This window comes from Pagrus major, chromosome 11 (assembly GCF_040436345.1).
Source record: "Pagrus major chromosome 11, Pma_NU_1.0".
Taxonomy (NCBI): domain Eukaryota; kingdom Metazoa; phylum Chordata; class Actinopteri; order Spariformes; family Sparidae; genus Pagrus; species Pagrus major.
In genome coordinates, this window is record NC_133225.1 from 21720508 (window position 1) to 21864686 (window position 144179).

A 144179-nucleotide genomic window follows, 5' to 3' on the forward strand; every position below is an offset into this window, starting at 1 on the left:
ATCAGGTTATAACTTTAAAGATTAAGTAACTTTAAGATCTAGCTTAAAATGAAAAAAAGATTAAATATAAAACATTCTTTAAACCTCAGTTTAGTTTTGGTTCTAAAGATAAATTTAATTCTATGGCACCAAAACTTTATACTGCAATTTAACCTGTGATCCAGTATTAACTTTTAACCTACACCTAAGGAGGTTTAAATTTTTCATGCTAGAAATTGTGACAGCTTGAATTCAGTCAGAAACATTTCTGACTACTCCTGCATCATAATAAAGTCCTCCGCTGTCCATCAGTATGCTCAACGCTTCACAAACGATCCATCTCAATATGCTGTCATGTTGTTTTATCATCAATGATCTAAATCTCTACTGGAAGATGAGTCATTGGCCGGATTTTAGCAAAACTGTTTATGTATCACTATGTTTACCAAAATATTATTTAATGTGTAGGCTATTTTAAAAATACACAAACATGGAAACACAGGAACATCATTGAGAGGAAAAAGTTAAAAACCAAAAAAAAAAAAAAGTGGGAAAAAGCTATGACAGGGATCAGGAGAAAAAAAACATAGTAATTAAAGGAAAATGTAATCCAAATATTAAATTATGTTTGCACTTCAGGTGGTTCTCTGACAGCTTAACAGGAAACTGCTGTAGCCCACACTGTTAAACAAGGAAACCACAGCTGTCAGCTGGTTCTCTCTTCCTGTAATGTCAGATGAGTTTCTGTGCAGGACTGACTCACTAAGTTCAGTGTGGCTCCGCTTGTTGCCTTATGTGTTTTAATATAACGTATACCTCTTTCTCTATACTTGAATTTTTCTGGTTTTTTTCTTCTGTCCTCTTTGTTTGTTGTTTTTTCCCCACTTGCTTTCCCTCCAAAAATTAGGACATACATTACTTTAGAACAGCACCTGAACATCAAAAATGTGTGCATGTTTTGCACTGATTTGTCCCACCAAGAAGCCAATGAAGATTTTATTCTTAATCAATCCGTTTTTCTAAATGAAAGGTCCGTTACTGTAGCCCACAGAAGCTGTGATGTTATATACAACCCACAATATAAAAGTATTGAATTGATGAAGAGAAATGCCGTTTGTCTTTCTTTCTTTTTCTTTTTCTTTTTTTTTATCGTATTCTGTATTCTTAGAGTGTGGGGTTAAAATTTTAAGGTTTCCGAGGAGAGGGGTCAAAAGTTCTTGGCCGATACAATGTTTCTTTTGTTGTTGCATAGTTTTCTTTATTATTGTTATTAATTTCCCTTGGAAACAAAGATTAAGATGAAATAATACATATATATATTCAAAAAATAACTGAACTGCTGCTACATTTTCTATGAAAGAGCACACATCATTTAATTTATGAAACAACCCAAGTCATATTTTGTGATGAGGCTCCTCATTTAATCAACAGAACTGTGTGAACACTGGCACAATGTGTACCACTTTCAGAATGCAATAGTTATAAAAAGTGAGGGGTTCCACATTTCACTGTTTACTTATTGTGTCAGTTCAGTCAGAGATGACAAGAAACTGTCGATGGTGTCGCATTTGCTTGTCTAAATCAGGAAATCCTATTTAACTTCCTGTCAACACACACACACACACCACACAGTTCTGGTTTACAGGAACAAATGATCGAGTTGAGGACATCTGCCGTACAAATGTAAAGGTAACACTCCACTCCAACAAATAACTTCAATAACACAAAATGTTGACTTTTAACTCTAAAATCTGTAAGCTTGAAGCTGTTGTGCTGTTCAGATATGTTTCATTTTATTTCGAGGACACCCACAATAAACTGTGGACGTGTTTTAGCTTCTTCTGTAGCTTCTGCCATGACAGGGGACTTGATGTTCACCAACTCTTTTATAAAGCGTTGGTTGTACATGTGATAGATTGTAGTGATAATTGTCATTTAAATATTGTTTATGTTAATGATCATCTACCAAGTGAACGTAATCAGATCCATATTGTTATCAAAGTAAGCAAGGAAATGTGAAACAATGTTATGTGTTATTATTACACAGTATTATATATTTCACATACTGTGTTCTTGATCTTGAACGTGGCGAGCTGTTTCGTCTGATATGACGGGAATCCCCACACATTCACTTTAGAACATCAGCCAGTCAGTCATTGTGGGAGTTCTCCTCACATGTGATAACATATAAACTGAAGTTTACAAATATACAAAATTCTGTACTCAAACAACAATGACATTTACATCTAAATGTATAAATGTAAATGTAAATAAATGTTTCTTAAAAATCGAATATCTTTTTACAGTAACACTCTGAGTTTAGGCTTGCTGGTAAAGTTGTGGTGTGGAAAATTACTCTGAATCACTCGTCCTTTTCATGCCCTTATCTCAGTAACTGCAGACGTGGCTGTGAGAAAGAGCTACAACAAAAACTACATGAATTTGTCAGTTTAGCAAACTCAGGAGGATGGCTAGATAATGAAAAATAAAATGAATCACTCAGTTAGACACCTCTAGCTGAAAACTGAATGTGCAGAATTCTAATATCAAATTGATTTGATTAATTAATTAATAATTAATTAATGTTTTCTATGGGTTCTTGTGCATGTAAAAAGATCTTGAAAGTTAAAAATGTCAAAGTCCGCACCAACAGAAGCTTCTCTCTACCACAGAAAACGCTGCTCCTGAAACGCCTTGTCAGTAGTCTCGCCTTTAACTGTGACTTTGTGACATCACACTAAGTTTTTATTGAGACCTTTTACTTGAGTCAAAGATATCAATATCTTTTGGAAACATAACAAGAGAACAGAAGGATGAAGGTTTATTTGTTTGCTTTTCCAAACATAAATAAACAAAATCTGAATCAAATAATCAGAAAGTTAGTAAATATGAAACACATAATATTGTAACAAGCTAATGTCTACTGTGGCTACATTAGAAGCCAATAGCAATCTTCTTACTGATAGTTATTTCAGAAAGTAAAGTTTTACTATATTTGATTTGAAGCCAAAGGAAAGTCAGCTACAGTGGTGTTAAAACAGTGAAGAGCTGCAAAACGCACACATTTATGGGAGTGCAACAACATAAAAAAAAAAAACAACGTAAATAATACAAACGTATCAAAATAAAATTAAACATGAGTTGTATATAAATTCACCTTACACAGACAGTATTCAGCGTCATTCCCAGTGTTCCTAATTACCTCCAATAGTGCTTCCATATGTCTATAAAAAGTTCCTTCTGTAATCTTAGCATATGCAGCATGCAATTTTTACCATTGTATAAATATTTGTCAGACTACTGATTTTTTTTATAAAATCAAGCAATGGATCAAGTGCAATACCTCAAAAACAGAGTGTATTTTTTTCAACATTATCCAACAACTTAATTTGCATTTGAAACTGCTGAAATTATGTCTGCTTAATCTAGAAGAAGTAGCGATGGATCTCAGTGAAGAGGAGTCGGCCCCTCTGGTGATCAGAGACCGGGGAGGCAGCCAGAGGTCCAGTTCAAGCACTGGTCCCAGTTTACAAGTACACCTCTACTTCCTCCCAACCACAAAGGAGGCAACAACAATACATATTTTGTGTGGACAGATCTCTGCTGAAAATGTCTGCATCCAAGTAGGCAAAAAATGTGGTAAGATTTCACTGGATGGTCATGAGACTGACTGAAGACTGTATAAAATAAACTGCACCCTATTATATATTTCAAAAATATATTTAACATTTCTCTGAGTTTCTTAAATTTGCAAGTGTGGATACATCTAATTGCTAATTAAAGCATCAACTGGTCAGTCATGCTATGATGATATGTGGTCTCTTTTTCCAGGAATCTTACCAGTGTATCAAAGTCTTTTTGGTTTGGCATCAGACGATCTGTCATTTTGGTATCCTCCATCACACATGTTCAACACAGAAGAAAACTTACTGGTCCACTTTAGAGTCCGGTAGGTGAAAAAGAAAACTATAATAATCGTGCATTCACTCATTTATCTCAAGAAGTACATCACTTCATTATTTTATGAAATGGGATGTAAAAAGGTAACCTGTAAATAAGAAAACAAAGAGACATTGAGAGAAATAAAGTATATTTTTAGAAACATTTGAATGAAAAAAGACTGATTGTCATCCTTTTAAAATCTGTTTGGAAAATGCTGTTTGTAGAGGAAGCTTTTAACAAAAGCCAAAAAAATATTCTTGTTGTTTCCCTGACATCTTACAGAAAGTACAAAGCATGTCAAAAAGTATATGTGCCTATTCAAAGAAGTTATCTTAGTCAAACAGTGAATATACATATTCCTAGAAGTTAACTTTGTTCCTGGTAATAATGTCATTCTATGATGAATAATAGACTTCATATTTGGTTTGCAGGTTTTTCTTTGGAAACTGGTTTGGACAAGGACCGAGAACATCATACCGCTTCAGTCTGACCCGAGGCAGATTCACTCCAGTGCTTGACTACAGTGTCATTGAGTATCTCTTTGCTCAGGTAAAAGTATAGAATATTTCAAAAAATGTAATTTATTGCCTCATTGAGTAACATCATTTCAAAGTACATTTTATTTGAATTCAGTACAAAGTGTATTCAGAATTTATTTGATGTATATCAACAATACTATTATAGTATTATGTAATTTTGACAACTCCTGAACTCCTATACAAAACAAAGAATCATCATGTCAAGGGAGAAAAAGGTCTGATGTTATTTTCATATTACTGAAGTATTGACTCATCCCACCCACGTAGTCCTTCCTGGCAAACATTCTCATTGTTCTCTAGTACTTATCCCAATATCTCAAAATGTTTGGTGTTTCAAGATGCAACCAGTGTCACTTTTTTAATCTGATGTCAAACAGTAAAACACCAGAAAAAGTTGCATGGGTAACTTAGTAAGTGGTTTATAGAGTACAATGTTTATAAGCAATAAAAAATAGCAGTGAAATCACTATTAACTTAGGTTGGATTAACTATAAATGTACCATTTATTAAAGACTATATCGATCACTGATTTCTTTTGATTCATAGCTGCGAACCGACTTTATTGCTAGTGAGGCAGGAGTGTCTCCACCTTTGAGTGCCCAAGAGGAATGCCTTGGCCTTGCAGTGTTGGACTTATGGAGAATGGCTAAAGAGCGCCATCAGAGTGTAAAAGAGCTCTGCAAGACTGTCAGGTATTTACATTTGGATTGTGTTTCATTTCACCCAAACTAGACCTCACCAATTAAATTTAAACAACCAATACATTTTCTTCTATCACAAACAGAATAATTTTACTCTTCCTACTCTTTCAGCTACAAATCATGCCTTCCAAAGTCACATCGCCACGAGATCCAGAAACGAAACCGCCTGGACCGTTACCGAATCAGAAACACCCTCAAGCGTTTCTTAAAGAAGCTTGGCAACTGCTCAGTAGATGAGTGCAGCTTGAAGCTCAGGTACCTGATTGAACTGGCTGGCATCGAACCTTCTTTGGGAAGCGAAACCTACCAAGTGAATGTGTCTGCCTCTCATTCGAATTCAGCTTTCTCTCTTGTTCGGGTCACTGGAGGAACTGGAATTCAAACCAGTGGAAGTTGTCATCTTGATGGTGCCCTGGTAAGAACAACTCAAGTTTGAGAAGGAATGGGGCATAGTGGTGAGCTAGTCATTCCATTAGATTACCTAAGTGCTCTTATTTCAACAAAAATCTGCCTAGCCATGCTTCTTCTGCTTTGTTTTGTTATCTCATTACATGGAAAGTACTAAGGATCTGATCAGCTCAGCTCAGCTGATTGACATAGGTCTGCTAGTTCATACATCAACAGACCATATTCAAACAGCAGCCATTTTCCTCTGACGTTAAAATGCTAGGATAATGTTTTGCTGCTTCATTCTGGGCTGTAAATCATTTAAAAAATAGGTAATCCCACAAATCATTATCATTTTACCACGTCCCAGTTGATCAGCAACTGAAAAGATGATGGACAGTAAAAATCTGGAGGGACATTGGGCCATATTTTAAAGTGACACAACATATTCGATAACCCATTAGCTAGCGTTAGCATTCAACAACTTCCTAGCTGAGATTACCCTTTGATTACATTGAGTGTGTTTCACTCCCATGCTCAAATAAATGTGTCTAAGATGTGCAATGACTATTAGAATTACTTTATTTATTTTAGTTTTAGATTTCCATCCAGAATTTCCCCATCGAATGTCTTTTCAGTTGTTGAAAAATCCTTAAGGAACACATGAAACACAGCAGTACAACATTTGAGCTTCCCACACTGAGTCTTGTCTTGTGTTCCCAATTTTGCTTTGCTTGTAACCTGCATTGCATTGTCTTGTGATACGGTCTTAATTGTTTAGCTCTAGCTCACTTTGTCTTTGTAAAACTTTGGCCCTTCAGAACATATCCAAATGTAACCATCCAAGCTCCACTGGTCATATCCCCACCCATGAATTAAGAGACCTCTTTATTCTTTTTTCTGTTGCAGTGGCAGACATTCTGTGATTTCAAAGATATCATCGACATCAGTATAAAAAGGGCTTGCCATGAGCAGGCTCCCCAAGACAGCAGGATGGTGACAATAACACGCAAAGATGACAGATGCTTGGTAGGGGAGAGATCTTATAATCAACACTTCCCCAATCATTGTTTTCTGTTTGTTGACAATGTTCCTGCTTTGATTTGATCCAACACATGCATGTTTATTTATCCTTGGTTTGCTCAACAGGAAGCCAAGTTCCAGAGTCTCAAGGAGGCACTTTCATTTGTGTCACTTGTTGACGGCTACTTCAGACTGACCACAGACTCAAGCCACTACTTCTGCCAAGACATTGCTCCTCCAAGTCTTTTGGAAGCGATCAAAAACCATTGTCACGGCCCAATCACGTGAGTCAGTTTGATTAAAACTGAATCCAGTGACACCATTCATATGCAGCTGTTTTAGATGTTTCCTTCATATTTTGTTTGATCAGATCAGAGTTTGCCGTCAACAAGCTGAAAAAGTCAGGCTTTAAAGGTGGCACGTTCCTTCTTCGGCAGAGTCCCAAGAACTATGACAACTTCTTCCTCACTGTTTGTGTTCAGGTAAAGATTCCTGTTAAAGCAACATAATGGACTTTTTTCGTTTAAGAGTAATTAATTAATTAAGTCTGTGCACATTTTTATTTTTACTTTATGGAGGTGATCACAAAAAAGATGCCCCATAATTGATAAGAATGTGACAATGTAACGTAAGAAATTAAAAGTATGTGTAAATCACAAGACTCAGTTGCAGTCATAAAAGTTTAACTCTATGCAGATGATACACTCATTATTTATGAACGTTGTTTCTGATCAAAAACAAACTTGTGAGAGAAGTATCTGCGCACTCTAATTTGTTCAAAAGTCATTACCATGTCACTCAGATTTGTGTGTAGAGTCTGTTTTCGGAAGTCTACTCCAGAATCTTCTTTCAATAGCCTTTTCAGTGCTGTAAAGGTTTTATGTACCTTTTTTTTGACAGACTCCCCTTGGACTTGATTATAAAGACTGTCTAATTATTAAGAATCAGCAGTTCAGTCTTCCTGGTGTCCAGAAAACATTTTCCAGCCTGAGAGAGCTCACTAGCCATTACCAACACAACAAGCTGTTACTGGCTGAAGTACCCGTCAAGTTGGCCCGCTGCTGTCCACCCCGACCCCAAGGTGTGTTTCTCATCTGCAGTATGTGCAAAATGAAAGACTCAGATCAGATTTACTGGTTAATAATGTGTTAAAAACTGATTATATTTTTTATATACATTTTTAATGCCTGTCGCCAGGTTGGATTCCAGCTTATCCGAGCTGGATAAGTTATAACAATATAAAACTATTTTTCATGGTGTTCTAAGGATGATTTGAGGGATCTCACAGCCTGAGGAAAGAAGCTGCTCTATAGTCTGGTGGTATAGTAACATACAGCACTAAAACAACGTTTACTTCAGTTCACCACTGTCATCTTCTTTCTACAGAGTTCACCAGAATGAGCAAAAAAAAATGTTCCCACTGGTAGCTTCAACTGCAAAGACTTGTGTAGCAAATAAAATCCAAATTTATCCATATCAAGAGAATTTAAATAAGTGTTTACATCCACACTAGTGTCCACATATGTACGTATGTCGTATTAAGTAAATTTAATATCAGACACTTTGAGACTTTTACTCAAGTACTCAAGACATTCACTTTTACCAAACTAATCTGTTAGCACAATATCTTTATACTCGTGTATGACTTTTGGGTAGTTTTTACAAAACTGGATATGTAAATGAACTTGTGGTCACTCATTTATAATAATGCAACAACTTAATACCACCATTTCTTTGTTGAACTGAGATATGTGCCTGTCATATTTGCAACCGTCATGGACTGTATAGCAATACACATGTCCTCTGCTATTCCTACAGAGCTCACAAATCTGATCATCATAAGCAACAGCAGCGCTGTAGAAGCTCAGGGGTCACCAACAGCTGAAAGGAACAAATTCAGTCACATCCAGTTCCACATGATCAAATATGAAGACCTGAAATGGGTAAGATAACTAAAACTGGACCAGACCTAATACTATAGTACCACTACTAGTCTTCTTCCACATTAATTTTCTTACTAGTTCCTCCTCCTGCACTATCACCTCTGTTGCTACAACTAATCCTACATTACCATGACTATTACACGAGAAATGCTGCTACCATGATACTCAAGTCAAACTAATAGAAAAAGGTACTTCAAAGCTAAAATGTTATTTATGATGGAGAACACTGTAATGTGGTTTCTGTATGTATTTTTCCTGTTAGGATGAAAGCCTCGGTCAGGGATCCTTCACTCGAAATTTCAAAGGCTACAAAATAGAGATTCATGATGGGAAGAAACATGTGACCGAAGTTTTCCTGAAAGAGCTTGATGTCGCTCACAAAAACTGCTGGGAGGTGGGTTTCTTCTGATTGAATTACTGTTGTATTTTGTTTTTCAAATTTTTGTCATCTAACTCATGTTGTTTTCTTGTCTCTGCCTTCTTCTTAGTCATTCTTTGAAGCTGCCAGCTTGATGAGTCAGATTTCTCACAAACACCTCCTTCATGTATATGGTGTTAGTGTTCACAGAGTAAAAAGTGAGTTGAAGCCAAACTGCAGCTTCTTCCAGACTATCCTTTAATTTGCTAGTTTGATGACTGTTTTTATCATCAGCGTCAAGAAGCCAGTGTGCTTGATGTTTTCTAGATGTGTTAATGTTCTGTGAATAATGTTGCGCAAATGTAAATATTTGTGATTATTCTCTTCATATTGAGCAAAATAACTATCTTCACATGAAATCCTAATGTGACCCCGACTCAGTCCCTTGTCTGTGGGTGAGCGTTTGTGTCTCTGTGTTTGGTTTGAAGTACAGCTGTAGAAACAAACCTCGCTGTGCCTTACAGACATCATGGTGCAGGAGTTTGTCGAGTACGGGGCCCTTGACCTTTACTTGAAGAGGGGGACGTCTGTGTCAGTGAGCTGGAAACTTGACGTAGCCAAACAGCTCGCGTCTGTGCTGATCTTTCTGGTAAGATAAACTTTCTGAGGTAGAGAATTACCAGATCTTACAACAGTAATGGCACTGACCCAGTCTACACCAGTCCACTGATCAATTTTGAGATTGTGGGCTATTTTTCTTCCATATACGTCTTCTTCTCACAAGTGGAAGTCCAAAAAACACATTTATGTTTTTATTTAACTTGTTCTGGAAATGTATGCAAATCAATTAATTTTAATAATATAATGCTTAATTTGCATATTTGATCATAATATTTCAGAAAACTTGTAGCCATGAAATTAATTGTATTAATAATCAACTGGGTAAGTTTCACGGCAATAACTATGAGTTCAAAATGTCATCCTATTCACCTGTAGTGACTTTATTCACGTTAAATATCAAATGTAGATTTGGGTGTGATGTTTGATGTGATTTTGGATGTTAAAATACATGACTAGTCCTAAAATATAATTTGTCCATTATAAAAACCCAAATTTACCCGCCCTGAGAAGCAATATTCAATTTGGGTCTGAAACTTGGTCAAGATGGTTGATACTGATGACCACTGTCACAGTTTAACAAAGGGGACCCAAACGCAAGACACACAGGCAGACACGTAACAGAACAAAAAGTGAGGTATAATCACAAAAAATCCATAAAATCCAAAATTCAAACATAGAAGAAACATAAGACACATAGCAAAACCAAGTCCAAGAACAATAGCCAAAACAAATCACAAAACACAAGGACACAGGCAGCAAACACAAGTTAAATGTGAGAAGAAGACAGGGAGCCGATGCTAGACATTGGACTGACGTGGGGAAACAGATGACCTGAAAAAGATAGAGGGGAAGACAAGGACTTAAATACACAAAGGGTGATTAACTGATAGAGCACAGGTGAGGAGCAAAATGGGCGGGAAAATGGACAACGGGAGGAAGTAGAAAGTGAGACATGACACAGGAGGATATAACTTCAAAATAAAACAGAAAATAACAAAACCACAAACTCAAACTGTGACAATCACACAATAATGATCCAACATTAACCTGTAACTGTCTTTCAGGAGGAAAAGAACATCGTTCATGGAAATATCTGTGCAAAAAACCTGCTGCTGGCCAGAGAAGGTGACCCATCACAGGGCAGCTCTCCTTTCATCAAACTGAGTGACCCCGGCATCAGTGTGGTCACGCTTGGCCAGGATGGTAAATAAGAAAGGTTACCATGTCTGACAGCATCAGGTCCATACTAAAATGGAACAAAGAAACAAATAGATAGCCAAGCATAGTAATAAAATATTAAAATAAGACTTTACAACATAAACAAAATTATATTCATATCCACCAAGAAAGTATAATACATTTAAATTCTGATACCCTGCCTTTTATATGTCTGTGTGCCTGTTTGTTCAGTGATCCTGGACAGGATCCCCTGGGTGGCCCCTGAGGTGCTGGAGGCCCCAGACAACCTGACTCTGGAGTGTGATAAGTGGAGCTTTGGTGCCACTGTGTGGGAAATCTTCAACAGTGGAAACAACCCACTGCAAGGCTTGGAGTTGAAGCAGGTACTCCCCCTTCATTCCTGATAAGTCAAACTGTGCACTGAGCGCTGATCTAACATCAAATTCCATTAAATAAGCTGCTTGTCAGTCCAAGTGACTTTAATATATGCTTAATTTGTTTATAGTTCTGAAAAGGGAAAATAGATTGAAGGAAGGGTTAGGATGGGACATCCCTCTGTACAGTATTCAAAACTGAAGGGGCAGTGTCACAGGTCACTAGATGGCATATTTTTTAAGTTTAGCAATGACTAAAAAGATCTCGCCAAAACACAGAAATTAAACTAAGAAAAAAGAGAAACAGAAGAAGGCATATAAACAATTAAAATCATAAATAGTAAGTGCAGGAAATATACAGTGAATCATTCTTCTTATGTGTTTCCTGTAGAAGCGGAAGTTTTATGAGAGCTGCCGGCAGCTGCCTCCCTCCCAGTGGACAGAGCTGGCTGATCTCATCAGTCAGTGTATGGACTACCGCGCAGCCTTCAGACCTTCCTGTCGCAGCATCCTCCGTCAGCTCAACAGTCTGATCACTTCAGGTAATGATCACGTGTAGCATTACTCAGCTGATAGTGAGACAGACAGTATAAACCACTTATCTAAAAATATATCAAGTTGAAGTTTCTTTACTTCAGTAAAAAAAAAATTATAAACCGCACCAAAATCTTCTGATCAATTGTGATCCTATGAATACAATATATTGAATATAGGAAGGAGAAATATGCCACATCCAAACTGAGGAACAAGGCATGCCAACTCAAGTGAGGAAAAACTTGCCATGTTGAGGGAAAAAAAAACTTTTAATGGGGGGGAAGAAGATAGAAAAAACCTTAGGAAGAGCCACAGAGGAGGGATCCCTCTCCCAGGACGGACAGACATGCAATAGATGTCGCTGTACAGAAAAGAACAGCAAAATCACAGTTTACAAGTTGCATTGACAGACTATCTGATCCAAATTATAGTATAATGATTGGCATGTTCATTTATTTACTTATCATTTGCATTATTTGTCCACTCTGATTTCATGTGAACTGTGTCTACATTATTCCTCAAGGGGTCATTGTAAAATAAAGAAAAGTACAGAGGCTATTTCCTGGCAAAATTTAACAAACATATGATTCACTAAAAAAACACAGTTCCAGATACAAAACATACTCATCAAAGAAATACACAACATTCAGAAACAAATACAGCATGACTCACAGGTAGAAAAATACCCTTTTTACAGCTCAGCTGTTCAATCCAAGCTCAACCGCCTGGAATTTTAAACTGACTCATAGCGCCACCTGCTGGTGTGGAGGGCAAATTACTCAGGCAAAGACTGCCAAAAGTCAACTCTTTGTTGGATTTATAATTTAACTTGTGAGGCATGCAGTTTTTGATTCTGAAGCACGGTGTATTAGAAATGTGTTTTATCTTTGTATTAATTTGTTAATGGTTGTTAATAGCCCTTCTGTTTGAGCCTGAAAGTCTTTCTCAAAACGGGTAGTACCTTAGGAATCTGGCTACTTAATGAGAAGAGATAACCAAAAACCATTACTGTGAAGTTTTCTTGTTTGGTGGCAGACTATGTGATACTACACGCCACTGAGCCGGTCACACAGAGCCCTGTGTGGAGAGCCCTCATCCCAGCTCAACACGACCAGACGTTGTTTGAGGAGAGACACTTACGCTACATCTCCCTTCTGGGGAAAGTAAGTCTGCACTCAACAGGCAGCATGTTACTGTTAATGGGCACTTTAATGATCATGATCTCCTGAATATGTAACTAATTACAAATAGTACAATATAATTGTATTCAGTGACTGACTACATTTCAATTTAATCCCTGAATTATCATTAAGAGTTAATTGGTGGTGCCCCAAACATTGTGTTTAATGGACAAACTGATGAATGATCAGACCAGAGCGTATTGATGTTATGGAGGACAACATTAATTAAAGCTTCTATCTGTGCTTCATATTATATGAGAAAAAAGTATTATATGATAAGCTCTCTCTTCTCACAACACACCTCTGTTTTATGTGTACCCTGACTGACTGACTGACTGACTGCCACAAAATCTTTCCAGGGAAACTTTGGCAGCGTTGAACTTTGCCGTTACGACCCACTGGGTGATCACACGGGCGAGCTGGTGGCTGTGAAGAAGCTGCAGCCCAACAAGCAGTCGACCCTGGAGGACTTCAAGAAGGAGGTCAACACCCTCAGTGTTTTCCACTGCGACTACATCGTCAAATACAGAGGAGTCTGCTACAGTGCGGGTAATAAAGAAACTCACTGTATTAAAAATTGTTCCACTGCTTAGATTTTAGTTCTTAATTCCTATTTTAAATTTCAAGTTCTCTGATCGGCAATTTTCCATTTTTGATCATTGTTAGTATATGTCCGACCTCACGTTTTAATATAAGTGAGTAATAAATACTCCTCCCCATATATACACATCCTGTAAAACCCAATAAATCACTGAGATAAATCTACTCATGTTTTCTAATGAACTTAAAAGATAAGATGATAAAATGTCCAACTGATCTTGACTGTAACAATTGCAAAAAAAAATTACAAGTTATATTATCAGAAATTATTATGGAGTTATGGCTGTTAACAGGGAGTAATAAGTTCAGGTGCCAGTCTAGAGTCTTTGACTGAATGTGCTCCTGCGTTTGACCAGCTCATCACGGAGTGAGTGGGAGACATCGTCCGAGATGATGCATAACTTCACCGCCAGAAGGTCCAGCTCCGCCCCAATAATACGCAACAGGCTGCATGAACCTTGACTCATGTGCATGATTCTTTGAACTGCAAAACTGCAATGTTTATATGCGTGGCCAGTACTCATAACTCTTCAGTGCTAGTTTGTTTAACATTTGCTTTTTAAGGTGGCCATGTATCTGTATGTTTCCTACAGTGCTTTATTAATAATACACTATGTGTATCTCATGATCTCCCCTGCATGATCTGAGTCTTTAGCTGACACCATTGTCCAGAGTGACTTGTGACCGATTCAAGAAATGAGAGATGGTGTGGAGCATCTTCTCAGTTTAAAAAGGTTTTCCTCTGCTGAATGATTTTAATGTTTGCCTGTTCACAGGTCGCCTCAGTATGAGTCTGGTGATGGAGTACCTCCCCTACGGCAGCCTCATTGGCTACTTGGATAGTAACCGACATAACGTCAACACCAGGCGGATGCTGCTTTTTGCTTCTCAGATCTGTAAGGTAAGAAGAGTCAAACATATGAGCTAAACATTTCATTATTGGGTGAAAAATACATTCAAATTTGTCCCTCACAAAAACAATCACTGAGAGGAATCCTCAAGAAAAAGATAGAGGTAATTCCTCCAGGAAAACAGTAACAGAAATTTCTGCAGGAAAGTAACTCTACTGGATTTATTTATTAGTGTTTATTTGAGAAATATTTGAGAAATCTGGCGAGAATTTGGACTGAATCCTGAAGGAAAAGAAAATTGTTTTGGCAATCAGCAATCAGAACCACCTCACGTTATACAATGCATGCTTCAAATAAAATAAATTGTTTCATTCTTCTGAAATATACAACAAAGATAGCTCTCTGTGAGATGACCCTTTATTTGTTTAACTTCATTTTCACTGTAAGATAAAACCGAGGGTCAAATGTATTTCATTTTCTTTTTTTTGCTGTTTCACATTTCCCCAGGGGATGGAGTACCTGCAGTCCCTGCGTTATGTGCACAGAGACCTCGCAGCCAGAAACATCCTTGTGGCCAGTGACACGCTGGTGAAAATTGCCGACTTTGGGCTGACCAAGATTATTCCTTTCGACAAGGAGTACTACCGAGTCACTCAGCCTGGAGAGAGCCCCATTTTCTGGTAGCTTACCTCATGTTTGAAACCTCAGATACTCTTAAATGACAGGTGTTAAAGCAGAAATTTGTAACTTTCTGCAGTTTGTGGACCCTGCTGCAAAAATTGTTGTGGAGGGTTATGTGGAAGCCTCCTGTTTCCTCCTGTTTCCAGTCTTTGCACTAAACTAAGCTAGCTGTCTAGCTACTGTCTGTAGCCTCATACTTAACATACAGATACAATAGTGGTGTCAATCTTCTCATCTATACCTCTGCAGCACAAATCATATAAGTATATATCCCAAAACGTCAAATTTTCTATCTGATAATACAGAAACAAATGTTTTGGATAAAGCCAGCCAGTAGGAAATAGGACATAATCAAAGATCTAAAGTCAGAGAATATGGTGATTACTGTGTGATTTTGCTCTGATAAGTAACCATCCTTTAAATGAAGATTATCTTGAGTTCAGTTCCTGACCAAACACTGCTCATCTAATTGCAGGTATGCTCCAGAGTCCATCAGCGAGTCCAAATTCTCCCACAAGTCAGACGTCTGGAGTTTTGGCGTCGTTCTTCACGAGCTCTTCTCCTACTGCAACATGAACTCCAACCCAAAGAGAGTAAGGTTTACTATTGATATGTATATGGATGGACAATGTCTTTAAACTATCAATAATTGTGTAACGGTACTGTTAACACCATTGTGGTTTCACTGTTTTAGCTATACATGCAGGAGATTGGACACAATGTGCAGGGTCCATCCATTTCAGTGCATCTGGCAAATATTCTGAAGACTGACTGGAGGTTACCGGCTCCTCCAAACTGCCCGCCCAAGGTATGTTCACTCTATGTGGGTTGGTTCCTGAAAAACAGGAACCTTTTTGGAAGTCTCTGATCTTGATTGTAAATACCCTAAAGGGCAGGTATTTTTTTCCTCCAGTAGTAATTCCTTTTTTCTGATTTGAATCCGGAAATTAAAATTTTGGTCAAAGTTTGAATGTTTAAGAGTCAAAATTCTATTTTCCGACGCCCATCTGAAATCTTTTTTCCCACGTGACGTAACGTAGATTTCTGCATGATGGCATTGCTACACATAAACCCCCTTAGGCCTTAGCTGCTGGTTTGTTTCTATAACCTTCGTCACTGCCTTTACTTTAAGTGAGTGGCAGTGAGTCCCTGAAGATAATGTGGATGGACCCGTACCTTTAAAGGTCCTTTTAACTGCATTTATTTATCTCAAATAAATATGTTGTGTCGCTATGTTATGGCAAGATGAATGTGGCCTCTGTCTTACATCAGGAGAAAATCAGGTCTTCAAAATTAAACCTACAAATGTTGCTTCACAAAAATCCTTCATCCTTCTTTTGTTAGGATTGTATCTTAATCTTTTATTTCACCATCTCCATCTCTATGCATCAATCTGTCAGGTGACGACAAGTATAAAGAGTGAGAAAAGCCAAGCAGGGTCGAGGTGGAGGTTGGGGTTGATGGCTGGGTAAAACAAACACAGGACTTTCACAAAAGTCAACTTTGACTTGTTTTAACTTGCGTCCATAATATAACAGATAACATATATAACTTATGTCATCTTTTCCTAAACCTAACCCAAACTGCGACCATCACATATTTATTTTTGTTACCATAACTGAAGGACACCTGACAATGTATCTGCTCTGCACAGAGGTTAATAGGCATATAACCTGCATGCAAAATTGAACTAAGGCAGTTGCACTGCATGCAATTTAAAAGTGTAAAGTCGTGTTATTTGCACGCAGATTGTCAAGATCGGGTTGCTCTTCCAGTAGATTTTTATGTTTTTTCTCATTGTAACACCAGGTGTACGGTATGATGAAGGAGTGCTGGGGGTTCAACTTTGAGGAGCGGCCGTGTTTCTCCAGCCTGGGAAACCAAATTGAAACCATCATGCAGGACGAGAGAGAGAACCTGAAAGGCTAACAAGGAGCCTTGTTGTGTCTCATGGTTAAAGTTCAAAATTCAGTTTACAGAGAGATCTGAGAAAGCTGTTTTTGTTACCAGTATCATTTACAAACAAGCAGATTTGATGTAAATTCCTGCCTCACCAGGAAAGAGGTCAACAAAAGGCAGATGAAAAATAGTAGTTACCTGGATGTAACTTCAGTTCTATGAGTACATGTGTAAAATCTATCCCTAAACACACTTTTAGTCCAACTGTGTCCAATGTAAGATTGTTTATTGTGGTAACTTGTAGTAAAATACATTACAATAGTCATAACATGTGTAAGAAGAAAAACTGTTTAAATGCGCAAAGCCCTCATTTAAGTTATTTTTGTCAAATTAATTAAAAGATATTCAACTACAACTCATTTCTCATGCCATTATTATAACAAATTAAGATACAGTGTAAGTTAGAAAATGTAAGGCACATTGGAATGCGCAATGCAAAGGATGTGTTGGATGACATATGTGAATTTTACATTTTTGTCTCCAAAAAATGAAATGCTGATGTGTTTAAAACACATGGCTGAATCAAAATCATGAATAAATGTTTTGTCAAGACAATGATTAAAATGTGAAGTCACTTAGAGATATCCTGGCCATAGTTTTTGATTATTGGTTGTATTTTTATGACCTCTTCCAAGGGGGTTATGTTTTCACCTGTCTGTTGGTTTGTTGGTTTGTTTGTCAGGAGGATTACACAAAAACTTCTGAGGGAATTTCCAACTTGGATGGAGGATGGGTCTTGGCAAAGAATAGATCCTGTTTACTTTTGCTGCAGATTCAGATCAAAAGGGACAGATCTAGGAATTTCTTTTCTAACTTTTTTTTTTAACATAGTGCATTTTTCACATTCACGTTCATTTCTCAGGGATTAATGTATGGATCAGGATTTTTTTTTTTTTTTTTAAATCAGGCCTATTTTGGTGGCTGGTATCTATGTATGAGTCAGTTTTGATGCAGTTCCCAGATCTGATCATCTTTTTGATTTTGATTAAAGACATGTATATTTCACAGCTGCAAAAAAAGGCAAACATTTCCAATAGTTAGTAATATAGACAAGTCAACACCATTTTTGACCCCAAATAAGCAAATCAATTCAGATGTTATACATGCACAAAAACGTACACAACACACTAAAGAAAAGAGAAATCTACGGTGGCCCTGAAGTTCAAAACACAACATTTCATAAAACACACTCAGGTGTTGTTGTGCTTTGACCTTAAAGCCCACTGTATAAAACTCCAAAAGGCATATGTCCACTTAAAGTCAGGATCTACCATTTTGTATTTGTAATCCACTGACCATGACACACATTATAACACTTGTGTACATTGTTCTTCTGATTGTAACCAATAACAACCAACCAACAACATTACTGTCATTAACAAAGGATTGATTTTTTTCTTCAAAAGCAGCCTGAGTGCTTTACCCTTTTGATAAGGTATTAGGTATACAGCACAAGTAAGCTAATAAACCATTTCATCACGCCACATTTAAGATTGGGATCATGTAATTTGTGCCACATAAGATCTATTTGAGCTGGAAGGAATCTGTGTGCGACTAAAATGTATTTATAAAAGCAAGGGTCGTATCTATCTAGTGTGGAGGGAAGGCGCAGTCCTGCTATCTTCACACCCTTGTGGGAAACAGGACCGAGCCCTGCTTTGGCCAGACACATCCCCATGTAAACATCATCAATGGGAAGAATGGTGATGGACTGAGACATACTGTATATGACCGAAGCTGTATAACCAGACAACAGATAGCCCCCACCACCACAGTAGGAGGGATATGATTCTGACTTATATACCTGAACTGGGATAAAATACTTGCTCCTAGATGATCTAATTGGCCCTGTATCTTGCCTTAGACGGCCAGTAAAGAGATGCTTCCTTCCATTATTGTCCTTGAGGCTCTGGAGATACTCGACCATGTTGTCTGTGTTGGCAAAGACATCATCATCCCCAAAGAGCAGGAAGGAAGCGTTTGGACAGTTTCTCTCCATCCATTCCAGGAAGAGTATCTGCTTCAAGGTGAGGTTGTAGAATGTGTCACTAAAGTCCCACTGGAGGATATCGTTGTGCTCACGTTGCTCGAACTCCAGTAGTTTGTTCAGTCTTTCTTTCTCAAAACCAGAATCCATTGTTCCTGAGATGAAGATCCTCTGGATCCACACACCATTGTGTAACCTTTCTTTAGCCCAGGTTTTGCGCAGCACCTCTCTGCGGTCGTAATTCACAGGAGAGCTTTTAATGACCAGAAGAAGGAAGACTTCTGCTGATTTCTCAGCTCCTCCACATTTGTCAGGAATGTCCAAAAGCATGGGGAAATGGCGACAGTGTCGATAGTACAGAAAGTCTTTTACAGTACGAGGAAGAGAGTTGAAGCCTGTGACGTTGGCCACAGACTTGTTTTGTTGACATCTTGGCCAGGAGTACACATAGGAGCTGTTTTTGGTGGATGGCATCATGTGACCATCATCTTTTCTCACATATTGGACCCTGAAGATGTCTTCAACCTCTTTATGGAGGTAAAATACAATAAATCCTCCAGTTCCCAACAGCAACAAGAAAGTTCCTTTTCTCATCATCAAATCTCTGCAGCAAAAAGAAAAATCAGTTTTCTCATCAACACATCTTAGTCAGAAATAAATGTAACATATTGCGGAGTATTTAGTTCCTAAAGTACTGAGGGTTTCAGGTAAATAAACCTTGGTTATTTTTAAGACACATTAAATGCTTATGGAGAATTGCATGTATTTTTTTTTAAAGATAATGTGGATGCACTTTTGGAGACGTCCTGATCACCACAAGGCTTTGGTAAACTCAAAACTTTACTATTATTGAAAATTATCAACTGTGATAAAGTCACAACACCATTAGGAGCCCATCCTGGTGCACCCAGTCAAAAGTGAGCAGAGAAAGTGTGATTAAGTGTCCTCCAGGGGGGCCTTAAAAAGGAGAGAACACAATGCAGTGCCACATAGGTTGTCCTACATGCTAGAAAATAAATCTACTAGTCTCTAAATGGTTAAGTAGTTAAAAGTGCGTGTTAATGTGAGCCCACCACCTGCAGGGATTGGCATCAGGGACAGGTGCAATGTATGTTTGGTGGCAGGCAAAGGCAAGGACAGAGGCATCCTGACCCCTGGCATCACAAACTGGTCCTAGGGACATGGAATGACACCTCTCTGGTGGGAAAGGAAGGCAGGAGGTGAAGCGGTAGTAGCAAGATAAAATTGGGTTCACCTCCACGCTTCTGGAATTTGACTGGAGGGGGACTGGAATCTCTCCTTTTCTGGAATTGCCAAGGAAGAGAAGTGCTGACCCCCATTGAGAGGAAGAAAATGGATTGATCGATTGATGTATTAAATGTATTTGTATCAAAAGGATTTTTTCAATTTGCTCAATGCTAAGTGTAGTGTAATCTTTGACCAAAGAGAATTTTAGTCGTATAATGTTGAATCTTTTACCCCCATCAAAAAAACTAACATTCCTATTGTACCTGTTGAGAACAATAAAACATTCATGGAACCTGTTTGATGACTTACTGGCACTTGGTCCACAGCCACAGCCTGTGACACACAACCACACCACATGAAATGAGTGAAGTGTGAACTGTGAGATGCAAAGTAGGCAACTGCCAGTGGAGTGGAGTTTGTCTCACGGTTTTTGTTTCCTTGTGTGGGACGATGACAAAAAAGTCTTAATTTGTAACATTCTATGACAAATGTTTTTTTTTCCAGCTAACAGAAGTAGCTAAGGAGTGGGATAATCACCTTCTAACAACATTTAATTTTAATGACAAAAGGAAATTGCAATGATTGGTGGAGTAGCCAAGTTTTGAGTATGAATATAAGTGTACCTTTCCCTCGTTATATTAATTGAAATCACTTTTTTAACCAGCTGCAGGTAAGAAAGACACAACCAACTGACTCCCAAAGAAAGGGGGGTACAGTAGTCAGGAAGAATACACAATAAAAGCACATAACATAGTTTCTACAAGGGAAAAGGGAATGAAAAGATTAATTAAAAAATTAAAGTTTTCAGATTGAAAATTAAATCCGACCTTCAAACCAGATCATCTTCAAGTAACACCTCAGCTTGGTTTCAAATCAAAGTATGTGTATAAAATATAGATTTAATGTTGAATAGTGATATGTTTGAAGAAGGAAGTTCATAGAAACATGTGGCACATAATGAAATTAATTCAGTAGTAAATACCTGAACATATTGGTGGATCAATGTGAGCGCTTGGTGAGTAGTCCTTCAATGTTCACCTGACTGTCTGCACTGATTTAATTAGGCTACCACAGCAGCAAGTTCTGTTTCCTGCTCTACAAGCTCAACAAGATTGCGGCGAGAAAGAATGCAGCAGTTCCACACTGAGGAGTCTAACTGAAAAGTCAGTCCCAAATATTATCAGCATGAAAATGAAGGAAACTGAACTGAACCTGCTGTTTTACTAGTGTAACCTTTGTTACTGTACACTTTACATTTTTATTACTGAAGTTTACTATGCTGATTTGTTTTGCTTATTAAAGTGGCTCTATGTAACCATTTGTAGCAATTTACATGTATTGTCCATATGTTAGCGGATTGTAACGTGACGTGAAAAATGAGACCTTCCCCTTCTCTCTTGGTTGCCTTTCTGTGTGTGGAACCGAGGGAGAAAAGAAAACATTTTCAAGAGGAAGTGAAGGCTCACTTTTCAAAGTGTTTGTTTCTGTAATACTCATTTTGACCACAAGAGGCTGAAGTGCACGACTAATCATGTCCTAAATAAGATTTATGAATCATGGTTACAGATTATTTCCATGGTTACAGATGTGTCTCCATGGTTACAGACGTGTTTCCATAACCACAGCCCCCCGCCCCCGCCACACAAAGTGCCCACAAGGACAAAGGGGAAGGAGAAGGAACAGAAGCACATCAGGGGAGCACTTAAAGCCTGTGGCTCTCCAAACTGGACCTCTGTCAAAACCTCTAAAAAGATCCAGAGCAGACAGTTCTGCTCTTTATGCTGTTCAATACAGCCAGGACTGCACAGATTTGTACATTGTCTTCATGGTTACAGACGTGTGTCGCCATGGTTACAGGTGTGTCGCCATGGTTGTGTCCATGGTTACAGCTGTGTGGCCATGGTTACAGACGTGTGGCCATGGTTACAGACGTGTGTCTCCATGGTTACAAGCAGGTGTCCGGGTCCTCCATGGTCCATGGAAACAAGTGTTTTTGTTCCCCACTCAGTTCCACACATGAAAATAAATCAATCAATCAATCAATCAATCATGGATCACCAGAAAAAAAAAAAAAAAATCTCATTTGCCCCTCAGGGCTTCTGTACTTTTGGCTACAAAAGGGGTCAATTATTTTAATTGAAATGTACTTTTCTTCAACATTACGCACGCACCCTTTGCTCCTATTCACTACTGTACTAATATTGCACAGAGCCACCTATCCACAGAGCTGAGTCACTCCACCCAGTGTTGCCAAGTTCATTTTAGACCACAAAAATCCCCCAAAAAAGGTGGAATCACCTCAAGTTCATTTAATGACAAAAGAAAAAAAGAAAGGTGCAATGAGTGGTGGAGTAGCTGAATTTTGAGAATTTTTATTGTTGATATAAGCGTACCTTTTCCTCATTATCTTAATCAAAATCTTTTTTTTCCTACTAAAAAAAAAATAAATAAAAAAAAAGGCAATTTTCCTTTAAAGAAGCTTTGAAGCTTTTTATTTTTACTACAGACCTAATGTGGAAAAAGCCATTTCTATCGATAGTGTTTATTTATTTGGGGAATTTTAAGGCAAAGTTTAAATTGACGCCCATGTTTCCTACACGTGTATGGACATTTAGGAGCAGGGGCCAAAGATATTCCACCGATACAAGGTTTGTATGGAAATTATCAGTGAGTTTAAGAATGAAGACAGCATTCACCTGGACCTCTATCCTTTACATTTATTCATGATCCCAATGAGACATAATTTCATTTTCCCTTGCATGATTTTGGATCCCACCAGACTTCTTGTAAGACCCGCTCTGCGTTTATTGTTTTCAAAGCATCAATGGCTTTTTGGTCCTTGGTCCACGGTCCACGTAATCCTCGCTAATTATATTTTTCAAATTTTTAACAGGACAAGGCGAGAAAGGTGGTGGAGTTCAATTGATAGGTGCCTTCTTCCCATCGACAAAAAAAATCTGACAAAGAGCCACAAGCCTAGAGACACTTTGACAGTGAAGCCCGGGAGGATGAGTGACCCAGAGAGGTACAGCAGAAGGGAAACTACAGCTCATTTACCGCCATATCAGAACTGCAAGAAAAACAGAAAGAGCTAGAGCTACTGTTTGAGTTAACAGTTTGAATCAAGTGTAGAGAGCGCAACAAACAAAGCCAACCAATCACAGGAGGAGTAGGGCGGTCCTTTCAAGAAGTCTGCTGGGATCCATATTAACAAATCAGGAAACATAAAATCCAGAGGCACTCTAATCTCTATCATATCGAACAGTATGAAAAAACAGGAGATTCTCACATTGACCCAACTACAAGGAAGCAATACCAAGAAAGCAGCAAGAACAACCAGGAAAGTAATAACTTGTTTTAATTTTACCTTGTTTCCCCACTTTTGATGGTGCCAACTACAAAGTTAGAAGATGGTTAGTTTCAAAACGCTTCAGATTACAGCCTGCAAATAACGTCATACTTTACTTTGTGATCTGCCTACCTTAAAAATGTTGGTAACTAGGTACTGCTTTATTTTACAGCTTGCATACCCTGTTACTACACTATATAACTACAAATGTAATGTATTTTATTGCTAACCTATATCCAATAATTACATTACAATTGCAGGCTGTAATCTAAAGCGCTGCCTGTGTCTCTTACAGAATATTTTATCCACCCAATTTACATATCTGACATGGCAAGAATATTAAAAAAAGCCTTATAATAGTGTCAGCAAGTCCTGTCATCACCTGTAAGTTAAAGTTTGGTGCTGTTAAAGCTTTTTCTAGGGGCGACATCTGACACGAGGATCATGTGATCTGTGCCACATGAGATACATCTGAGCTGGAAGGAACCTGTGTACCAGTAAAATGTCCTGATAATAGCAAGAGTCATATGCATCTAGTGTGCTGGAGGGGATGGAAACTCCCAATACCTTCACACCGATATGGGACATGGGACGGAGTCCTGCTTTGGCCAGACACATCCCCATGTAAACATCATCAATGGGTAGAATGGCGATGGACTTGGACATACTGTATATGACCGAAGCTGAATAACCAGACAACAGATAGCCCCCACCACTCAAGTAGGGAGGATATAATTCTGACTCATGTAGCTGAACTGGGACAAAATACTTACTCCATGGTTCTCTAATCGGCGCCAGACCCTCCATGAGATGACCAGCAAAGAGGTGCTTTTTTCCATTATTGTCCTTGAGGCTTTGGAGATACTCAACCATGTTGCCTGTGTTGGCAAAGACGTCATCATCTCCATTGAACAAGAAGCGAGTGTTTGGACAGTTTCTCTCCATCCATTCCAGGAAGAGTATCTGCTTCAAGGTGAGGTTGTAGAATGTGTCGCTAAAGTCCCACTGGAGGATATCATTGTGCTCACGTTGCTCGAACTCCAGTAGTTTGTTCAGTCTTTCTTTCTCAAAACCAGAATCCATTGTTCCTGAGATGAAGATCCTCCGGATCCACACACCATTGTGTAACCTCTCTTTAGCCCAGGTTTTGCGCAGCACCTCTCTGCGGTCGTAATTCACAGGAGAGCTTTTGATGACCAGAAGAAGGAAGACTTCTGCTGATTTCTCAGCTCCTCCACATTTGTCAGGAATGTCCAAAAGCATGGGGAAATGGCGACAGTGTCGATAGTACAGAAAGTCTTTTATATTACCGGGAAGAGAGCTGAAGCCGGTGACGTTGGCAGCAGACGTGTTTTGTTGACATGTTTTCCAGGAGTACACATAGGAGTTGTTTTTGGAAGATGGCATCTTGTGACCGTCATCTTTTCTCACATATTCTACGCTTTCGACGTCTTCAGGGTCTTTATGAAGGTAAAAGAAAGTAATCAGTCCAACAGTTCCCAACAGCAACAAGAAACTGAAAGATGCTTTTCCCGTCATTAATACTCTGCAGTGAGAAAAAAACAAAAAAAAACAAGTTTTTCATCAACACATCGGTCAGAATTAAATTCAAATATTAAAAAGGATTGGCTAGTTCCTAAAGTGTCTCACTCTAAGGTATGTGTGGAAACAAGCACTATGTAGTACAATAATATTGTTACACCTTTTCCTTGCAGTAGCCATAATGTAAATACCCTCATATGAAATCATACGGTTTACTTTGAAACTCCCAAACCCAGCCCACAGAGCAGTGTGTGTCATGGTCCATTCTCATGAATCTTATGGAGTTGTTTCCTCACAATAAATTATCTCGTTAAAATTATCTCATCTCAGGAAAACAAATCAAATTTAACTTGTCATTTCGGGAAAACTGAGGACATAACTAATTTGACCCATGACCGTTTAGGGCTTCCAGACTTAAAAAGTACTTCAGGTCAATAAACCTTGGTTATTATTAAAGGTAACCTACATTAGGAGAAAACAAAATAATGCTGTTGGACAAATGAGTGCATTTTTAAGTTAATGTGGATGCACTTTCTTTCCTTTGTGATTTTAATATCTAGCAGGGGCCTCAGATTTAAGTGACTGGAGACTTCTGGATCACTGCAAGGCTTTGGTAAACTTAAAATGGTAACGCTTTATATTAAAAAAGGTAAGAGGCGGGTAAATAGGCCCTCATAGGTCCTTATAAGATGTTTATTAGGATTATAAGATAAGATGTTCCTTTATTGATCCCCTTGGGAGAAATTTGCAGGTAACACAGCAGAACAGAGGGGAATAGTAGCAGCACAAGAGTAAGTCTCAAAAAATAGAGACAATAATAAAAGAATATTTGAGGAATAAAATAACAATTTGAATAGAAAATATAATAAAAACTCTTAGAATAAAGATAAACATACTATATACAGTAACTGTCTTGTATGTACCTAACTTGAGCAATATATGATAAGAGTGACCTTGCAAATGTGCAGGGTTCCTGAGATAATAAATAACAACAATGTGCGATGTGCAGGGTTCCTGAGATAATAAAAAACACCAGAACAGAAAACAGTCAGTCTTTGTGACATAAAGTGTATGGTTGTGTCCTTAGTCAGTGGAGAAATGAGGTGTCGGGAGCTGTGGTGGTGGTGTTGTGTAGTCTGATCGCTGATGGTATGAAAGAGCCCCCCAAGCACTTTGAGGCACGTGGTTGGATGAGTCTGTGGCTGAACATGCTCCTGAGTTGCCTCAGCTCAGCGTAGAGAGGGTGAGAGGGACTGTTCATTATAGCTTGCAGCTTTCCTCTCATCCTCCTCTTTTCATGACATGTGACGTTAGAGCCACAGGTCTGAAGTCATTTGGAGCACTGGGGCGTCCCTTCTTTGGCACTGGGACAATGCAGGATGTCTTCACCTTTTTGTAGCACCTTTTTCAGCCTCAGGCAGAGGCCAAAAAGATGCGTGAACACTCCTGCCAGCTGCTCTGCACAGACCTTGAGCACCCTCGGGCTGATGTTGTCCGGTCCTCTGGCCTTGTTGGTCCTTTGATGGTTGGGGTTGTTGTTGTTGTTGTTGTTGTTGTTGTTGGGGGGGTTTGGATAGTTGTGGATGTGGTGAGGGGATGACTGCTCTCTGGTCTGGACAGAGACCTGAGAGAGGGAGAGGGTGGTGGTGTTGGGAGGGGAGGCGCAGAAGCTGTCATGCCGGGTCTTGTGATGCGGCAGAGAGGTGGGCAGTGCGGGAGGGGGAGGGGGGTGTAAGCCTGGCAACAGGTGGTGAGTCAAATCTGTTAAAAAACAGGTTTAGCTCCTCCTTTAGATCCTCCTGCCCTTTTCATGCCTGTGATGTTTCTCACCCCCGCCCACACCTCTCGGGGGTCGTTCTGCTGCACTCTCCCGTCGATTCTTCCTTCTTGTAGAAGGCTTTAGCCCTCCTCAGTTCCCTCCTCAGCTCTTTCTGAATTCAAGTCAGGCTTAAGATAGTTACACGTTTTGTTCAACGACAAACACATCATTAAATGTCAAATAATTAAAAAAATAAAGCACTCACGTGTCTTAAAAGTGGCAAAATAAGAACAATTTAAATGACATTAAACGTCAAACCGAACACAGAGACTAATCTACACACTAGTCTGTCTTTACAGGCCGACTTTAGCTGCAAAATATTCCAACTCTTACTTTACAACTTGTAGGTTGAGCAATTTAATGAAAATGTGAATAGTAATTGTGAAGTAAGACACTTAGTCGACGTTTAAGTCATGCAACCGCGATGTAGTGTACATTACATAGCCTAACAATAGCTTTTTACTTCTAGAGATTTCATTTACGCTTCGAAAATCACAAAAGTGGTGTTCATCTGTGAAGATTATCTTGCTGAAAAAAAGTCTAAGCATCATAAACTTTTTTTGTCGCAGAGTTTATATTTGGCGATATTCCAAAATCCAATTCAGAAATCCCAGAAGCTTTTTGACAAGGGAACCAGGGCGATGCTAACTTCCGGGTTAGCCTACAAAAATAAGTCATTGCTACACCCCTCTATGAGCTGAAGATTGTGGATTAAAGCCTGATGAGTTTCTTATACTTGTTTATAATAGCAGTACAAACACATTTTTGTCAGTTTATTAAGATTAATAAATAGACTATACATTTATTAGCAGTTAACTATGCACTTAAACAGATAAGAGTACATTATTTACACTCCTCACAGGCTGCATGCATGCACTAAGATGCATGCGCACTAGCCCCTAGTCAACTAGGCCCATCTTGATTTATTGGGTTAAAAAAAAGGTGCACAAGCTTTTTGAAATTTGTTTTGTTGCTGATGTAAAAATAATTCATGCTATGAAATACAAAATTCTACATTTGGTTTTTACAGCCTAAAAATTAAATTCCAAGGTCCAATCAATCTTAACTGCGGAAGCCCTAAAGGGCCATGCATTCATACATTTTATTTCCTCCGTTTTCCCGTGATAACGAGTTAATTTCATTTGTTTTCTCGAGATCTCGAGTTATTATCTCGAAATAACAACTGCTGTTTTCCCGAGATAACGGGATAATTTTCTCGAGATCTCGAGATAACGAAACTTTGTTTTCCCGAGATAACGATATAATTAATTCGAGATCTCGAGATAATGACGGCGATATGATAGGCCTGAGATTATGGAGATGCCTGGGACCTCGTAGCTGGTCAGCTATGTAGTTAACAACAACATCGGGCTCACTTAGATTGCGCCGCCGATATAGCTTAAGCCTTGCTAACCGTCTTTTTAGATTACGCACACTAATGTGTATATTATCTGTAATAGCAAGTCATAATGCTATTTCAGCCTGTGTCAGGCCTTGATTGAAAAGATATGTGACTCCCCGAAGAGTACAGTGGGCATTGAAGTCTCCACACCAAATGTGTCTTGTGTCTGCCCTTCCTGATATCTCCTGAAATATTTGCATTGTTCATTGCTTGCAAGGGTTGTAAAAAATTGACGACTTTAACATCTCCTATGGGACTACACATTTCTGTCACTATGCGTTCATACTCATTTGATACATTCATTCCTCTAGAAGCTACAGTGTCCTTAATAAATGTTAAACATCCTCCACCTTGCCTTCCAAATATGTCATACACTGAGCAAAAATATAAACGCAACACTTTTGTTTTTGCTCCCATTTTTCATGAGCTGAACTCAAAGATCTAAAACATTTTCTGTACTAACTCGATACCGACTGGTTTTCTGACCCCCCCCCCCAATAAAGCAAAACTGCACATTTCAGAGTGGCCTTTTATTGTGGCCAGCCTAAGTCACACCTGTGCAATATTCATGCTGTCTAATCAGCATCTTGATATGCCACACCTGTGAGGTGGGATGGATTATCTTGGCAAAGGAGAAGTGCTCACTAACACAGATTTGTGAACAGTATTTGACAGAAATGGTTCTTTTGTGTATACAGAAAATGTTTTAGATCTTTGAGTTCAGCTCATGAAAAATGGGAGCAAAAACAAAAGTGTTGCGCTTAAAATTTTCAGCGTATGTACAGAACTATATCCTGTCTTGACAAAGTCAAAGTGTGGTCTCAACCACGTTTCTTGTATGCCAATAACATCAGGTACCACTTTCAGAACAGCCACAACTTTCTTGAACTCTTACTTGATTGGCAATTAAGCTTCTGGCATTCCATTTCAGGACATGGATTAACATAAGGATGATACTAATTATAAACCCCAGGATCTCTATAGCTGCCACAACAATGGTCTTGATTCTATCACTTTTTTTTTTTTTTTTTTTTGCAACATCCACAGTCTTGCAGCTGAAAGCAACAAAGCTAATTATGTCCACAATCAGTGTGTCTTCATTAATCTCCTCTATGTATGGATTTGGTGCAGGAAACAAGCTCTTTTCGTCGGTTCTCAGACTCCCTTGCGCTATTTATCACATGCACAGCACTGGGTCTGGGTAGCACACTTCCCTTTACTTTTTTTAACTGCGTCGGCATGAGACACCTGGTTTGTTAATTTAGATTTTTTCACCTCTCTGGCTTGCCTATAAATGCAGCAAGCTACATATAGAATAATGATCTTTTTCAAAGAAGTTCACAAAAATATGAAGCACACAGTGAAATAAATTCAGCAGTAAATACCTGAACATATTCGCGTTGACGTTCACCTGACAGAGGCTCAATCAAGGTGCACCTGGGGAGTAGCGGGCAGCAGGTGGGCTGAGACAAAAAGGCTTCTTCTTCTTCTTCTCTAATTAACTGGCGGATCGCAAACCAACGTGTAAAGGTGCGTGCCGCCACCTACTGTACCGGAGTGTGCAGCTTCAGGGCTTCATGTAGCCTACTTCAGGTTACATTCTACAAGTAAATGATTAATCCAGACAGCAATCAGAATATAAAACGCTTTGGGGGAAAAAAGGGAAAAGTCACCCTTTAAAATTGATTTTTCATATTTCTATATTTTTATTTCTTGAACTGCTCTTAGTCTATTTATCTGTTGTTTTTATTCCTTTCGTGTTTACTGGTACGTCCTTTGCTGCTTTTATTTCTTTATTTTTAATCTTGTCTTCTTACCATCCGTTATCGATTTTATTCTTTTTTTTTTGCATTACTCTTTTTTGTGTGATTTTGCCTGTTTTATCACTTTTATTCCTTTTACTTATGGTTAATCATATTGACTTTTTGTGTTCTTACATTTTCTGCTCTGCCTTCTTGTTTTAACTCATCTTAGACTGAACTTCCTTGTGTTTGGCTCAACTGTTGAGTGTTTATGCTGTAATATTGTTTCCTGCTTTTGCTTTTTTGTCAAAGTACTTTGTAATATCTGTCGTATCTCTACTTTACTACTGAATTAAGCAGAGGTTGCTGAATTGAATCTGAATAATATGGACCACACATAGACACGTCTGTCTCTTGCTGAGTGCGAATTTAATGAATACAAACTTCCTCCGCCCTACCCATAATACCTTTCCACATTCCTATAGGGCGTGTTACTCATGGACATGACAATATCTGTTTTGAAAGGTGCTATATAAGCAAAGTGTATATTATTATTATTTGTATTATGGTTTTCTTTGTCAATGAAAAAGCCTGCAGAGCCTGCCTGTGTCATACTAATGTTAGTATAACATATTTTGCACATATAACATATAGCATGTTTACCCTTGGTGACAGATGTTCTTCTTGTTTTGGGACGGGGTGGCTCTCTTATGTACACGGCATTCCTGGTACGTAAAGCAGCTACAAGTCACTTGCCCCTGTCGACAAAAGCTGCACGAGCACCACCATCTTGTGTCATAAGGATCTTTATCTGGCTTTGTGTGCATTTGTTTCTTAAGTGAGTGAAACACAGACACAATGTTGTTTTGATTTTTCCTTTTTAAACAGCTCTTTGCAGAATGCATGGCAATGAGGTGCCGTACCACCAGACTATAGAACAGCTTCTTTCCTCCGGTGGTGAAAGCCCTCAATTCATCCTCAGCACTCCGCCATAAATAATGGTTTTAATTTTGTGACTTATCTTACACCCAATTGTCAAACTGATGGTTTCCTTTGCTTATGTAGGTCATATAGAGGCATCAGTATTAAATTGAGACTGATTTATAAAGTACGTTTAACCCCGTGTCTAACCCCATAGAAAGATGTTTTATTGCTTATTGCCCTTACTTGAAATGATAATTTTACAGACATCACAACTAGCAGTATTTTCAGCTTTCTTTGTGAAATGAAACCACACTTTGTTTCTTCCTCTACACCGTCTTGTTGCATGTTTCAGCAGCATAGATGATGCCAGCACCAGTAAACGTAATTCATAAACTCTGAGGATTAAGATTCTGATGGATCAGACAATTTGGGAGCTGGGACTGGTTCTCAATTTGCAGCTTCATTCTCTAATGACAAGATGACGTACAAAGACGAGGGAAATTACAACCTCCTTTTCCAAAAAAGTAGGGACACCGTAAAACATAAATTCAACAATTTGATGGCAACAACACGTCTCAAACAATTTGGGACAGGGGCAACAAAAGACTGGGAAAGTTGTGGAATGATCCAAAAACACCTGTTCGGAACATTACACAGGTAAGCAGGTTCATTGGTAACAGGCGATAGTGTCCTGATTGGGTATGAAAGGGGTGTCCTCGAAGGGCTCAGTCGTTCACAAGTGAGGATGGGGGAGGTTCACTCCTTTGTGAAACTTATGAATGTATAAAAGATATTACTACATGGGCTCAGGAACACTTTAAAAATGACAAAGACATACAGTTTGGAAAAATAACTGTATTCTGTTTTTATTTAAGTTTAACACAACTGTTTTGTATGTCAGTATTAAAAGTTCAACGGTAACCCCTCTGGGAGCTAATGATTTTGCATCCATCTTGACTGATGATGTCACAGCCCTCAGTAGCTAATTCACACACACTGACTGCAGTATGGCTGCTCCCGTAAATGGTGGATCTTTAAATATAATGTTCCTCTTTTATTTATTTCTTGAGTGCTACTTTTATTTGTGGTGCTCTATTTTCATTGCTTTTATTCTAGTCGAATTTAAAATATTTGGATATTGTTTCATACACTTCCTGTGTGTGTATATTGTGTAATCCTGTGTTGCATGAGAATTAAAATGGACCTTGAACCTCATGTATCATTTCAGATGAGAAATAATTTATCATTTTTAGAAAGAAATTCACGGTTTGGCTTCAATTCACTCTGGTTTTGCATTTGTCTTTTATGCACTATTTTTTATGTTGTCATTTAGTTCTGCAGTGACATTATTCATCCACAAGAGGGCCCCCATTCCCCTGTTGCCCTTGGAAACTGCTATCAGATCAGAGACATTCATGCCATCACTGCTGGAATACAACGTTCAACATCCAATTACTGTTATTACCACAGTAACAGGTTAAGTGTTATCATCTGAAATATTTGCTGAGTCCTTTATTTTTGTAGGAAGTGTTTTTAATGTGACTATATTTTGTTGTAAAAGGTGCAGTTTACTTTCCCTGTTGTCAGTATGTTACACATGAATGATCTGTGTGAGGATTGTGTAACATCTCAGAAGACTGGGAGTTGTCATCCTTAGAAATACATTAATATGGAACATGCTTTCCTGTATGTAGTCATGTAGAACTGCAGTGACATATTTGGGATACAAGAGGGCAGCACAGTTCTGTATTAGTACACATTCCTACCATCAGGCTAGAAATGCAATGCATCTCTATACCTCTTCATTTACTTTTTTCCTTGAATTGGCCTGATGCGTCCTTGTCCTGGAATGATGTGTGTAATAAGGACAACGACATTTAGTTTTTTTGTTCATATTAAATACATGTTTACTACATGCAGTACACAGTTTCTTTCAAAGCCATCGATTATAAAACAAAACAAACTGACACCTTTGCAGTATGGAAATAAAATTTGATTTGGAAATTATATATACAATACCTGTAGCGACCCCTTCTTAATGAGCATTCTGAGTATTGACAGTACATAAATACTTTCCGATCTCGAAAACATCTTTTTGCAATCCCAACAGTGGTATCCTTTAATAGAAGCACTTATGTAAGGCACAAAAAACATATGAAGATATTGCCCTAATACAAATATACAGCTTATACCAAAAAAACAAAACATTTAAATTACAGAAAAGTGTAAACTTATTAACTTACATCATTATTTTTGAGAAACCCTGAGGAATATTTTTGAATTATATTTTTCTTTTTCTTTTTTTGGAAGATTTTGGACACCTTAGTCTCAGCTGACTTTATAGCCCTGCAACAGTTTTGATGCCAGCGTACACGTATACAAGAAGTTGACTGAAATACAAGCAAACACATCTAAACAGCATTTGGTGCGAGTTGATCTTCAACACATATTGTGCCAGAAACTTTACCACAGTTATGACCGGATTGTCTGTCAACAATTTCAGCCCTAAAATAAGTGGGTTACAATCTACCCTTCACATGCTTAGTAATACAGATGTTTAAAGACCTAACATACTGTTCTGTCCAATGTCAACCAGAGCGAACATCCAATCAGCCAGAACAACTAAAATCACCCAGCAGAGCTTTCCACATACAAGGTAAACAAGAACTGATCTAACTTTAGAAACTATTTCCGAAAATGTTGATGTCAAATATTGAATTTCCTGTTTGCTTTACACAGTGTTAGCTTCACTTACTCTCTTTATTTTTACATCGAATGTTCACTTGGTCTTGACCCCTTTCTTACTTTCGCTCGTCATTCACAGTGCTGGTGGCAAATTTACCAGTCAATATTCTTCATTTTAGAAACATTCAGCTGTACCTACATGTAACTAGATAATTAAGCTAATGTAAGCTCTATGAGTTGATTCAAACCCTGTCACAGGCTGACTTCTAAATGATATCAAATGACTCGTTTTAAAGTGAGAACTCTGTGGAAGAGTTTTATTTGGACTTTATAGCTCCACATGTTGTGCTCAAAGACTGAGGCCGAAGCTGAATGTCCAATAAAGAACAGGAGCTGCTAACCCTAAACTTTTATATAGAGCTTTTTGTCACATAACCAATGCTTTAATCCAACAAAGCGATGACATGCTCTTTGGCCTTGGAGGTGATTTTAAATGAATAACCATATTGAGTCAGCTAGTTAGATGGACATGCCAATGTAATGCAGATAAAACACTGTTCAATCGATTTCACTTTTGTTGGCTCTGGAAAGGCTCAAATAAGGCACAATGAGTATTTCGAGTCTTAAATACAATAAAGTAACCAGATTTCTGAAATGACAACTGTGGACATTTCCAGTTCGACAGTCTCACACATTTTTTTTCACAAAAACATCCAATGCTACTATCATGTATTTTGACCGTAGATGTTCAAAGTTGAGCTAATTTTCTTCTTCTTTATATACCATTGGGTATTTTAATTTCCAGCAATATATGTTATCATATTCTATAAAATTCTCATAAAGCTGTAGTGTGGCTGCCCTGTGAGAGCCATGCATCTCTAAAAAGTCAAATTGCATGGTATTAGAAAAACAGCCCTCTTTTTAGATTTGTGATGATGCATTATTAAAAACGGAGACATTTCTGGGAACAGCTTCAGCCGGGGAAAGGCCACCAAAAACGGTGACTGTCACTGGAAAACAGGGACGTCTGGACTGGGAGCACGGAGCAGCAGGGAAATTCTGGTGTTTACACCATTGAACACAGGAGCATTGTGGCTAGCTGTTAGCATGCTACTCAGTAGATATCTTTACAAAAATACATAGATGTCACAACATCAAAACTGTTGTTTTTCACATTCTGTTGATGGTTGAAAAGTGTTTTCTACTAAAATTCTTTCATATTGCACATTTAACACTCCAATAATCAATTTCTTAATTGAATGTGAATTGAGCAGTTCTGTGGAGCTTTGAGTCTCTTTTGATTGTTGTTGTGTTGTTAATTTTCTGGCATGAAAATCTACTCTATGATTGGATCTCATGGCTCTGATCAGCCCTGTTTCCAGCAGCTGTTTGCAGCTGTAACAATATGGTACCTGCACAGCAACAAACATCAGACACACTGGGAATAAGAGGTGTAGCATGATCTGATAATAATGCCCAATGTCTGCTGGATGGGTAAGTAGGCACTTATTTTCTAAGTATAAAATGATAAATGTATAGGTAATCATTTGTTAGTGCGATGTGTCGACAAAGCACGTTTTGCATCCCCATTTATAGTCAACAAAACAATACATGAGGTTAACACACACGTCAGGCCCTTAGTTCCAAAAAAAGCTCCCTCACTGGCTCCTTTTTGTGTCCACATTAAGTTCAGAAATGAAAAACAGTTCCATTGCACAGCTGAACATTGGTGGAAAAACAGTCCAAACCTTTTCTTATGATAGAACGAAAAAGTCCATACCTGAACTCACAACCTGAGAGCAGGAAGTCTTCCATCTGTAGGTAGTTTGGTACAGATCAGATTTGGATCATGTATTCTGTGCCACATGTGATATATCTGGACTGGAAGGAACCTGTGTACCAGTAAAATGTCTCTGTAATAGCAAGGGTCATGTGCATCTAGTGTTCTGGAGGGAACGTGCAGTCCTGCCGTCATCACACCCATATGGGAAATGGGACCAAGCCCTGCTTTGGCCATACACATCCCCATGTAAACATCATCAATGGGTAGAATGGTGATGGACTGAGACATACTGTATATGACCGAAGCTGTATAACCAGACAAGAGGAAGCCCCCTCCACCACAGTAGGGAGGATAAGATTCTGACTCATGTACCTGAACTGGGATAAAATACTTGCTCCCAGGATGTCTAATCGGCCCCACATACTGGATGAGATGGCCAGCAAAGAGGTGCTTATTTCCATTATTGTCCTTGAGGCTTTGGAGATACTCAACCATGTTGCCTGTGTTGGCAAAGACGTCATCATCCCCATTGAACAAGAAGCGAGTGTTTGGACAGTTTCTCTCCATCCATTCCAGGAAGAGTATCTGCTTCAAGGTGAGGTTGTAGAATGTGTCACTAAAGTCCCACTGGAGGATATCGTTGTGCTCACGTTGCTCGAACTCCAGTAGTTTGTTCAGTCTTTCTTTCTCAAAACCAGAATCCATTGTTCCTGAGATGAAGATCCTCCGGATCCACACACCATTGTGTAACCTCTCTTTAGCCCAGGTTTTGCGCAGCACCTCTCTGCGGTCGTAATTCACAGGAGAGCTTTTGATGACCAGAAGAAGGAAGACTTCTGCTGATTTCTCAGCTCCTCCACATTTATCAGGAATGTCCAAACGCATGGGGAAATGGCGACAGTGTCGATAGTACAGAAAGTCTTTTATATTACCGGGAAGAGAGCTGAAGCCGGTGACGTTGGCAGCAGACGTGTTTTGTTGACATGTTTTCCAGGAGTACACATAGGAGTTGTTTTTGGTGGTGGGTTGTCTTATTTGAACGTCATCCTCTCTCACATTTACATTGTGTTGGAGGGTTTTGGGATCAATAAAATCTTTAAAGAGATGGAGGACCAACAGACCAATAGCTGCTGCCAGCAATAACGTTTTTGCTTTGATCTTTCTCATCCTTGAAACTCTGCAGAGACAAAATAAAACACAGTTTTCTTATCAAAACATCGCAGTATGACATGAAGCAACTGATAAGACTAATTAGGTATTAATTGCATATATAAATTAAAGGGGTAGTTCGGGTCTTTTGAACTGGGGTTGTATGAGTTACTTATCCACAGTCAGTGTATCACCTACAGTAGATGGCGGTCAGCACGCCCCAAGTTTGAAAAAGCAGCTGATAAAACATATTTTGCCCACATCAAAAATTACACATCAGTATAACTGTACGCTTTATTTTCTATATTCTTACAGCTTTACCTTGTTGTCAGACAGACCTTTCTGACAGGAAACCGAAGCCATTATATTGCGCTCTCCAAAGTCACCTGACTCCTTCGACAAAAATAGTAATTTTACCTCACGGAACACAGAAGTTGCTGGTCCACCACTGCCTTGATTAGTTGGTTTGTTTGTGTTATTGTGTGACTTCGGTGAATTCAACTAACTAATTAAAACACTGAAGGCAAACTAACAAACTAATAGAAAGATGAAGTGGTAAACTAGCAACTCCTCATGTTCAGAAAGGCAAAAATACGTTTTGCTGCCGCCACAGCAGTACACTCTTTAGCTTCCATGCCTGTACTTGTGCTGCTTCTCCAAACTGGGGGCATGCTGACTGCCATTTACTGTAGGTGGTACACTGACTGTAGATGAGTACCTCATACATGCCCACTTTAAAAACCCAAACTTTCGAAATGATTTGTGCTGTCACACCACACCTTGTTCTACAGGAAGACGTGGGTGCCACGACCTAGATTTGAACACTTCCTGTCCAGTGGTGAAGATGTGATACCATGCTAAACATACCCAGATATTTTTAAGAGGAGTTGGTGGAACAAATCAAAACCAAAAGATGCCTGATTATTGGACGGCGTGATTACACTAAGATACACATTGCTCTGTTTTCTGCTTGATGTCCAAGTGGGCATTTAGCTCACACATCAGTCAGAAATGATTAAGTTGATGTAGTATCAAGGTTATTGATGTTTGCTTTTAGAGGGTTCTCTATCAGGACAACAACAAAAGACATTTTCCAAGTGCTGTGTGTAGTGCAGGGGTCAGAAGAGCAAGGGGAAGAGCCCCTAATCAGCTGTTCAGAGCTGGCTGGAGAGTTGGGTGCAGAGCGAGACCTTATTCACACCTGTTTATCAACCTGACTGCAGCAGTGATCCAAGGAGCAGACCTCCATTGTCGGTTGTCTAGGTACTGTAATGTTGACTGCTGTACTGGAGCTGGAGGGGAAATGTACTTTACTTCATTAATGTAAAGTTACAGAGAGGAGAGGGCGAAGGAAGAGAGAAAACCAGAGTGTCTGGTGAGTTGCTGAATTGGTCTCTGCCACAGCTTGCTAACATTAGCTTACGGCTAATTTACAGTGAAGTGATCTGGCTGTTTGGGGCGTATAAAACACATCAACCCAAATAAAAACAAATGATCACTTGGCTTGTGGTGAACACACCATTAAAGAACCGACTTCCCTTACCGGGAAGTAGCAACAGGCGACCTAGAGAAAAGCACCGTTGCCTTGAGTAAACTAGTGGATTTCTTTGGTTTTGAACATTGTTGGAAACATTTGTGATAATGTAAGTAAACAACAATTGATATAAAAAAGGTCTAGTCATTTTAAGACATTTTAATGCAGATTTCCTTCATATTATATCTTTAAATGTAGTGGTCAACTGAGACAAGGGGATTTTAAAGTGAAACTTTCAGTTAAATGTCTGAAAAAGGAAACACTGGCACTGAAACACGGAAAGTTGCATCCATTGTTCATATTATGTATCACATTATGAATGAGTCAATGCTCGCCTGAAGAAAGAAAACAGAGCACGCACACAAGTTTTTTCATTCCTGAAGGGAACAGAAAATATCTAAAACCGCTTAAGTAAAGAAAAAAGAGCAACATTCTGTGCCTGCTGTGTAGCCTTTAAAAGTTAGCCTGCATGTGCCACTTTTTCAGCCGTGAATGTTCAGGAATTTTTTCCTACTTTACTTTTTCTAAAATGTTCTGTAGAAGTTAAACAAATATCTGCGGCTCCATCTGGGAGGCTCTCAAGGAAACGCAACAAACACAGACCACAAACCAGACTCGTGTGACCAACATGAATTGTTGAGCTGGCACTACCACGGGCAATGTGTTACACCATATCAGTGCAGGCAAATAAAAATAATACACAAGATGATATGAAAGATAGGTTAATAATTGTTATAGACTAATAAACTAATACACTTCACAAGTTGTACCTCAGGGCGAGACAGTTATTTTTATTGTTATTAGTAGCAATGTGCTCCATGGAAATTCAGCTGCTTGTGTTTGTGCTTTTTTCAAGCTGTTACTAACGTCCAGTATGATCTGACGAGTCCCGAGTCTCCCTTTGCATGGCACATGACTCTCCATACATAAACTATGCTTTATCTGTAATGGTTTGAGGAAAAACATAGTGAATACTAGAAAAGTTACACACTTGTGAGAGATTAAATATTTACCATGTACTTAGTCCAGGCTCAGTGAGTAAGGGTTAATCATTGACTACTTGACGACAATTTCCTGAATCTGTGAATTGGCAGGAAGGGATGGGCACTGACGTCTCAAAAGTATCACTTTCATCAGAAATGAAATATTAACCTCCTTGGCTGTTGGTGGTAACAGTACTTGATCATTAACTTGATGGAAGGCACTTCTCCTCCTTTGTATGTATTTATGCCGTCATCCATGATGAGTTAGGAGCTAAAGTCACACTGTGTAGTTTGCGGAGGTCAAATGAAAGGTTGAAAAACACTACAAACTTGGCCCAAACAGGAACTATCTCAGGTCGTACACAGTCTAAAAAATTCTGGAAACACTGCACTGCAGAGGCTATAGTGTGAAAAGTACACACGGTTATGAAGGTGCAGTGCCAGCAGGGGGTGAGAGTTACGGAGCAAAGAATGAATGTAGTATAAAGAGCGTCAGGAGGACGTCAGAAAACAATGCATCAAGGGTAACTACAGAATGGAAAGATGTTCTTCTGGACTAATGACACAACATTTTGACTATTTGAGCTTATTAGTCACATACTTTAAGGCCCATAAATCACACAAGTTTTCACACATTTCCCCCCACTGCTCTGAACACCAAGCCAACAGGAGTGAGCAGACTGAGTGTCAGAGCAGACATGAGGTGGCTTGGCATCTGCCTCCAGAGTCGGACTGCACACGCCGACTATTACATGGGGTGTGGGGTGGCAACAAATTAAATGCTGTCATGTCTCCTCAAAAAGGGTGGAATATGTTACATAGAGGTGACGTAAGAGATTTAGCCATGAGAACAAACTAAATACCCATTTAGTGAAACGTGAAAAAAAGTGAAGCTCCCAACAGAGCATTGACATTTACTGTAAAAATGACAGAAAAATGACCCGCCTAGATGAGAAACTAGCTTCACTCAGCACATGAAATCATGCAGAAAAACACACAACTGACTGATTCCACTAAACCTTCAAATCCACAATCTGACAGTCAACATGTGTTGGTGTTTTTCTTCACCAAGTCAATGGCAGATCATCTATTATGTATATATTATGGTACTACTACAAAAAATACTGTCCAATATTAATAAGCTGAAGTTTCTGCCCTCTTTTCTGCTGCATTTTTGCACTGTGTTTTGCATAATGTCAACACATCCTTCTAGACGTTCTCCTTTACCCCATCATATCATAACTTTGCAGTATTTCTAAATTATGCATCTGCAATTCAGGCCATGGTTTCACTGTGAGTTGATATAAAAGTTTTATAATGAAAGTGTGATTAGAGGGAAGAGGGTCACATAGACACTCAGACCATTTACAGGAAAGGGGGGCCTGCGCTTTACATGGCCCGCCATGAGGTTCAGATGTTTCTAGCAAAAAACAAATCTAAAAATTAAACTAGAACCCGAGTGATACTGATTTCTTTAGTAAAAGATTCCAAGATAGATATATAGGCTGACACAAACACATTATTTGCAACTATTCTTCAAATGTGGTTATCAAACTCTTGTGACTAAGCTATGTAAGGTAGGCAGGATATTTTACAGTTTAACAAACTGGAACAGTGAACAGTGACCTTACTGGGAATTTGATGATTATAAATCATCCCAAGTATCTCTTTCTGCATTATAATCGCTTTAAAAAAAGAGCTGGCTCATATCGGGCAACATACACGCCAACACCGATATATCTGTGGTTGGCCAATCGGTATATCAGTCAGGCTCTAATAGAAATTGCTGTTCGTGCTGTTTTATTTTTGTGAGGTAAAAATGCACTTTAAGTAAGAGGGATCATTAATTATTAATGAATTTTTATTGTCAGAGCACGGCCAGCAGAGTGATAGTTGCCGGAAATCCTTCAGTTAAAGAACCTTCCGCATCTTAACAATACAACCATTAAGTTTTCCTTAAAAAAAAATAAAAAATGTATCTATATTAATATTAACTATCCATCTATCAGTCTGTCTGTCTGTCTGTCTGTCTGTCTGTCTATGTAGGATCTGCAGGCTGAAAAAATGCCAAGATAGGATTGTTATTGTCACCATGACCACAAATTGAATTCCAGTAATGATGATGGCCTAATGATCTACTCATTATCTACACTGTTGGTCTCCATCTTCATTCATCTTTTTCATTACTCAATGAAGAAACAGCTCGATAAATGGCAGTTGGTTTTGTTTTTGTTAGCAATCTGATCTCAGCTTTTACGTGTCCTAAAAGTACACGTCTTTTGGTAAATTCACAGATTTTAAGCAACTAATCGCTGTTTAAATTTGATAAGAGGTTTCTTTGATCGATTACTTCATCAGTTATTGCCTCCAGTTTCTGGAAGCAAGGAGTGCTCTGAGTACAAAGTGGCACAAAGCAAAGGTCAGTGGAACAATGTTCTATGAAGTGAAATGAATCACACTTGAGATGAGAGAAAAGTACATGGGAACGAGGGGATGTATTTCCAATATTTCTAGGGTAATAATAGGACAGTTTGTTTATTCAGTTTGTTCAATGATAAACGTCAATCAATGATTTTTCTTTTCTGTTGCTAAAAACTATATACTGCACCTTTAATGGGATATGTGTCTCAAGTTTGAATTCCTGTGAGATGTTTTTGATTTGATTTTTACTTTCATTTCTTGAGAATTTGCTCAGGAACTGTAACTGTAACAAGGCTGAAGATCTGCCTCTCTTACCAGGTCTTAGCCTTCAGTATACACTGTGTATTATACTTCAGTATACTCTATCATTGATCAACAGTGGTGGGAAGAAATTAAGTAGATTTACTCAAGAACTCTGGTTGTTGTCATGTTGTAATGTTTATAAAACCTACAGTTAAGAAGCGGTGCACTGCCCCTGTCAAATAAACAAACTTTAAAAACAAGAACTGGCCTTGAGTAAAACTTTTAGTATTTTTTTATGTTACTTTTCTGATTAACAGTTTAAATGAATAAAAGATATGATTAACTTATAAAATACAATGTTAAAGATCAAATCAGTGGTTCTTGGCAGCAGTGTCACATTTCAAATGTCTATGAGTTGTTGGCAGTCCCACTGACGAGACATTTATCCTCTGAACTTCAAGCATAGTTTCATTTAAATCCCAAAGTGGCAAAAGTGTTTCAGAAATCATAAAAATAAAAGATTACAGAAAAATCCAAAAGATTAAAATTGTTTGTATGATCATAACTTTTTTTTTTGTATCTTTCCTCTCACATTTATCAGGGCGCAATTTCCACTGGGGACAGGGGGGACATGTCCCCCCCACTTTTCAAAATCATGTTTTTGTCCCCCCCACTTTTTACAGTTTGTACAGTAGGCACAGGCTGTAATTGCAATTGCAAAACAACAAGAAACCCTGCACGTACTGACCGCGCGGAAGCCCCCCTCCCCTCCCACTATATGCTCAATCAAAGACACAGACAGGACGCGGCACAGCAACAAAAAGATGGAAAGGATTGGGATGTGGGTTGATTAGTCATTACTGGTATTTCTAACGTTACTCTATACGCTATTGTAGCTGACGTTAGCTAACTAATATGTTAAACCAGGCGCTCAGCCATCTCTGTTTAAAACGTGTGTGCAGCGCACTGATCACACAAGGAGAGAGGAGGCGAAAAGAGACAGCGACACTGTAACCTGTTGTATACTGGCCTCAGGCTGTACGATCGCTAAAACGCCGATGACCAGTGAGTAACGAGTTTGAAAGTAGCCTCTAACTTCATGAACGCAGCTCAAACCAACCCGGTGCCTCAGCACGGTGACCAAGCTTTGATAAATACACAGGATCCGCGCATCCTCACGTATTTCAGCCGGGTCGCTACCGGAGCTAAATTTTTTAAAAAAAATACAAAAAAGCGCTCGTCGCGTTGGATCTGAGAACAGCGGAGTTTCCTCTACTACAGCTGAACAGCTGACATGTGGTCAAGACGTACAGACCTGTCACAGTGTCACGGTGCATTTCATAATTATAAACTTCAACCTCAGAGCTCTCTGTCCTCAGACTGTCCCCACCTGTCCTGAACATCACACAGGGACAACATGGAGCCATGGAGCTGCTTGTGTGATTGGTTACTGAGTTGAGTTGATTCGTGTCTGACTGACTGTCAGTCTGTGACCGACACTGCATGGTGCGGAAAGCTCAAGCAGGTTGATGTCTGTCTGAGTCAGTAGCTACCATGTCTTTGTTACAACATAAACATTAAATGGACACAGACAGTCTACAATTAACATGGTAGCTACATGGCTTAGACATGGTAGCCACAGACTCAGACAGTGACCTGTGTGCGTGTGTGTGTGTGTGTGTGTGTTTGTGTGTCAGAGGGGGTGATCTGTGGCATTGTCTTCTGCAGAAATATTTAGTGTGACTGGCATGTTTAAATAACTATCACAAGGGCCCATCGAGAATGCTCGGCCCTCTCTGTGCTGAGACCCACGCTCCGCCACTGGCAGTATGGCTAATGACAAAATAGTAGGCTAGGGTTAAATAGAAATGGCATGATTTAAGCTCTACGCATGCAGAAATCGAGCGCACTATGTGCGCACAAATTTCGCCATTCCTACTTGTGTCCCCCCCACTTCTGAAACTAAAGTTGGCCCTTGTTTATCACTATCACTGGACTGCTCTGATTAAAATGTTGGCCACTAGTTTGGGAACAACTGCTAAAGCAGATAAACAGCTCCAACTCTACCAGCTACAGTAAAATGCTGCTTAATATTAATGCATCAGTATTATAGCTCAATAATGTTGTTTATATCAGTCACAGCAGGCATTTCACTGCAGAATGTGTACTTTCACATACATTTATTTGAAAATACCTCTGTACTTTCACTTGAACTTGTACTTTTACTTAAGTACTGAATCAGAGTACTTATTCCACCATTGTTTCAGTCATAATTAGACAAGAAAAAGTAGAAATTAATACGATTTACATCCAGAAACTATGTGAAGCTGTGAGAAAAAGCTTGTACGAGAGAAGAAAATGGAGGAACGGGCTAATTTTTATTGGAAAGTTTGCTAGTAAACTCACAAAATACATTTGAGACTGATAGAAAATAAACTAGTCTATTAAAGAAGATTTTTTTTGGATGTTAATTTGGGTCTCCAACACAGCAGCTATGATTCCTGAAGTAACAAGACACATGAGATCTCTGTTTACTACAGAAATGAAAGAGTGTGGTATTTTAAGACACAGTAAGAAAGCACGTGAGGGTCGAAGTGAATCGATACAGACGATCATCGGATGCCGTTAATAACAACACCAGGCTAATGAGGCGATCACGCTGACCCTCAGGTTCATCATGCGGTCATTCACTGCTTTGTAGCTGCTGGTGTGCTCAAGGAAGTGGTCATTAGAAAGATCAAGACACATTTATATTTAATTCACATTACAGATTATGTGCAGTGATGCACTGTGTTATAGACTAGTCTCTGGCAGAAAAGGTTGTTTAAAAAGAAAAAGTGAAAACTAATGATTCTTTCAATAGAAACAAATAACCTTTTTGTGACGCGTTGTTTTTTCCGATCCGACCGTTTAACGCGACTTCTGCCTCTATGTTGTTCAATCAGGTATCCCAATTACGTATCGATTAAGCCTCGACGAGGATGAAAACGTTCAAATGTGCTGCTGTCTGGGATATTTCCTGTGACTTTAAAACGGGAAGTCAAAAAGTGAGCAGCAGTGGATAAAAACAGCATCAAATAAAGTTCGACCCACTGAAGTGAAGCCTGCTCACCTGTCAGAGAGATCGATCCTGTCGTGTGTCTGTGAAGTTAAACAGGTTATTAATAAATCCACTGTGCAGCAGCATGACTGAGCTCTGCTGCTTTGCTGGGCGGTGCCTGTTTCTGCTGCTGCGTCAGGAGAGCGTCGTCCACCCACCCATCCATCCATCCAGCCAGCCATCTATCTATCTATCTATCTATCTATCTATCTATCTATCTATCTATCTATCTATCTATCTATCTATCTATCTATCTAAGCCTAATAGGTACTTGTACTTTATTACATTTACACTTTACTCAGCTATTTTTCATGATTTTTATTTTTTAATATCTACTAATATTTTTATAGTAGTGTCTGTGTAAATAATGTTATCAATCAATCAATCAATACACCTGATCACTTTTATTGCTATGTTTATACCGTTTTGCTTTATTTTATTATCTTTGCACAACTACGACGTTGTGCCTCACTTACAAACATGAATAGATAGTATGTACACCCTGCCCTGCTGTCTATATTTTTATCCTGCGTACTCTGTCTTTGTTTTTATTTGTTTAATATTGTATTATTATTGTTGTTGTACCCCCACAGTGCGGGGGTACATCTGCACGAGCTACACAATGACGTGTGCAGAGTGATACACCTTTGCCAACATGTCGGTTCTTTATAGAGAAAAATGTCTTATCTTATTCCAAGAGATAAGAGATGACTCATGTCAAGCTAGATATTGATGAAAAATGAAACCTAAGTCACTGTTTATTACACACTGTTCAGTTAAAACATGTTCTGATTAATGAATAACATGAAAGTCGATGTGTGATGCTGAACCACTGAGACAAAGAGGTAAATATTCAGTTCTACTCTTCTCTGGCTTTCTGCTGGGTCATCAGTCATACTTCATACAGAGTGCAAATTTTGTTTTCACTGCAGTGCCCAGTGGAAACTCTTGTTTTTCCACATTTCACAAGAGGACAAAAATACGTGCTTATCTGCTATTAATCTGAAGACAAAAGTAGAACTTGAGCCACATTTTGGCTGACGAACTGACACTGTAGACAAAAGAGGAAACATGTATGTCTAACCAGACAATTAACATCAGACGTGGGTTATATGTTGCAGCACACTTGAAAAAAATGACCACAGAGGCTTTCAATTGTTTCTTAGTTGAAATATTATTTGCTTTCCTCCTGTTGAATTTACATTTTGCATTTACTCCTGATGAGCTAGTTCTGACTAAACAACCCCAACTATGGTGTAGATCAGTGGTGCGCTAACTGTTTCCAATGGAGGACCAAGACGGAAAATGAATAGTTGACCACAGGCCAAAAGGAAACACCTATTGTATTATATTTAATTGAACTGTTAAGACACATAATGGTACTCGGATCCCAAGTTTCCTTTTTCGCTTAACGTCTGGAGGACCAAATAAAATCTAATTCTGTCTTTATGAGGTTGTGCCTGTGTCTGTTTGTTTGTTAGTTGGTTGGTCTTTCAGCAGAATTACACAAAAACTACAAAATGGATTTCCATAAAACTTGGATGGGGGATGTGTCTCAGTCCAGAACAACCCCCATTAACTTTTGGTGTGGATCTGGATTGAGGGACAGATCCAGGAACTTTTTCTCACTTTCTCTAACACTTCGAGACATGGGGGTTTTCAACATTTTTGTAAATTTCTCAGGGAACGATGCATGGATCTTGATAAAAAAAAAAAATCTGCCATATTTATATCGCTGGTATCTATGAGTGAGTACAATTTGATGTGGATCCAAATAAAAATCCAGATCTAGCAGATTTCAATATCTTTTATTCGATAAAAAAAAGATGGATTTTATCACCTCACCAAACACGTGCATACACACTTTAAATTCAAATTTGAAATAAAAGTGAAAAAGAGGAGAGTTCACACATGAGCAAAAACATGACTGTAATAAGATGAAGACAAAGGATGTAGTGGGAGACTACTTTTCTTATCTTTCCAATTAATGCACTATCTGACTCTGAAAATCCGCTCAAGGTTGAAGTCCAAAAAATCAAAGGCAAAGCAGCAGGTCCTCAGTCCAAAAGGTGTTTATTCCCAAAAACAGAAAATATACATCCGTGAGCTACCCCGGGGCAACTGAGATCTCTCGCCGATTCTCCCCATTTTATACCCGTGGTCCAGGGTCCCCACGCCCCTATGGACCATCCTTTTACCTTTATGATCATCCTGGGTTTGTCACTTATTATTCTCATTCTTGGATGTGCTCTTAAGAACCTACAAATGTCTCACTCAGGCCCCTTCTGTGGCCTTGGGTGAACTGTGGCAGCACCTGTTGCTCATTTAAAATGGTGCATCAAACATTGGTCTTTTATCAGCCTCAAGCTCAATTAGAGCACAGTTGGGACTGCAAGGGATATTCCAAAATCTAATCACATGTCATGATCATGACCCAGTTTCTCATCTGCCACTACAAGGACAGTTGGAGGATGGCTCCCAAAGGAGCACTGAAGCTGTTCTTAAGTGTCATAATGGCTCAGACACTTTTATATGTTTTAATCTATTCTTTTGTTTGCACCATTTCTCTATTAATGTCATGGGTAGGCTGAAGCTATATTTCATTTTGCAGTCCTTTGAGTGATGTGAGTTGATTCAGTGTCGGTTGGGTCAGAAGTCTTCAAGCTGAAATGAAAACATGATGTGAGAAGGAAGTGAACTTACTAGACCTAACCTTTAAGGCTACAATCACCCAAAAATGAATATTCAGCCATTATTTATTCACCCACATACCCATGGAAAGTCGGGGCCCACAAAACATTTCTGGAGCTTCACAGCAAAACAGTGTTGCAGTATTCTCCTAAACAACTAAGGTTTATAAAGTTTCCGCAAACTCAACAACCCACAAAACTCAGATTTTTTAAGGGAGTCTGGGGCTGATTTGGAGCCGCCTCAAATTCGCCAGGACCGAGATTGCATTAAAAATAGCAGGTGTAGATGCAAAGGCAAGATCAGATCACAGGGAGAAGCTACATAGCTAGCTAAGCTAACAGGATGCTGGTTGTAGCTTTATTCTCAATGCAAAGATATGAGAGTGGTATTGATGTTCTCACCTCACCCTCTGCTGGAATGCAAAAAAGCATATTTCTCAAACTGTCAGCATTTTACACTTAAATAATAGTGTAACGATTTGGAATAAATAAAAATTGTCGCGTCTCCAAATGTCATCGATCCGACCTTTCAGTTTAGGCACTTTAAAGCAACATCCAGTGAGCAGTCAGGCACATAATGCACAATTCAGGTCACAGGAAATGGTATTAAAATGTTTCATAGTTTGCAGAGGAAGCCTCAAGCAGGGTGTTTCCTCCCACAGTGTGACAAATTAGTCATCAGATGGCAGGGGATGATGTCCAGTGTTCAGATTTAATTCATCTTAATGTAGAAACATGACAACATATTCAAACAGAGCAATTATAACAGGGCAGGTGAGGTAAGCTAACTCAAATATATTATAAAAACAATTCAATGCAAAAGGAAGAAGTGTTAACGAAGCAAAAAGGGCTGTTTCTCAACACCGTGTGACAAACTCAAGTTTTTCTTTCAACCAAAATGTCTTTTTAATGTCAAGCTGTTTCCACATGTTGACTGACTTTTCGGGGGCTTTACACAACAACAGGCGTTTTTACAGGTCATGCAATTCATCTGCTTCAATTAGAAAGTTACCACATAACATCCATGACAGTATTGATAGTAAACAGGCATGTGTGTTTATATATTCAAACATTCACTTAGGTGGAGCATTTCTATCCATTTACAGGCACTAATCGTTTAAGACTGACAAGTATTAAGTTCAAGTTGAGTTTTTTCCTGACATCAGCATCAGTTCCTTTCGTCTGTGGTTTAACCGTCTGTTTGACGAGAAGTCAAAGTGAGTTATGGTGGTGGTCACTGCAAAGGAGTGATGGTTACAGTTTCTGTGCAAAGAAACCCTCCACTTCCTCTTCCTGTCTCCTTTCTATCCCACATCCTCCTCGTACTTTTATTTGATGTGTGAAGCGAACACATTGATGTGCATGAAGACTCAGTGTAAAGTTTACCATGTATCATATTCACGCTGAAGACAAAGGGGTGATGGTAACAGTATCTGTGCAAATAAACACTCAACTCTCTCTTCCTGTCTCCTTTCTATCTCACATCCTTCTGCTTTTATTTGATGTGTGAAGCGAACACATTGATGTGCATGAAGATTCAGAGTAAAGTTTACCGAGCAGCTTATTCACGCTGAAGACAAAGGAGTGATGGTAACAGTATCTGTGCAAAGATACCCTCCACTTCCTCATCCTGTCTCCTTTCTATCCCACATCCTCCTCTTACGGTTATTTAATGTGTGAAGAAAACACATTGTCATGCACGAAGACTCAGTGTAAAGCTTACCAAGCAGCATGTTCACACTGAAGACAACCCACACATTATCACAAGTCATTTTAAGATTCATTTAAGTGTGGGCACTCACAGTGGCTGCCGCTCTCTGTATTATTGTCTTCCTCCGAGGGATGAAAACATATGTCCAATTTGCGCCGGAGGCGCTTGTTTAGCAGAAAGCGCCGCTTCAATAAGATGGTGTTGTACTCCTGGGCTTTTAGCTTGGAGTAGTAATCAGAGAACTTGTTAAAGAGGAAAGAGATCGGCATGCCGTTAAGGATGATTCCAAATGAGATGCAGCCGAAGGCCACAATGCGACCCAGTATAGTGACAGGAACCACATCCCCGTAGCCCACAGTAGAGATGCTGACCTAAGAGAGGGAAGTCAACAGTTCCATATTATTCAGTGTGTTATCAGTGTGTCTTTACAATGATTACAAGGATAAGCTTAAGTAAATGGAAGGATTTTATCAACTATTTAGTGGGAGAAGCAAATTAAGTTTACTTCCATTGTTTGTTTTTTTTTGGGGGGGTGTTTGTTTGTTGATTCTGGCGACCCCTGTGGACAAAAGCAGTATGAGCACAACCGCCTGTTTTCATAATGATCTCAATCTGGCTAGTGCATTCTTACAACAACGTTAGCTTACATGTATCTACAGCTAAAAGTTTCAGTTGCTCGGTAATAGTAATTTTGTTGAGAAAGCTAAAATCATCAACATTCCCTAGTAATGTTAGCGGGGAATCGACCTGATGACAGGCATTAAGGATAACTAACTAATCTCCATGCTCATGATCTTGTTTGTTTATGTAGGTCATATTGAGGCATTGGTATCAGCAAAGCATTTACAAAGGACAACAGCTGTCTATGTGAAATATTCAAAATGAGAACTTTCTGAGACCAGGTTCTAAACAACTAAGCTGCCACTGTCCTCTTAACCCACCAAATCCATATTCAGAGAGTAACAGAGAACATGCATGTCTGTCCTCAGGTTGTTCACAACATGCCCACCAAAGCCACACACAGCAGATAAAGCAGTCTCATGCAGCCCAAGTTTCAAATGGGCTACTCGTGGTTTTATTTTTCGTTGTCGTTGTGGCAGGTGATTCATTAGCTTCAAGCTGATTTTGAATCACAATTTTTCAGCAGGATTTACTAGCAAACAGTTACATGTAACGACTTGTAACAAACATGCAAACTGGTCTGGGTTAATAGAAATTTGGGTTCTTTCTCCATCAAACAGCAAGAGAAGTGAGGATATAGACTTCAGTGATTACATTTTCATGCTCCTGGGACATTCTTAGTTTTGCTAAAAGGAGATATTGTAATTAGTAAAACAAGCTGTTATTGTGTCAGTGTGCTTTCCTCTTAGTTTCCTTTCCTTGGTGATGGTATTGTTGACCATGTCATATTTGTCTTCTAAAGCAGGTGTATGCAGAGGAAGAAGACAGGTGAGGGGACAGATGTTTGTGGATTAGGGTAAAACCTGAGGCCAAGACACTGGAGTGAGACATTGACTCATTCAGCCACTGATACTCACCGCAGCCCACCACCAGGCATATGGGATACTGCTGATAGGAGATCCCTCAGTTTCCCTCTCGGCTGAGTGAAGAAGAGCAGAGAAAGTGAAGATTCCCATGGCAATGAAAAGGAAAATGCACGAGGCCTGCTGGTAACACTGCCGCAGAGTGAACCCAAACGCTCTCATGCCTGTTGAGTGTCGAGCCAGCTTCAAAATCCGAAAGATCCGCAGCAGCTTGACGACTTTGAGGACCTGGCTGACCCGAGCCATGTTCCTGAGGTCTTCCTGTGCATTCATGTCCTCAGTGTCACCAAAGACTTCAAAGACTATCTGGACAAAATAAGGCATGACTGCCACCATGTCCACAAAATTGAGTCCACTCTTCAAAAACATGTAGATGTTAGGAGTGGTGACAAGGCGAATTAAATATTCAAAGGTGAAGAACACAATGGTGATCATCTCCACCCAATCCATGTGGGTTCTGTTGTTAATTCTATACTCCTGAAGCTCCTCCACAGTGTTGAGAGTCATTGCGAGGATGGAGAAGAGCACAAAAAGGTTGGAGACCACACTGAAAGCCTTTGCTAGAATTGACGAATACGGATTCTCCACAATGTTCCACAGAGTCTTCCGTATATTTCCAAACATCATGTCCTTGAAAAGCGCGTTGTCATACTTCGTCTCGATCTCAGCCAACAGCTCTCTCTCCACCTTCAGATTGTCCCTCAGCTCATCGACCTTCTCCTGGAACACGATCCAGCAGCAGAGCTGCGTGTCCTTTAAGCTCAGGCCCCAGTATGCGATTTCCTCCTCGAAGTTGATGGGGCACATTTCCCGTATGATCGACAGCACCCCAGTTTTGTAGAAATTGAAGATGTGGTGGAAGAAGGAAGGGTCACGGTCAAAGAAGAACTCATCCTTGCGTACGGAGTAGTCGTCGCACAGCGTGAGGAGTTTTGTTTTGTCCCTGCAGAGGGCTAATGAGCCTATTCGGGTTTGAGGATATTTTAAGGCACACTGTTTGGGTATATGAAACACTTTACCCCCAATATTAACGTTGATGTGTTGCTGTTTCCTGTTGGGTCCGTATCCAGTTTTAGGGCCCTCTGTTTTGGGGTCAGGACTGTCCAAATTCTCCAGAGATCTCCATGCTTTGACTGATTTCTCCTGGGAAAATGGGAATGTTTTGTTGTCCTTTACACCTTTTGACAGACAGTTAACAGTTGAGCGGCGGTTTTGCAAACATCTCTGTATTTCCACATTCTCTAAATCCATAGCAACTGCAGTTTAAAGCGGGAAGCCAATGAAACAGAAGAAAAAGAAAAAAAGCAGGAAACGCTCCAGGAAAATGATTCTAGTGACACATGGTATGTTGCTGAACCCTCAGAAAGTGTGTGTCTGGTCCTGCAGGAACTGGTTTCCCGATGAATAGCAGCGCTTCCTGTTTTTCTGGCTCAGGTCTGGCTGATATTGTAGTCCAGAGAGTCATGGAGAGAGGAAGCGGTACCCCTCTCTAACTGTTATCGTGAAGACAACACATAGGCATTTGATTCAGCAGACTACAGTGTGAGATGAAGGGCAAGCAGCCGGGTAAGTCACCCCTTTAATCTCATTGGTGCATTTCCAAGTTTCCTTAAGTAGTAGTAAATATAGGTGAGGAGGCGGGATTAGAAAACAAAGTTGATTTAAGGATTTTGAAGTGACGAGACAAAGGGCCAACTGTAGTATTTCTCTTGTTCCTCTTTAATATGCCTTTTTTCCCACTCTTGTCTTCTTTCATTTCCTCATAACTCTAAACCTCTTATTTTCAAATTATTCTACATTCATATTTTTAGTCCTAAAAGGGAAGTGAAACTGCTCAGAGATGCAGAAAACACTTGATAATTGCTTCAAGGTCTGTGGGCATTTGGTTTTCAATCCAAAGGCCAGTGCAGTTCTACAGTGTAAGGCCTTTTGTAACTCTAGAGGAAGTTGCATGTAATCTGATAAATTGTCTCCAGCGATGTCATTCAGTGTCTAAGTTGCATTGTGGGTAATGTAGGGGCCAGGTTTTGAAAAGCAGTCCACTCATCTAGCATTGCTCTCCTCAAACACTGTTGGACTCATTATAGACATTTGAATCAAAATTAATACAACAGAACCAGAGATATCTCCCTTTTAATTCCACTTCTTCTTCCTTTTCAAAACTGTGTGCCTACATTACCCACAATGCAATTAGGCCACTAAGTGACATCACTGGAGGCATTTTATTTCATGACATGCAGCTTCCTCTGGAGCCGCAAAATGCTTTATACTACTATTTTCCGTATTGTATACAGTAGTACTCCCGAAGACCTGTAAACACACTTAAATGTGTAAAATTTGATGGAGTTACCCTTTAAGTGCCCTAAAACTGGTTCTTATCTGAGGGTGGGTGACCCTTTTTTGTACACATCACATTATTTTACTGTAAAACTCATTTGCAATGCTAACATATTTCGATATTTAGCTGCCATAATGCCTACGATTTGCACATTTTACTTTTTTTGTGTTTGCATGCTTATATATTAGCACTAAACACAAGTAGAGCTGAGACTTTGGGGAATGTTGTTAGTTGTGCGGGGTTTTGGTCTTTAACCAAAGTTTTGGGCAAATTACAATTTACATGAAAAAGTCAGATTCATCCTCTGGGTAACACTGACATCTGTTACAATTTTTTATCACAACCCATCCAATAGTTGTTGAGATATTTCTGTGTGGTGGACCAGCCAACTGACCGACATTGCCTTTCATATAGCTATGCTGCACATGTAAATCAAGTGGTTGACTCTATTTATCTGATAGGGTTATTTGAGTGCACTTTAGCACCATGTGCTGAATGACCAACATAGTTTGCATACCTCTGTCCACAGTGAGAATTGATTATCTTTAAAAATAGAGGGTCAGGCTTAGTTTGATTTACATGAGTAATGTATTCATGTTTTTATCTAAAGTTGATTTGTGAAGAAGTATGTAAAAGTTTTGAGTCAGACTTCTCATTGAACCAAATATTTTGTTGGAGCAGGGACAGATTTGGCCCACATACTGACAAACAGTATGTTTTTTAAGAGATAGACTGAAAACAGACTTGTAATTTTAGTAGTTATATAAAACTACATTAAGTCATCAAAAGCTTAGACAAAATCCAAACAGACACTATTTATTGATTGTTGATGTCTTTGCATGTCCACAAAAAACAGAAATGCAATTAGAAAATCATCAATAACATTTTCTATTACAATCATGGGAAATATTTCTTCCTAAAATCAATGTAAATGGCAACTTAAAACAGCAAAACAGCTGTCTTAAACCATAAAATAAAAAGCTACGACCTAAAACTTAAAGGTGCACTATGTAGTTCTGAAAGATCTTTATTGACTGACTTTTTATGCCTTAATAAACTGAATAAACAAACTGACCTTAAAGGACGACACAATTTCATACTGTTTTACTTTGTTTATATTTGGCGGACCCTGCCACCTTTCTAGCTTCAAACAGTGTTCTGGGGACCTTATTTTCCTCTGAGAACAGCTTGTTTATCAGTTATGGAAAATATAAATATTTCTGAGTTTGTATTATTACCTCATTAATATTGTAAATATTAAAATTCTGAGTTTGAATTTCTTCTCGAAAAAACAACATAGTGCCCCTTTAATGAGACAAACGCATCAAGGTTTTAAAATAGGCCAAAACAAGAGAGACAGCACCCAGTTTACAGAATGATTTAAAGTCACAAAGATTTTGCAGTTGTAAGTCTAAGCACAGAAGGAGCAGTGTACAAAGCTCCTGGGAATGAAGAGCATCTATACTTTAAACAAATAAATTAGCCAAAGGTTTAATATTTCTAAGTGCTCCTTAAAATGTGAATTCTTAGATACAGTCTCTTCATATAGTTTTGTGGTTCCTGGAAAGCAAAACAGTTGCCTCTCTGCCATTGTTAACAAAGGTCAGAAATAATCTGAATTCTCTCAGCGTAATTGAGTGTGATCTTTCCACGCCAACCGACTTGAGCGGCCACACGACTGCTCAGCAGATTACACCTTCCTGGAACAGACGGACCAGCTGTATTTAATGAGAACCTAGAGACACATACCATAGAAAGCAAACACTGAAACTAATCAGCTGATCAAGATGACCAATAACAAAGCTAATGAAGGTGTTGTAAACCTAGGAAAGATAAGACCTCTGACCTGATGAGACACATATCAAACATGCGCCAAACTTAAAGGGCACTCATGTTCCAGTAAGGAATAGATGTTCTTGAGACTCTTAAATTGGACTTTTTACGATCTACAAACTTGACTTGAATCTCAAGGATATAAAAAGGATGCTGTAAAGCTACGTGATATATTTCCCAACTGTAGTTTTATTGTGTGGATGATGATGATAAAGCTGCTCCAGGAAACATAAAATTAATGGGTTTGACGTCAGATTCTTCTATCCAGGATCTGCAGGCGGAAAATGTCAAGATGAGACGCGAACATGAAATTCAATTTGTTGTCAACATGACAACAAATTGAATTCCTGTAATGATGAAGGCCTTACTCATTATCTACACTGTTGGTCATCATCTTCATTCCTCTTTTTCATTTATACTACAAGAGGTACCAGCTGGTATAAAAACAGTTTATTTTGTTTTTGTTCAGTTGTTGAGCATTAAGAAGTGACAACAATCAGATTTCAGCTCTTCTATGTACTAAAAGTACATGTGTTTTGGTAAATTCACAGATTTTAAGCAACAAATGCTGTTTAAATTGGACAAAAAGTTCCTTATCAGCTATTGTTTTTGGTTTCTGGAAGCAATGAGTGCTCTGAGAAAGAAAGTGACACGGACATGATCAGGGAGTGGAGGCAGCTTGCAAAAAAATGAGTCATGGTCAGATGAGAAAAGGCTACAATCAAGGTTCAGGGTGTGATGATGAGACTAATTGTAACAGAGAGAAAAAACATTTCACAACAACAATCAAAACATTAATTCAATCCCAAACTCTAAAGGGAGATAAAACATACACATAATTACCTTTTGTTCAAATTTGCAAACCAAACTTATGGTCCACTCAAGTTACTGCCTGATTGAGATGAAACTGTGTCCAGTCAAGTCAAATATATTTCTACAGCACGTTTAAAACAACATGAGCTGACCAAAGTGCTTTACAAACAAACAAAAGAAAATAAGGTCAACAGAACAGACACTAGAAGATCATGCATAAGTTCAAGATAAAATCCCTGTAAAGACTAGTAAAAGCAGCTATTATGAAAGTGCATTAAGTAGCAGCCAGGTAAGAGAGGTCTTGAGCTGTGCTGTGGTACATCTGATGTGTTGGGGTCGTTTGTTCCACAGGTCGGGGCCCGCAACAGAGAAATACTATAGAGGAACTCTAAAACTGACAGGCATGTGAACAGAAACACATGCTGCCAACGTGACAAAGTGTACTGACTGATGTTTTCCTCACTTTTCCTCTAGCGCCACCAAGAGGTTGACACTGCAAGTTTTACTGGAATTACGCCATAAACTTCTGTATGAAAATCCACGGCGGCCGGAGGAAGAATCCTAAAAACCTTGGTGACCCCCTGACTTCTTGTAGTGCCATCAGCAGATCAAAGTTTACACAGACCCTGTGAACTGAGTGAATGTATCCCTCTTTTGGAAAGCGTTTTGCTCCTTATCGCCAAAGATTTTGGATTGTGAAGTGCCATGTGCTGCCACTGTATTGCTCCTGAATGGCTCGCCTTTGCTAAATACATCACAACGTTAAAAATGTGTGTTATTAGGTGGCTGAAAAGCAGCAACAACAATCCATTTGTTACTTCATTTCATCATAACTTCTCCACACTCTTTTGAGACCTGAGACTTAACTCCTTTTAATTTTTTTTTACTCAAATCCACTTTGTTATACTGTTTGGAAAAGCTTAATGAAAAAAACTATGAAATCTGAAAGCTTTATTGTCTGCCAGTATCAGCAGGAAAGGCAAACAGTAACTCGCTGAGAAAAAGGAAGCAGCGGCATGTGTTACTGTTGCACCACAGAGAGCCGGTCTGTAATTTCCTGTGTAAACTGACTGAAAATGCAGGTGTATAGATGATTTTTAACACAAATTATAGGTTGTAAAATATTTATAAGTATAGATAAGGGTCTGGTGGTGAATTATTTGAGGATTACTTTAAGAAGTCAAAGAGTACGGATAAACTTTTACTTAATGAAACTTTAAAGGTCAAGAGAGCCGCAGCTGTGGTTGATGTCCCAACACAGGATACACCAAGTGCTGCGGCCTGTCAACTTCTTGTTCTCTCTGACAGCAGAAAGAACAGAGAACAGAGGATGATGATTCATTAGTTTCACGACGGCTTGCTTCACTTATCAAAACCGCTCACATTGACTCATCTAAGACAATCCTCTAGAGAAGAAAAGAAAACGATAAAGACCCGGATTGTTTTCCTGTTCTGAGACTCATGACGTACAAAGTTTGCTTTGAGATATGTACTTTTCAGATCATACTCAGGTAATTGATGTTTACACGGTGGTTAATCAACCATAGACTTCTGTCAGTGTGACGCACTGCGATTTTATAGTCTCACAGGCAGAGAGGAGAGGATATAACAGTGAAAACTGGACACATGGAGGAAAGAAAAACATAAAATACTTTATTTGATTCATTTACAGCATCCAACAGTTTCATCCATGGTGCAAATACAGTACGACAACGACTGTAATTCTGCCCAAAATATAAATAAAACCCATCCTTAAAAATAAATACCAACCACACGACCCAGCAGTTTGAGCACACTTACAGAATTTTCTCTCAATTGATACTGATGGATTTTTAAATCACTCCAGATTTAAACATTTCTTTGAGACAAAAATAACACAAAAAGACTAAATTCAAACAAGGCAGGTCCATCAACTAAACATTCAGTCCGAGTGTAACCAAACCTCCATGAGACATTTAGCAAAACAAAACAAATAAATCTTTGTTTCCAGTGTAGCACCAGTGATCAGAAGGCATCAAAACTGCAATTAAAGAAATCGTGACACTAACTACAGTATTAATGCTATTGGGAAAGCTTGGCTTAATTTTTCAAGTTTTTCTTCAAGCATTCGTACCCACAGATCTCTGTTTAAAGGAATAGTTTGACATTTTGGGAAATATGCTTTCTTGCAGTTAGATAAAATGATCAATACCATATCTGTACTGTAAATATAGCTATAGCCAGCAGCCAGTTAGCTTTGCTTAGCTTAGCATAAAGACTGGAAACAGCAAAAACAGCTCAGTTATTACCAAACACAATGTGTCGCATTCGTTTAATCTGTGTAAAAATTAGTGGTATTGATCTCCTCATCCAACTCTTGGCAAAGAGGCAATAACCGTATTTCCCCAAATGAACTACTTCAATAACCCAAACGTGGACACTCAATCTTTCAAGTACACAATCTGATCAGACTGTTCACTGAGCAAAAGGCAGTGTACATTCACGAGGCAATAATGCATCTCTCTGACTGACCACAGTCTCAAGTTGACACACCAAGAGCGTGAAAATCTAGAAGATCATGAACAAACCAGTGGAAAGTTATTCATGATATCTCTGTTTGATGTCTGAAAGTAAAAACCATCCAAAATACTGATAAAGTCTGGGGAGTTATAATAGGATGAAATAAATATTGAATCAGTCAGGAGAGAAAGTGCAATTTGAACACTGCAATAAAAATTGACCTTCGGGCAGCTTATTGTTAATATTTCTCATCAACTGATTAATCGTTTGGTCTGTGAAAGTTCATCAAATAAAAGAAATTCAGTCTGATCAACATCCAAATATATTCATTTTCATGTCACAAAGGACAAGAAAAGCAGTTAATCGACTTACTGATTAATGAACTAATGTTTCAACTCTAATCTTAACAGAACACATGATCCACTGAGAGTCACATCAAAACTGGTGACCTGTTGAGGATGATGCTTGATGACATGGTTTAAAAAATAAGGCAAAACAAACAATGAGTTCATCAGTGCTGGTAGTCACTGAGCTTCAAACATTCTTACCAACAAACGAGAACAATGTTGGAGCCCTCAGGGCTGAAGGTACCATGTCTTCAAAACTGAAGTAACTGTTTGAAAGCCTCCCCCCCAATCTGACCTCTGATATTTACCTCCCAGTCATTACTTAAGTGGTTTTACCCTCCAGAGGAAGTTGGGCTGATCAGCTGAAAGTCGTCCTGACAGCTGTGAAGTCACTGCGGGGTCAGAGACGGCAGGTGAATCCCGGGTTACTGTCAATCTGTGTCGCACTTTCTTCATTCACCGTCCAAGTCCAGCTTAAGAAGAGTTTCCTGGCGGCGAAGACAACACACGGCTTAGTTGACATACTGCACGTCATAAGGCTTTAACCTAAAGGGAGCTGGTAAGGTTGTGTTTGTCTGGGACGCTAGCTGAATGTTTTCAAGGATAACCTGAGAGACATTACAGTCACAAGAAGCATTATTGAGGCCAGTACAAGATTTATATTTACGATACAACTTGCTGACTTCTCTGTTATGTTTGACATTCGACATTTACAGGATGAAACTGTCCATTTGGTTGAATTTTCTCACAATAACAATTCAATAAATGTATTCCAAATGAGGAAGATTTATGTGCAGGAGGCAGATCTGTTGTAGGGATTTTGTGGGGCTCAGGATCAGGCGAGTTTTTTTTTTTTTTCCTCTATGACCACGCTTACTTGTGTGTGGCCAAAGGAAAAATAAAAAAAATTCTAAAAAAGGCGCATGAAGATGTGGTAGCCAGTAGAACCTCCTAAATATGCAACATTTTTGTTTTTTTGACGGTCATTTCATTTCATCTTTGCAGAAGAAAGCGGGTGTTTGGATAAGAGCAGCAGACTTTGAGACCATCACAGCCCACTTTGTCTTTTGACTATCCATCCTGAGGGAGGAAGAGAGTCGGAATAAGAGCCACGCTAATCCATCTTGGTTTAAGGCTGCTTCCTGGCTGCAGGAAAAGGAAATGGACAAAATGGGACACATGCTGGCCAAACAATGTGAAATCAGAGACTGTTGTGGAGAGAGGAGACCTCTCTCCACCAGAACATCTTGGATCAGGTTGTTGCGCTCGACGGGTGGCCCGTGTTCTGAGCCGACAGAGGGGGGAGAGGTGGTTGTGGCTGTGTTTACAACATCGATGCTTGGTGCTCACATACACTCAAAGTTGATAGATAGTGTTTCCCAGATGTGGAACTTTTGATATAAAGATGCCGACCACACTATCATCACCATCTTGTTGCTGCTGCATACATTCACCCTGACACAGATTCAAAAGATGCACTATGTGTTTATGTATATCTGTCTATGAATAACTATTTATATGGTCTGTAATTTGTGTTGCACGAAGGAGTTTACACGCTTTCATTTCGTTGTACAACCCTGTGTTGTATAGTGACAAATAAATTCCCTTGAACCTTGTACAAAGACAGTCAACTGACTAGTTACAGAGGTAACTCTAACAGCAATGGAGGTTTTGGGTACATTTTCTTTTTCAGAGATCCTTTAATGATTTGCTTGGGAAGAAGTTTACTTGGGACAGATTTAAGAAACAGAGCTTTTATTGTTGGATGCTTAAGGGTTGGTATTTTTTTTGCTGAACTCTGGAATCTTTATATTTTAACTTGCCTAACTCTGCAAAAAGCCTCATGGATAAATTCAAGATGTTGGATCTTTTTAGAGAAAGGTGCCTTCAAAGGGCAGAGACATTCTGGAAACATCATAATTTGGACTTTTAAACGTCATCTTCTCTCAATGTCAAATGTGCCTGTCATGTGAGAGCTTGCCACATCATAAACACAGCTTCCAAAATAACCACGAGGCGGAAAATCAACACCTCTTTAAAACTGGTATATATATCTCAGATTTACACATGCGCTGCTGAATGAATGGTATCTCCTCTCTCAAGGTGAATGAAGGCGCCTGTGTCAGCTATTTTTATGTGTGCGCATGTGTGTGCATGAACATCTCTTGCCTTGACCAGACATGTGTTTGGAGCCGGAATGATGAGCGGGTCCTGGGACTCTTTGAGGGAGAAACTCTGCTCAGTGAGAGACGTGGACGGCCTGAACTCCTCTCTCCACCACCACACTGCCATTCCCACCAGGAGCACACTGAGAAACACTGAGACACACACACACACACACACACACACACACACACACACACAAGAAATGAATCACTTTCTGGAGCCTCTGCAGACATGACGGAGGTTAAGGAGTTGACATCAACGTTCTTCCACCCCCTTCTCCTCCTCTGAGTGGACAAACAAACAGGTGTCTGTTATGACTGGAAAAGAAGCTAAAATGCCAAGAGGAATAAAATTAATATATGTATGATAACAATAATGTATTTTGTTTGTAGAGTGCTTCTTTATATACTCACTTTACACGATAAACAAGCAAATACAGCATGTAGCTCAAAACTGAAAGTCTACAAATGTCTTGTACAAATATTTACATGTCATATTTAGCAAACTGCTAAATTTGGCAACATAGAAAGCAGAGCTCCACTTTGCTTCTTTTCATTTCTGTCTTTAGGAGTCTCAATTCTTAATAAATCTGTATGTGGAAGCAGTTACTCCAAAGCTCTCTGGCAGTGTGAATGCACAGTGACAGATGCTGCCTGTTACATGTTTATGACTCAGACGGGAGTGACCATGACGACCTCAGTGTACAGTGACATCACATTTAGAACCACAACCTTGCATCAGAAAATTACAAAGTAACGTTAGGAAGCAGCTGGCTGTTGTTAACTTAAAGGAAACTGAGGGATGAAATGGCATCAGTATTTATCTTTTACAGTCAATATTTGATGATGAACATTTCTGTTTGACCATTTTATCTTTTGGCAGACTCGTGTCCCGTCTGTTGTGTGTTGAGTCAGGTGTGTCCCTGTGAGAGATGTGCACAGTGAGGATTTGTTTGAGTTCCTTACTGATAAGAGAGAGGATTCCAGCAAATGTAGGCTCAGATAAAGTCGACGCAGGTACTGTGCGAGAAATGGCAGGAGTTTCTTGGGAGTTGTTTTGTCCTGGTTCTGGAGGAGTGCAGCGTAACTCTGGACTCTCAGACATCAGGTCGATAATGCACTCGTGCTGGCACACCGTCTGGGTATGTCCGCATACAGATGGCCCTAAGCACCAGGAAAATTAGAGGAATCAATGACTGCATGTTGGCATGGCTACATGTAGGTCATGGGCGCCGACAGAGTGTTCATCTGAACCCCTGACCTTCTTACAAAAAACAAATTTTTCACTCTTTATACCGTGTCCTAACTACATGCAATGCAAGCGAGCGTCAGCGGCAGAATCAGCCTGATTTTATTGTTTCCTATTGGAATGGCCGTTTTGAGCCTGACACCCTGTTTCTATTTTCAGTCTTGTCACTCGCCTTGAAAGCGCGAGATTAGACGAGAGAGGTTGAGTCATGAGGTTGAAATGAGGAGTTATCTATACAGTACTGAGTCCCAGTACTACAAAAACCTAAACGAAGAGAAAAGCTGACTGAAGGAAGATCACCAGTGAGCTGAAAGACACCATCTCCTCTTGCTGTTGGCTAAGTCATTCCCATTCGAGAGACATCTAAATGTCACAGTACAAAATGCGTGTTTTCTGTTTAAAAGTGCAAACACAGGAAGAACAGCTATCTTAGCAAAGTCACCCATCTTTTACTTCAGTTGTTACGTCTCCAATCTGATCTGTAGCCGAAGCTGATACCCGGTTTGTTTACATGACATAACAGAATGCATATTTAACGGATTCAGTGCAGACGATGAGCGTCCGACATCGCATCTGACATTATCGGACACTTGAATGCAGCTAGAAGCACAAAGTCTGAGACACACAGTACATGTTGATCTGACTGGTCATACCGTTTGGTTGAAGAACAGGCTGAATGATGACTACACCTCCTGGTGTGGTGGCGTTTGGCAGCAGTATTTGAAGGCTTCTGCCGTTGTGTTTGTCAGCTCGGCAGATGGAGTTTGTCACTTCATCACTCCAATACACAAAACCCTGAGACAGAATGGACACACAATTAACTGTTATCATCAGCTGAAGGTTGTGTTAAAGGTGCTGTTTGGTAAATACTTTATATATTCTAGATTTTACCATTGCAAACGAGACCATCAAGATGTCATTTGTCCTCTTTGATTTAATGGACAGATAATCAGTTTCATTCATCATCGCGCTATTTGATTTAATGTACAGGCCTGGCCGGCAGCAGATGTGATATTTTATCCCCTTTTTCTATTTTTTAATGATTTACATGTACCACACATGTTGAAAATGTGTCTGAAGGAGTGTGTATCAGATCAACCCCGTTCTCGTGTGTGTGTTATTAGAGCACAAAATACAAACAAAGAGTGGACCCAATCATAGACACGACTCAGCATGAAGATTAACCGGGAAACTCATGCTGGGAGTGAAAAGAGGTGTTGCACGCATTGCATTTATGTCTCCACTTGTATGTTTGTGCATTAGGGAGCATTGCAAGTATGTGAATGTGGCCTACCTATGTCTCCACTTGTCTGTGCTTTGCACCTTGTGTCTGTTATTTATGGTATGTATCTTTATGTGGCAGTCTCAGTCTTTAATTTCCCTGCAAATAAAGTAGTCTCGAATCGTGAAATAAAAAAAAGGGATAAGAACATCCTGATATCAGTCAGATTTCTTGGCGCCACAGACCCTACGGTCTAAGGTTATGGGATTCATAAGTTAGGTGAGCACTCACACTTTCTTCTTGCACTTTTTTTCTATTCTATTAAATGATTACCATTAATCCACTACACATGTTTGATGATAAATGTCCATGTGTGTAGTGTACCAATCGTTTAACATTTTATATAACACAAAACATTATATATAAGAAAAATGTAAAAGGAAAGTTATTGATTGCTCGAATTCCTTGTAGCACTTTCAAGGATTTCAATAAATCAAAAAAAGGAAGCAAAAAGAGCTTGTTCCTCCTTTTGTTCTACATAAAGGTTCAGGGATTACACTGTAGACATACTGGGATTTAAGAGTAACCACACTACTGCAGCTCATTAAAGGGTAATATCTGATTTCTTGCCTTAAAGTGATGAATTTCTTGCATGTGAATTCATAGTAGGTTCTTAAATTAATTTCTGTATCTTGCAGACAAACTCTATTTTCTCTACAAAAGTGACCTAGTGGGACATATATATATAACTATAGTGACATACTTTCTCTGGTTGTTGAGATCTTAATTCTCTTAATTCAACAATATTCAACAATTATTAATTATTTCCAGAGAATATGTACAGGTACTGTACTGTACTGTAGCTGCAGCCTGTCCCAAGGTGTATTGAGTGAAAGACATGGGGTTGATTTACCTCAAACACAGCCAGTCCGAATGGACGGTCCAGATAACCGTTAGACTCTACCACAGTTTTACGGTGACGGCCATCTAAATTCACTCTGGAGATGCTTTTTGTTCCCTGGTCGATCCAGTACAGCAGCTGGCGAGGCACATCTAGATAATGTTTTACGTATTAAAATCACATGAACACATGATCTACACCATGACGGGCAACATTGAGACATAATGAACTGTACTGTGTTGTTAATCAGCCCTCTGATTCAAAGATAAAAACACATATTGGTGCTGTTTTACAATGGAAGCTGTGCTTCTCTAACCAATTTACATATATTTGACTATGACTATCTCCAAAACTAAAACTCATGGTACAATCAGCTCAGTAACATTTCAGAACAAACCCAGAGAGAGAGCGACAGGGTGGCGTATTGAGTAAGTGACCAGAGTCATCCTGTCCCGACCGTCCAAACGAGATCTCTCAATCTTTGGGGAGCTGCCACTCTGAGCCCAGAAGAGCAGCCTGAGGAAACAGAAGAAGAAAATGAAAATCACAGCTGAGTTTTGGGATAAGATTCCTGCTTTATCCTGTTTTTAAATGTTCTTCTATAGTTTCCGATTTTTTGAATCTGTCTTTTATATGCATTTTTTAATGTGCATTATTTCACCCATTTCAAGGAAATTTGCTATATCAAAGACATTGCTAGGCCCCGAGCACCCAACAGTGTATTCCAAAAGATTTTTATCATTATTATTATTATTATTACTTATTTATCTATTTCAATTGTGATTTTTTTGTCTAATAATTATTTGCTGAACTCATTTTGGGAGGCTAAAAGTGTATGAAAACAATCATGAAACTTTGAAAACTTGCTAAACTTGCCTCGGTCAAGAGCAACAACTGGAAAATCAACCTAAATACATGTTTTGATGGTGGGGGAAACCACAGTAAGCCAGAGAAACACCGCACTGAAAGGCCCTGTCACAGCCAGGAATCGAACCTTTCCCTCTTGCTGTGAGGCAACAGTGCTAAACACTGCATCACTGGGCTGCAACTAACACATATTTTTATTGTAGTTTGATGTGTCAATTATTTTCTCGGTTAATCGATAATTTTTCGTCAATAGAATGTCTAAAAATGGTGTAAAATGTCGATCAGTGTTTCCAAAAGCCCAAGATTACGTCAAGATGAGTCTTTATTTGTCTACAACCTAAAGAGATTCAGTTTAATGTCACTGAGGAGCAAAGACACTAGGAAACATTCACATTTAAGAAGCTGAGATCAGGGATTTTTTTCTTTTTTTTCCTTTAATAAATTTGTATAATTATTCAAAATAGTTGGCAGGTCATTTTTTATAATTGACAACTAATCTGTTAATCGATCATAAACTGTTATAGCTCAAATCCTAATATCTGTCAAAATGATCACATTATGATGTTTTAACCATATTGAGCAGCTCTGATTATAACTAAAGGATAGCAGAAGCTCTAATTTGTAAAAACCAGACAGAAAAAAGTATTTGAGTTGAATCAAAACATGCAGTTTTTTCACTTTCAACACTCACTGACGAGCTGCATGAAGGAAAAACAGCTCTCTTTATTGTGCAGGTGCCATCTGTTAATGTCTGTATTGCTATGCATGATACGGCCCTCCCTGAGCAAACATTTTATGAAGAGTTCTATTTGTATCCAACTCATATTGTACTGTTAAGTATCATGATTAAACAAACATTATCTGTAATTTGCGGATTATGACGTAACAATATGTTAGAACAGTGATTATCTTAATTGCTCCTTTGATTGTCTTTCTTTGCACAAGCATTCAAATGTACCTGCCCCGTCCTGCATCTGTGTGAAGGGCAATAAATCTTGTCCAATCCAATCTAATCTAGTGAACACAATAAACCTCCTTGATGACCAGACAATGTCTCCTACCCTTGGAGAGGATCCACAGCCACTGCAGAAGGTTTGTACAGTCCTGTAATAAGTAGACGCTGAGTCGAGCCATCCAGCACACCGACACTGACAGAACCGCTCTCCAGATTGGTCCAGTAAAGGAGCTGGTGGATCCAGTCCACAGCCAGGCCTGAGACTGAACCTTGAACCTTCAGCAGCAACACCGAATCCTGCAGCTTTCCATCCATAGAGACCCTGACAAACATCCAGGGGGGAGAGGAACAGTTGTAATCAATGAAAACATGGTGTCAATTCAAAGTTCTGCTCTACAATCCTTCAGTGGATTCATCAATCTCTAAAACTTTAGAGAAAAATGCAACCCAATGACTGCAGTCTTTCATGTTTGTTAGGACTGTGGTCAGTCCACCACTTTGGTCCAGACTGGAATATCTCATCAGTAACTGGATAGACTGGGTGATGTTTTGTCCAGGTAGTCGTGGTCCCCACAGGATGAAGCCTAATGACTTTGGTGATCCGCTGACTTTTTCCTTTAGTGTCACCATGAAGTTCACATATCTGTTTTTTGCGCTGCACAACATTGGAAAAAAACTGACATTGCGATATTTTCGGTGATATTTCGATATATGGTGACAAAGCAAAAAACCCTGTGAGAACTGTGCGAGTTTTCCTTTTGTATCAAGCATCAAAAAAGTTGTATTGAAGCAGGATGTGATTCTGAAATGATATATTGTGTAGCACTAGTTTTAAGTCAAATGTCTCGACATTCGTGTCCGCCTCAGGCTGAACTGTAGTTACTTCGGCGTTCCTCTGACTTTTCATCAAGCAGAATTATCAGGTCACATTTTGTATTTTGTCCAATACTCTGTTTAATGAAGCTCTTTTTATCTTTGGTTGAACTTCGTATTTTCTTGTCTTGCTTGTAAAATGTCTAGAATTCAACAGCCTAAGTGACGTCTAAATGTCGCAGTTTTATGTTTTATTTTAGAATTTAATCATGTTTCATCACTTTGGATCCAGCCAGAAGGTTTCTCCTCGTATGTAGTGTATATAACTTACACAGACAGGAACCGTTGCAGACGATGTCTTTAAACTTATAGATAGTGACCAGCATCTGTGCAATGACAGAGATACAACAGCCTGACTCCTCTAATCTTGATGTGTTAAATCTCAACATTCTTGTAACTGAATCGCTCCTGAGTAAGACTTTTTTAAAGCCTTCAAGTTACAAGGAAGTTCAGCCTGCAGACACAATGACAAGGATGTTTAATATTAAATCTCAACTTCCTTGTCACTGAATCTCTCCTGAGTAAGACTTTTTTAAAGCCTTCAAGTTACAAGGAAGTTCAGCCTGCAGACACAATGACAAGGATGTTTAATATTAAACCTCAACTTCCTTGTCACTGAATCTCTCCTGAGTAAGATTTTTAAAGCCTTCAAGTCACAAGGAAGCCTGCAGACACAATGAGAATGATGTTTCATGTGACCAAACAGAAAGCAGTACAGTACAGTGTGCTAGCAGGATTAAATATCACCATACGCCCTTTTAATTCTTATCACTAAACAATAAGCAGTTATGAATGAAAAGGGAACGATAAATAGGAGCGGGAGTTTCCTTTTAGTAAGGGCTTTTCGAACAGATAAAAGATCAGATAGACACCTTTTCAGACAGCTTTTTATACATCGATGACGGGAAATAATAGAGGGAGGGAAATGTTTGATCATCTCTTTAGGATGTTATTAAATTAAAATTAAAGTGACAGGAAATTCAAAGTCTGTGCTGGTGACCTCATCATAAAGTAGATCCTTAGCACTTCTCTGCTTAACCCTTCTAGAGAAATGAGCATGACGGCGGTGTTTTAATGTGTACAAACCAACGCAGTCACTTTTCACTGAGTTCATCAGGGTTATGTGAGGGGACTGAAACAAAAGCAGTGTGTCCAGCCAAATTTTGGCAAAAATTGGAGGATTTTGGAACTTACTGAACAAACAGATGAACAGGAAAGGAGTGCAGGAACGCCTGGAGACGTTTTAAAGGATGTTTTGAAACATTTTTCCTGCTGTGAAAATTATTCCAGTATTGGAACCTACTGTAATCTATATAAACTGACCAAAGCCAACATGCGCTGTCAGACTACAAACTCTTTACAGGAACTGTCTGTGTTTGCAAGGAGGAAGATTCTGGTGATAGTGAAGACGAAGCTCTCAATTTATGTTCCAATCATCATTTATGAGCTTTGGGTAGTGACCTAAAGACTGAGATCATGGCTGATATTAGTTTCTTTAAGCTCACACTTCATTTTATCGTCTATTACTGTATATGTGAAAGAAAAAGCTATATAAAGCTGTTTGTGGCTCCAGGAGGAGCTGCAGGAAATCTGAGTCAGTGACGACTACAAATTTGAAAGTAGAGGTCGCGGAGAAAGAAGTGAGTTTAACACACCTCTACAGCTCTGGCTCTCTGCCAGCGGTTTGAGGCTACATCAGCCGCTTTGAGCAAAACACTCCCAAATCTCCAACTGAACTGATGGTGGTTGTGTTTCATTGTGGGTAATACTGATGCCGGGTGTTTACAAGGCAGAAGAATGTATGCCATAAAAAGACAGTATCTCTGGTTCTACTGGATCGATACTGATCTTTTTTTACAAAAAAACATATTGGGCTAATTTTTTAATTTTATGCAGAAATGGTACTGGTATGGAGCACTATTTTATAACCATGATACACCACAAAACAGACACCAACATGGACAGGAGACTATTTATAACTATTTATAAACGATTTATACTGCAGTGGATGTTTGCATATGTTCAAACACAATCTGCATTGTTGGTGTCTGCATATCTCTTCCAGGACACCGGCAGATGACAAAATTGTCTTTGCGTGTACCTGTATGCTTTTCCTGCTGCCACAGAGACCCAGAAAAGTGTTGGAAAATGGATGGGGTTATCCTTTTTGTTTACAGCTAATACCGATAGGTGCGTGGTGGTTGCAGCAGCTCCTCTCTGTTACCTGTATATGGAGCCTCGTCCTGGCCGCACCCAGTACAGCGTTCGGTTAGAGACCAAGGCCGCCACTGGCCCTGTTCCTGGTAAATGTGGAGCCACTTCCCTGTTCTCAGCGCCAGTGATGCTTATCCATTTCATTCCTTTGGGGGAGGTGAAAACCAGCTGAGCCTCGTCTCCTGGAAAAAAAAGACACAAAGACACACTAATGAAGTTCAAAGTCTTGCTTGCGTTGTGCCTTTTCCTCACACGTGTATCAAACTAACATTACTGTATCTATGACAAGTGGCAGTAAGGCGTTCGGAATCATTTTAGAATGAACAATGAAAGCAGACAAACATTTCAATGTAGATCAATAAAAGGCAACGCATTCATGGGATGTTATCAGTAGAAGTGGGTAACATTTCAGCCAAATAAACCTCAGGTATCATATCAGAACAGTATCAGAAAAAAACAACAGTACCCAACCAAACTGTATTTACTCATAAATACAATGGTCAGGACGTCACACAGTGGAGGACCACAAAAGAAACACTTCTGAGGACTATCTAGGGGCAGGTTCAATAGGTTTTCAGATGTGTTTGTTCAGCCATACTCACCTTTACAGCTGAAATGAGTCAGAGTTCATTAAGGTGGGCCCAGTTCGAGTACACAAATCTGCCACATGCCATTGATATCGTACAAATATCGTGTGCAAAACATGTTTTCTAGTGGGTTCTTACGCAAGTACCATGTGTTTCTAAAAGGGCGAGCAGCAATGGGAAACAATTCATCGTGTTCTGAGGGCCATTAGAGACCCATGCAGTTAAATGAGTTCAACAATGTAAAGGTTCTTTGTTGTGATTAAACAATGGACGTTCCTGGTGACTTATTTCCCTGATATTTAAAAAGAAAAAAAGAAAAATGAAAGAAAAATTTAATTTTTGCTAACTGACCAAGATGTGTCAGTATCTTTCTGATTCAGTTTAATTTCATCACAAAAGAAAACTTTCTAAGGTTTTTACAAGTTGGGGGAAGAAGAGACAAAAGGCTGATTCAGTCACAGTCAGGTGTGGATGTGACAGGTAAAACTCATAACTGCTCTTCTGGTTTGACAGCAGATCAAAGTTTGTTGATCATTAGCTGAATAGATCCGTCAACCCGATATAATTTGCATGGAGGCAAACTCAAGGAAGGTGGGTGTTTGGGATTATTGGCCAGCCTAAAATTACAGTATACTGGTCACCAGAAGTTTGCATAGGAAAATGTTCCCTGTCTGTGCTTCCTGGACAGATTGGAGATATGGCTGCAATGAATATCAAACCCAGTATCTCTGCGGTGCCTCAAAACCAACTTCAACCTTTATGTTATCAGTGGCTGGTTACCAGGAGCGCAGATCATCTGTTTCTCACCTTTGGCCTTACACTCTCTGGTTGCTGGATTCATCAGGTAGTTCTCGTGGCAGCCGCAGGCGAGGCTGCCGTTCACACACAGCTGATCACATACGTCATTCTCCAGGCACGTGTCGACCTCTAGATAAAAGAACCAGATTGTTAAAAGGAGTTTCAACGACAAAGTATTGGAATGTGTTGAAACAGTCTACACTTATGTCATTAGCTATTTTGTGCGATGGGTCAGGGCATATTTTTTAAACTGGTGATGAAAAACCAAAGTTAGTAGCTGTTAGCAAGCATTAAGCTGCTCCATCAGGCTGCCCCTCACCTTCACACAGGCTGTCCCCGACCAGCCTCATGTTGTCGGGGCAGTCGCAGAAGAAACCCATCGGCTGGTCCACACACCGATGAGAGCAGCCTCCATTATTGACCTTACACTCGTCCTGATCTGCACAAAAAAAACATTACATCATGGTGGTTTCATACAAGGAGGTATGCAGCTGAAAATCTGGATTGTCGTCATCGGGCTGGGAAAGTTTGGCTGCTGCACAACCATTTTTTTGTTTTGTTATGGAACATTTGTATTTATTAATACAGCAAAACCTTTTATTAGAATTATATGGTGGAGAAAATATGACGTTTATCCATTTACTTTTGAGTTTTAGGTGTCAGAGGACAAAATCTGGGCTTCAGTCGCATGAGACGATGTCAGTGGCAGTGTAAAAAACGCAGTCTGCCAATCTTCAAATGGCTTGTTTTGTCCAACCAACAGTCCAAAAGCTAAAAATAATCACATGAGCACGATGTCAAACAGACAAACACAGAAAATCATCACTTTGGAGAAAATGCAACTTGAGAATTTGCGGGTTTTTTTCATTGATTTGCTTCAGCAACGACTGGAACAATTATTCAATTATCAGAAAAAAATGTTTTTTCTGTTGATTGTCAAAAACCAGTCAATCGATTAATCGTTTCCGCTCTAGTACAGCTGTATTAGCAAGACTGCTGTGCTACATTGTCACAATTAAAACCGCTGATTTTTTCTGTTCGTGGCTCAGGCAGTGATAAAGCAACAGTCTTCTTTGAATGAGTAATTCTGGACAGAGAGATTTAGTTAAGTTGTTGGTTGCATTTCCCTGCAGGACACTGAAAGAGGACACACTTCAATGCAGTAAGGAGCAGTCCCATACTGCCCTCTGCTGGCTGGTTAGCAACTTTAGCAACAAGGTACTACAGTATACTGCATGAGGGCACTCAACTACAGTATGTGGTGGATTCAAATTTCATTTGATGTCATTATACTTCAACAGAAGTGTTTGTCCGAGGGTCAAGCAGCATCTGGAACTCCTTTCAGCCGCCATAACCTCAGAGCTGGGGCTGTGTCAAAACTAACACCCTAAACAAGGTAAAACAGCCTCAGATGAAAACTGGACATAAGTATGTGGACAGAGCTGTCTACATACTTTTTTTCTCAATCGATTTCCCTTTGTTTTTGAAGCCGTCTCACTCACCACAGTCGACCTCGTCGCTGCCATCAGAGCAGTCTGCTGAGTGGTCACACCTCCAGCTCTGACGGATGCACTGCCCGTCTCCACACTGAAACTCAGATGCCGTACACGTGGGAGAAGTCTGCGGACGTGGCCGAGACAAAACACACAACTCCTTAGACTCGTCCCGCCCGTTTCTGCAGTCAGATCGGCCGTCACACAGCTTGTTTCCAGGCAGGCAGGTGTCAGACGGCCCGCAGGAGAAGAAGCCAGTGGTGGTGCAGTTGTGACAGGAAGCCTCATCGCTTCCGTCACCACAGTTGTCCACGCCATTGCAGAGGAGGTGTAGAGATATGCAGCGTCTGCTGCGGCAGGCAAATTCATCTTTCTTACACCACAGGTGACCTGTGAGGAGTGAGCGGCACAGTTACATAAGTAATTAAGTCTTGCAGCCCTTAAGAGTCTCTGCTAATATCATTTTAATGGCTTCAACATAATAGTGTCTTCACAGTATGGAGTTAGTGATTCAAATCAGTCTGATTTATTTTACTTTGGGTTGAGTCAAACTAGAAAAATGTTTAATTTTCTTTGATTCCAGCTTCTAAAATGTGAATATTTTCTCCTCTATGACAGTGAACTGAATATCCTTGTGTTGTGGACACAAGACATTTGAGGAAGTCATCTTGGGCTTTGAAAAATTCACTAATCAAAATGTTTTCGATCAATAGAAAAAAAAGATTGACAGTTTAATCGATAATGAAAAGCCTTTTACAGCCGTACACTTTAACACGTGGTGTGACAACAGTACACATGTAAAAAAAGAAAACCTAGACTAACCTGTCTAACCTGATTAAAAGTGCCTTGATGTTTACTGAGTCAGAGGGAGTAGAAGCCTTCCATGTGTGAGAAAGTAACTTACTTAGTATCTTGCTCACTTTCTACATTTTCCTGGCTGACATTAAAACCAGCAACATTCAGGTCAAAGTCTTTCTAATCTCTAAGCAACACTGCCAGCATTCATCCATTCTGCCATCACTCACACCAACACTGTTTAAGTTTAACGCCTGCAATCACATGAAATCCTTTCAGAGTACTTTCTCCTGCAGGGTTTTTCTTTGCGAGCGTTATGCAGCGTCTGGTTCACACTGAACACCAAATCCCTCTGGAATCCAATATTACAGTCTCTAATGACTTCAACGGGATTATAACACTGAAATCTGCAGTGGTATTTTCCCACATAGTGCAAGGAAACTAAAGAAAGTAGATCAACATACTGTCTGCGCAGAGTCATGGAGCTCAGATATAAATGAGCATTTATTAACATCATTTTAAAATCAAGGCTTTGTGTGGAAGTTTAAGGGAAACAGATATCTTGGTGTCATTTTCTTGGTTCCAGCCTCACCTGTACATATTTGTCCACCTTTTTCTCCCTCTCCATCTCTCTATACTAAAGAGACAAATGCTGCAGAGCTGGTTCTAAAATCCATTTAGTTTATGGATCAGTTAGGTGTTTACAAGTTTGCATGGAGAAGTAGCTTTCACTTCTTTATCTGAAAGAAACTCAGAGAACTGGAGGTCTGCTTCAGTTCAGTTCTTTTTAAATGAATGGCTAAAACTGTTTGCCACTTCCTTTTACATATATTTTTAATATCTATTTGATTATTTAGATAATACAATGTTTAATTTATATAATATTAAATTAAATATGGGACTGAAACTGACATGTACAGGTGCAAGAAAAAGTATGTGAACCCTTTGGATTACCTGGATTTCTGCATAAATTGGTCATAAAATGTGTTCTGATCTTCATCTAAGTCACAACAATAGACAAACACAGTCTGCTTAAACTAATACCACACGAACAATTATATGTTTTCATGTTTTTGTCGAACACAACATGTAAATATTCACAGTGCAGGGTGGAAAAAGTGCTGCAACTGTATTACTGTGTCACACTGACATGTTTATTCCTCTGTTGCTATTTTTTATTACTCTTTTTCCATCCTGTTTAATATCTTTGTATACTGCCTTGTGTTTCTTGTATTTATTGTCTGCACTTTGAATTGTCTTGCTGTTGAAATGTACACTATAAAAAACGCGCCGTTCCTTGTCAAGAAATGTCTATTTAGTTTTGATTGTTTGATTCATTCTGCCAAGAGAAAGAGCTTGTGAAACCTAAACCGGCGTGCATGTGTGTGTGCATGCTGCGGGATGGGATCATATTTGTTGACATTGTTCTCACCACAGCGGTGTTCATCTGATCCGTCCTCACAGTCTGTGTGTCCATCACACACACTCAGTTTCTTGACGCACGAGCCATCGCTACACTTGAACTCCAGCTGCTCTTGGCAGGGGGGTAGAGAGTGACCTGCAGCTCCTGAGGCATGTGCAAACACACAGTTTACCTTTGCTGTGCAGAATGTCAGTCAGTAAGATACAGCAGGGTCAAAAAGTCCGAGTCAAAATACTTCTGTTTTGCATTTATTTGGATTTTAATACTTCATTTTTCATTACAAAAGATAATATCAGCTTAACAGCTTGAGTTGAAAGTTGAATCTTTGAAAAATGTGCATGAATTTCATAATATCTTTATATTTGGTATTTCCCCCCTTTGCTTTAACTGAAGTATTGAGCTGGCATAGACTCCACAAATGTATGTAAAATCTGATGGCTTTTTGACCCTACTGTATGTATAGTACAGGACACCACAAAGGACATTCAAAATTACATAATAGACAAGAGGAAAAGTTAGAAAAACCATGACAAGTTATGACATTACATTATTTGTATTTTCAGTTTTGTGAGATACATGCTAATTATGACATAAAGTCCGCAGGGTAAGGCATGTGTTATTCAATAATGGGGCAAAGTAAACCTTTTCACTGCAGTTTTGCACATTTCACTTGTCTTCCATCATATTTTTTTAATCATAAAATCTCCAAAATTAATAACCAAAACTAAATTTCAAGCCTATCAAATCCAAGTCTTTTTTTTACTGTACTGTACAATTTTAGTTAAAAATGAAAAAAATAATACATTTTTAACAAATACAAATATAACAAATAAGCATCAATTCACTGTAAGGGAGGGGTCAGATGTTCTCATCTTTTCAACTGTCTATCGACACATTTCGTACATTTCTGTCCAAATATGAATATTTCCTCGTACTGTGTTTAGACTGTGACAGCTTAGCTTCCTGTGACGTTTTATATATTTGTTTCGCAAATCAAAAACCTGGAAAGCGTTACAAGTCCAGATCGAGTTCACTGTAGCTTGCATTGTAAACACACTCCATTCAAACTGACAGCCTCTGCTCGACTGCACACCCTCAGGCCGTTAAATAACCTTTAACACGAGCAGCTCTTTCATTTCACACACATACACGAGCAATTCATGCATCTTACCCCAGATGTGACAGCAGGTTAGAGGGATGATCAGAAGAAATAAACCTCCAAGGTGTCCCATGCTCGATGTCCTCCACGGTTGCTTGTGGCATGCGGCGCGGAAATATGACGTAAGAGTTGATTCTGACAAACGGCAGGTTTGTCAACGCTCGATATCAGTTTTAATTTTCAATCGGTAATTATTATAGTTTCATCAATAAATGAATCATCAGTGGTCAATCATAGTCAGCAGCTCTTCATTTATGTTATTCGGTTATTTGTTGATATGACGTAGAATATGTCGCTGTCGTGTTGCTAGGATACAAAGTGTCATTTGTCAAATGATGACGTTTCCGGTCATTTTATTTCTGTTGTTTTTTGCTTTAATGGCACAAACAACATAACAAAAACAACTGCTCCATACAGTTCGGTAAAGTTGGAAAGATATTCATTCTTACTTATTGTTCCCGGAAGTCCGAATCTGTGAATATCTTTCCAACTTTACCGAACTCTCCAAAGACCTTGAAATGAACTCCCTTTGACAGTGTACGAGGTTTTTAAAATGTGCTCCACCTCCTGTAACATTAATGAAAGCATCAGGAATAATCAATGATGGGATGTAACTAAGTACATTTACTCAAGTACTAATTTGGAGTGACTTATACTTTACTTGAGTATTTATATTTTCTGCTAGTTTATACTTCCACTCCACTGGCATGAAAAACTGTCATCTAAAAAGTGACTAGTAACTGAAGCTGTCAGACAATGTAGTGGAGTAAAAAGTACAATATTTCCCTCTGAGCTGTAGTGGAGTAGAAGTATAAGGTTGCATTAAATGGAAATACTCATGAATTTAACCTGTGCAGTACTTGAGTAAATGTATTTAGTTTCTTTCCAGGTTAAAAACACTGATAAATGATGCTGTTGTCAAGAAAAAGAAATATGAAGTGTTTTGTAATCAAAGAACTTGTTTATTGAGTTTTCTGTTTCCACTGATGTAATGTAACTAATTGCATTTACTCAAGTTCTTTACTTAAGGACAACTTTGATATACTTGTACTTTACTTGAGTATTTCCATTCTTGCCACTTTATACTTCCACTTCATTACATTTGGGAGGCAAATATTTTACTTTTTAATCAACTACATGTATTCGATAACTTTAGTTACTAGTTACCTTACAGATTACAGGCTGTATAGAGCCAAAGCAGCACATTTTTAAATCAATTTATCTTTCTTATTATTTCATTGACCACCAGACAATAAATACACAGATTGTGTCTTGACAGGTCAATAATCAGTTTGCTTTTACTTGTACTTATGATACTTAAGTACATGTAATATCTAATGCAACATAATATTTAATGAAATTAAATCTTTTTGGGGCAGAGTTTTTTACGATGCAGTATTGCAGCTTTTACTTCAGTCAAAGATATCAGTTCTTGTTCCTCCACTGCAGTGAGGCTCCTGCAGATGTCGATGTCATCAACTGCAAAAACTCACAACAGAAAAGTGTCTGTACCTTCTTGGGTGATTCTGGAGAAACAGTTCATTTTTGAGTCTGAATCACCTGATGCACCTTGATAGAAAATGTGGTGGAAGAACAGTGACCTAAAATTACCCACTCCTGAATAACAATATCCCTCAAAGATGTTTTGCAGTAAGAAATATGATGAACAGATTTTATTCTGAGATGTGCAGGAAATCTTCTGTTGGTAGTTTTGGGCTCAGAGGTTCTTCAGCATTCACTACATCGCATCAAATGAATCAGTCTTACATCTGAAAGTTGTAAATTCTGATTACATTGACCTGAAAGAAAAACATGAATATAAATTCACATTCCTGTGAAAGAACTTGCACTTTAGTTAAGTGAGCTTAGATTTTGACATGTAACAGAGTATTTTATGCTACTTTTACTTCAAAGATGTTGATGAAGGTTCTCAGTCATCCAGGTCATGGTAGTTCTAAGTGCTATAGCTAGCTCATTAGCAAGCTACCTAATAAAAATGTAATAATCTAGCCATCAAACTCGTGCGTGTAACGCAAGCCGAATATTGTCTTTATGTTTGGTCTGAACACACCGTTACTTTACACGATGGGTCCATCTCTGGGGCTCTTGGTGAAATGTGAGCTGTGTAATCAATTAACTGACAACAGCAGAAACTAAACATTGTCTCTATAATTAATACTAAATTACAGACTTACAGACTGAATTATTCAGAAGTAATATCCTAATCATTTCCTACACAGATATTGTGAACCTGTGACATTAAGTCTTATCATTTCAGTTCTGATGTGACTCACTGTTAGTGCTGTTCGACTCCCTTTTGTGTTCAGATGTTTGAACTGGGCTTCAGGCACTTTGTGGGAGTGGATGGCAGTAAAGGATTGTAATTGTAATGCTACTGGTTCTTGTTCCTCTTCTGGTGATGGTTTCAGGTATGTTTGATGTGGTGATCATTGTCAGCGCTCAGGATGCTGGTTTTGTACCGGTTAGCGTTGTCAGGGAGCTCTGCCACACCGCCAAACCTGGTAATCAGCTAACACCCATTAGCATTAGCTCATGTGTCTTCACATTCAGCAGGTAACTCTGACTGTAGCTGCCATGGCAGTGTCGTCAGTAATATTTGACTGGGTACCCAGTAGGACCGTTCAGTAATCCATCCATGATACTAACAAGGAGAGGTAGCTGACTCAAATTTGAGGACCTGAGACTTGCTTGACTCACACTGATAAAACACTTGACTTTGACTGATATTCATTACTTGAGACCTGACTTGGACTTGAGACAGATGGCTTAAAAATAACTTGATTTTTTAGATTAAATATGAGCATTTAAAAAGAAAAATATTTAGAAGTTGCATTTTCTTTTGAAACATGTTTGGGTTATTTCTAGTGCAACGTGAACAAACCTGTTGTCTGCAGGAGGTCTCATCTGTATGGCGAGAGGCAACCATAGTCTAACAACATCAGAGAGATACAGGAAGGATCTGGAGAAAGAGCTGCAGCTGATGGAGGAGGGGGGGCTGTGGAGTCTGGTGGGAATCAAACAGATGGAGAGATACATGGAAAACCCACATCTGAATACTGAGACAGACAGGAAGGACGAGCAGGAGAAGCAATACATCAGCGGGACTGCTTACCTGTACAAGAAATCCATCAATCCATTCATTTAAATTGACACTTTACTCTAGTAGTGGAAATGCATATCATTTTGAGGTACTTGTACTTTAGTTGAGTATTTCCATTTTCTGCTACTTTGTACTTCCACTCCACTACATATTAAATACTATAATATGCAGGATTTATAAAACTGTTTTTTTTGTTTCTCTTTAAAAAATTAAATCAACTATTTCCACAGTTGTTGAGGTAATTTCTGATGAATAAATGCCATGGTTCCAGCTTCTCAAATGTGAGGATTCACATCTTTGTTCCTTCTTATGTTGACTCGATTCATTAAATAACTGAGCTTAAATAGTTTCTGGAGGTTTGGACTTTTCGTTTAACACAAACATTGTGAAAGTGATTTTTTTTCCCCTGTAATTTTCAAAAAACAATTCAATCAATTACTCAACAAAATTAACCTGCATATTATAAAGTTCTTCAGTATCACAGAGACTTAAAAAAAAGTAAGAATGATGCACAAGACATCCTGAATTTTCTATTTCATGTCATGGGAGTTAATCCCTCGTATTTACACTCCGTCAGCCAATTGAAAAAAAAGTTGTCTACTTTGTAGACTGGACTGCCTCATTTGAAAGACCAGGTTCAGCCTAGCTTTCATGTCCTCTTACCCAATTCACAATACGACCACAATAACCAGATGGACAAAAAACTTAAATAGAACACATTTTATTCACACTTTCTATTGTACAGGACACAACCAACACACGCAGTGGTCAGGCCTCTGCAGCAGATCTGGATGAAGAAATGAGGTTGTTGATGCTGAAGGGGTTAATCCTGCTGCTCAGAGGTACGGCTGGTCTGTGGAGAGTGATGGCTCCTTATATGTAGCACCTGGCGTCACTGGAGGCTTTGGGGCCTCAGCAACTTGACTAGAAGAGATCAAAAGAAAATTCCAAAGATACTTACATTTTAATCACAAGATATCAATAGTTGTTTTATTAACTTCACACTTCCGCAGAAAGAGGTTTCGGCTCACATTAGAAGACATCAGATCAAAACATCAGAGCATTGTAGGAGCATTAGAGGTTTGCTTGCTCTACTTTTTTTTAACCTTAATTTATCATTATCATCAATTTGTTGTTGTAATAACGGATGTAATGTCCTTCTCTTGTAATAATCAAATTATTACTGAACATGAAAATGCACTGATTGAGGTATCTACCTGCCAGCGGTGAGAGCCTTCTGTGAAGACATGACTATAGTAGGGGGTCCCGCCTCCCTGCGTCCATCTCTGGTGTAGTAGTAGTTGCCAGCATACTTGTGGCTCGGGCCTACTGCCAGTTTGGGGGGTGGCTGTGTCCTATAGAAAAAGAAAACATTGTAAACAGAATATATGCTAGGATCACAGACCCTTTTCCTTTGTTTTGCCTTTGTGTGCTACCCAGTCGCCACGATAAAGTGGTAGCAATTAACATTTCTGCAAACCACTGACACGTTCACATATGTACATTTCACAGGTTACATACAATACTGACATTTCTACAAAACGTGTCATAACGCGTGCACATTACAGGTTTACGACCTGAATTTCATATGGGGAGGTGGAGGGCATGGTGGTGGAGTTACAAGTAAGAAGGTTGCCAAGTCAGTGACTGCAGTTTGAGACAATTTCCAGCTGTGTTAGTGGACAAGAAACAGATATTTTTATGGGAAGATGGGCCATCTCTGTATCATCTGTACTTATCTCCAGCCGTGCTTGTGGTGACCAAAACAGGTATTTAAAGCCAAAACATGATCTTTTCCTAACCCTAACCAAGTGGCTTTTGTGCCTAAACCTTAACGGAGCATAAGCACAGCATTGTCACAACAATGTTGAACAGCTGAACCTAAAGAAACGTAAATTACACTCAAACTGAAACAGTTTCTGAAAAGGATCAGTTATGTACTCATGAATGATCTGGTGCTTCGTGTTTTATGGCGTTTTATTGTTATGTATTACACTTTTATATCGTTGTGTTTATTCTGGCGATTGGGTTGTTGCTGTGTCGGCAGGTAATTTAAATTACTGGTAAGATGATGAAATAGGATCCAGGATGGTCAGATTGAGATATAGATCCATAATTTATAGAAGGTGGCACAGTGGCTTATCCTTTAAGGCATCGGCAGACATATTTGATTAGATTCACTGAGACTAGTTGAAAACAGAACGTGGGGGTGGCTGTGGCTAACAGGAGATAGAGCGGTCATCCACCTATCGGGGCGGGGGGTCAGTGGTTCAATTCCCAGATAATCAACCCCAGTTTACTCCAGGTTGCTCTTCCATCAGTCAATTGTTACTGCTGCTGAAGAGCAGGTGGCACATTGCATGGTGTAACCAGTGTGTGAATGCTGACTTGTGTTGTAAAGCACTTAAAGTGTTCGGTAAGACTAGCACAGCATTATATAAATACAGACCATTACCATTTCACGGGTAGTAAATGCTGATTGAGGGGCCAATTTTAAGACATATTAACACTAGAGCCTGTCTATTTTGGGGGTAGCAGAAATTAAATCAACTTAAGATTCAGACCCCAATACTCGTGGGATGATTTACATGATTAGTGATAAAGCTGCTGCAGACTAGTGCTTCAAGTACAACCCCCTGATGAGCTGCCATCATCACCTGTGATCCAACCTGACCTGTACTACTAAATGATTCTCGGTGTTTCTCGAAACAATAAGACTATCTTTAGTTGAGTGTAAACACTGTGGGGAAAGCTGAGTTAACTTAACAAACAGGCTAACTCTAACGCATTTAGTCTTACCTCTTTGCAATCTCCTCATATCTCAGCTGCAGTTTGGCTTGCAGGTCGTGCTGAAAAAGAAACACGATTGTATTAACTACTCTTACTTTATTTGCTGAATGACACACACACACACGGTATCAAAACATGCACAGTATCAGCGCTACCTTCCTTCACGTTTAGCTAGCTGTCACCCAGCTAGCTCTTCTGCTCGTTACATTAGCGAGTTCATTAAAAGAAACCACCCGGAGAGATTAACTCATATTTCTTTCACAGTACGTCCTGGCTCGGATATAAAGTTTGTCAGCGGTTGTGTTTTCTTACCCCAGATAAAAAATTTCGCAGCCTCTGGATGATTTTGGTCGCAGTCGCCATGTTTGCTGTTGTGAAGGACACAGGAGGACTTCTTCTGGGAAACGTCGTTTCTCAGCAGCACGTCACTGACACCTGCTGGTCTGGAGACAGAACTGCTGCAATGATTAAACAGATCAGATACCCCAACTTTGACATGTATGCTTTTGAGTTTCCATCCTCATTTCCTTTGCTTAACAGCATGTACAGTGCTAGTGAATAATAAAGTGAATTATGTTTTTGTGTGGTCAGTATTTAGCAAATTTCTGGTAAAAACTGAGCATTTACAGTAATTTGTTACCCGATTACTGCAATTTTATTAATGTTTTCTCAGATGACAAACATTAAAATTACTCATTGTGCTGAGATTGTAGCTCCGGCCCTGGTTATCGTTTTTTTTTTTTAAACAAATACATTTCTTGGCGTTTAAGTTTAAACAACAGAGGTCATGACGAAAAAGGACAGTCAAAAACAAAATTTTATAAAAACATTAGTTAAACAAGTATTATGTTCCGACAACGATCTGAAGATTTATGTAATTACTCAGTGCAGGACCCAGAGGATTATTTTCCCTAAAATAGAAGAAATGTCCCCATATTTCTTGACAGACCTCAGGTTTTCCTCTAATAGCACAAGTCTTCTCCAAAGAAAGGCAATTAGATAGGTCCCTGACTCACTGATTAACATTCGGTTTGTCTGGGTTTATCTGAATTGCATATATAATTTACTGTAATAATGTCTTTAAATTATATCATATATTGGCAACATTAAATATATTTCTTGTCAGATGATTTCATAGAAAATAAAAAGTGAGATAAAAGTAGAGCCTGACCCATATATCAGTTGGCTGATATACAACCACTCAAAATGAGTTAGGGATATTGTGATATTTTAGTGTTTCACTTGATTTGTTTATTCTGTGACATCTTTATTCTGGTGTTTTGTGAATATTTTTGGTCCCCCAGACACATTTCATTTGAAATTAAATGTGTCGCAAACTGATTTTGAGAAGTGTATATTGCCCCACGTGCCAATATGAAAACGTTCTTTTTAGAGATTATAGTGCAGAAAAAAATGCTTGTGATAATTTATAATCATTAAAGTCAGTGTAGTTTAATGTTGTAATATAAGACAATAAACTTCATTGTTACACGTCTTTGTCCCAAGTGTTTGATAACCACATTTGCGGGATCACTGCCAAAATCATGTGTATATATCAATATTTTTTGATTTTACCTCCTAATATTGAGCATCGGTCTTGTGGGTAAGTAACCCTAAATGTTTTATATATTATAAAGTTATAGCCAAATAATTATATATACCTAATTATTTAACCACATCAGAGCTGTGTGCGTACACTAAACGTGACTAAACAAAATTCTCTGTAGTGAACAATGATAAAGTAGATTAAACTCAACCACCAGCAGAGTTAGTCTGAGGCAAAGAGAAATACAAATTTTATTTGTTGCACAAGAAAACACAGTACAGGGGCGACAAGGCCGGTATACCATGCAATCAAGTATCACAAATGTGTGCTTGTCTCATGCAGCATGCACTGAACAGAAGAGTCCACAGGAGAACACATGCACATGTACAACAGTTTGACCTGCCAGTTCGTTCTATAAGAGTTTAGTTTAACACCAGCTGAGAATCTCATTTTTGCTGACCTCCAGTGGCTGAAGTTGTTCACTGTACACATCTGTCAGTTACATCACTGTTCAGTGTGGTTACACAGGCGTGAAACAGATCTGAAGCTTTCAACCAGTAGAGATCAATAAAGCACTGACTACATTTACATTCAAATAAGAAACTAGGTTATTTGGAGAAACACGCCCTGTAAAAAGGTTTCTACCAAGATTTCTGTCATATCATTTTGGAAGTAAGACTACCATATTTTATGTTTTAGTGATCTCATCTTTAATTATGAAGGTTGTCCCTTACTGTGCAAATGTGTGTGAAGCTTACGAATAGTGTTAAATTGCCTGTTAGCTACTAGTCGGTTTTTGTTTACATGCACGCACCTCCAGTAATATGCTTATTCAATGCTCTACTTTTTCCCTGTATTACATCTTTTTCTTTCAAATACGCACATGTAAAAAAAACCTTACAAACCAGGTTAAATGTAGACATGCCAGATTTTCTTTGCATTCCTTATAGTCGTGGTCAAAAGTAGTATGTGATCCACTCTTTCCATCACAGAAAAATGAGTTGCAGAAATCATTGGAACTGAAGACTGCCATGATGTACATTTTCTTTACAAGTGTACGTAAACTTTTGACCCCGACTGTAGCTCTGTTAATAAACTGGGTTGCTCAATTACATCTATGAAAACAGGGATTTTCAAGCTAGTTACTTAAGTGTATGTAAAAACACTAAATGCGGCTCAGCTTGATGCCAAATAACTCTTACTGAACAGTTTCAAAAGAACCAAACACGAACAGATATACGTTTTTGAGTGTTCTTTCAAGGTATCAAAGAGAGTAGTCTCATCATATACAGCCACAGAATATAAAATGTCTGTACAGTACATAGCATGTTGGTTCATTGTAAACAATTCTGTCAGACTGCAAAAAGACTTTAAGAACAGAAGACTCGAGAGAAAGTCGGTACAAAAGCCAGCAACAGCCACTGACAAATAAGACAATACATCTCAAAACTCCATCTCTGTAGTGGAAAAATGTGAAGTACATCCAGTCTGTACTGGATGTGCAATACTGGTATGAATCCCAACAAGGGTTTTTTTTTTTGTAAAAACCACCCATTCCCTCAAGCAAGACATCCCAAAATCCTGGTGCCTCAAATTGTCATTGTGCATATCATGTCCTTTAACACATTTGGAATTACACATCCATGTTATCAAAATATACACCAATATTTGTACAATACAAAGACATAAAACATTTGTTCAAAGAAGCCCTGGGTTTGGATTCGATGTAAGGGTTTCCTTCTGCCATTTAACATTCACTTACAAAAATCATGTCAAAATACATTAGTGCACTTTCCCCCTCCATGTAAACATCACTACACAGTAAATTAGGTAGGAACAGGTCTTTTAGGCATGGTGTCTCTTACATGCTTATGTAGAACAAAAGCAAAGACAAAAGCTACAGTTTCAGGAAAAATTACACAAGGATCCAGCACATTTCCAGGTACAAAATGTCTTGTTACTAAAGACCAAAAAATAAATACCAAAATGTTTTAAACAAAAAGATATTCCCTCCAAGGCTCCGAAGAAGACGTAGACTTCGATTTAGCGGCTCAGTGTTTTTCCAGCAAATTGCATGCTTTGAGTTGGAGTAAAAGTTATCACAGCGAGACGCGGAGCCATGCTGCTGAACCAGTGTTTACAGATGAGAGCAGGAAATTCAAATCACAACTAATCTGAGATTTATTCACACAAAGTTTATATCGAGCAGCCACAACGCAGTGTCATGTTCTGCGACATCCAGAACTTCATCCTCAACTTCATTTTTATGAGGTGTTGAGATACCAGTGGGGAAAAAACACGTAGAAACATCTTCATGTTGATCAAAGATATGGCTTGGAGGACACTGCACTCATATCATGGCACATAATAATACCCTTTTTAAATTGGCTCCATTTCAGATTGTACTTTTAAATCGCATGTGCAATATTACCCTGCACCGACATCCACATTCAAGAATAATGATGCGGTGACCTTAAATTCACACTGCAAGGAACAAGATCAACAAGTCCATGGATGTACTTCCAAAGAGAAACTTCCAAACTTGAGCATTTTTTTCTAACATGCTAATGAGTGCTTGATTGCTTTGCTGTTTTCGTCTAGGATGTAGTGCTATTAAAGACTGAAGCAAAGCAGCAAATACACCAGAACTGTCATTGGATACTGTAGATACAGCTGAAGAGTTTGGCTGAATCAATCAGAAAATGACACATCAACCATGCTGCTGACAGTGTGAACCAGAGGTCATTCTTAGGTTTATGGAGATCCAGATAACAGCAGTATTACACTATTGGAAGCTGCACTGTTGAGATCTAAACTGACAGAAAAGAAAAAACTTCTCGTACCTTTTGGTCCTTCAACAATTATGCCCAGCAATATCAAACTACTCTGTACCGAGACTATCTATTTAAAAATAGACATTTGTTTTTAAAAAAAAAACAAACCCAAAACAATCCAGTTGAAAGACATAAAACCAGATTTTATGGATACAAAAATGTTGAGCCTTGGCTATTCAACTGATGAGAACTTCCCTCTTTCCCTGTTACTAACTCATCATAGTTTACAAATGTAATAAATAAGACCAGAACATCTGCAATGCCTTGAGGCAAATATTTACAATTACAAAATTCAAGTAAAATCTTCCACTCCCTCCCAGCCCAAAGAGTTTGTCAATGAGTTCAAAACTTTTGAAGGAAAACATATGAGCGATTGAAACGATTGAATCACTTTCTCAGATGCCCTTTTTGTGGACTTTCCTCTCTGCACTCAGTCTTCTCTTTTGATAGTCCATCCTGAGGACCTGCAGGGGTGGTTTCTGCTTTCAGACCACTGCGGTCACCAAGAGGACCTCCTGCCTCTTGTGGCTGAGATGAAGTGATGGCTGCCTCCAGCTCAGGGTTCTCATTGGTTTCCTCTCCATCTGAACACGGCTCCCACTCATCCTGCTCGCTCTCGGTCGAACCCTGCACGGCAATCTGGGGCACCAGCGTGAACCTCCTCACCACCGGCACCTCCAGCTCCACCTCCTCGCTGGTTTGGGGTCGAGTGAGCACCCAGGCCATCCTGTGCTGCTGCTGTTGTGTTTGGGCTTTTGGAGTTGTGGTCGTCACCGTAACTGTGGTGTTGGTTTTCTCTTCCGGCTCGTCAAAGCTCACCTCCTGCACCGCCTCCTGTTTCTTAAAGGAGTCCCGCCGCTCTGATAGGTTGAGCTTTCGCATCACGACCAGCTGTTCTGATCGTTCAATCACAGAGTCCCGCATCCTCTGGCTGCCGATGTATCCCCCCAGCCTACTGTGATCTGCCCCGATGTAAGCGACTCCACAGGCACCCTCTGCCTCTGAGTCACCGAGCAGGTCCCCTTCACAGTAAAATGGCACTTCCAGCGTGTGCCTGCGGGGAGCATATGACTTCTTATCACCATGATACACACCAGACAGCTTCTCAGCCGACTGAACCCTCTTCAGCAGAGGAGATCGAGGTGGCTCGGCGCTGCGGGGCCGGACAATGTGTCTAACGATGGTTGGTGGGGACAAGGTTTTGCCATGGTAGGTGTGAAGGGTTTTGGCGAAGCCTGAGAGTGGAGAGGGAGAGCGCTGTGGAGAAAGCTGCTGGGCAGATGTTGAGGAGGAAGTGCAGGCCAGTGGCGAGGGGGGGATGTTGCTGGTCGACTTCCGGCGGCCCACCTTGGTGTAGCGCTGTGTGCTGAGTTTGGAGCCCAGGCCATGGAGAGAGCTGGGCCGGATGTGTGCAGCCGGAGAACTGGGAGAACTGGAGCAAGGAGATGTGCTCTGAGGGGAGTTATTGTCTGGGAAGCAGAAGAAAAACATTTACGTTTCACACATCACAAGGTACAGAAACCTCAATATTTTTACCATATTTACAAATAACAGAACCAAAAAGTATCTACTGACTCCTAGTTTTCAGACGTTAAAGTCAAAAGATACATAAAAACACTCACCAAAGGTCTGATGGTCTGGTGCGGGGCTCCGGCAGGGTGTGGAGGGGCCGGGGGAGAGGCTGTGTGTTGGGGAGCCTGGGAGACTCTCACTGGAGGAAACTGAGTGATGGAGACCTGAGGAGAAGCTGCGACTGCTGTGCATCACTGTGCTCTGCTTGGAAAGCTTCTTCAAGATGCTTCGTCGTCTGAAGGAAGAGGGGACAAGGAGTCAGATATGTGATACTGTGTTGTTCAGTGTGTCGAGCTACGGCACTGACACCAGGTTCAAGAGAGTTCTGAGGGCCCTGCAAATTATTAGGATTGTTAATCTCTGTTGTTATCAACAAAATGTAATTGTTTGCTGTATTAAAGAATAAATATAACGAATTTGATTGTGCCAATCTCTGTACAGTTTTTTTTTATTGTTAATGAAAGCCTTTACTTTATACATCAAAATATTCACTAGTACAATAGAGTATGACATGCAGTGAATGTAATTCAAGTTACATTAGATTGTTACTTCCCATAACAATTTCTAACACTAGAGGGAGACAGAGCACTGACTATTGCAGGTTAGTTTCTGGCTAATTTGCAAAGTAAACACATGATGAGTAACACTGCAGCGCTGCAGAGGCAGGACAGAAAGCCAAACCTCAGATTCTCACCTGTCGTAATTATCTCTCCTCTTGCTCTTCTTGCTGCGACGAGCCATCTTGCCTTTGTGTTTGGTCTTTCGAGCCGGACCAACTTTGATTGACGTGTTCTCGAGTGCTATGGTCTGAAGTGCCACCTTGCTGCCACTCTGGGGAGCAAAGAATGATTCATTTGTGTTAAGGATAAAAAAAATAAATAACTTAAACTTAGTATCAAACTTAAGTCACAGCAGTCCAAAGGAGGTGCTGTACCTTTAGAAGCAGTTCTATCATCTCAGGGTGGACCAGGCCTTGGACAGACTCTCCGTTCACGTGGGTGATGAGGTCTCCAGTGCAAAGACCTGCCTGATGAGCGGGGCTGCCCTCCTCCACACTCTGTTAAAACAGAAACACAGAGAGAGTGAGTAGAGGAGTTTTATTTGAGCATTACATAACTACTGTTGAACCTCTCTCTTCTGTTTTATTGTCATCAGAGTGAAGCTCATAAATCAACATGGACACATGACATTTACAACAGTTAAGGACTCGTTAAAGCTGTTTGTTTTGTTAGTCTTGTGACGACACCCACCGACACCATGTGATGCACCGTGTAGACATCGCTGTCGCCCATGTAGACCCGGATGGCCTGCAGGGTGAAGCCGTACTTCTTCCCTGAGGTGTGGATGACAATGGGAGGCTTCAGGCTGCTGGGGCTGAGCGACAGGTCCCGATTGGGGGAGGAGTCACGGGACGAAGGGTTGGAGGACAGGGAGCGCGGAGAGATGGGACTGGGCTGGAGGCAGCCGGGGGAGTCATCTGAAACAAACACAGGAATGTTTCCCTCTGAAAATGTCGACAGAACAGTCCACAGCTTCCTGCCTCAGATTCAATTACTTTCATCATTATGTTCGAAATATAGGCCTGTTTTACTTCCCTGATTACAAAGACTAGAAGGTATTACAAGCTTAGATTTTGCAAGTCCATATATTAAGAAACCTGCCAACTAATATAAGAGTGACACCCTGTCCTGGATCTTCACCTAACTTTTTGTTTCCATGTTTCTGTACCTGTAGTGATGATGAGAGACAGCGCTGAGACGGAGGCCGACTTGGGGACCTTCCCTCCGCAGGGTAGCCTCTGTCTGTCTGGCGTCTCCAGCTGGTTACCGAAGCGTCGAGGGCCAGCAGGCTCCTTGGGGGATGAGTGTTTGCCCCCGGTGCTGTTGCTGCGAATCCTGATCCTCCGGAGGTTTGACACAACCACTTCAGCTGCAGGAAACGTAGGTTAGAAAAGTAAAAAAAAAAAAAACATGTAAATATGCTCACTGTTCGTGCCTCTAATAGAGGTACGGGTACAAATGTCAGAACATTCATCTCAAACATCATCATCATTTACCTTCATCATCTGTAGAGAGGGCAAAGCGGGGCATCGTCTCCAGGCTGTGGGTGCTGCTCATCACCAGAGGACTGGTGCTCCTCTCAGACTGGGAGGAGCTGGAGGAGGCCCGAGGGCGAAGGCTACAAACAGCCAAAGACCAGTTGGACCGGTAAATCAACAGGTAATCAAACAACAACACTGCTACGTTTGGTTAGTCCTTTTACAGATGCCATTGAATTTCTTTTAGAACAGGTCAAATATTTGTTTCATGCTGTTTTTTGGCAGCAGTTTTACACGTAGCCTAGTAACAAAGTTCGACAAAAAAATTAATTCAACAAAAAGATGAGCTAAAATCGCTACTTAAAGCTACGACAGGAGTAAAAGCAGCTTATGATACAGACATCGTACAACTGTGCGTACCTGGCCATGCGTCCGGCATGTCTCCACTCCACGCTACCCTCTGCTGGGCTCGGGGAGGGACTCAGTCCTCCAATGTCTCCACGGTCCTCCTTCTCCTCACTGTGGCTGCGGTCAGAGGAGAAGCTCAGGTTGGATGGCGTCGCCAGATGTTCTGTGCTGCTATAAACCTGAGAGGTTGAAGAGGAGAGTTGGTGTGACAGAGAGCTGAGCTGAGTACTGATGTAATGCACAGTCTAGCAGCTATACTAGAGGCACTCCACCTTTTGATAAACAAATGATTTTTTATCTCAACACCACGAAAAAGACAGGGGTAATTTCTGTCCTGTTTAAATCTAAAACTGATCATTTGATGCTTTGCACAGATTCATTTTTCATGCACTTTTTACCCACACTGAACACTCCAACACAAGTTCACTGTGACTGCCTAATACAGGTGCCTTGTAGTTAGAGTGGGCTAATATAATATAATATATAACACAGTGGAGAAGCCTGGCAATACTTACCTTTTACTCAATTACAACATGAGGTATTCAATTATGATGACATAGTTCTCTTTAGTAGAGTAAAATTTGTAAATATCCAAAGAAATAATGTTGCAAGTTTAGTTTATACCAAATTTTTTGAAGGGCTCACTTTTTGGACCTCCAAAGCTCTACACAAGTCACTCTTACCTTGCTGAAGCGATGAGACCAGGAAGAAAACTGTCGAATTTCCAAGGAAGACTCTTCATCATTGGTTTCCTCATCCTCGTCAGATGCCAAATGATGGTAACGCTCTGAACGAGCTACAAACAGGAGAGCCACAACAAATACTGTTTGTTGCTGTTACATTGGTGGATACAGTGTTTTAAATGTGGGAGAACTAATAAATGTAACCTACTGTCAAAGTAGCTGGTGTCGTCCTCCGCCTCCAGCTGAGGGATGAATTCAGCTTTCTGTCTCAGGAGTCCATTCCAGTCGAAACCCAGGAAGAAAGGGTGTTGTTTGACCTCCGAGGCTCCGCCTATAACAGTTCAAGTTTAAAAACAATGTCAATTCAATAAAAGAGGCAAAACTTATTTCTTACATTCCTTTTGACAACTAGCTGTTCTTATTTGAATCTCTAACTTTTTCTTCAAAATTGTATTACATAATTAAGTTTTGGATTTATAAATGTTTCTGAATATAATTATGTTCAGAAGAAAGTCATCATTACTATTTCCCTACTGCTGCTGCTACAAAATCTTGCAGAGAATTTTTGGATTGAGAGAAAAACACCCTCTTTTTTCATTATCAGTTTGTATCAAACACCATCTGCAGCTTTCTCATGAATGAATCAACAGTAAACTGGGCAGTACCAGTTCCTAGTCGGTCTAAAGGACTCTGTCTGAGCAAGCGGGTGATCAGGTCCTGGGCATCAGCAGGTAAAGCATCATCTCCTTCAGGCCAAATGATTTCATCTGTCAAGAAACAGAGAAACAAGACAGATTAATTATTACAAATAAAAGCATAAAATAATGATGAAGTGTTCAAAACTCAATGTGAACAATTTTTGTGCTTCCATATAATCTGTGCTGGTAAAAAAAGGGATCTGATTACTTATAAATCTCTTATGTGTGGTTAAGTTTGGCAACGAATGCAATAAAATTGCAAATTTGTATTAGCAACATTAGAAAATATCTTCCCTACTTCTAATGATTTCGATCATTTCAGCGCTCACCACTGACAACTTGTCCAAAAAGCTCTTCAGGCGTGTCTCCAAAGAACGGGACGCAACCGACCAGGAATTCATACAGGATGATCCCCATCGCCCACCAGTCCACTGGCTTCCCATAGCCCTGCCTGAGGATCACCTCAGGGGCAATGTACTCTGGAGTGCCACACACCTGCAAGAGCAAATCAACACAGGTGAGTTTTGAGGAGCAGTGATTTCTGTCGTGTTTTTATTTACATGGAAAAGATGCTTTGTGTTGCATTCAAAAACAGGCTCACCTGCTTGTCAATGAACTCTTTCTCCATGTGACCCTCGTACAGGTTGGTGGTCATGTTCATCAGACCAATTTTAGACAGGCCGAAGTCTGTCAACTTGATGTGGCCCATGGATGTAATCAACAAGCTGTTGGGTGAAAAAAAAACAAAAAAACATCATCAATAAAAGCAGTTCTTCCCCCAAGTGTATTTTACTTTTGAATGGTCAATACTTTTACTAAATTAAGTAAAAAAAAATGCAAGAACACAGATTGCAAGACTGAAAAAAGACATCTGGATTCACCATGTGTCAAATCACAGACCGATAATGTTTAATTTAACGATGTTTAATTAAATGAATCCTAGGGAAAATCTAGAGTACTTAGTCAGAGTCATATTCAATACATTTTATACAAACAGGGAAATTCTTAAACAGAAGTGAAGTGGGAGTTTGTTTGTGTTCTTACTTGTCAGGTTTGAGATCCCGATGCACGATACCATAGTTGTGAAGGTACTCCAGGGCTAGGACTGTTTCAGCAAAGTACATCCTTGTCATCTCTACAGGCAGTGGGCCCATGTTCTTGAGTAGGTTGGCACAATCTCCACCTTAATGAATCAGAAAAACAGAAGCCCGTAAGCATTGTGTTTGTTTCAATTTCTGTTGCCACACACGCAGTATTTCTCTACTTTACCTTCCACATACTCCATGACCATGCACAGGTGTCGTCTTGTCTCAAATGAGCAGAACATGGAGACAACAAAAGGGTTCTCAGCAAAAGTTAGGATGTCTCGCTCCACAAATGCCTGCTGGATCTGGTTCCTCAGGACGAGGTTCTGTCGATTTATCTTTTTCATGGCAAACCGTTGGCGGGTCTCCTTGTGGCGGACCAGATACACAGCCCTGTCAAAAACCAAAAGGAGCCACATTAGCCATATTATGTTCACACTGAACAGTAAAAAGGATTCAAGAAATCCTTTCTTATTGGAAACGATGGCAAAGACAAGAGGTTCAAGACTGGGCATTTTTCACCACTGTTTCATCAAAAGGAGGAAATTAGTTGGCGATAAGATAATTACAGATAATTATATATAATGATTGTTGATAATGAATAACAGTGTTATTATATAGTTTCATTGTTCATTTCAAAAGTCAAGGGTTTTGTAGCTCTTGGTTTAAAAGAATAAAAGGTTGCTACAAAGTTTTTTGGAAAACCAATAAACAATGCCAAGAAAAGCAAAGAAGCAAAAAAAAACCTAAAACAACGGTCCTTTCTTCTTACCCGTAAGCTCCATTACTGATCAGTTTGATCGTTTCAAAGTCACTCTCAAAAGGCTTCCTTCGAGTTGGTGTCAACGTCTGTGGGGCCTTATTCTATAGAGCGGAAGCAGAAACATAATGTTAGTGGCTGTTTATGGGCAAGTTAAAAATAAAGAAACAAAGTAGATTCAAGACTTTTAGTTTATTATTACAGTTTATTTAATTATTTACAGTGTAATTTCCAGCGCCTGTTCTGCAGTCTGCTAAATTAAGTATAGTGTGGACCAACTTGTAGTTCAAATACAGAATACATTGTTTTCACATTTTGTCCATATATCTGAATTTGGGGCAATATAAACAAAACCGACTGCAGATTGCAGAACAATTTTAAGATTACTTTCCACCTTTGTCTAGTCTTGTCTTGGTTTCCAGTAGCTTTCATGAAAGATATAAAATATTTATGGTTTCCTTTCACACTAAAAATGGGTCACAGGAAACCACAAAAAACAAATGTCCTGATCATCTGAAGACACATTTAGACACACACTCAGATGTAGCTAAGAAACAATTGAAAACAAGGGACACATTTGAAGAAATCGTGTTTATAGTGCATATAATCTAAATCTTTCATTTTTAAACCACATCCTCTTTAATGTCAAATTCCTTGCACACTTATAGGTCGTAATATGAATAAAAGTAAAAGTTTACCTCCACATTAGCATCAGGTTCCACTGACACTGAAGGACCGGTATCATAGTGTTCAAGCTGTACCATGTCTAGAAAAAACAGAGCGAGAGAAACAGTCTTCACCTATCACCATCAACCCTCCCTCCTCAAACTCACTTTTCAGTGAGCTTGGTGTTGTGTTGGACCATTTCAGGGTTGTTACAAGGTGTAAATGTTATTTTGCTGTTCAGAAACTGGCTCTACTACAGCGTTTATGTGGCAGTGACACATTTATGACATTTTTAAACCGACTAAACCTGACTTTCATGCTACATTCACAGCGCAGGAATTTTTCCCCAAGTCAGAACTGCTGCATTTATCAGAGTAACAGAGTAACATTTATAAAAGACCTATGTGAGTGTGAGGCTTTACTTTATGAGTTTACCTTCTAATGGGTCCCGTGTCAGACCCAGCTGGCTGATGATGTACCGCGGGATGTCCGTCTTGATTCCCTGGCCAACTTTGGCATGACCCTCTGCTGCCTCAAGTAAGTGATAAAACTCTTCTGGGTCAAACTCCTGTGAACAGAATCCAAGTCTCATAAATGAGGACTGACTGAAGAAAAAAATCCTGCCAGACTGCCAAGGCAAGTGTTCATTGTGTAGCACAGGTACGACTCAAAGACACCTGCAATCTTTAAGAGCCCACTGTTGTTGTTTTTTTTGTAAGTCCTGCCCTACTATGCTTCTGATTGGTTGACCTTAGTTGGGTTGGTTAAGTTTAGACATGAAAAGTGAGATTGGTTAGGGTAAGAATATCAGGCTAAGTGTATCAGAGGCAAAGTAGGGCGGGAAACAGTAGGATGCATTGTAAAATTTCAGCTTCTCCTGAAAGTGGTTTCAAGTCCGGTCAATACACCCACATCACAAAGAAAATTAGACTCATGTGGTATTTAGCCGTGTAGATATTTAAGGCTTCATCTGTTGAGGTATTGCGATATCTGATTCTTTATCTAGTCAAGGGGAAATAAAGTGAAAGTTAAGTAATACTGTCTTCATTCAAAGGTCTTCAGATTCTTGTTCTGGTGACACAAATCCGCTTTCTAAGAAAGAATGAAGGTCAGAATTTCATTTTAGTTCTTCTTTAACGTGAACTTCTACTCATTTAAATCGAAGTAATCTCATTTTCAATTAGGAAGAGATTTTCTCCTCCGCAGCTTACCAGACACTCCAGGAGGCGAGCGGGCCGAGAGATTATGATGAGGATCTTCCTGACCAGCTGGACGATGACGGCAACCTCCTCGCTTTCAGAGCGATCGTAGGCCTAGAAAACAGAACGGGAGCAGGGGCAACAAAATGTCATGTTTATTCATGCAGTGCTCTTAACCGACTGAGAAAACACGTCAACAAGATTAAAAAATAATACTTTAAAATCAGAAAAACCAAGCAGATATATAGGAATGGGTGATGTTTGTATAAATATTTTGTGAATATATGTTATGACACTTCTGACCAAATATGGTGCAATAGCATGTAAAACTTTGCATACCCTTCAGTTTTTGCATTTCCCCTGCTGGAATATATATTTTAATGAAATTCTGAACATGACGCATGTTGTCACATTTTGAGACATGGAGTAAGAGATGGCATGTACGCATCTTGCATGATTATAATTCATAAAAATGTTAAGAGGAAATTCTTTGTCTAAAGTCTATACAATGTTTACAAACACACTTCATTAATAAGAAATGTCTGTTTCTTGTTATGCAGATAATAAAATGTGTACAAAATGAAAAATTTGATGTGCAAACGGTGTAAACCTTCTTTGTCATGACACATATCAAAAGGGGGTGGAAGGTAGACAATTTTCACCCCTTGTGCCACTTCCTCCACCCCCGAAAAAAGACCTGAGCAGAGGCACTGCTTAGCACTGAAAGAGGAAATATGAATATATAAAAACAGTCTGTTCATAGCAGATGGAGACGGCTTTAAGAGAAATATGAACAACAGGCGCTGCCTGACAGAGTTACGTCAGAGAACACATCATTTTAAACGAAGTGGAATTATTATAATAATCACTGGGTGGGTTCAGTGTTAATGAGTCATCCACATCCTTTCTTGGCGATGACTGGAGTGACAGCCTGTACAAGTGAAACAATGGTTGCAGGGTATACTATGGATTTGTGCACTAGTCATATCTACAGCCTTGACCATGGAAACTTATACTGCAGTACTCATACTCATCTGTCTGTTAAATATAAAGCTACAGTCAGCAGATCTACAACAATTAGTTGATTAATCGATCAGTTGTCAACCATTGAATTAATTGCCAACTATTGTGATAACCAAGTAATTTTTTGAGAGAAAATATCCAAAATGTTCTGATTTCATTTCATCAAATGTGAATATTGTTCTGTGTTTATAACAGTAAACTGAATATCTTTGGGTTGTGGACAGAACAAAAATCACCTTTGGCTTGGAGGAAAAAAGTAATCCTCATTTTTCACCATTTTCTGACCTAACAACTAATTTATTAAACAAGACAATGACCAACAGATTAACTGATAATAAAATACTTGTAGTTGCACCCTGGTCAGCAGCCAGTTAGCTTAGCATAGCATAAAGACTGTAAAGAGAGGGAAACAGCTAGCTCGGCTCTGTCCAAAGCTATGTTTTTAACTTTCTCCAAAGTTCCCCGTGGTTGTGAGCATCATGGTTTACACATGTGAGTTTATTTGTGTTAACCTCTGGTCATGCTGAACCATAATCCAATGTGAATGTCACAATGTGTAAGCGCAAGAAAGACAGTCTTGTTCCTAGAATGCCACAAGGTCAATTACTCAAACAACCGTGTATTATACTATTAAACACAATTCTCACATGATGTGAAGTGTTCAGTCAGTTGAGAGAATCTTGCTTACATGGTAAACCATGTGTTAAGCAGCGTTTATTGTTTCTGTGCTACAATTCCCAGAGATCATTTTCAATTTTGGCTTTTCTCTTGATGACATCTCTGTGGGTGGTGCTCTTTGACTTTCACTGCTCCTCTGACCTTTTACATCAGAAAGTTTGTACTAAACAAACAGCAGAGCTGTTGCACACTTGAGAAGAGCACCTGAGGTAACAGGCACATAGACAATGACTGGAGGTTGACGAATAGGAAATAAAACACTTCTGTAGGCTGTCAAAATATTCTTCTTTGTAGCAAAGATCAGGAGGTCGTACACAAGGGAGTTTTCTTTTTTAAATCATTGATACCAAACGTACCAAATAAAAAGATTATTTAAAAAAATGTCACAGTTTTTACAAATTCAAAGTAATTTGGATAACAACAAATCACAAACAAAGAGAATTTAGATGACTGAAAATGTCATTTTACCCGTCAAACTTTTTAACAAAGTGACCTTGGCACACAGAGTGAGTCTTTAGGTGTGTGTGTGTGTGTGTGTGACAGCATTTGTTCCACTGTATGGGAACAGACTTATCAGTTCAGCTGGAGGTAAACCTAGTTGGCCGTGCCTTCTGCCTGACAGCATGCAGAGGAACAGGGGAAGAGGTTGCTATAGAAACTAACATTTTATCACAACACAGATAAGATCTGTGACAAAAAATACCTCTCACCAACACCGACAATTTCCACTACCAGATCTAGTGTAAGTGCCTCTGGCTATCAGACGGTTATTGATTGCACATTTCAACCTGGCTCGATCAATCTGCTTTCATAATGTCATCACATCCAAGTGTCCAGACGAAGAGCACACATGTAGTGGCTCATCAGCTGATGCCAAATGCTTCATTTTCAATCATGTTTTGAAACTAACAAAACCGTTTCGACCCACATGATTTCTACATCATAAAATCAGCTGTTTCCTCACCTCGTGCAGCAGCTTCTCTAGCTTCTCCTGCAGCTCAGCAAAGTAGCGTGAGGTAACCAGGCCTTTCTGGGACTTGTCCAGGCAGTCTCTGACCAGCTCCACTAACTGGTGCTGGATGAAGCCCAGCACCCCGTCAGCCAACGGGAGGGAGCTGTCTGGAGAGCAGTGGGTGATAATCTCCAACAAGCGCTCCTCCATCTGGGCTGTGGCCTGCAGGGAGGGCAAGCACATAAACACATAGTTAAGACATTAAAGGGAGACAGTAATTATGTTATTTTACTCTCTGCAGCACCAAATGTCCATAATATTTCTGTGGGTGGATTCATATGTTGTTGACCCAGTGATCATTGAGCCACCTGCTGAGGTTTTTGGTTCTGAAACCTCAGTTTCCATCTTACACTCTGATTTTAAATAGCAAAACTCCTACTCTCTGAGTTTCGAGACACTTCAGATTTCAGTATGTCTATAGTATGTGTCTGTAGTATGCGTGGATTAAAATTCAAACTAGGGATGCACATTAAATATAGGGTCAATAAATTATTTGCCAGATATTGGGAAATGTATGTCAGCTATTTATTGGAAATGGAGAAATGAGAGCTGATAAATAGCAGTTACGCACTCAGACACAGTAAGTGGTGATGTGCACTGTTAAAGCTGGTCTGTGAGAGTCAAACATGTTGTCACCGGTTTGAATGTTTTTTTACACTTTCAGAGAGAGACAACACGATTGTTATTTGCAGCACATGTTCCGCAAGGGTTCAGAAAGGAGGGAGAAAGTCTACAAGTTTTAACACAACAAGTCTTAGAAGAGCTATGGAATATTAAATCGTTCATCTTTGCTCACTCAGGTGTGCATAAACTACAGGTTAGTCTTTTTAAAATACAAAAATTTGAACTTTAATGTGATTAAATGTGATTTTATCGCTATAAGAAGCACTAGTTATCGGTATCCGCTGAAAAAATCTATATCGAGCATCTCTAAATCTAACTTCAGGGATGCCCAACATGGAAATGGAAAAGAGCAATGTGCGGTGTTTTTGTTACAATTTTCTTGTGCGTACCTTCGGGAAACGTTCTCTGTAAACATGGTTCATCATCACAATCTCATTATCAAAGGAGACACTTGATCGCCCGGGGCTGCAACAGAAACAAAACAACAGATTAGTATATTGTAATCTATCAAATATGCATTTCAACATTTACCAATACACAATCCAATACTCTCCACTGAGCCAGTAAGCAGAAAGTGGTTATGTCATGGAAGCCATCAGTCGATACAATTCAGCCCACCCAAACACACACACAAAGAGTTTTTTTGAGGTCAACATCTACACTTGTACTTTTGATCACAACCTGCAGAAAAGCAATATTGTGAGCCAACATTCGATTTCAGTGGCTCTTACGCTGGTAAATCTACAATCAGAGTGGATTTCACTGTCAGGTTTTGATATTTTTCCTTTAGATGTTTCCACACCGCTGGCTAAACCGAGTGAATCATCAACATCGCTCAATTAGTCATTTACTGCAACACCACTTAAGTATTTAGGCTGTAAGACGGGTGTATTTTTTTTTTTTTTACAGAAAACGTCGCTTGATGAAGCTTCAAATAGAACAGATGGAGGGAAAACCTATCACATGCAAACAGGCTCCCTAAGCCATTTTTTTGTCATGAAAGACGCCTCTGTTAGACTGGATGGCTGCTGCCCAACACATACTGCTGCAGCTCACCGTGGCTCTCTGCATCAGGCCCCCCCACCCCCTAAACCACCCCCACCCTCGACTACAGTTCAGCAGCTAGATCCCTGAGGCGCTCTGTTAGCTCGCATGCCCACGCACGGCACAACATGGTGCCAGAACACAGAGCACTGAGGCATCGCACAAACAGCGCAGAGCAGAGCCAACAGACAAAAGTTGTCAAAACCACACAGCTCTGCAGTCAGATCTCCACCTGCCTACCAGCCAACAGGCATGTGTAATCGATCCGAGGCACTTGAGACGCCAAAAGCTATGTGCTTGTGAATTTGTCTTGGTCATACCAACATCATGACATCTGACAGTCTTCCAGGACATAATGACACCGAGGACCATGAACCGTGCAAAACACACTATCACTATTAACAGGTAGTTAATCCCTTTCGGAAGGATTACTGCATTAAATCTGTATAAAATACTATTTTCATTAATTTAATGACAGGCCAAGAAACAAACTAAAACACTTGCTTCAGTCTGGACAGTAAAACAATTGTTTCGATCAGAATATAGAAGCGGTAAACACAAGTGTTTTCATTTACACTCTAATCTCAGACATGATCTATGGCACAGGAGCAGACACTTTAAGGGGTCAAATCATTGTCACATTCGTTTTAGCTGAACAGGCTTAGTAAAAATGTCCAAGTGCGAGTCCATGTCTTTCTACATTCTTACTAGCTACGTAAACTAACATCGGAGTCAAGAAAAGAGGCCACCCACACTTCATACTGAAGATGTAATCACTATTTTCCTAAAATGTAGAAAGAAAAAACCTATATGAGAAGGAGATTCATTCAGGATTAGCTACCTGAGGCTGCGAGACCGAGGACGGATGACCGTCGAGGGCCGCCCATCCTCGTCGGTCATGCTGTCTGTGCTGCGGAAGTGTTTGAAGAGAAAGTGCAGCTCATCTTGTGTCGGCTGGTAAGGAAGCTGGTGAAGGCGCTCCTGGGAGGACGAAGAAGACTGCAGACACAAAGAGGGATCCATCACTTTCTCCAATTTAAATCTATTTTCTTTATATTCAACAGGTTCAAATCTGATGGTGATGAAGCCAAAATATAAACCACAATCACCATCTCTTCAACAATCCTGAGATAATTCGATAGTGTTTGATAAAAACACTGACTGATAATTGCGAATAATGACTGAAAGAAATTCTGAAGGACATGAAACAAAAACAGCACACTAAAATGTTTATACTGGGTCTTTCTATCTTGTGAAGTGGGTTTAATATGGTGCAGCTGCTAACTGGGTTAAGATGGTTAAACAGCCATATCTGGTGGACAATAGAAAACAGGTGACTTTTATTAACATAAAAGGACAAATTATTGATTATTGAAGTTTGGACAGCTATATTTAAACAACATTTATTTGTGCAGTCCTTAAAAAACAAAGACTCAAAGGGACTTGACGGGACACAGCAAAGGTCAGCTGGGATATAAAACATGTTCAAAATACTTCCCAAAAGACTTCCCAAACTGAACTAATCCAGCCTTGGTTGCTAAGGTTGAGATTAATGGGAAGAACTTAAGTCAAGACTGATTCAAAAGGCACTAAATGTAGCCTTTTGTGTTTGTCAAACTCAAGATCACAGTTCCAGTAAATCCTGCTACTTCCTTTTATAAAGAGGACGTTGGTACTTTTCAGTCCTGCAACAGCAACAAAGTTTCCTTCGAATGTGAGCCAGTGCCTCTCAAATGAAGAAGCTGACAGTTGAGGTAATCATTTATTTATGGAAATGACTCCATCCAGCACCTTTCAATCAGCATTTTGCTGTTAGGAATTTTCCACTCACTTCATATTTACTATCTAGTTCATGATGACAGCAGCATAGTGCACTCTGTGCTGACAAGAAGCCAACATAAGCCCAACCAACTGTTAATACACCTGTGGAGGATTTAAATGAGGCACACAAATTTAACTGGTGTGTGAATTTAGAAGTAGTCAGAGAGTGAAAATGGACTTAATAAATGAACAATTACAACAAGAATTTCTTCTGGTGATGGTGTGAACAGTAATGAAGCCCACAGAAGCATCTTTATTCACACCAATAAGTTCCATATCTACCAAGGCACGGCGTGAACTCTTTTCAAACTAAACGGGACACGGTGTACGTTGCCGGCAATCTGTTTAATTTCACAGCCCATGTGTCCTGAACAGAAGAAGGCCACAGGGACGGCATCTGTGAAGTCTTTTTCTAATGCCTCAGTATAAAGAGGGCAGTGAGGGCCACTGAAGAGCCTTATTGTCTCCACTGACCTCTTGGCCTGTGCCGGGGTCTACCCAATAAACTTCCTTATAATAGCTGCACATGGCCGACTTTCACCAAAGACTGAGCACACTCTCCCCGGCTGCAAACTGTTCATTTGAATGCCAACTCATTACGTCATGCTGTAAACGAATACAATTACAGCTTTATTCTATGTAATGTTGTGATCTTAAAAGAGGCTTATAAGAATATTTTATAAATTATATTAAACCTCTTTTTTGAAAGGTGTTTGAGTAACTTACTTTAACAAACAACAACGAAAAACGTGATTTTCATCCAAGTTAACATAATTACCACAGCTGATGTTAATAAAAATAATTTTAAAAAAGCCATCCATAAATTGTGATAATGTGACAAATACGTGATGTTTTGTTGAAAAGCTGTCATTAAATATTGTCACTTACAGTATGTGATCTAATAACTAAAACAGCGAGAGTACACACACACACACACACTTTACATCATCTCCTCATTACCATGCCTGTACACAGACTGTGTGGACTACTTCTAACACAGAGTTCCACAGACTGGGAGAATGACTAATTCAAGCAGATGATGGAGGAAAACAATTAACAGTTTGTCATCTCAGGCTTGGCATCCGCACGCATTAGCATGAATGTGCTATTTGGGCTGAGCAAGGTGTTAGAAGTGCCTGGCTGCCGTATATCGGCCGGGGAGGACTGTGCCATGTTTTGGGATGACTTACCGAGACAGTGGAGCTCGGGGGGTTGGTGCCATAGCCAGATGAGGGGAGGGATGCCAGGGACCATCTCCGGCCCTCAGCTCTGAGAGAAACAGACATGCATCTTACATAAGCCGCAGCAGCATTGGCATTAGTTAGCATTTCATATGAGAAACTCCTTACATAACAGGCGACGGAGGAGGCCTGTGACTACAAGAGCATGAAATTAATTTCCTTTTTCTAAATCATATATAACAAGGTTCTGTGTCCTCACTTGAATCAGAGCAGCTCTTTAGTTTTTGCTCTTTACAAATCAAGCTATAAACCTTCACATGACAAAAAAATAAATAAAACACAAGCTATAAAAGACAACAGACATGGTGCAAGAATTTTGAAAGAAGCTACCTGTCAGCTCGGGCCAGGTGACTGAGATCACGACAGCAGCAGAGAGAAAGAGAAAAGCAAGAGGTTTCAGTGAGTTTTGGGAATTTTGCGCCAAATGATTCAGTGACCCCTGGCATTCAGCTGAGGGATTAGTTCTGACAATCTTGCCTTCCTTGCCAGTTTTCATTTGTCCAGATACAAGGACTAGCTCGCAAACTAAATTAATTTGAGGATATACTTTACATAACAGAAACAAATCTTCACTTCAAAGCCTGACCAGCGAAAGGAAGATCTTGTCTCCAGTTTGGATTTTATGACAGCAAAAAAAAAAAAAACACAGACCAAAACTGAAGTGAGAGAGAAAAAAAACAAAAAACTAAAAGGTTACGTGTTATAATACTTGGCATGTTGTTTGCAAGCAGAGGACAGTGAAGTTATTATGCAATGAAGTTCCCACAGAAACTCAAAGGTTAAAAGAAAGCTCCAACAGCGCCAAAACATTCAGAATTAAATCTATTTGGTGTAGAAGACTGAATGAGTAAGATCTGAAAGAGTGATTTTAAATAAATCATAAATCATAATATTGATTTAAAGACAACTTCGGGCTTGAAAACATTCTAGCAGGGGGCGATTTGACCTTAAATTTATATCACAGTATTTTATTTGTTTTTTGGGGTGATGGTATGATATCACAGTACTATAAAATAAAAGGGAAATTCCACTAAAACATGATGCTACCTCTGTTCACTGTATTTAGAATGTAAGGGAACATATCTGTACAAAGAAAAAGATAAACATAAACAATAATGTATATGATTATTGGCTTCAAATAGGAATAAAAATAACGTATTGATCTACATGTGTTTTGAGAGGAGAGGATCAGCCTGCCCAATTAGTCAATGTAATGTGATTAATTCTCAGAGTTAGACATTGGTTAGGATGAGGCATCTCAACAGCATCTGTGTGTAGAAAACCCAAAGTACAATAATCAGTGGCTTGTCTACAAAGTACATTTACATGCAGCAGCAACAGACACTGTCGACCATTACGGAGCAGGAGCTTTTGTGTAATGTTCACAGCAGAGCCAGCTGAGCTTGCGTTGCAGTATGAAAACCGTTTCCAACATCTAACGTTCACACAATTTGTCTTGACTATCCCTTAATACTATATACTCCAACATTGCTCCAGCTACCACATTTTCAACGATCCATTCTTGAGCTTGAGTTTTAAAGCACATCCTGTGTTTCGCGTTGTTGGTCCTCATTGAGAAAGCAGTCCTAAGTAAAATGGTTAGCACACACATTAGCCTGTAAGTGTTTTCCAGTTGTTGCGGGGACATTTCCATCAAAAGTAAAGTTAAGATCTGTGTATTCACTTCCTCAGATGGTGAGAGTAGATAAAGACATTTGTTGGTTCTTGCAGAAAACAACGGATAAATCGGGGTGCTTTGTTTAGCTTCCACATGTTTGTGTTACTGAAGTCAGCATAAGTGAGGAAAACAGTAGTTACTGGATGTAACTTTAGTTCTATTTGTACATGTACAGGACCACTGATCGTCCTGCAAGGTGTTGGGTCTTTATTACTGCAGCACAAGCTATGTTGGATGCCTCAGAAAGTGTGTGGCCAAGTTTGTCTATAAACTTGGTGCTGACAGTGAGGCAACTGATTCCTTTTCTTAATTATAAGGGTGTAAGTTTTATTCATTACCCTGCATCTTGGTAGTAAGATACTATATAAAGTGCTTTACACTGATTTTCAGGACAAAGCACCTGAACTGCTCACGAGTTTTGAACGGCTGTTCTAGGTTTCTTCAAGGTGCCGCTTTACTCGTAGGCTACACACGCCTGAAGCTATACAAGCGTGTTGCCATGGGAACCAGGTTGAATGATGTGTGAGTGGGCTTCGGGGGTACCCTCTATCTAACTGCACTCATCCCGCTCAGGAGGAGTTGGCTGGCAGAGAGTGCTAACGCTCCAGGCTGAGTCAGTCTCAGTCACCTTGCTGCTGCTTCTCTTCAGCTTCCACACTGCCTGCCTCTGTCCCAGCACACTCACACAGACGCTGCATCGCACAGGAAACCCCTCAGAGTGTGATCACGCATTAGATTTATTTAATTCTTGAGAATGTAAATTTGTATTTGGTTCATTTAGGTTCACGTTGTCAAATTACACAGCTCCATGACTTGTAAACAGGAACCACGGGAATTAAAACTGACTGTGGGTCCTGTAATTTTAAATGATCATGATGCATGGTGCAAATATTTCTGGGAACCTCAACAGGATTTCATAAATTAAATCCCTAAATTTTGTATAGTGCCAAATAAATTAATAAAAGGCAGACATTGGCTCGAGTCTATCCATATTCACTTGCTTACTTCAAGAGCAGTAAAAAAAAAACAAAGTGCTGATGTGTGTTGAAAACCATACTTGAACTTCTTGAAAGTCTTTGAATAAAATCCCTTCATAGAAGTCTTTGTACCACTTGACTTTATTTCCAAGAAGTTTATTTTATTTATAGTGAAAATAGAAATTAATTTTAGGGAAACTAGAGTCACTGTTTCATTAATGCATTGATAGTCTCCCATTGCCACACCTATCTCCACAGCGCTGTGCCAGTGGTGGAGAAAAGTCTGGCTGCACGTCACGTCACTTGCATTAAAATGGCTAAATCCCCACTAACAACTGATAGCTTGGAGGATGTTGTTGTTGTTGTTTTCCGTAGAGACAGGGATTTTGAGAACATTGGCAGACAGATAGCGGAAAAAGGAGGAGAATGATGCATTAAATGTTAGTTAATGCAGGCTTAAACCCACAGTCTACATTTGCTGAGTCACTCTAATGAAGTGTAGGCTAGTGGTCTTTTTGTCAGTGCAGAACAGATCATTTGAACATGCAAGAAAGTGGGATGTGTTCATAGGCAAGCAGTTTCCAACAATATATGAATGTATGCATGACTACTAACTTCCTCTTAGATGTCTTCTTTAATGGAAATTCCTTTTCACACTATACTAAGTATAAAGTTACCAGTCTATTTCCAAGAAGCTCTCTAAAAAGTATTTAGAAAATATAAAATTACAGCCTTCTCATCAACCGTTATTAACTGACACAGAATACAATCATGATAATTTGAGGTCCTTCAGATTTGACAAAGAAAATATATCACTCCAGGTGGAAAAGGACTCGAGGGGAAGTGTTGACATACCTTCGGGCAAATGGAAAGTTGAGGCAGGCACTGGTCGACACATTTCGAGGGCTGTCCAGAGGGCTGCTCGCAGCTGAAAGAGCAAAGACAAAGTTACTATGGGGAACCATTCACAACTGTAATAATAAACACATGAAAATAGAACAGAGACGACCACATGGTTGCATATAAGTGGAAATGTTCCAAAAAGGATGACATCATGTCTATGCAGGAACCCTCAATCACTGCAAAACCAAGCAGCATTAACCAGCACCTCAAACAGGTCCAATATATCATCTTGGTATTACTTTTCCAAACATTATAGCACTTATCTGGGGACATTTTTAATTCCTGGTGGAAGCCTCATACAATTTGGTCTCACTAGAGTCTGGAGGTCTGGGTTACACTGGAGTCTGTGGTGCGTTTACATGCAAGTGGTTGAGCATCAATTAGGACACAAGAGAGAGACCCAATTAGAGCCTCACTGCACTCAGTGATTAGATAATCCTCAGAATGATTGAGTTCAAAAGGGAGCATGTCCACATACTGCTGGTATGAGGAGCTCTTGAGCAAAACTCTTTTCATAGAGTGCAGCTGCTTCATGGCTTTAAGGGGCTGTACACCGTCTGTACTATCGTTGATTCACTTAGCAACCATTTAGAAATTACCTGTCATTCAATTATCTAAACACTTTCTTCAATCTGATACCAATTCATGACCCAAAACATTCTGGTTTTAAACACTGCTTCCTTTAGCAACATGACACAATGCAAATGGGAGGTCTATATGTTCTGCAGAGGCTGAACCAGGACTGAGTGATGATGGTAGAACACACTGTATTTTCAATATTCTGATAACAATTAGAGCTAAACAGATACATCTGCCCGGCTGACATTAAATGATTTCAGATATATTGTATTGGTGTACATGCCCTCCAATAATTAACAAGAAATTGCTGTACAGAAATACCAGATTAGGTTTGATGTCATTTAGAGACACCGTCTCCATTACATAGTTTGTCCACCAGGGAGTACAAACAAGATGATTGCAGGGGTACGTCCCAAGTCTCTTATTTGATATTTCCAAGCTCCTCAATCCTTGTTTGATCGAGAAGTCGTTTTGGTCCTCCATCTTACAGGCCGTCGAAAAGCTCTTATTGCTCCCCTGAGGAGCGAGACGGGATCTCTGAGGAGCCATGAGCAAGGATACACAACAGCACCCTTCCTGTAAAACTTTCAGCTGAACACCATGACATATAAAGACTCAGACTCAGACTCCAGACCTACATCTGACATATTTGAACGAGATGGCAGATGTCACTTCAAATCACACGAGGAAATTCCATCTTATAACTACTGAAAAAGTATTTCCTCGTTCCAGCTCTCCCCGCATGGTTTACAGTACTTGGTTTTCTCCATGAATCATCAGTGGGAGGGACAAAGATACAAGAAAACACGCAAGTGTTTGCAATTGCAATCTTGTAGCCGTTTTGTGCAAGTACAAAAAGTGGAAAAAGTGTTTGTCTTGTTAAATAATTAAAATGTAGTGGGTCATTTCTTTCTTTCTTTAGTAATTTCTAATCTGCAGGTCACCTCTCTCATTCTGTTCTCCTCTAGCCTTGGCCAATTAACACCACACAAATCAGCAATGAAATGACATTTAGACTTCATTATTGTCAAATTCACACTGTATCTTGAGCAATAATATTCATAAAATAGTAACTTTCTTTCACACACTTAGTCTGTCGAAATAATAAAATAATGTTCGATAGTAAGTGTACAGCAGGTCATCCAAATATTGCGCATGGTCAACCAGATACTGCCTGTGGTGCGGCTTACAAGTTATAGTTGAACAAGCTTAATCTTGTATTAGTGATCGTGTGGCCAAGGTGCCTCCAGCTTACCAACACTAATGTGAGCAGAGCAGATACTCTGGCAGCACGCTACATGACAAACAGTGATTTGTTCATTTGCAATTTCCGAACACAGTGAAACTGAATGTTTTCATACAGCTAAAATGTGAAAATGTGATTTCTGAGAAGGTCTGGTACTGTGTTCACACCAAGCCTGTTGGAAGCTCATTACTAACTAGGGAGTCATTTGGACTGATATTTAGCAATAACTAAGTCTCAGCATGAGCATGCAGAAGAGCACAGCTGAGTCCATCCAGCTGAGTTTAAATCATAAGAGCTGGGATCAGAAAACAATGCAATGGGCTGTGTTGGTGTGGAAATGTTTCTACAGGGCACAGTTGGATTAAAACCCAGAAAAGTGAGTTAAAGGCAAATACTTTAAAAGGACACCAAACTGCAGTTCAAACTTTTTTCAGGCAAAGTTGTTAAAACCAAAGTCTGGTTATCAAGACTTCAATAGTTTTCTCCTTCGACTCTGTGCTTGTGAGATGAAATGTAAATGAGCACATTACTACATGCCATTTTATCTGCTTTGTGCACGTGCATCTATTTGATTGGCCAATGCAGTGAGTTATTAGATGACACTGAGCCAGAGCCAACATCATGTTTTTTGCAGTGCTCCTGCTGGGACTTGCTGGGATTAAAGGTTACCAAACGTTGCATTAAATCTTACCAGTGTGGAGTGAGAGCGGAGAGAGCGGCCGGGACAGCGTGGGCGATGGCGTCCCGACACCGAGGCTCTTCCTGTTGCTGCTGCGACAGCTGAAGGACAAAGAGAGAAAGTCAACTGACTGCCAAGATCAACACACATCACTCATCTGTATCGCTCATCACAATTAGAATGAAAATGTCACGGTGGTAGTTTGTATATTGAGTGAATTAATGTGTTTTAATTCTTAACCTTCACAGCAATTAAAGGTTGTTAGTAGTATTTATTTAGAAGCATGTTGATTTGAAAAATGAAAAACAAAGGAACAATATAAGGAACTTAATCAATCAAGCTAAAAAGATTCCCATTTGTCGCATGGGTAAACTATGTAAGGCAGGTGTGTTAACATCTTTCTATCGGGCTATTTTGTGTCTGTTATGCCATTTTTCCATTACATCTACCGGCCTGGCTCTACTCGGTTTGACTGGCGTGGCAGCCCAGCGCAGCTATGAAGCAGCATTACAGGAAAAATGTGTTTTCACCAGCAGTAACTAAACAGTAAACATGACTCCCAAAAGAGCTGAAAGTGAACACAACAAAACAGTAAAACACAGCGGATGTTTGAAAGTACAAACAGGACGAGAGAAACTAAAGAGATTCAGTTAAGAAGCTACAAAATCATTGAGAGCAGAACACACTGACTTTTATAAACGTCTTTCTCTCAGGTTTCCTGCGCAGACATGAGTTCAGTATTGATTTGAGGGGGAGATGGGTGCTTATAATTGGTCGGCTGCAGTCGTGAGTAGTCACGTCGCGGCTTTGCCCCCACTCCTGAGCAGGCCAGCGTGACTTGGCTCAAGTCGGCGCAGTAAAATTGGTGATGGAAAAGCAAATCAGCGCAGCACGGTTTGGCACGGTGTGGCCAAAAGTGCGAGTGGAAAAATGGCATTACATTCTTCTGCCATACCAATCCTTGTGCGTAATGCTTCCTTATCAAGAACAAAAAACTGCTAAGATGTTAGCATGGAGCACTGGAGGAAATGCTTCACCGGGAACACATGGATGATTTCTGGTGTTTCTTTTTATCACTGAACAGTTAAGCTGAATAATAAGAAAATCTAGATGGAAAATAACTTGGTATATATCTTTAAGCTGAGTGTAATCATTATATCCCTTGGTTTTATCCACCCATAATTACATGTTTGACTCATGCAATGTTTCAGCATGTATTTATATTTAAGTGGATGTTTGTGAGTGCATTGAGCAGCAGCTTGTGGACACAGAGACATTGTATGACAGAGTAACACTGGGCAGATTAAGAAGACACTTGACCTCCAAAGTAGCAGACTGTGATCCACTAAGCTGGAACTATTCTAACACAGTGAATAAGCCTGAATAACGCCAAGACACATCCTTGTTTGTATGCAAACTAGTAGGCTGGGTTTAAACTAGGAGTGGTGAAAATGGGTGGGGAAGTCCAGTTTTCTGTGTAATACCATTTGCTATCCTCCCTTGAGTATGTTTTTTTTTTTTTTAATCATACAGATGTTCCCATAAAACATTTAAAAGGTTGTTTTAGTTAGAAGAGTTTTAGCAGCAATGTATTTTTCTGCTCTTTTTTCAGTTTTTTACTTACTACTAGTTTCCTGTCTTATTCAAATTGTTTATTAAAAGCCCACTTTTTTGTTTAGGACTTCTGAAGAAAGGCATATCACGTAACATGGTAGACATCTCTGATTAAACAAAAGGAGACTGCAGAAAAGCTACAAGCAAGGAGAGAAAGAAAAATTCTAGTAATGTTTGCTTTCTTACAGTTCATTTTAAATCTAACTTTTAAAATGACCTTTAACAGGATTATTGGGGGTGTGTATTGTCTTTTGTAAAGATGAATGTCTGCCCCATCTTTTTTCTCTACTCAAGTTTAGGGGGCAGCTAACAAGGGGTGATAATCAGAGTAACTCATGAAACTATACTTTTTATGAATCGTTGCCCACAATAACGACAGTATTATGATACAGCGATTCTGCAATAATTGATACATTGCAAGACAATCATCAGTGCAGGATGATTTTTGGCTTCAGCTTCACAAAACTGAACCACCAGAAAGCAGAGCAGTTCTGGAGTTAAAATGTTTAAAGGAAGGATACAACTACAGCTCACTAAATCTGTGTAAATTAAGTTTACACCACAAGTAGTTATGAAGTAGTGACTCAGGTAAGTCACATTGTCAGGGGAATCTGTTTAGAGCAAGTGAATGTTTTAATAAAAATATCGATATTGGTGCCAGTGTATCGAAAAGCAAGAGGAAGCGATATATTGCCGTATCAATATTTTGTCCCATCCCTACTGCTAGCGATTATTTTCCTCTATGATAGTTATTCTGATTAAACAATTAGTCTATAAATTGTCAAAACATTGTGAAATTGTGTGCTGATTACAACAAGGTGACATCTTCAAATATCGTCTGACCAACAGTCTAAAAACTACAAGATATTCTGTTTAACTGATTCTGTCATTAGAGATGTTTGAGACCTGATAATGTTTAGCATTTCTCCACTATTTTTGCTTGAAATAGGACAGAAACTGTCTTATCCAAATAGTTGCAGACTAATCGTTTAAGATCTACTCAATTAATGATACTGGAAGGTTTATTCAGACAGTAGCTATGAGCTTGGCCTCATCATATCAGCTTGCTCTTTTTGGACTTCTTTCCTGAATATCCACCACCCATCTCTGGTGACCATACAAAATTCATAAAACCAAAGTTACCATATTCATATTTTCAGCTATGAAGAGCAATGCATTTGTGAGATGGACAGGATGCTGTTAACTGCAAGCAGAACTAAAGTTTCTGAAAATCCTTTGAACACTCGCAGTTTCTGCAGATACCAAAAATACACAATTCATGGTGAGGTGGTACAGATGAGGGCTTATGATACTTTGCTGTAAGAAAAAGAGATTTCTTTGTCTCTGCCCACTGAGATTTAACTCAACCGATGAGATTATTTCCGCTTTCAGAGCTGCTCTGCCTTGAGAAATGTTTATGTAACTATAACTCTAATCTGCAGGCAGATGCGTGACACACCAGCATGGCCGTGTCAGCCCAAGAGGGAAAACTGATGAGAGCCAAAACACAAAGAGGAAACCTCCTGTCAACAGACTGGAGGCTGAAGAGACTGTGTGCACAGACAACAACAGCAGCAGGTCCAGCTTGAGCCACAGATGTCCAAGACGATGTGTGTGTGTGTGTGTGTGTGTGTATGTGTGTGTGTGTGTGTGTGTGTGTGTGTGTGTGTGTGTGTGTGTGTGTGGTTGTGAGTGTGTGTGTGTGTGGTTGTGAGTGAGTGTGTGTGTGTATAAAGGGAAGGAGGGAGGGAGTACTTCATAATCCTCTGGTTCTCAAAAGAAGGGGCTAACTTTGACCAGTAACAATCAACTGAGCAGATTTTTTTGTTAGTAAGACAGAAAATGAACCAACCTTTATGATAATCAATTGATGGTTTGTAATCTTATGAGTAAAGATGCCAAACATTGTGTGGTTCCAACTCTTCAAATGAGGAAAGTTGCTGTTTTTCTCTGGTTTAAAGCCTCTAAATTGAATATCTTTGATTTTTGGACTGCTAAAGCAAGGAATTTGAAGACGTTTGACTCTGGGAGACATCTTATAGATCACAAGATTAAAGGGGCTCTGTAAAGGACTTCTGTGTTGTGCTGGAAGCCGGTCGTTAGTTTATGTTAGCAGACTCCATTTCTAAATGAACGTTAGCTGCTGTTGCTCTCTGTTAGCGAAGCGGAGAGATGCACTGAGACGAGGCACTTGAGAACGTGCATTAAGTCTCATCCTTTGGACTGTTGCAGAATCTCTAACCCGAGTCCTTCGCAAAGAAATCCAGAGTCCAGTAGCATTAAAGAACTTCAACAAATCGTCCACAGGATCGTATACGCAACCGAGAGAGATCTCATTTTTCACGTCACCTTACAATCCGCTCACATATGGCCAAAAAAAAGAGATTGATACGTGCACATTGCTATAAATTGTGACATAGAGCCCCTGTAACTTAGAAATAAAATCTGCAGATTAACTGACAAAATAATGGCTGCTTGCAGCCGGACAAACATAAAATATTTGCAGTTTCCGGCTTCTCAAATGTGAGGATTTGCAGATTTTCTCTGTTTTATACGATTGCAAATTGAGAACAAGCTATTTGGTGACAGAACTTTTGGCTCTGGAAGATTGTACTGGGCATTTTTCACTCATTTCTGACATTTTAAAGACAAAAAAAATCAATGAGATAATTGACAGATTAAACACTAATCTGCCTCAGTCAATGATAAACATGCCACAGACATGTCAGTTGATTCAGTGACATGGCCCCTATCAGACAGTGAACAGCTGCAGGTTTTATCTCCAGTCATCTGAGAGTAAACATGACAAACAGTTAACTATGACCTCCAGACAGTAATTATCATCACACCAGAAGCTGCCAATACAAACAGAAAAGTGTAAAAGCAGGCTTGTCTCCATTTAAAAGACCTTATAGTGTCTTTATTTAACTTTGAATGGTCCATCCAACTGCCCCTATAGTTACAGTGAATGGGACATAATAGACAACAAAGAAAACTGTATTTGTGTCATTACCTTGGAGAATATGACTTTGAGAGCAGGTACCGTCTGTAAGCTGCATTAGCTGCTCTCAGATGTGTTATTTTCTGAACAAAGCGACACAAACTGAAGCGTTAAACTAAACAAACACAGGATTAACGTTAGCGCACACGGAGCTAGCTTAAATTGTGTTTGTTTCCAAATAACGTTCACATTAATTAAGACCTATAAAGACCAGCTGCAGTGGATAAAACATATTTGTTAGCGTTTTAACACAGCAAAAGTCAAAACAAACCGAACTAGCTTGAAGCTCCACATCCCAACTCCTGATAACTACCTTTTTGAGCGCTTCAGCAACGCTCCCGGAACAAAATGCGACTTGTTCTGGCTCGGCACCGCGGACCAGTGGCTCGGATCCGACATGCTGGAGGATTTTCTTGTATGTAAAGTTAATGGTGGTTTCAGAAAGCTGAAGCTGAGGACGACGAGAAGCCCGCTCCCCCTGCTGCTGCTGCCGCCGTTGCTCTCCCCACCATCGTCTCCTCTCCTCGGCGGTTCCTTTTGTATTCACACCGACTCCGTCTGCCTCGTGTTGGTCCCAGTGGCTCCGCAGCTGCCTTCACATCCTCCGGTCGGCTCTCTGGCCGTCGTCCTGTCCCCGAAACATCACCTCCATGTCGGGTTATCTGGTGTGTTAATCGCGTTCACACGGCGGCGGCACACTTTAGTTTGAACACAGACGCTGCTGGCTGCGTGTGTGAATCCGTGTGAGCTAACGTGAGCCTGATGCTGCGTTCAAGTGCTGCTCGTTACCTCTGGCTCCTCAGTGCTGCATTAACCATTTAGACTACAAGTGTCAGAAAACAGTTAAGAAAAAATGTTTGTTTTGCCTGACCAACAGCCCAAAAACCATGACGATATGGCATTTGCAATGCTATAAAAGCAAGCAAAGCAGCAAATCTTCATTTCAAAAGGTGCTATGTGTAACTATGTTTTCTGACCAATAGTCCAAAAACTAAACATATTCTGTTCAACTGATTCTGCAATAAGGACACATAAAGTGTATGACTGCATTTTGTCTTCAGTTTCACAAAGTGAACCACCAGAAAGTAGAACAGCTCTGGAGTTCAAACGTAAAGGAGGGACAAGGGCCTGCATGGTGATCTTTAACTAACACGTTTGGCAATGCCAGAAATAGCTCAGTGGCACCTTATATTGTCTTTTGTAAAGATGACCGTCTGCCCCATCTTTTGGGTCAGGGGAATCTGTTTAGAGCGACTGAATGTTTCAATAAAAATATCGATATTCTGGCACCAATATCGATATTTTGTATCGATAATCATATTGCAAGAGGAAGCGATATATTGCCATATCAATCTTTTGTCCCATCCCTACAGCTAGATTTGATTTTCATTAATGATAGTTATTCTGATTAATCAATTAGTCTATAAATTCTCAGAACATAGTGAAAAAATGCTGATTACGACAAGGTGATGTCTTCAAATATTTTGTTTAAAATAAACTAAAAAGATATTCTGCTTAACTGATTCTGCCATTAGAGATGTTTGAGACCTGATAATGTGGAGCGTTTTTCCACCGATTTTTGCTTGAAATAGGACTGAAACCGTCTGAGCTCTACTCAATTAATGGCTCTGGACACTTTTTCTGAGAGTTTGGCCTCATCATATCAGCTTGCTCTTCTTAGACTTCTTACCTGAATATCCACCACCCATCTCTGGTGGACATACAAAATTCATAAAACCAAAGTTACCATATTCATATTTTCAGCTATGAAGAGCAATGCATTTGTGAGACGGACGGGATGCTGTTAACTGCAAGCAGAACTAAAGTTTCTGAAAAAATCCTTTGAACACTCGCAGTTTCTGCAGTTACCAAAAATACACAATTCATGGTGAGTGTTCAAATTGCTTGTTTTGCCTGACCAGCAGCCAAGAAAACATGATGATATGGCATTTACAATGCTATAAAAGCAAGCGAAGCAGCAAATCTTCATTTTAAAGGTGCTATATAACTATTCAGCACCCTTTACAGTAAAATTCCTATACGGAGGTTACATTAGTACGGTTTACTATATGTACAGGGTGTATGCCTAGTTTAAACTGCACTATACATAGAAGTACAAGAGTGTAATTGAATGAAAGTCGACTGAAAGAGATGAAACTGTTCCCATACCGGGAGTTGAACCCGGTTCGGTTTTCAATTAAGCGGCCCGGGTTCAACTCCTATAGGAACAGTTTCATCTCTTTCAGTCAACATCCATTCATTACTGCTGTACTTCGATAGCATGGTTTAAACTTGATATCAACCCTTTACAAACAGTACACAGTACTAATTTGACCTCTGTATAAAAGTGCATTGTTATTATTGCTTAAATGTTACATATAGCACCATTTAAAAGCTGGACCTTGCAATTTTTGGCATTTTTGTTGATACATGAATTGTGCTTTTGACTGATTATCAAAAAAAAATTCATTACAAACACTCATGAGAATGCCGCCTTTGAAAACTAAACATAGTAAAGCTGCTTTTAGCTTCAGTGCCCCTCAAATGTGGAACAAAACAACATGTAACTGAGTTTCAACTGTGCAATTTCAATATCCCAGTGTGCAATACCAATGTGCAATGGTGTAAACACTTTTGAACTCTTGAGTCTGTTTTATCTTGCTCATATCTTGCTTTCCCCATTGTGGGACTAATAAAGGATTATCTTATCTTAACAAACTGACTACATTTACTAACTACTTTTAAATCCAAGCTAAAGACCTCTTATAAAATGTATGTCTTTTTTTATTCTGCTTTCCTTTTATTATTTGTTTTTATTATAATTATTGTTTTGTAATTATAAGCAGGAGGCTACTTACAACATTACAATGTTGCATTTTTGTAATATGTTGGTTGTACTGTTAACCTGCAGACACATTGGTCACAGTGTAATAAGGTGCTCGGTCTACTGTATCGGGATAATGCTAAATGAGCAAGAGTTAGCCTTTGTTGTCCCTGGACAGATATTACAAAGGCTTGCTAAAATAGATCACACTGCGAAGGAGAGCAGACCAAAGAACTGAGGCTGCTAAAGATTGTAGGAGTGAAACTAAGCTCCACACCATGTTGACTCCTACATTGCACAAGTGCTACAAAACAACTTAAAGCTGAGCATAGCCAGAAACTTTTTCTCTAGTCAACATCTCGACTATTTTTAGGCCAGGCCTACATGAGATGATAAGAGTTCTGCTCCGCACCATGACTTATTAGTACAGTTACCCCCTTCTAACAGGGTGCAGTGGAAATGCACTCATGCCACTGTTAAAGAGTTAATCTTGGAAATAGAAAAATAGGTAAACAATCAGTTATTTGAATCTCACTGTCTGAGCAACTTTTGACTTCTTCAAATAAACTGGTTGCAGAACTTCCTGCAATGCATATTATACATCAGTCGATATTCATCAGTACATCAGTCTTCTTCAAATATATGAGAGGTTTCCTGTTTTGAGACATTAAAGGTACAACCCCTGATATGCTGTGCGGTTAACTGCAGACTATTTTGTCAAAGTAAACAATAGTCAGAACCACTGCTACAGAAACACTCCTGTCATGTTCATCTCTGTATTCACTCATACTGTTGCAGCAATTTCCTACAGAACCTAAAAGCAGCGCAAGATGTTGTTGGGTTACACCATGAGGAGTTTGGCAGAGGAAGGATCCTTGCAAAACTTTTAAACAATGGTACATGCCACTGCATGAAGTACCTTAAGGGTTTACACAATATGTAGCCAAGGATGTATGTATGCATTTTGATTTTAAAATTGCTTTTACTATTTAAGTTCATAGTCCTCGGCATCACTGTCATCCAGACAACCTTAACATATTCAGTGCATCAGAATCAAAGGTTGATGTGGGGAAGCATTTTCTTGCGTACAAGTACAGAATCTGATGCAAGGGAATGAACACGTCTGGATGGTGAAACAAACAGGGGGGTCTCTAATGCAAAATGCTGTGGAAAAACGATGCCAACAATCTGCAATGTGCCAAACTGTGGCACCAGATTACTCATACTGTGTGAAAACTGTCTCGTGTTCAGCAGTGCAGGTTTATCGCATCTGAGATTTTTGCATCCCCACAAACAATTGCTCATTTTTCAACAGAGAAAAATGGGATTCATTGCTGCTCAGTGTGTGTGGTGTGACAGCCTAGCACTGCTCACAGAAACATGCTGGATGCAGCCGCCTCTGTTTGCAGTGTTGCCTTCCTCCACAGCACCCAGCACGGTTGCCAAGCAACCCACATAGACTTAGAGACAACTAGTAAATGATAGGTCTTCACTGGTGAAACTGAAGCACTTTAAAATATAAAAAAACAACTCATACTTATTGCTTATTTCCATTTATATTTTATGCTTTTTCAAGTGTTAAATCTGTCAATTGGAAAACCACACATCAGAAAACATTTGAATTAGCTGTTAATTTGACTTCACTTGCAGTTTGAAAAGCTATCAACAAACACTTCAACAACATAACTTTATTTTTATGTCATACTGATTCAATCTGTCATGCAAATCTCATTTATCATACACATCAATCTATTGTCTGCTGTCTCTAAGCCAAATTCATTAAAAAAATCATTACTCTGTCATGGTATTTTTGTGAATTTATCATTTTTTTAAATACAGGTCCTAAAATTGTGAGCAAAACAATCACACCACAAGGTCCATTTAGCAGCTGCTCTGGAGCTTTCAATCATACCAGGCTATCTTCTTCGGCAAATTAAGTTCGCAGCAGGTGTCATATAACTGCTGATGTCCAAATGAAAAGACGGAGTCATACGACTGAAAGCAGCAGGATAGCTGCTACATCTACCTTGTGCTGAGATTGTTTGCCGTTTCAAAGCTCAGTCATTTACTTTCAGTCGTTTTACCAAATATCCAAATAATAAAAATTGTATAACTCTGAAGCACATCTATGATCATATTCCTTGCTACAGTGAGAATTAATCAAGCTTGAACCTGCAGTGTGAAACTTTTGTCTCCCCCTTGTGGCAGTTAGGTTTTTCTGCCATAGTTGCTGTGGCAACTCCTTAACAACGGTTGCTCCCCATACCATGAGTGTGTCAGTGCAGGGTGTCTCAACAGACACCTCATTTAAAAACTCTGGTATACTGCAAAATACAGATGGATTTGTCTGGAGGGTGGAGGCTTAATCAGCAACACATGAACTCATCCGGCTTGAATATAAAATACCTTCATTTGTATGTAAAAGTTCCATAGTCCAGCTTTAAGCTAAGACTTGTAATGTGGATCAGTTTCAGATCAATTTTCTGCGTTCATCATCTGTGGTAAACTGATCAGAAACTTTTTCAACATGTTCAGTCCATAGAAACAGTGTGCGTGTGAGCTGTCTTACCTCCAGGGATGAAGTGTTTGTAAGGGGCTGCAGGGGCTGCAGGGGCTGCATGGACTCAGGAGTGTAGGGCTCTGGCAAGTGGGCGACAAGCTGTAAGGCAAGACATGTTGGCATGGATTAGTGTGCTGACTCAGCACCTCAGTACGCCGGCATCTGTCATCAGTCAGCAGGGGAGCTCAGGTCAGGGGTGAGAGATTGATGTCTGCATCTCACTGGCTGACCTGACGCAGTCTGTTGCATAGTGGCTGAATGCAACACTGGGTGCATTTGATTAGCTGGTTACACCACAGGAAGTTGGCAGCTGGGTGTCAACCAACCCGAACGGAGGTTTCATCGTCCAACACGTTTACTTCACACCTAATGCAACGTTCAACAGCAGGGCTTCAGACTCACTCTTTACACTGGTTTCGCTGGTGCACCTAACTTTTTTTCTTTCGATATTTAAAGCAACATTATGTAACTTTTTTACCTTAAAATATCCGCTTCAAAATCATGTTGACGGTGCAGTGTCTTGTAACAGGGTTAATGGTGTCTCTGTCTCAGCCACTCCGCCCCCCTATCACTTGTTTCTGCACCGTAACTTCAGTGAGAGGGTAGGATCACAGCGTTACATACATGTTTACTTCAAGATACACATTTTCAACACAACACTGTTATGACGTAATGGGTTTTGTTTGTAGTTAGCACCTACATTACGTCTGACCTGGGGTGCCTAATTACGACAGTGTTGTTGCACTCAGAAACTGTGGGGGGCGCCACATCGGGGCACCACATGGGGTAATATAAAAAACATTAACTGTTAGAAAAGTTTAAACCATAGAGCAGGCTCTAAAATATGGAGGTTTGGCAGTGGCAGAGAGACATTTCAAGTTGCACTTGACAGATTTTCACCCTGTCGCACCCTGGAGCCCTGAGCAGTGTTAGGGAGTGACACCTGATAAATCTACCAACACACTACATGTTTTGATGTTGGCTCCCTGAGCACCCTACACCAACAAACCCTCAGACTGCACAATTTTAAAATGTCTTCTCCCATTTCAACATCTTAACGTACTATTTTTGCATCAGAATATGCATGCTCAGCCGTCCTAAGGTCTACATCTCCCTGATGCTGACCCAGCGCCGTAGCTGTTTTCTATTGATTTCCCTGCTCAGATGTGAGCTCTGCCTCGTGGGCTCCACAGTGCTGCTATTGTCTCAGTGCTGCAGAGGCTTCTCAGTGCTAAACACAGCACTGGCTACCAAAGCACTAATGAATGTGTTGTCATAGTAATGCAGGGAGGATGGCAGGAAAAACAACTCCTTGCACACACACTCCTCATCCTGTAGTGTCGGCTCATAATTACACAGCACATGCAACTAGTTACGCCGTATTTCGTCTTTACACATCTTCTCCTTCAGACCCCTGAACCAAAGCTCTCGACGGCGATTGAGTGAGTAATGGTCTGTCATTTCCATTTTGCTTTTTCATTTTGTTGGCTCTTCATGGACACTCTTGTCCAGAGTGTAAACTGAGTAGAAAATCTCAGACTGAGTCATTGGCGACATTCACACTGAATTTCTGATTTTTTTTTTTTCAGATGTTTTCTTTAAGGGAGATTCTGGCGGCTACAACCTTTGAGTGACAAGACGGCAGCAGGATTGTCTTCAAAGCAAAAACAACAATCATGCCAAGCAAATTTAGAATTTAATTCAGAAGCATCGGCTTCTTCCAAAATATTTTAGTCATATTGTCGCACCTCACTCGCAGATTTTAAGATTGAAACCGTCACAAAACAAGGACCTAAATCTGGACACAGGTAACTTCATCTGTTGCAAAAGTTTCTTTCTAAATAGCTGTGTACCTTTATACAAATACCTTAACCAAAGACCCCAAACATATGTCATAGCTTTGTTTCAAGAAACTGTGTCTGAACCCCTCCCTGCTCACCCAGTGTGAAACCTCCTCTGTATCTCTGCGCAGGAGCAGCAAAGGGCCTAAAAATGAAACAAAAACAGCACATGCTTTGCCGAGATGATCCACTGAGGAGGCAGATGGATGGATCAGAGAATGGGCATGTGAGCGGGGAGCTCCTACGCCTTATGGATCAGCATCTAATGGGCAGCAGGTACTCTTCCCCACCTCCCTCCCAGCAAAAACAAAATAAAAAAAAAAAGAAAGGCTACATTCACTCTGGAGGAAGAGTGGGCGGATATAAGACTGCAGCCATGTCCTTTGATGGGAGATGGGATTCACAGGTTAGCAATTACACAGGAATAAAATAAATAAAACCATCTCCTGAAGAGTGAAAGCCATTTGTCTGCTGTGAGGGGGAGCAAGCAAGTGATTCATGCAGGAATGGTGGAGTGAGGGGGGAAAAAAACAAACAATAGAGCTGGAAAAAGACAAAACATCATGAGGACAGAATTCACACTGCGAGATAAGAGATCTGTAAAACCGAACAGGTGCTTGAAATGCCGAAACTTCCTCGTCTACACAAGTTTCCTGTTGTTTCTGTAGTTTGGTTTGACAAGTTTATCCGGCTGTGACGTGTGCAAACACAGTTACAGTTCAAGGTTGGCCAGCTGGATTTCTCTACATCCAGTGGGGTTAATTAGTTTAAAAGTTACATTTTTACTAAGAAATAGGCGACTGGGGAGTGCTGAGACACCTGTAACTCCTCAAAATTCAAAACACAAAACTGAAACTGGAGCCTCAAGCAAATGTCATGCTTGAGGGGGGAAAAAACATGAGAATTATTTCCATCTGGCTGTTTTGGTCTGACAGCTTTAGTGGTATTCATGTTTGAACAACCACTTTCTTGAAAAAAAAACAAAGAAGTCTGTTGACACTTGTGACTACGTGAGCACGTAAACATTGTTATTCAACTTAGAAACGCAGCAGTTTCACATGGCAGCTAAAGAAAGATAAAAACTTACTCCAGAGTCAGAGAGGGGATCTTCAGCTTGTCTCGCCTCGACTTCATTGTTGCTGAACAGCAGAGCGCAGGGGCTTCATTTACCACAGCGCCGCACCACTGGAGCTCACAGCCGGCTTCCACACACTCATCGCTGCGGTGGGAGACTAAAAATAACCCCGTTTAGCCAGAGTATCGTTTACCAGCAGCTTCAGCGGATTCCGGGGGAGATTTTCCGTGGGCACAGACTCAATCAAACGCGGGGACGTCTTAAACAAAAACAAACCGCGCGTCTCGCTCCTCGTCTGTCTCCAAGGCGCACCGGAGAGCGACTGCCACACAACCGGAGGGAGCGATGGGTCACCGCTTACCTCCATGTGACCGGTGGGGAGGGAGGGAGGGAGGCAGGGAGGGAGAGAGGAAAGGGGGAGTCTATTGGCTGGGGGTGGCCAAATCAATTTGGGCGCTTGTCAACAGAGGGAGGTTGTTGTGGGTGAGGACGGAGGGAAAGTTGGCGTCAGGGATTGGATGTGACTGTCAAAGCTGAAGGAGAAGAAGGGGGACAGTATATTCACATACTGTGTGTGTTTTATGTGTTTTTGTGATGCAGCCTCGTCTTTTTTTCCGGCTGTAAAACCACAATAACATGACGCCAGAATCAAAGTTTCCCCTCGTGTTGTTTGATGAGATGTGTGTGAGACCAGATGAGGCAGAGCCGTGAACACTGGCAGGCTGCTGGTCGTGATGAGGCTGGGGAATACCTCCGCTGGAAACCATGACAGCTGCCACACGGGAGGATGCGTTTCTCACTCTGTGTGTGTGTGTGTGTGTGTGTGTGTGTGTGTGTGAGTGTGAGTGTGTGCGTGCATGCAGACGCCGTGCACGTGCAATACATCACATTTATTTATTTATCTGCAGTTCATCCGACCACGTGCGGGCAGGAGGTTTTGACACGTTTTTGCAGCGTGCGTGTAAGTCAATTCTCGTGCAGGTGGGCGCGCGCGCGTGTGTGCATGCATGCGCGCGCGCGTGTGTATGTGTGAAGTGTCACTTTTTGCACCTCAGCTTGGCTGCTGCTCAGTGCCTTCATCTCCAACGGCAACGACAGCAGTGTCTTCCTGGTTGCTAGGGAGCTGGTGATGGTTTGCCTGGTCGCTAGGACACCAGCTTCACCCAAGTACAGAGTGACTGGAGGTGATCCAGCATTGTTTACTTGTAGGATTGACCATTATGCTGCTTGTTTACTGTTAGGATCTATAAATCCTTAACTGCCTCTGAAGCAAATCAATATTCCTTTTCAGAGCTGTAGAGGAGCACTGTGTGGTTCAGGGGAAGACATTGTAATCGTAAGAGAAAGATCTTCACTGACCGACTCTAAACTAAATAAACAAACTGTCTTTGTTTTCATGACTGAATAAGCTGAATAAACAAACTGACCTTAAAGGACGACACAATTTCATACTGTTTTACTTTGTTTATAAGTGGCGGACCCTGCCACCTTTCTAGCTTCAAACGGTGTTCTGGGGAACTCATTTTACTCTGAGAACTTCAGTTATGGGCAAAATAAATATTTCCAAGTTTGTATTATTACCTCATTAATATTGTAAACTCTGAGTTTGAATATCTCCAAAACTGCATAGTGCCCGTTTAAAAGAACTAACCGTTGACCTCTGGTTTCACAGTGGACAGGAAAAGCGGTCGCCTGAATGAAAGCCCTGTGCTTGTTTAACCGACCTCCTCCCTATATGGACTTTTCAGTCTTCATACTACTTCTCCTCACTTCCTCTTTTGCAGCTTTAATAATTGCTACTGCCACTGGAGGTCACCACCAAACAATAAATGTAAATATGGGTCATAATAAGGTGCTTCCCTTTTCGACCTATATGGTTGTTTTTTCTGATGAGGACAGTCTGGTCACTTCAACAGTATTTTCATGTTAAATGCTTCTAACAATCCACCCCTGTGCCCTGAAATAATCATGAGTTTCCCCTGCCCTGAAGAGAGCTGGTGCACACCACTGCCCTGTATCTGTCAGCCAGAAGAATTGAAGCAGCAGATTTTACAAAAGGCATTCTCCTCTCCTCTTGTTTTTCTCTTTCTCCATCTGTCACTCGCTGAGGAGGACGAGGCGTGACAGTACGCGCTGTACACTGCCATACACAGGTAGTGATTGGGGGGAAAAGGTGGGAAAATTTGTTATAAATTGGGAGAAAGCAATGAAAAACACTCTTCTGGCAAAATCACGAGAGTTGGCGAGCAATATTAGCATTCATTTGGAGTCGTGTTTCTGGTCACCTGACAAATATAAGTCCCATATTCACTCACTTCTACTTTTGATTTTTGTCTCCACCATCTGCAGAGTGAAATATCTGCCTTGTTAGCTGCTAAATGCTCCACCGTGTTCACCAGCGACACCTTCTGTGTCTCCCTACTTGTTGGTGTGGAACAGGATTTTAGAGCTTTTTCACTGAAAAAGTCACCATGACACCTTTCGATATTTTTAAGAAGGCCTCGGGACAATTTCCAGTCGTGTTTGAGGTGATAACACAGTGTGTTTCTGACGTGTGTTTTCTCCAGCCATGTTTAGGGCAACCAAAACAAATATTTTAAGCCCAAAACAGGATCATTTCCTGACCCTAACCAGGTGTTTTTTGTGAAGAAATGAAAAGTTTCAACATATCCCTGATATATAAAAATGCACATTCCCGACATTTATTTGTCGAGAAAGGTTGTAAGGTTTTAGCTGGACAGCTTCAGTTGCTGTCTTGACAGAATGGAAAAGAACATGACGGCATCTGTCTCAAGCAGCAGTTGCTGGTTCACAACAAGAAAAATGAAGATTGTGGGGTGGCTTTGCCTTTGTGTCTGAACCCACCTGTTGAACCTAATGAGCAGAAAAACAGCCTGCTGTGTGTGTGTGTGTGTGTGTGTCAGCGTGTTTGTGTGTGTGCCTGCTGTTGGGTGGTGTGGTGGTGGTGGGGTGGGGGCTTCCCATTCCCGATTGCTTGGTAATTGTTTTGTTAGAGCAGCATTTCATAGGAGAGCCGGTTTCTCAGTTACCATGGCGATAAGGGCTTTCCTGCTCTTCCCTTCCCTTCAGTCTGTGTGCTTCCTCCCATCTCTGCTATGTGAGATGAGGCTTAGCTAAACACTGGTTCAACAACGAAATGTCCCTCAGGAAATGGCAGCCAAGTTAGATTCGGGGTTGAAGATGCTTTAATCCGATGCCAGTGAACTGGACGGTTACATCATGTTTAATCTTGTCCTCTCTGCTGAGCCACCCATGTAAATATAAAGAGTAACTGTAGAGGAAACAGTAAATGATTGTGAAGTACAAGTTAGTATTATATATGACATATTTCTGACACTATATAGCTGTGGAGCAATGTTACATCATTAAAAAGATTCACAACAGCCTCAGATTCTGCTGGAATCCTCCTCCCACTGTATTTAAAAAGCAACAGAGAAGCGAGGGAGAAAGCCTTCATGGTTACATTGTGTGTGTTGCGGGGGGGTCAGAGGACACTAACTGACCACCACCTAGCAAAGCATGGACACGGATGCAGAGCTGGTAATCAGAGCTAACCATCCGTGAGAAGAAGCTACTGTCAGACTCTCCGTACCTCTGCTGGAAAGACTGGTGGAGCATTGATCGGCCGGCTCAATCCAAGTCTACAGAAGCCCAGAGGTGCCAAATTGATTTGAAAATATGTTATTTACACCCATCTAAGTGCTTATTTCTTCACTAGCTGCTAGGCTGAAAGTATTGGCGCTTGACCATGCATTTAGGGTGTAAATATGGTCCATACAGCTTGTACAGTGAGTCTCCATAAGCCCAGAGACCCCAAATTGATCTAATAAGACAGTCTTTACACCCTGAATGCGCCGTTAAGCTCAAGGACCCACTTTAGACGGGATGCACGCTAACCCTTTTAGCTTAGCAGCTACAGTAAAGATTCCGGCTTTTCAAAGGGTGAAGATACTATCTTTTCAAATCAATATTGGATCTCAGGGCTTCAGGAGACTCCGTTTTCTACGCCAGAGGTGTATGGAGTCATTTTATGTTTGTTTTCAGGGTTTTCGTATATGTTTATCAAAAACATATACTACTTCAGTTGTTTAGGAGTTTGTTTTGCTGTGAAGCTCCAGAAATGTTTGGTGGACTACAAAGTTCACCTGTCCTTCTATCTGCATCGGGTGAGTAGATAATGACTGAAATTTCATTTTTGGTTGATCTTATCTTTTAACATCATATGCCATCAAGAATCTTTGTGATTTAGGTGTGTACAGCACAGAAAGCGGTGCAGGGTTCCCTTTGAAACGTGTTTCCACAGAAACTCAAAATAGGGTTTTTTACAGATTGAGGCTCACACACATCCAACATCTCACCCACAGATACTGAAGGCTAACAAGCGAGAGGCAGGAATCAGTGTGCACCAAAACCTGAGAAACGTGAGGTGAGGCATTGTCTTCAGTGCTGCTGCATGTGAGGAGAGGAAAAGAGGAGACTGTATAACTGGAGATTGATGCGCTGGACATGACTAATAACTCATGCACACTGCAGATGATGAGGTAAATTAACATTATGCAAATAGTTTATGCTAAACAAAGCATAATAACAGCCTGTGTGCACATCATCAGTCAGATCTAATTGCAAAAACACACATCCAATCATACAACAATATGTACACACTCTCTCTCTCACACACACACCCTGCCTGCAGCTGAGGCACTGGAGGCACATAACCTGAGGCCTTGATTTATGTCTTCACTGAAATGATTACACAACCACTGGAACCAATTCTGTTGTGTATTTGCTTCAAATAAACTAAAGAGTGAGTTTCATGGTTTAATTCACCTGCAACATAATAACTTAATATAGTAGACACAAATGGATGCTGCATAAAAATACAATTGCAAGATCAACATAAAGCAGTGTAAGACTACATCTCTTACTGCACTATGAAGAGGAAGTAATTTCAATATGCTGCGATGCAGGAAATGAGAAAATAACATCACAGGGGAAGCGGGTAGCTGTAAGTCTGAGCATGTGTGTTTGTGGGTGGGAGAGAGAAAAGGAAGGTGTGTTTGAACACGTGTCCAGCGCTTTGCAAGTGATTTACATCATCCCAGTCAGGCCACAAGATGGCGTAGAAACACAGTAACAACAGCAGAGTGATCACATTAGTGTCTAAACCTCCAGGATTTGGTTTGTCTTGTTAGGGATGTTTCCAATTCAAATTAAAAGTAATGTGAGTGGAAAGAAGATGCTGTTTTTGCTCATGCTGGCCCTAATGGACACATGTTGACAGATGTTGGAGTCTAATCTGGGGCCCTCAGTAGCAAAACTAAACAGATAAACTACACTTTGACCTCCATTTGAGTCATTAGAGGGCAGTGAGTGAATCTGTTTTACTTGTTGTAATAAAAAAGTTTTAAGTTTGATGCTTTTTTTGGAATGTATTCAATGAATTTGTTGCTTTAAAAAGGGGAAAGACTCTATTGCATCCGATAACGAGTTTGCAAATGAAGAAGTACGTGGTAATTCTTACAACACAAAACAGGACAAGGTTTTGTCTTTTCTTAGTGTCAAAGAAAAGAAAGCAAAACAAAATTCACCTCATCTAATCCCCCACAAAACTAAGTGAACCTTTACCAAAATGTCACTCTTGAAAATCGGCGCAAAAACTCGCACACACTGTTCACCTTACTTGCAATTAAGAATGAATTTTAATAACATTTTGGGACAAAGACCTTCATCAGGTTATCTTACAAGACAATAGGAGACCATCTTAAATATGTTGGTTGACCCACATGGACCAATCAGGTCAGACTACAGACAAACATCACTCAAAATATGATCAATCACACCTGGATCAATAAAGTTGAAAGATGAAAAGTTTACAAAAACATTACATTTTTAGACATCATGTGTAGTAACACAAATCATATCAATCTAAATGTTCATATTCACAATAAAACTTCCACAACAGGATAAATATAATAATACAATGTCGGTTGGAGCTTAATCTTCTAGGAGGTGTATAAACTCTGCATTTACACCCAGGTCACACCGAGCCTCATTTGGGTGGAAAAGCAGTATAAGATTATCTCATCACATCAAAAAGTTACAGAATAGCCCATCTCATCACATTAAGAAGTAGTTCTTGGTCTTCTCCTGTTGAATATTTTCATATGTGAACAAATATTTTAACACGTAAAAAGGAAATAATGTCCTTTGTTAACTGGACATTTTCAGCGATCGGCTTCTCACAGATAAATGTTCATACATTCCACATAACAAATTTACATTCTCAGATGTAAATTACATATGTTCATAACTAAAGCTACTTATGTAACTTCAGGTAAGTAATGTACCTGCAGTTTCTGTCAGGTTTAACATAAAGGAACCAAAATGTAATCAAAGCTGTAGTCCATGACATCCAAAAGGCTGAAAATGCAAAATCCAAAGCAAAAGGCAGGTAGCAACAAAACAAGAGTATTCCACAAGCAAAACAAAACAAAGAACAAACCAGCACAACACGAGGACTTAGGCAGCGAAAGCAGGAAGCACACAATGAGAAGATGGGAGACACAGGAAACACGGGGGCAAAACAGATGAACTGAGGGGAAAACACTGACTTAAATACACAAGGGGTGATTAACTAATCAGGCACAGGGCAGGAAAAGACCTCACCGTCGACCTCTGGTTTCACACGAGACACAATCAAGGGTCTCCTGGATGAAAGTCCTGGTTTAACAGCTGTCCATCCACAACCTCCTTCCTCTTTATTCTTTGCTGCTAGAGGTCACCACGTAACAAGAAATGTAAATATGCGTTGTAATGAGCTGCTTTCACAGTTAACCTATATGGTTGTTTTTGAGATGAAAGATGTGATTTCTATGTTAAACTTCTGATACCACAAACCAAACGTTTCCTGCTTTTGTTGTCAAATCAGTTTTAATATTACAATGTAGCAGTCGTAGTCAGCTGGTTAGACGAAGAATTAATCAGGTTGGAATCTCAGATTTTGTCTGACAGTCAAATGGTGACTTAAAAGCCCCCAACTTCCTCTGCTGTGGTTAAAGTGTTGACTGTGTGTGTGTGTGTGCGGGTGTCTGATTTGTGCTGACTTAACTTAACTTGTATCCTGTTATGTTCATTAATCAAAAATCAAGAAGATAGTATCATCAGTTGATGTGTGACATCTTTTAACCAACTTTCGTTATTAAAAGTTCTGCTCTTATTTTGGATTTCGTTGTTTATAGACCTCAGTTATTAAAATAATACCACTTGTTTATTAAAGGGGCACTGTGTAGCTTTGGAGAACACATTTTAATATTTACAATATTAATGAGGTAATAATACAAACTAGTGTTTATCTTTTCCATAACTGAATAAACAAGCTGTTCTCAGAGGAAAATAAGGTCCCCAGAACACTGTTTGAAGATAGAAAGGTGGCAGGGTCCACCACATATAAACAAAGTAAAACGGTATGAAATTGTGTTGTCCTTTAAGGTCAGTTTGTTTATTCGGTCATTTTCAGTTTCATATTTTAATTTTTGCTGTCTTCTTGTCCACTGCTGCACCTCTATTCACCCTGGGTCTGAATGCTTCATTTTAGTGCCTGTCTCTTTAATCTAAACATACAGACTGTCACGGTTTGGGTTTTTAGTTTTGTTATTTCCTGTTTTATTTTGTAGTTCTCTCCTCATGTGTCTCCTCGTGTCATGTTTTGCTGTTCACTTCCTCTCTCTGTCCTTTTCCCGTCTTTTTTCCCAGTTCATCCTTTGTTTCACTGGTTAATTTGTCAGTTTGTCTGCTCTGTTTTCCCCATGACAGTCCCGTGGTCCTCGTGTTCCTGCCTGTGATCTCATCCCCTCCTTGGTTTTTATATATTATATATATATTTATATATTCTCTGATTTGCTCCTGCCTGCTTCTTCTGTTTTTGTTGCCTTTTGTTGCCAGCTTTTTGTGCTTGGACTTTGTATTAATTGGACTTTCGTTTACAGCTTTATTTTAATTAAAGCTTACTTTTAGTTCTTTACCCTGCCTGCCTCCTGAGTGTCTTGCATTCGGGTCTTTGCTATTTTTGCATGAAAGTATTCATCACACTTTATTAAAATGCAGATACATTATAGTGTGTAGGAATACATAAAGTTTAAAAAGTTATCTGCCAATTTGGAACACAATTGGAGAATAGTAATACAGTATAAACAAAAAGAAGAAAACTCAACAAAATCTCCCAACAACTGTCACACTGGAGCAGAGAAGGTGGACCCGAATACACAAGATGGCAGAAGTATCAATGGATAGGAGTAGTAATTTATTTAGTATCAATAGTAAGAACATGCAAACACAACAGATGACTCGACAAAGACTGGACTTACAAACTAAACTAATGGGGGAATGAGGTGCAAGTGAAGTGAGGCAGAGAAACACAGGTGAGGGTAATGAGGTAAAACATTAGGAGCAGGAAAGGGCTAATGAGACAGATGCAAGTGTGGAGGCAAGCAGACTGGGTAGGAACACAACAAAACAGGAAGGAAACAGAGCAAAAGACACCGCAAAAACATAGAAAACACATAAAACACTGAAATGAAAGAAGACAAACATGACAAAACCACGACAAGAATAGTGTGCACCAGGAGCATAACAGCCTCCTGCATCGGCCTGCAGGGCTTCAAATAATAAAAACACCAGCTGCCTGCGGTGGTTTATTAAAGGTCATTTAATACATTTCAGGTGAAACAGCTCTAAACCTGCCCTCCTCCCAGATATCAGCCTGTGCCACGTGTCTGACTGTTGTGTGTTTTTTGTTACTTTCAGTTTTTAAGTATGAGTGGTATGTGCTTGGTGTTTTGGTTTTGTCTGTCATGCCAACAGCCAGTCCTACCCAGATCGTCGTGTCATTCATGGTTTGTTGATGTGCCTACTTTAAACACCAGTTTATAACTGAACCGTTGTCCCTGTGCTCAGGATTCCCACAGTAAATCCTCCCCCTGGACTTCCCTCTGACTCGACGCCAGCCGGCCACCATCTTAATAAAATAATTGCATTTTCACCTAATGTGTTTGTCCATGCTTGAATTTGGGTTCATCCTATATTAGAGCCACCTTGGTTAAGATGAGTATTGTTTTTTTACCAGTGTGGCACTTTATCATGTTTTCTCTCACATTGGCCCACGTTACTTTGTCTTTGTGAATATTTCCACTAAGAAGATTTCTGTATTGGTTGAACCTGAACTGACTTGCAGCAGCTGTCATAAAGTTCTGTTCATTTTGCACGAGGGTGTCATAAAATCCGAGACTGATCTCTCAAAACCTCTGCAGACAAAACCGAAACAATACACAAGTCTAATTATAAGTAGAGGGAAAATATGGGGTTTTTCAGTTCATATAAATGAAACTTCTAAGAAAAACCAGACAGTCCATTGGTTAAAGAACACGTTAAACTCTCGCTTTGCTAACTTCAACTTTACTGATTCAATCTGACTTCCACTGTTTAGTGACCTTTGAGACTGTCTTCTGAGTGTGAAAGTGTTTTTCTTTCTGTGAAATATGGAAGCTGTTTGCCTTTTCTAAATTTACACACCTCATGTGAGTGACAGCCTCTTTCTCTGAGCTCCTCAGTCTGTACCACATGTCCATGAAACTCTTTGAAGTCTTCCGTTACAGGAGGTGCTTGTGATGCTGTAGGTAGATAAATCGGTGTTTGTACCAGTTCCTGCCTACAGTTTCTTCCTCTCAGGCACCCAAACTGCTACTTCAGTAGAAATATCAAACCAGAGGATTCAATGCACCAAGGCAGCGCATAAAAATCATTACGCTCAGAGACTTGAGGGCCATCTCGGGGCAGGCCCGCAAGCAACACATTTCTTCTATCATGACTGACAACAATGTCAAAATGCCTCTCGGGTTAGTTTTGATCATCGCAGCTCACATGGTATTCAACGGTAAGCTGTGTTCTTTTGATGGCTGATGTTTTACACTCTGACATCTGAGGTGTTGTGGATTTTCAGCAGCTAGAGATACATTTTTACTTATTTCTTTAGAATCATATTGTCTATTAAGCTGCTAATAATAACTCCATTTCCCAACTATAACTAATGTACTGTGTGGTATTCAGATGTTGACCACAAACTGTGTTTCTGAGGTAATGTGCTCTCATTCTGTCTTGGTGTCTGCTGTTGTTTTGAAAAGGAAACTAAAATGGGGACAGTGTGTTTAATAAATGTCAAGTATAGTAATTTGTTGCCTTCTTCATAAAACTATTGGATGCTTGGATTTGAGATAATAAGAGCAAGGCAATGAGGCAATTTTTTAATCTTATGAAATTAAATAAAATATTTTCATTAAATCTCACTAAGACATTGCATCTGAAATCAGGCAATACTAATAAACTGACTGTTATAACAGGATCGTTTTTGAAAGGCGGTGCAAAATAGTCCACAAGGTTAACTTGTGTCCTTAAATCCATCCTTTATAATTTATATCTAGATTTACTCTAACCTTAACTCAATAACTGCAAGAAAGAAAGAAACAAAGAAACGAGGGGAATGAAAAAGTAAAATCTATTCAGGCACTTCATTTCAACAGATATCTAGACCTACTCTGACACTAACTCCAACCCTAACACTAAAACCTTTGTTTGACCAGGCCCAGTGGGCACAAACCAGGATTAAACGTTGATTTCTGGTTGAAACCATAGGTGATTTCCAGTCTTTGTTCATTGGTTGAAAGAGAGATGATAGTCATTAATGACAAGGTATTTCTCCAAAGTCATATTGCACTAGCAGGTGAAATGTGGTCTACACAAAGAAATCATTTCAAAGCATATCATTTTTTTACATAAAATAACATAAATATATAACTATATAGTCTGTGTGCTGCTAACAAAAAGTTTCCAGAACATCCTACTAGGATCAGTTTTATACATTTATGTAAGATAAGACATTGCACTTACTTCTGTAGAGTGCATTCACAAGTTCTTAGAGTGTTATGACTACTAACTTGTGAACAGAACTAACTTGTTGTGAAGCCTTAATGTTGTGCTTGATTTGGGCTGATTAGTTTGCCTCACCAAAATCATTGCCACAGAATCATTAGCCTGCCTTTAACATGCAGAAAGGCTACTGCACTTCACCTTAGGCAGCCTGAGGGTAGGCTAAGAAAAACTTGAATTTGATTATTTACAGTCACGTTTAATAGGATTTTAATGTAACTGTTTAGCTACAGCAAAGGTCTGTGGCCTCACTACTGTACATCTAGGCTACTGTTAATGTGTATAGGCTTCTGAAATACACATGTACACTATTTAAATGTGAATGACATCCTCTGTCCTTAGACTCTCGATTCGAGGGAGGAAAAGTTTGCCATATTGAGAAAAAAAAAACCTTTTAACAGGAGGAGAAAAAGATGGAAGAAACCTCAGGAAGAGCCACAGAGGAGGGATCCCTCTCCCAGGACCGACAGACATACAATAGATGTCACATGTACAGAACAGAACAACAAAATCACAGTTTACAAATTTTATTGACAGAATATCTACCATCTGCAATTATTGCACCTAATACGCTTAATATGCCATTTAAAGGTCATGCAATCGCACAAAATCGCACAAGTTCTACCTGCAAAAGTCAAAAGCTGAGATGTCAGTCAGGCTACTGGCACTAAACTGCGTTCAAGTGTTCATGAAAATGGATATTTTTAACCACAGCTAACAGCTTGAAACCAGTAATTTAGTTTTAGCCTTAGCTAAAGCTAATAGTGACTGGCTATCTTGCCAGCTAGCTTTCGCTTGAAATAACGTTAGCGTCTCTGTGTGGCTGGTAGTCCAGTGAGTGCGATGACGGGTTGGAGAGCCCACAGATTAACAAACCAGAGTGTAGCTACTACAACCTGAGCGGGAATACAAAGTCAGAGTTAAATTCAGTAATAACACAACCAGGGTGCAGTCAGCGTGGTTTAGATTGTTTTTAGTTCTGTTTTGTGGTTACTGAGTTTTGCTTTTAGCCAAAGGGCAGAGTACTAATGATTGCGTCCTCTTAATCATACACATCTCTTATTTTGTGTCCATACAGTCCCCAGCCGAGCACAGGTCACCGGGATCCTTGGCACCAACATCACCCTTCAATTCACATTTAATGTCAGCATCACAAAACATAGTCTTTTAAATGTTAATAACAATATAGGCCCAACGGGCCAGCAAAAGATTGATGACAATTTAAAAAAGAGGCATCGTTTTCAGATTCACCCTGAAAATAAAACTGTATTTTGGCACCTCACAAATCTCAAACTAAATGACACTGGACGTTACTGGGCCACAGTTATCACTGACATAATCACAGACAGTGATGGGGTGGAGCTGAGCGTTCGAGAGGAGAACAGAAGCAGCACAGGTAAGGTCAAACTCTATGACTGCACTTCCAGGAAATGACACCAGTACAGATCAATGTGATTGGAGGGCACTTCGACAGTCTGTGAACTGTGCAGCATCAGAAGACTAATCTTTTGATCTAGTGTTGATTTATAGACATTAAAATGAAATGTTTTTCAGTTGATTTTTTTTCAGATAACAATAAATGTACTTGTTTACTGCCATTCACACAGTTACACGTCACCCACCACCTCTACTTCCTGCATTGTTTGTCTAATTTTTCCAGTCTTACAATGAATTACACAAGTACAAGTAAAAGTAAATTACACACATATTTACATGAAGTACTGTATAATATGTGTTGGCTGATAATTGGCCTGGCTGATAATATGATTCAATACTCAGCATTTTTCTGATGATAATTATTATTATTATTATTATTATTATTATTATTATTAATAATAATAATAATAATAATAGATTTTCCGATAAAACAAATTCATTTAAAAGATGCTTTACTTTGGTTCTGATGCAGCATTTAATATGCAAAGTAATTAGTTACTCAAGTTATCAAATAAATGTAATGAAGTAAAAACAGTGATGGAGTGCAACTAAGTACATTTATTCCAGTACTGTACTGTATTTAAGTACAATTTTGAGGTTTAAACTCAACTTATTTTATCAACAATCAGACTAAAAAAAGACTGATTCCATTAATGGATCGACCCATAGTGCACAGTATTTATATATATACTATATAATAATAATATATAATTTATCTCTACTTGTATTTTTGATACTTAAGTAAATTTTTTTTGCTAGAAAATTACCGTTGATACTTAAGTACATTTAATATCAATACGTTTAAGACTTTACTCAAGTCATTATTACCAAGTATGTCTTTTGGGTACTTTATACAACACTAAGTAAAATGTACAATGTTTGCCTCCAAAATCTAGTGGGATGAAACTATAAAGTAGCAGAACATGGAAATACTTAATAAAGTACCTCTAAATTGTACTAAATGTAGTTACATCCCATCATTGACTGTCTATTTCTGTGTAAGTACACGGAGCAAAATGCCAAACTGGAGTCAAATTCCTTTGTTTGTCTACACACACCTGGTCAATAAAGCTGATCCTGATTCTGATATTAATGCAGTATATATCATGACATTGTAAATTGACTGCACTTAAAGTGCTTCTCTACCTCAACAGGATAAAGCGCTCATTCACCCATTCATACACACACTCACACACAATGATGGTGAGGGGCACTCAACATATAATATATTGTCCTGAATACAATATCCTGCTGTTGTAACATATTGATGTTAAAACGGCACTATGTGGTTTTTGGGAAGACATTTTAATCAAAAGAGAAAGATATTCATTGATTGATTTGGCGGACCCCGCCACCTTTCTAGCTTCAAACAGTGTTCTGGGGACCCTATTTCTCTCTGAGAACAACTTGTTTATTCAGTTATGGAAAAAATTAATATTTCTGAGTCTGTGTTATTACATCATTAATATTGTAAATATTAAAATTCAGAGTTTGAAATTCTTCTCCAAAACTACCTAGAGCCCCTATTAGCATGCTGTCATTTGCTACTTAGCACAAAATACAAAGTACAGCTGAAGATGATGGAAATGTCCTTAGTTTTGCAGGCTTTTGGTCATAAACCAAAGTCTGTGATGTTTCACTCAAAACCACAAATGTCAACTTCATGGTGGCGCTGCAGGAAAAGTCAGGGGATCACCAAAGTCAGTCAGGATTCATCCTCTTGGCATTATAGATGTCTAAATTTCATGGCAATAAATCTAATAATTGTTGAGATATTTCAGTCTGGAGCAAAGTGCCAGCGTGATGAAATACTCAGGTACCCACTTGATTTAGGAAATTACTGGGCTTTCTTTAAGTATATATTTTTGAGACTATAGAACTAATCACAATGTTTGTTTACACAACTACCAAGCAGAAAACCCCTGCATCTCATACTAGCTTACATACAATTTAATTGAATTGTGTGTACATCTCATCCATTTAAATGCATGTTTGATGCTTTCATGTCTCATTAATATTAGACTGGACACCTAATTTACCTGTTGGGCCACAGACTAAAGAGTTTACCCCCAAAATATAGAATTAAATACAGGATACTAATATCACATCATGTCATAACATATAATTGTCTGTATTTTTCTACTTGACCAGGAAAAATTTAGTTGCAAGTTTCCATTGAGATAAACAGTAATTCAGTATCTTTTGATTAGTTATTGCCATGACACCAGAGTGAGTGTGTGTTTTCTGATTTCCCTGAAACTCCTACAGGTCCTCCAACACTGAATGACAACCAAGGGCCTGAAGGCAATGGTAGTAGTACCTCTCACATCGTCACTGTCCTTGTGGTTTCACCTGTAGTGCTTCTGGCTGCAGTACTTCCATGGCTCATCTGGTGTCTCGTGAGAACCAAAGGTAGGAAACTTTCAGTCTCAGAAATACACTTCTTCTTTGTATTTGTTTTACTTGTCTTTCATAAATGATACTTCCTGATTCTTGGGGATATTATCTTGTGTAAAAACATTAACTTAAACTGACCCATGGTTGATGATAATAAAGCTTAAATAGAAATTGAGGCTTATTGTTAGTGCTGTACTCAGCTGAATTATTGATATCTAAAATATAATGTTTGACCTGATTCACCAGGAAACTTTACTCCATTATTCAATGTCAGTTATCACTGGGAATTATTTGAACCCAGAGACAGTCCATTGTTAAATTATCTGTTTTGGGCTGTAGTCCGTTATATTTTCAAAAATTTTTTATGCTAAACAACAGTGAAGGTGAGAAGAATAATTGTTATTCTGTGGGGGGAAAAAATGTGCAGTCGTGTGGTTAGATGCTCAAAAAATGCAAACCAGATTGCAGTTTCACATCCTTTTGATACATGTGATGATTCACAGCTTTTGAAAAGAAGTCTTCCATCAATGCATGCAAATGTGAGTGTGTCTACTACCACAGAGGGGTGGGTGGAAAAAGAAAAAACACTTGCATTATTTGTTCACTATTACTGATGCGCTTTCACTTCAGAGACAAACCCCTCTGGCCTACTTCGAGTAGGAACATCGCCTCTTTGAAATATTTTGACATCCCCGTGACCTCAGAAACCACACTTGATGATTTCCCGTACGTGTATACAAATGCAGGCTTTTGCTGACTGTGTGCTCCTGTATCATGGTTTGCTAACGTCGGTCCAACCGTTGTCCACAGATAGCGCTGCTCAAACACGGCTTTGAACAGCTCAGCAAACTGACAGATGGTGGAGATAAACTCTTCCGCCTCTTCGCTTAGCTTATTTGCAATGCCAATGTCATAAAGCATAATACAAAATAGAGCTAACAGTCAAAGAAAGTCAAGGATACAGCCAGATTTTATCAAACTGTAACAGAATAAATGTTTTATTGAAGTAGAACCTCTAATTAACTACAGGCTTTCTTTGATAAACTTGTCTAATTCAACACAAAAATGTTTTTATGCTGCCCATGGCCTTCAACCTGACCTGATAATGTATTAATAAGCATACTGGTTTTAAGAATTTTGCCAAGAGTTAGATAAGAGGATGGATATAACTCTCATGTCTGTGTGTTAAACTGGCAATAGACAAGTCTTCTGCTGTGTGTCATCAGGAAGTAAATGTTGATTGCACAGTGACAGAGAATAATGAAACCATCGCAACAGTGGCGTTAAACAATAATACCACTTGGAAACACTAGAGGGGAAAGGATGTCTGTTGTCAGTTTAAGCTTAAGCTTAAATGTTGATTGCACAGTGACAGAGAATAATGAAACCATCGCAACAGTGGCGTTAAACAATAATACCACTTGGAAACACTAGAGGGGAAAGGATGTCTGTTGTCAGTTTAAGCTTAAGCTGGGAGTCAGGAAACAATTGTCTTAGCTGAGCATTAAGACTAGACTATTTATTATTATTAGTGTTGTAGCATAAAGAATTCACAATATCCATTGAAAAATTGAAAATAAATATATATATATATGTCTGTGTCACAATTTACAAAAATGATAAGGACCCAAATGCAAAACACTTTTCAAGATGATGTCCACAATCTCAAGTCCACAAAGCCAAAATGCAAATACAAAAGTCAACAAAAAGCTTAAAACAAAAGGCAACAGTAACAAAAGGAGTAGGCAGGGGCAAATCCGAGAATAAGTGCAGAAAAAAATACAGCAAAACATGACTCATGAGGAGAAAACTACAAAATAAAACAGGAAATCACAAAACTCAAAACCCAAATCTTGACCGTGTGGGTGTTTGAATTCAGGTCAACTCTGACTGAATTCAGTCGTTCGTGTAGTAAAGCACATTTCCCCATCAGCTTCAGTCAATGTTTAACATTACACTACTTAAACAAAAGAGGTCAAATCTGTGGATTGCTGCAGCAGTCAGATTAATAAGGAGGGAAGCTAAATCCACTTTGTAATCCTAAACATTTAAATCTAATCTCTGAGCTCTGCTCGCGTCGGTAAACAGCTCCGGATCCAAGCAGAATCTGATGTGACTCCAGGTGTTTATTCCTCCAGAAGGTCCTGCTCTGCACCCGACTCTCAGTAGACAACGTTGGCCACTGCCTTATGTTTTGTTTTGACAGAGAGACACCTAGCAGCAGAAATTACATAATGTGCGTTTAATGAATTTTTCCGTTTTGAGGTGAGTTACCACCACCTACTATGATAAAGTGAGAACAGAAAGAAATGGAAATTATTCAAGAGGCGCCATATTACTTACACAATATTATCCTGAATGTATTACTAACACAAAGTCAATATTTTATTTTTAAATATCGCAGTTATTTTAAATACCGGTATAACGTGACCGACATCTTACAGTGATTCAAGGTGCACTATGTAAGAGCTGACCACCCTTTAAATTCTCATCACCAGAGTAACAGCCAACTGCTGCTAACTGTAATCTGTTTATGCATCCATGACTGAAGCTACTGTTAGCTTGTTAGCTTAGTGAGCTGTGCGGCTAGTTAGACTACCAGGGGAGTGTTGGTGTTTAGACTGCTAGCACAAGAGCTCTGGACCACTGGGAGAAAGAGGTTTTCTGGCTCAGGGCTAGCTGATTATCATGCTAACTTCAGTAGATAGCTCTGCAACACAATATATAAACATCTTTGACATAACGTCAATTTGATTATTATTTTTTAAAATTGTTAAACTAAATTTCTTACATATTGCAGACAAACAAGAACCACCATCACTGCCACCAGGACGCAACTCTAACTCCACTGTACAAGTAAGAACACGGTCATCTCTTACCGTCCTTAAAGATGAAAATGTCAAACTAAATATTGAAATCATCTGCAGAAAGTCCTCAGCGTGACTCTGATCATCTTTGCAGGAAACATTTGAGGACTCCAAGGATGTGCCTGCATCCTCACTGGTCTACAGCGTCCTGGACTTTCCCAAGAGACCCTCGGCAGTTTTGGAGATAAATCTGAGTGATACAGAGTACGCTGCTGTCAGTTATCTCACAGAAAATAGAAGAGTGTGACGAACAGATGGATGTAAGGCAGCTGGTCTTTCTCGATTTAAGTAGAGATATGCCAGATGACCTAATCTAAAGATGTATTTCCAGTAAGTGAGATACTTGCAACTTGCAATAATAAGTAAAAGAGTTTGGAGGGGAAGAGAAACTGTTATGCATCAGTAGTTAAGTGTGTGGGCGTCTCTTTGCTCTTGGTGGTCTTGAGATTGAAATGTTGAGACAGATGCTGCGGCAAACCACAAACCAGCACACGAGATGATACAGTCTAAACATTTTGGTTTTTGTTTGCTCTTTATGTTTTTCAGAATCATCTGGTCATTAACCCTTAAAGCTAAAACCTGAAGTGGAGTAAAAAGTACAGTATAAAGTGTGCCTGCAAAATGTAGTGGCGTGGAAGTATAAAGTAGCAGAAAATGGAAAGGGAAAGTGGAGTAAAGTACAAGTCTACAAAGTACAGTACTAGAGTAAATGTACTTAGTTACATTACATCACTGCCCCCAAAGATGCACATTTTTTTTCCTGTTTGAGTATAATTTTTGGAAAACTACAGTGAAATATATTAGTAAATTCTAATATATGTTTTGGTGAGAAAGTGTGGAGAGATGGAAAAACACACTGATGGTTTTGGTCTTTTCATGGGATTTGTTGAACATGACAAAAAAAAAATACAGGCCAGCTTTATCCAGTAAAATCAAGGTACCTGAAGCTAACATTGTCTCCAAATGTATTAATACATTTCTGAGGGCTTGGAGGTAAATATTTATTCAGGCAATCAAAGACCATTAGTCTTTAAGCTCTCTGACATTTATTTCCTAAGTTAAATGTCTCTCTCCAGACTAAATTTGGACATTGAACTTTGCTGTTGTGACGTCAATGACTTGCTTTTTAATATTTTTTTTTATCTCAGGCGCGGAGGTGTGATATCTACATGCTCCCTTTTAGTTTCAGGTTTAGTAATTTTATATCCTTTCTGTCGGTGTTCATCTCTGGGTTTTTCATACTTTTGACTCATGGTGTTTCCTTTGTTAAAATAAACAAAACTTAGAATCATTGGTGAAATGAAACAGTCTCTGGAAATGGTGACGATTTATTCGTAGATAAGAGATCTGTTAACAGCTCAACGGTACTGTATATTCACAGAACACAGGTGTGAATTTCCATTCACTGTATGGTGACAGTTTGAGACTGTCACGCCAGTTTAACACAAACAGCAGCTATCTGACACTATCTCACTGCCTGTTTCCACTTCAGGTTCCCTCTGGTGGGTGCTTATTGATGTTTTAATAGATTTGTCAGACAAACTATTGATTTATGTTCTCATTATTAATGTGTGTTACTAATGTGTTATATATAGTTAAACTTACAGTATATATTATATTCACCAGTGGCACACAAACAGGCTGATTGTTCAGCCCGGATGTTGGTTGTTACTCAGGATGTTAATCATCCAAGCTAGTAAATGACGATGTGTATTTTAAAAATAGTTGTCCACGGCACTCAGCCATACACCGACTGAAGTCTGTTCTCTGCTCTTAAACCTTGTGTTTAAAAAAGTAGAGGTAATTTTTGAACCAAGTTCAAGGTTCTTGTCCTGTCAGGTGTTGATTTTTTCACATGCTACTGAACTATTTCGTGAAATGTGCACATTATTTTTGAAATGAATGACAAAATACAGCAATAAACTTTATTTTTTGTGACCTTTGTTCATCAATGTTGGATCTACGAGTCTCATTTGAATCACAGAAACAGGAAATCTTGTTTTGATGGCAGTGTATTAAATGAGATAAAAATACATTGCACATTTTTCACAGAAAGGGCGTCACTTTGTACTGAAAAGTGGTCGGGAAAAACAGTAAGGGCTTTTTCAGATGAAAAGACATTTTATATGGTCTAGAAAATGTGCGATTTCAGGCAATCTAATAGGGGGATCGGTATAAGGTCAGAGTGATCAGAGAGATGATTACAACAGGTTAACTTGTGTATAAGGGTGCATCAGTTGTCACGCTGGAGCAGAGAAGGTAAACCAAAATGCAGCACACAAAGGCAGGCAGGTAACAGAACAGAAGGTGAGCTTTAATGCAGACTGCTTTAATCCAAAAACTCCAAAGTCCAAACACAAGACCCAAAAAGGCAGGTGGCAAAAACACAAGAAGTACAAAAATACAAAAACTAAATCAAGTACAAACCAAAGAAGCAATGTGAACACAGGCAGGAAAGGGAGGAACCACAAGGAACACTAGGAACATGATGAACACAAACACAGGACTAAAGTGGGGAAAAGTTTACAGACGAACTAACAAAGAGAGAGAGGAAGACAAGGACTTAAATACACAGGGAGTTATAACCAACTGACCACAGATAAGCAAGCAAAATGGTGGGAAAACACAAAAAGAAAAGGAAAACACATGGACTAAATACACAGGAGGATAATAATGGACAGGTGAAACTAATCAGGAGTATCACAAGGGAGGGACAAAGAAGACAAAGGACAGGAAGTAACACAACATGACAAGTGAGGATGAACATAACAAAATAACAACCGTACCCAAAACCATAACATCAATAGGGCATAGTCTGGAGCTGAAATTACAAAAAAATGAGCATAAAATGCTGCAAGTAGGAGTCATACTTTTTTAACAATAGAAAAAGAGCTCACAAGAATGCACGAGTCAAGTTCAACCAATCACCAATGAATGATTCTTAGCTTAAGGCCACAAGTTATTCAATCTGAGGAAAGTACAGTCATTAAAAGTAATGGGGACAAAATCAGCAATTTTCTAAAACGCATCCAGCATTTCAACATTGTGGTTTGGTCTTGATTTGGTTTAGATTTTGCAAATTGAATCAGCGACATCGTTACAACATTTTACCTTTCAACATGGGGGACCTAACATCATGTGTTGACGTTGAATTGATGCTGAATTAAGGACTGATTTTGCAAATCAAATCAATGTCGAAATTCTGACCTTATTTCAACGCCCTGCTCTTTATCAATGAATAAACTACCTTCTAAATGTACACTTAAGACGAGTCCCCTCGTCTCTTTCAGGGTTTTTAAATGGGTTTTTGATTAAATGCCTGAAATAAGGTCTGTGGTTCACACAAGCGTAAGAGATTGTCACGTTTTGTTCTACAACATAAAATAGTCAGTAAATACCAGACATTGTGAATTTTAAAATGTCTGAGTGGCTAAATGAGACTACTGAGGTGTCGGTGACATTAAACATCATCACACTGAACACAGAGGCTAATCTACTCACTAGTCCGTCTTTACAGGCCGACTTTAGTTACAAACTATTCTCACTTAAACTGTCTGACTTGTATATTGATTAGTTTAGTTTAAGGTGTATAGCATGGTGCTGTAGGAAGCTTTGTGGTGGTGATGTTGAAGTCATGCAACCGCAATGTCTATACCCTAACTTAAGCTTTTTACCTCTGTTGACTGCATTTACACCTCAGAAATCATAAAAGGTGTTCATTTGTGAAGATTATTTTGCTGGACAAAAATAAGTAAGTATGATATATTTGTTTTTGCCACAGCTTATTTTTTGTAATAATCCAAACTCCAATTGCAAAATCCCACAGCCTTCTTGTTGAGGGAACCAGGGCGGTGCTAATACTGGGGATTGTGACCTGTAAACACACCACACACTTCAGCTGCTGCAGCCCCTATTGACAGGCTGGCTGCTGGTCTTCTTGGGTTATACTTATCCTCAAGAGCTATTTTCCTGTGTCTCTGGGCGAGAGAGAGTGGACAGGTTGGATGTTCGAAGCGCAGGCAGCCCTCCTCGCAGTCACTCTGCCTGCCTTCTTTCTCTAGCCCAGAGACACAGCTGTGAGCTGAATGGGTAACTGTGTTTAAAGGGTAAAGTATGCCTGGCAAACTGCTCGCACCCGCTGACACACCAGCGTACATGTGTAAATGCTCACTGCGGCATCGGCTCTGCATAGAGCCTAAATATTTCAAAAATATTTCAGTGCTCTTATTGTTCACTGTCTTCATTGTCATTGCTATACAGACATAATAACAGCTGCCATCTTTGGCAGTTATTTTGAATTTCAAACTGGGCCTATGTAATCCTATGGCAAGTGATGAAATTCTGCAGGTAACTTAAGAATTCCTATCCTTGATAATATAAGTAAAGTAACCCACATATAAGTCCAGCATCTGTTTTTTTCTGTGTAGCCTACATGGTGTTGTCTCTCTGAAGCTGCATACAGGGTCCCAGGTACAGATGCTAATTCAGCATTTATTACACTGAAACCAACATGAACACTGCAAAGTCTGTACAATAAGTAGGTCTACTTTTGATTTGACACAGATGCCCCAGAAGTCTGAAGGCAGGCCTGTGGCTTGTGGTAGCTTGTTGGGTTCATCTGCCTTACTTATTAGATTTTGGGTTGGGGTGTCAGCAAATACAGCTGACAAAGTCGGTTTCATGTCATGATAAAACTGAATAAGCAGCCCACATAAGAAAATAATGAAATGCGTGTCCAGCCATTTTTCCCCACAGCCCAGGCTTTCAGAAGTGGGTAAACCCCGGCAAATTCAACCGTTTCCTTCATCCGCTGATGGAAACAAAAGGTCATATCGTTCACAACATCTTACGCACATACATACGTAACATGCATAACTACAGTACTGTATTAACTGAAACAATTAGTTATTAACAAATTTCCGTTTAATCAAATTACGTAAACTAACTGACACACAGGACGTTTCACTTCTCATCCAAGAGGCTTCTTCCGTTCTAACTAACTGGAGGGGAGTTGCAGGCTTTTAAAACTCTTTTTAAAAGTTTTAAACTCTGTGACACAGAGTTTAAAAGCCTGCAACTCCCCTCCAGTTAGTTAGAACGGAAGAAGCCTCTTTGATGAGAGTGGAAACGTCCTCAAGAAACTGAAACAAGTCCAGTGGCCTATGACACAGCACTTAGAAATAACTGACAAACAGCAAACTGAGCCCAGGTTGTACAATGGACAAAGGAAATACTGCTGGGTTCATTTGGCTCAAGGCAAAATATAACGAAGCTGTCATGTACAATAGTCTGCTGTGTGCTACACAAAGAGAAAGCAACACAGTGCATACACAAAGCACAGGGACTGGGAAAACTGGAGGGTCAGTTTGAGCTGACGTGTCATTTTTGCCCAACTCTAGCCCTGATCACAGAGAGGATAGT

The 144179-nt window shown here is 39.5% G+C and overlaps 8 protein-coding genes across 11 annotated transcripts; 1 reads left to right on the forward strand and 7 right to left on the reverse strand.

Moving 5' to 3' along the window:
- Positions 1–1594: 1594 nt before the first annotated feature.
- jak3 (Janus kinase 3 (a protein tyrosine kinase, leukocyte)) lies at positions 1595–17407 on the forward strand. Its single transcript, XM_073476458.1, has 24 exons — positions 1595–1668; positions 3409–3618; positions 3811–3928; positions 4353–4470; positions 5007–5152; positions 5273–5576; positions 6458–6577; positions 6698–6855; positions 6942–7053; positions 7472–7652; positions 8390–8514; positions 8777–8908; positions 9003–9090; positions 9397–9521; positions 10558–10696; positions 10904–11055; positions 11438–11588; positions 12616–12743; positions 13121–13310; positions 14138–14262; positions 14720–14892; positions 15369–15486; positions 15588–15701; positions 16703–17407. The coding sequence occupies exons 2-24, from the start codon at positions 3420–3422 to the stop codon at positions 16820–16822; spliced, it is 3336 nt and encodes a 1111-aa protein (XP_073332559.1). The 5' UTR covers positions 1595–1668; positions 3409–3419; the 3' UTR covers positions 16823–17407.
- Positions 17408–18214: 807 nt separating this feature from the next.
- On the reverse strand, positions 18215–24285 carry LOC141004795 (N-acetyllactosaminide beta-1,3-N-acetylglucosaminyltransferase 3-like). The gene is made up of 2 exons (XM_073476459.1): positions 24210–24285; positions 18215–19443 (listed from the first exon to the last, which is right to left on the reverse strand). The coding sequence occupies exons 1-2, from the start codon at positions 24212–24214 to the stop codon at positions 18291–18293; spliced, it is 1158 nt and encodes a 385-aa protein (XP_073332560.1). The 5' UTR covers positions 24215–24285; the 3' UTR covers positions 18215–18290.
- On the reverse strand, positions 23755–29641 carry LOC141004796 (N-acetyllactosaminide beta-1,3-N-acetylglucosaminyltransferase 3-like). The gene is made up of 2 exons (XM_073476460.1): positions 29585–29641; positions 23755–24982 (listed from the first exon to the last, which is right to left on the reverse strand). Exons 1-2 carry the CDS (start codon positions 29590–29592, stop codon positions 23854–23856), a joined length of 1137 nt encoding a protein of 378 aa, XP_073332561.1. The 5' UTR covers positions 29593–29641; the 3' UTR covers positions 23755–23853.
- A 3535-nt stretch (positions 29642–33176) lies between these two features.
- Positions 33177–44793, reverse strand: LOC141004295 (N-acetyllactosaminide beta-1,3-N-acetylglucosaminyltransferase 3-like). Its single transcript, XM_073475727.1, has 2 exons — positions 44776–44793; positions 33177–36510 (listed from the first exon to the last, which is right to left on the reverse strand). The coding sequence occupies exon 2, from the start codon at positions 36498–36500 to the stop codon at positions 35337–35339; it is 1164 nt and encodes a 387-aa protein (XP_073331828.1). The 5' UTR covers positions 36501–36510; positions 44776–44793; the 3' UTR covers positions 33177–35336.
- A 4395-nt stretch (positions 44794–49188) lies between these two features.
- LOC141004807 (potassium voltage-gated channel subfamily V member 2-like) lies at positions 49189–51959 on the reverse strand. The gene is made up of 3 exons (XM_073476470.1): positions 50703–51959; positions 49256–49535; positions 49189–49193 (listed from the first exon to the last, which is right to left on the reverse strand). The coding sequence occupies exons 1-3, from the start codon at positions 51957–51959 to the stop codon at positions 49189–49191; spliced, it is 1542 nt and encodes a 513-aa protein (XP_073332571.1).
- Positions 51960–57324: 5365 nt separating this feature from the next.
- Positions 57325–75348, reverse strand: LOC141005033 (low-density lipoprotein receptor-related protein 8-like). The gene is made up of 13 exons (XM_073476767.1): positions 75252–75348; positions 74090–74224; positions 71872–72252; positions 70689–70808; positions 70379–70498; positions 68995–69166; positions 66004–66219; positions 64473–64591; positions 64088–64227; positions 62606–62747; positions 61670–61867; positions 60708–60856; positions 57325–59026 (listed from the first exon to the last, which is right to left on the reverse strand). Exons 1-13 carry the CDS (start codon positions 75310–75312, stop codon positions 58991–58993), a joined length of 1989 nt encoding a protein of 662 aa, XP_073332868.1. The 5' UTR covers positions 75313–75348; the 3' UTR covers positions 57325–58990.
- Positions 75349–79065: 3717 nt separating this feature from the next.
- ndufa7 (NADH:ubiquinone oxidoreductase subunit A7) lies at positions 79066–81551 on the reverse strand. Its single transcript, XM_073476438.1, has 4 exons — positions 81463–81551; positions 81160–81209; positions 79578–79715; positions 79066–79284 (listed from the first exon to the last, which is right to left on the reverse strand). The coding sequence occupies exons 1-4, from the start codon at positions 81511–81513 to the stop codon at positions 79197–79199; spliced, it is 327 nt and encodes a 108-aa protein (XP_073332539.1). The 5' UTR covers positions 81514–81551; the 3' UTR covers positions 79066–79196.
- A 1367-nt stretch (positions 81552–82918) lies between these two features.
- mast3b (microtubule associated serine/threonine kinase 3b) lies at positions 82919–121196 on the reverse strand. Of its 4 annotated transcripts, XM_073476829.1 has the most exons (28): positions 121072–121196; positions 118153–118242; positions 108157–108245; positions 105593–105665; positions 102413–102433; positions 102032–102110; positions 99862–100019; positions 98366–98441; positions 97305–97514; positions 94652–94753; positions 93876–94008; positions 93473–93540; positions 92787–92878; positions 92199–92407; positions 91974–92112; positions 91531–91654; positions 91259–91424; positions 90897–90998; positions 90440–90562; positions 90232–90344; positions 89561–89727; positions 89159–89280; positions 88831–89031; positions 88353–88579; positions 88037–88159; positions 87797–87933; positions 87153–87337; positions 82919–86999 (listed from the first exon to the last, which is right to left on the reverse strand). In XM_073476829.1, the coding sequence occupies exons 1-28, from the start codon at positions 121116–121118 to the stop codon at positions 85918–85920; spliced, it is 4458 nt and encodes a 1485-aa protein (XP_073332930.1). In that variant the 5' UTR covers positions 121119–121196; the 3' UTR covers positions 82919–85917. The 4 variants fall into 4 exon arrangements, with proteins under 4 accessions (XP_073332930.1, XP_073332931.1, XP_073332932.1 ...); XM_073476830.1 differs by lacking the exon at positions 102413–102433; XM_073476831.1 differs by lacking the exons at positions 118153–118242; positions 121072–121196 and adding an exon at positions 113073–113464.
- Between the last annotated feature and the right edge of the window lie 22983 nt (positions 121197–144179).

Bases quoted from the DNA above. Each gene is read 5' to 3' on its own strand.
- mast3b (XM_073476829.1), bottom strand. From the start codon at position 121,118: ATGAAGTCGAGGCGAGACAAGCTGAAGATCCCCTCTCTGACTCTGGA. The intron at 92,408-92,786 runs GTAAGAAGAAAG...GGTTTTTGACAG, and splicing joins ATCAGTAATGGAGCTTACGG to GGCTGTGTATCTGGTCCGCC. The intron at 89,281-89,560 runs GTACGCACAGTT...GGCTGTTTGTAG, and splicing joins CATGCCGGACGCATGGCCAG to CCTTCGCCCTCGGGCCTCCT.
- ndufa7 (XM_073476438.1), bottom strand. From the start codon at position 81,513: ATGGCGACTGCGACCAAAATCATCCAGAGGCTGCGAAATTTTTTATCT. The intron at 81,210-81,462 runs GTAAGAAAACAC...TTTCTTTTTCAG, and splicing joins TGCGAAATTTTTTATCTGGG to CACGACCTGCAAGCCAAACT. The intron at 79,285-79,577 runs GTAGATACCTCA...GATCTCTTCTAG, and splicing joins AAGGCTCTCACCGCTGGCAG to TCAAGTTGCTGAGGCCCCAA.
- LOC141004807 (XM_073476470.1), bottom strand. From the start codon at position 51,959: ATGGATTTAGAGAATGTGGAAATACAGAGATGTTTGCAAAACCGCCGC. The intron at 49,536-50,702 runs GTGAGTATCAGT...TCCCTCTCTTAG, and splicing joins ATGCCTGGTGGTGGGCTGCG to GTCAGCATCTCTACTGTGGG.
- LOC141004295 (XM_073475727.1), bottom strand. From the start codon at position 36,500: ATGAGAAAGATCAAAGCAAAAACGTTATTGCTGGCAGCAGCTATTGGT.
- LOC141005033 (XM_073476767.1), bottom strand. From the start codon at position 75,312: ATGGGACACCTTGGAGGTTTATTTCTTCTGATCATCCCTCTAACCTGC. The intron at 72,253-74,089 runs GTGAGAACAATG...CACTCCTCACAG, and splicing joins ATCAGATGAACACCGCTGTG to GTCACCTGTGGTGTAAGAAA. The intron at 66,220-68,994 runs GTAACAGAGAGG...GATGTTTGTCAG, and splicing joins GGACGAGGCTCCATATACAG to GGTCTCTATGGATGGAAAGC.
- jak3 (XM_073476458.1), top strand. From the start codon at position 3,420: ATGGATCTCAGTGAAGAGGAGTCGGCCCCTCTGGTGATCAGAGACCGG. The intron at 3,929-4,352 runs GTAGGTGAAAAA...TTTGGTTTGCAG, and splicing joins CTGGTCCACTTTAGAGTCCG to GTTTTTCTTTGGAAACTGGT. The intron at 7,054-7,471 runs GTAAAGATTCCT...TTTTTTTGACAG, and splicing joins TCCTCACTGTTTGTGTTCAG to ACTCCCCTTGGACTTGATTA.